This window comes from Haemaphysalis longicornis, unplaced genomic scaffold (genome assembly GCF_048455015.1).
Source record: "Haemaphysalis longicornis isolate Haplotype H1 unplaced genomic scaffold, Haemaphysalis longicornis Haplotype H1 scaffold_4, whole genome shotgun sequence".
Taxonomy (NCBI): domain Eukaryota; kingdom Metazoa; phylum Arthropoda; class Arachnida; order Ixodida; family Ixodidae; genus Haemaphysalis; species Haemaphysalis longicornis.
The window spans coordinates 94,700,214-94,836,641 of record NW_027526361.1 but is presented as its reverse complement, the minus strand read 5'-3'; the positions used below and the strand labels follow the sequence as shown (position 1 = coordinate 94,836,641).

At 47.7% G+C, this 136,428-nt stretch overlaps 1 protein-coding gene and 1 long non-coding RNA gene across 6 annotated transcripts; both read left to right on the top strand.

Annotated features, from left to right (window-relative positions):
- Positions 1–25,416: 25,416 nt before the first annotated feature.
- LOC144179100 (Friend leukemia integration 1 transcription factor-like) lies at positions 25,417–132,746 on the top strand. Of its 5 annotated transcripts, none has more exons than XM_077707320.1 (8): positions 25,417–25,792; positions 63,367–64,457; positions 92,664–92,864; positions 96,042–96,125; positions 111,449–111,544; positions 123,168–123,239; positions 124,683–124,730; positions 130,578–132,746. In XM_077707320.1, exons 2-8 carry the CDS (start codon positions 63,581–63,583, stop codon positions 131,111–131,113), a joined length of 1,914 nt encoding a protein of 637 aa, XP_077563446.1. In that variant the 5' UTR covers positions 25,417–25,792; positions 63,367–63,580; the 3' UTR covers positions 131,114–132,746. The 5 variants fall into 5 exon arrangements, with proteins under 5 accessions (XP_077563446.1, XP_077563445.1, XP_077563449.1 ...); XM_077707319.1 differs by lacking the exon at positions 25,417–25,792 and adding an exon at positions 27,112–27,978; XM_077707321.1 differs by lacking the exon at positions 25,417–25,792 and adding an exon at positions 60,596–60,731.
- Positions 115,014–116,939, top strand: LOC144179102 (uncharacterized). Its single transcript, XR_013324142.1, has 3 exons — positions 115,014–115,167; positions 115,640–115,726; positions 116,369–116,939. It is a non-coding gene; the product is annotated as an uncharacterized LOC144179102 (long non-coding RNA).
- Positions 132,747–136,428: the final 3,682 nt, after the last annotated feature.

Below are 136,428 nucleotides of genomic sequence, written 5' to 3'. Positions count from 1 at the left end.
GTCCAAGACTAGAATCTTCCGGTCACCCTTATCGGAACCACGCATGTCAGGAATTTCCACCACCGTCCTGCAACCCGTACACGTAGCGAGAAGGACAGAGAGGTAACGGACCAATTTAAATATCTCTGCGAGGGGCGCTCCAAATATGGAGCGGCGCGCGAGATAAGCTCGGTTGCGACCGGCGTAACATTGCGTAGATGAGCATGCCCCGGGAAATTCTCCCCCATGTCACTCCCTTGTTTATCATTATTCCCGGCATTCGCACGAATGCTGTGCTGGAGTTTATGCGTTCGCATATCCGAAGGAAGGAGTCGAACGTGGGACGGTTGAAGATAACACAGCCTCTGGGGCATATACATATGGGAGGTGAGGGCCCACGTCAGCGGATCAGCGCACTCGGCAGACCGGGCGGGCGCGAATGTTGCGCGGGCCGTAAAGATAGCGTGGTGGCCGCTTCTAATCCGCGCCTTAGCATACCGCCGCCATTACTCGGTGGCCGGCAGCGTGGCATGCGCTCGCCTCGCAATTGGGGCGGCCGGCCGCGCGTGCCCACGCCGCGCATTTTTTCTGGGTAAAGAAATGCCGGTATTTATGGCGACCATAGCGGCCGCTTCCTTCAATAAAAGGTCCCACTCCTCCCCCTCCTCCTTCTCTTGTCTCTCTCCTCTACGGGAGCGTCGCAGCCGTATTGGAATGCGGGCCCGTGGTTGTTTTCTCCAACACCTGCAGCGATGAGATGACGGTACACGTATACTTTTCAGGCTTTGTTACTTTCTTTTTTGTGTGCTGCACTGCCCCCTCCACGTTCTGTCTTTTCCTAGCTGCACCCCGAGCGTTACAACATAGTCGTACATTCCTCACACGTGAGGATGCACCTCTCTTTATTCGGCGTCATTTTTGCACCTCGCCGCCTCGGGCATTGAGCGTGGGACGTATACGCGAATTCCTTTCTTGACTGACCGCCTCTTGCAGGCGTAGGGCCGAGCTATGGCAGTAAAGACGGGTGTAAAAGTTATATTTTTTTTCGGTCGTAATCCTGGCAGGTGTCCGGTATCCGCCAGGCCAAACGAAATGGTTAATCGTGTAGGGTTTCTGTTAATAAGAACACGGGTGTTCCAGAAAACATGTTCGACCAAACCACGGTGCTATGTTGGTTGTACCGCGTTGGTATCGTGTATTCTTTGTGACAGTGAAGCACGAATTCATTGAGGCAGGTCCGCGAAAGCCTGCGACCGATAAAAGAGTCAGCACATGTATTTATATAAAAGATATGCTTGATTCGCAGCACTATAAACATTCAATATTTTAGTCATCCTAGCTAGTCTTTCCAGACAATAAACGTCTCTCTCTCTCTCTCTCTCTCTCTCTCTCTCTCTCTCTCTCTCTCTCTCTCTCTCTCTCTCTCTCTCTCTCTCTCTCTCTCTCTCTTTGAATTTTACGACTGTCTATGGTGAAAAGTAGGTGCTATAGCGGTGGTCCCCACTCAGTTCCACCCTCACTCTATCTTAACCTCGAGCTCGTCGGCTGAGGTTGAAGCCAAATTCTTCAACATCGGTCATTCAGCATAATCGCCACCTCTAAACTCCTCTTAACCTCACTTTATCGGTGAGGTCACGGTGAGGTTGAGTTGAGGTTAAGCCCATAGGCTGTAACTTTATGAGGTTTCCCGAATGTGCAGGCTACTAATGGTGCGTCAATTGAATTCAGAACCGTCGGGCCAGCTTTGAAAATGTTCATGCGAATTTCGTCATAGCACGTCAGCCTCCGGGAAAAAGGTAATTTGTTCTTCGCAAACCTATATTTTTAAAAGAAAATAAAAGTCATTCTGTTCCTCTTCCTTTCCCACCGCACTCTTGTTTTTGGCGTCGAAGGTATGGAGTTAGGAAAGGAGGCAAAAAAAAGGCAGGAAAGTTGAGCGTGCTATAGCCTAGTTTGCTATCCTGGGAGAGGAAAAATGAATTACAATGGAGAAAGCCGAAGCAGATAAAGAGTCTTTCCACCCTGCGAGGAGGAACTCCCAGCGAATCTGGCGCTTTGGTTGGATTTGCTATGTCGGGGTTTAGCAATATTGGGGATTTGCTATATTGAATTATAATTACAATGACCCTATCCTTACGTTACAGACTAAGGACACACACGATTGGTTGGTAGAGGCGATGATGTTTTATTAACACGGTTACACCAATCACCGCGCAGGCTCTAGTGCGCCGCACAGTTCGCCGCTGAAGAGTGCGCGGCATTGCGATTGCGCAATGTCAAAGGAGGAGAGAGAGAGAGAGAGCGTGGCGAGATGTATGCACAACTCGGGAAAGAGACGGCGTTAGTGAAGATCATAAGGTGGGGCTGTAACCATACGCGCTCCGTGGATGGACGTGCTTCACTGTGCAGCTTGCGATGCGGAAAAGCCAGCTTGCAAAGACCAAGCATACACTAATTTGCCTAAAGTCGGCTTCACCTCAAAACACATACTGTATTTGCACGATTGAACGCGCACCCGATTGTAAAGCGCAGAGAAATCCACTTACGAAAATGCGAAAAAAAAAAGAAAGATTTGAATCCGGTTCTACCACTCAGATATTAAACTTTAATGCGCGTTGCAATCTTTCGATATGAAACCACGTACCTTCCCGAAGACATTTTATTTGACACACGCAGCAGTGGCAACAAAATCTCGTATGCTTCATAAACTCCTTATCCTGTTTATGGTGGCATTAAAAATAAGGCGGGCAACGCTGAAGGCCGATTACAGTTTTGAGCCCGATTGTAAGGCGCGCGCAAATTTGACGGCTACTTTAAGCAAAAAAAAAAAAAAAAAAGGACCGCGCGTTAGAATCTTGAAAATACGGTATGCAGTGCTGGGAAATATTTTTTTCTGGGGCAACATAAGCCTTCTTATATGAGAATATGGAGGCCCTAGGACGTTGCTTTATATTTTTATAAGTTTTTTTATAGGCAGAACACAGGCCGCAAAGCAAATTGTTGCCGCCGTCGCGTGAACCTGGGATCCCAGCCGTATACAGCTACGCTCAAAATGAAAGAGGAAAGGTAAGAGAGGTGTAGCATAGAGAGGTGTGCCAAGCGAAGGCACCAGAGTGACCAGACGTTAGAGTTCTGCGAAAGACTTCAGAGTCTTTTATGCTAGTCTTTCGCGAAAGCGTCGTTTGCGGGAGCCATTCCGATAATTCCGTGAGAAAGTTTGACTATGTGAAGAGCAACCGATTTTTTCAAGTTACACGACTTCCAAAAAGCGGACTTACCGGCTCCTGTGAGCGTTATTCAACAACAACAGGCTAATTGACTAATGACTCCAACTTTGCGATATACACACGCCCCCTAAAAGCAATTGCGCACACTCGATCCGACGAAAGGTATATATGTGGTATTGGATCAACGCCGACCGCGAGCTGTTTACGAACTTTCTCGGTTCGCTTCAATCATTTTTCGGCCGCAGGCTCCATCAGTCGTGCACCTCCACTGCTGCTTCTTCCCACTGCGCTGGGCTGATGTCGTGAGTGATGTCATCAGAAATGGATGTGACGTCATGCAGAAGACCGTCGTTAGAGATTTGCACGAGGCCCTCGGCCACTTATGAAAGACATAATTTGAGCCCGTGACTTTTTAGGATGCTTGAGGTCACCTTGAGGCGGACATTTCACCTGGACACATCCACGTAGCAACTAGAAATACAGGGTACGCTACATCGTATTTTGTACTAGTTGAACTTGTTATTGTTGTTAATGTTATTTTAGTTGTTGTGCATAAACTTATCCAAATATGAACAGTAAGGTTGACTTGCTGTTGAATAGGGGGAGATTGTTGTCTGCGCTTTAAAGTTGCCTTCCCAATACAGCTGGCGCTTCTACAGAGCGTTTAGTCAGGCACCCTCCACTACGGCGCGCCCAAGAGCGCAGGTTTGAAGACCCAGAATTTGAATTTTCGAGGTTACCAAACAAAGTAACGCGTTACCGGTAACGCCGTTACTTGTAACGCGTTAGCGCCAACACTGGGTTTATGTTCAGGGTGAAGGGATTTACGGATGGGGCTATGAGAGTACGGAGCAGATAGAAGGACGTATGTGTGCGCAAAACTTGCAGCATTTTAAAGCGAAACTGTAGTGTTATTCCTGGTTCCGTCTGTAACGCGAAAGCGCCGAAGTGAATGAAACAGACGCTTCCGGTGGCCCGAATCAAACCTGGGCTCCTTGCGTTATGAAGCAGGCGTCTATCTGACGGCTTCATTTTGACATTTTTGTTTTCTTTATGGTCGAAGCGGTTTGGACAAACTTAGACGGCAACTAAAGAATTCGTCACGAGAAAGCTTCGCGTTCAACCATCGTCGTCGTTTGACGGAGGGGTGCATGATTTTTTCTCTTTAATTGTGGGGGTCTGTCAAAAGGCATTTCGGGATGTTACGAAAAGAATTGAGAAAGGAGGACGAGGACGTACGCTCAGCAACACTTCTTACGTGTTCCTCCTTACCCAAGGAGCGCGTTACAAGTTGTTCCCCCCATACATAAAAAAAGACCCGCTCCGCTAATAGTCTTCAAAGCTTCGGAGGGACGTATACGCTGACGAAATAACCATTTAGCCGCCATATAAGCCGAGCGGCAATCATCGGGAAATGCCCCACAAAGGCGAGCCATGGGCGCCGTTGAGGACGACGCCGTGGCGGTGAGAGGCGCCCGCTGGTCCAGACACCTCTCGCTTCGTTAGAGTTCACGGGGTAAGGTCACGCCGCTTGCGCTACGGGGAAGGCCTACGACCGGCCTTGCACCCCTCCTTTCCTAGCTTACCGGTACACCTTTGTTTTTCGCTGCGGCAACCGACAGAGTGCATGGCATCATTGCCGCCTGTAAACATAACGGGGAGACAGAATTCGGCAGATCGAGGGACCTTAACCTGGAGCTTGAAGGTGTTTTCAATGAAAACTTAAAATGACGATGGTGAGGCGGCGGCGGAAGCCTATACAGTTAAACCCGGATATAACGAAGTTGACATACATTCCCGATTTCTCATTACATGCAGGTTTTCGTTACACGCAGGTTTCGCGTGAGTGAAGCAGAAACGAAACCAAAATGCTAGACATCGGCGACGGTGAACTCACCCTTCAAGTATTTATTTCATATGGTGAAAACCCCCTGACTTTTTTGCGCCAGCTGCTTTCCAACGAGCTTAGTCACTACACTACACAGCACTCCAAAGAAGCAAAGTAGCTTACCACCGTGTTCACAAACGTAACTTAATTATCACTTCGCCTTTTGACGCTTTTCGGTTCCTTAACGCGTTTCAAGGACCAAAATTGCGCTGAAAGGGCGCCTTTTCGTGAATTCGGGGAACTTAATATTCTTTTCAGCGCAAAATAGGTGAGAAGGTGTTGCTAGCTGGGATACTGTACCGTGTGTTGACGTTCTCGTTTCTCGCCGGCAGAGACAGCATTTGAAATTGCCAGCTTGTCTTGAAAAGACAAAACGTTTTTGTTTTATCCCAGCAGAACTCATCACCGACGAACCGACACCGCAGACAGGAATCGTAGGAGTGGAGACGCTCGACTACACGCCGACAGGAAGGCCTAGCACCTAACCGGCACCGCACTCACACACAAGGAAACGTGCACGGTATTTTGCGGTGCGGGTGAAATTAGCTATATATAGTAGTGCATCTCTCCCGCCAATTTTTTAGAAAAAGTGCGAACAACAATAACTCATCAGCGTAGCGAGTTCCTTACACCAAATTTAACCGCAAAAACGCCTTCGTTCCATGGAGGTCGCATACACATGGGCTTCAATGGGGATGGCAATGGGGGAATGGAAGGAGGAGGAAGAATGAACGTTTAATGGAGCAGTCAATGTTGTTGGGTTGACCGCCAGGTGGGGGACCTCCTGAGTCCAGGAAGCCCTGGGTATTGGCGGCCGGTCTCACCCGGTCTACCAGATTTTTTGGTTGGTAAAAACTTTATTGACTGCCTGCAGAGCTTTCGCTGACCGGGCCTAAGTCACCCGCTTGTGGGCGTCGCCGCTGATCCTCTTCGCCCGTTTGGGGGCGTCGAAGTCCGGCCGCTTCACCGCCTCACAGGCCTGCTGGACGGCCCAGAGTTGATCGTCGAGGCTGGGGCTGCACAAGGCAGCGGTCAGCCGCTCTCGGTGGACTTGCCGTCGACTTAGGATTCCGGCCGCTCGTGGCGATATCCGTCCTTTGGCGAAGTTCCTGATCGCTTGTCTGGAGTCGCAGAGGATTGTTTCGCACGCCGGGTCCGTGAGGGCAAGGGCAACTGCTATTTCCTCCGCTTGCTGATATCTTTGTTGCCCCTTCCGAATCGACGACCGCCACGGCAAATCGGGAGCCTCTCTCGTACTCGGCGGCGTCCACAAATCGCGTACCCGTGTCGTTGCCGTGAGCGTTGAGGAGAGCCTTGGCTCGGGCCTCTCTTCTGCCTCGGTTGTACTCCGCGGGGTGAACGTTTCTGGGAATCGGATCGACTCTAATTGTCTGCGGGATCCTGTCAGATGTTGGTGGTGGTTCTGGTTGGAGCTGGTCAACCGACTAGGCCACTTGGGGAATGGAAAAACTGCGTTAAATCCAGGGATTCGTTGCATAGAGATTCATTACATCCAGGCTTAACTGAGCACCGATATATTAAGTTTTCAAGCGTAGCTTTCTTTGCGTCACTGATGGCGGCCGTACGCGAAAACGCACTGCAGGGGAGCCAACTTTCCCTGACGATGATGGTGATAGTGGGTGAAGTGAAAGGTAGTTGAAACAGGAAGCTTTGTTTGGTCGAAAGCCAATGAATTCAAAATACAAAGTCCGAAATCTAAGTCGTTACGCCCAAAACGCACTGCAGGAGAGCCAACTTACGCAATGGGTTTTCACAAAGGCACATCAAGCGTAGGTGGACAGTCAATACTTCATCCCTGGCCAATAACCCCGAGTGGGTGTGTGCGTAACACTTCAAGGGCATCATCATCATCAAGGTCCCAACTCGGACGACAATCAACGAATGACTCACAAGATTGGACATTGATTCGACTCTTTTTTTTTTTTTTTCGGCGAAAGAAAGCTTCGCGATTCAACCATATATGTCGTTAGACGAAGGGCTTTGAATTTTGTGACCTCACATACACTCCGTCACTATTTTAATTAAACATGTGAACAATGAAGGTCCATGTGACCATAGACCTGAAGTTCTTCGGCCTCAGACACACTTGCACCACTGATACATACACGCTGCGACAATTTGACTGGTCGAATTTCTTATAAATAATTTAACACCGGAGCTGTTCTAGGGAGGGCCTTGACGACAGCTAATCCCTGCTGGTATCGCATCACGCTCTTTGGAGCAGGCTTCACCGCCGCGCAAAGCCGATTCCCGGTACATTAAAATTGATTGATTGATTGATTTATTGATTTATTGATTGGTCGATTGATTTATTGATTGGTCGATTGATTTATTGATTGGTCGATTGATTGATTGATTGGTCGATTGATTGATTGATTGATTGATTGATTGATTGATTGATTGATTGATTGATTGTTTGATTGATTGGTCGATTGTTTGATTGATTGATTGATTGATTGATTGATTGATTGATTGATTGATTGATTGATTGATTGATTGATTGATTGATTGATTGATTGATTGATTGATTGATTGATTGATTGATTGATTGATCGATCGATCGATAGATCGATAGATCGACTGATCGTGGGGTTTAACGCGCCGATGCAACGGAGGCGATGAGGCGCGCCGTAGTGGAGGGCTCCGGATTAATTTTGACCACCTGGGGATCTTTAACGTGCGCCGAAATCTCGTACACACGGGCGTTTTTGTTTTTCGCCTCCATCAGAAACATTAAAATTTATTGAAAAAAAAAACCATGTCCTGGGCCTTCATATTTTAATACCAAGCGGCTTGTATTGCCCCTAAAAAAAACTTCCCGGCGATTCATTGGTGTTTCAATGTTAAGGCGACTTTACGGAAGCATGACCATCAAGGGAAGCATGGCCGTCACCGGAGGGAGCATGGTTACAGAAAATGGTTCGAACTCTTTTGTTATCGATAGTATCCGGAAACAAATTATACGACAATCAGCCGCTAAGACGAGTGTACTACAGGTTGGTTCCCCTTTGTTTTGTTTTTTTGTTTGTTTGTTTTTTGTCTTCATCTGAAAGAATTTTCAAATTTTGGGGGCTTAACGCGCCGAAGCTACACCTGAGATTTCAGGCGTACTGTAGTGGAGGGCTCAGGGTAAATTTTGACCACCTGGGTATCTCTACCGTGCGCCAAAAACTCGACACACGGGCGTTTTCGCTTTTCGCCTCCGTCTGAAAAGCAGCCACCGCGGCCGGGATCGAACTCGCGCCCCTGGGTTCAGCAGCACAACGCATTAGCCACAGCGCCACCGTGGCGGGTTCGACTCCATCTCTAAGAATGGGATGTGTCACCGCAGTAGCCTAACTAATGCGTGGCTGAGAAACCGTGGTAGTGAACTCCTATTTGGTGTTACACATGTAATTCAACGTAAGTATTCATTTATTTCGTAGTTTAGCTGAAGTCTGACGTTTCTTCTTTTTTTTAAAGCTCAGAAGAATAAGCAGTTTTCGCCGTGAGCGGCAAACTCTACGACAACGACGTCACAGCGGTTGTCGTTGGTGCGTCCGGAGAAAGTTTTGTCAGGGGTGAAGTGGGGTGCGAAATTATTTATTTTTAAAATGAAAAAGATGCGAGTAAATAATCTGGCTGTTGATTTTTAAACAGTGCGACAACTAAGTTTCAGCCTTCACTAACTCTAAAATTCTCGTACATAAGTACCAGATATTTTTCTTCGCCCCCACATTACCAAGAAAATACAGTAGACTCCCGTTAAAACGAATTCCAAGGGAACGTAAAAATTTGTTGGTATTATCAGAAATTCGTGTTAATTAAGCGGAGGTTTTTGGCGTTGTAGACGTTACAAGAGTGCAAAAATGTTGTTCGTCTTAACCATAGTGTTCGTCTTAACGGGATACCACTGTATGTGCATGTCACTGAATAACGTTCCTCCATTAACTTGTTAAAGGTGTACTTTATGACAGTGTTAATGAATGTTTGAAGATCATTGCACAGCCTCTGATTTCGCACCTAGACGGCGGGAACGCCGTCGCAGTCACCATCACTTCTTGCTCAAACGGAGCTGCTTGATGACGGCGCATGACGCCGGCAATCTTGAGCTGATATATGTCCATCGCAGCATTTTCCTTGTCTCTGGTTCTCCCCCACGTCCCTGCCATCACGGAAGGAAACAAAAGCTATTATTATTATTTGGCGTGTTCGCTTTTGCGCAACGTGTCTAACGATTCGCTTGTTTCCGGCTTCTTCGGCCCACACGGACACCGTCCAAGGCGCTCATTCTTCGACATGCTTGCATGCAGCTGTCACGGAGCGTCGGGGCGCAGCACGTAATACAACAGCCTGAAAATTTTCTCCTTTATTTCTTTTTACTTTGCAATCGCAAAACGCAGTTCGAGTGCATACCCACCAGGCAATTTTTCAGATTAAACGTAGTCCTGCTAATTATAGAAGGGGGGTCTGGCCGTTGTGCACTATTACCCCACTCCCTCCACCAATCATGTGATGGCACGTTTCTAACCAATACTGGTCACCCGGCACCCTAAATGTGTGATATAAGCTATAACGGCCGTGTGTACGAATAGAAACTTTAGCGATCTCCAACCACAAGATACGCTCAGGATTTTTCCTTAGTGAGTAAGTCCTATATCCTAGCTTCTTCGTATTGAGCAGTTCAAATTCATGCCCTAAAATTGCTCATTTGAAGTTAATTAGCAAACTTCTCTTAATTACGCAATATACTGTGACCGGGATAATTACATGACTAACCGTTCCCGTTGTACTTACTTCAAATAATTTTTACGGAAAACTGTTTCGCAGTGAAGCTAAGCGTTCTTGGTACGAGTGACCTTTGTCACGGCCTCTGTAGACCCTATACTTTATGCAAGGTGGTCGAGAACACAGGCGTTTGTCGTGACACCTACATTTCTCTCGCCGCGGCAGCGCAGTGGCTAAGGCGTTGTGCTGCTGAGCCCAAGAACCCGGGTGCGATCCCGGCCGCAGTGGCTGCTTTTCAGATGGAAGCTAACCCCCCCCCCCTGTGGCGAGATCTCGGCGGACGTTAGAGATTCCCAGGTGGTCAAAATCAACCCGGAGCCATTCAGGCGTGCCTCCATAGCCAGGTGTCGCTTTGGCGCTTTAAGCACAACAATAAATCGACACATATTTCACACGTTACGATTCCCTGGTACGGGAGATAAAAAAATTGTAGCCGTTCCACTCAATCTGAAAGCTGTCGGGAATGCAGAGCAGTTATTCGCCATAATGGACTGTAGCGCCGTTATTTACTCACTGTTACCACCCAATGCAATTCAAACTTACCGCCTTCGCAGTGCTTGCGCGCCTTATGCCTGAGTTCTATTTGTGCTTGCGGGGGTTCTGTTTGTGCTTGCTTTTCCTCCCGCACGGGCCGGCGTTGCACTGCCACTTTTTTGCGCTTACTCTCGCGAAAAATTAGCAGTGGCTTAGCCCGCGGCTACGCCAGAATATACGTAGCGTGAGCTAAGGTTCAGCTGGTTATTCTTCGCTTTCCTGGTTGTCTAGGATTAGCTTGATTATCATGCTTACTGCTGCTTCAATGACACACACACGGTATACGCATTATGTGACACATGGCTATTTATCAAGCGGCTCCGTCGCAGCGTGACCAATCGCCCCTGAGCTAACCTAGTTCCACAGGCGAACGCCGGTGTGGCTTCGACGCACGATCCATCGGTTCCACACCCGGCCACCCCTCGCATGATCATCAAGTGGACCGGGCGCCAGGTGCGGAACGGAGGTCGGCAAAGACGCTGGGCGCATAAGGTGTGTGAGAAACGCCGGCCAGCGAGCAACGTTCTGTCTGTGCGCCGTGTGACGCCACGGCTCCTCGCGCATGCGCAGCACGGCTCTCCAGGATCCACGCGAAACTGCTCAAAGTCGGCCAGTGTAGCTTACGCCACAAAACCAACCCAACGAGCGCTCCTAACTAAATGAACGCGGGCGCTGCCAGTTAATTACGTATATTTTGCCTCAAATGTACCTGCAGTTTTCTTTGCGCTAAACAACGGGAAGATGTATGACCAGTGCCAGTGGTTCACGAGTTTCGAACGCTTATGACTATATAAACCGCTTGGCTTTCGAAGCCTTCATGGGTTACGCCGGGACGACAGCCGCTACGACGGAACGCCGTGTGGCTCTACTTGGATCCAGCGAGCGAGCTACGACGACAAGGCGATCCCCTAAAGTGCTCGGAACTTAACCCTTTCATGCATACGGGCCTCATATGAGGACACATATCTAACTTACTACAGAAGTTATCCAGTTAATTGCATCGGGTTTTTGCCGCATGGTGTTCTCAATTGAGGACGCGCCAGAGTTCCTAACTTGTTTTACAGATGGCGCTAGCTGTCCATGTTTCTTGAATTGCCAGTTCTGAGGGGCAGTAGGCTTGCTTGAGGTCGTTCAATGTTCCCAAAAACCAAAAAACAATTGCTGGACAAGTTATAGTGTTACTCAACTACAAAAATATGCGCGCAAAGAGCAATTCGTGAATATTATGAGCTTCTTTTGTTAAAGTTTTCTTCTTGGCGGTGGGCCGTAGAGAAAGAAAAGAACAGATGTCCTCAAGTGGGGACAATATGCATGAAACGTATAGCCTTATCTGCAGTGCCACCAAACAAAATCATGCTCGTAAAAAGCCAAGCCAGTGCTGAAAGCGCTTGTTATTTCCCGCGCTTTACGTGCATCGTTGAGTTGGCTTTTGCGCGGTTTATTGAATGTGAACAAGTCTCCCGCTTCCATTAACGTTGGGCAAAACCACACATTTTGAAGATGTGTTCCAAGCGGGGACTTTCCAGGGAAGAAATTGATGCTCTTTTAGACCACTCCTCTGATTCTGGTGACGATTCCGAGGCGGATGATGGGAGCAGCTCCTCACCGATATTGGCACTTCGAGCAGCTCGGGAGACGAAAGTGAAGACAACGAGCCTGTGCGTGCTAACGGCGCTTCGACAAGCTCTGGTGCAGCTAAAGCCACCTCCAGAACATCTACGGTGAGAAAGGACAGCACAGCATGGATCGCTGACAAGGACAACGACAGTGCAGGAAATCCTCCCGATTTTCTTGGTGAGCATAAAGTCAATGTGCACGGCGCACTACCCATTGACTACTTCCTGGCTGTTTTTCCAGAATCATTGCTGAAGCACATCGTTTTTCAAACTAACTTGTATGCAGTGCAAAAAGGGAAAGAGAACCTACGGTTGACACTGCCAGAGCTAAAAGTCTTTTTTCTTGGCATATGCTTGGTTATGACTTACATGCAGATATCCTAGAATCAGGAATTACTGGTCAACAGAATCCGGACTTCGAATGGATCTTGTCGTCGATTCAATGCCTGTCAATCGTTTTGAGGAGCTTTGAAGATTTTTGCATTTCAAAGATAACAGCGACACTCTGAGCTTCCAGAATGACCGCGTGGCTGGAATGAGGCCAGTCATTGATGCACTCACCAAAGCATTTTGCTCGGCATTTGGTCCCGAGGAATACCAATCCATCGACGAGATGGGGATACCATTCAAGGGGCGCTCCTCCATAAAGCAACATCTTCCAAGCAAGCCGAAGAGCGGCGGCTTCAAGGTATGGGTGAGAGCAGGAGTGTCTGGCTACATTTGCCGTTTTCAGGTAAGCCAAGGCGCAACAGGTGGGCGATCCAATGTTTCAAGCGAAATTGGTATGGCCGGAGACGTTGTCATCAGGTTGTCCAAGGGACTTGAAAGGAAAAATTATAAACTTTATGCTGATAACTTATTCACATCCATGGCCCCAGTCAGGAAACAGAGAGGATGGAATATTGTTTGTCGGTACATGACGTGCAAACCGTCTGCAAGGAGCGGATAAAAAGCTAAAGCCCTTCAAGGAGCTCAAAGCGGATGGAAGGGGAAGCACATCAATTTGCACCTCAGCCGACAACATCACAGTGACAAGGTGGCTGGACAACTCGCTTGTTCACGTTGTTTCCAGCTACACCGGACGGCAGCCTGAAGACACTACCAAAAGGTACAACAGAAAAGAGAGAAAAGTAATGGATGTCACCCGGCCGTACTCCGTAGAACTTTACAATAAACACATGGGAGGTGTTGAACTCGGCGATTCCTTGATTGCAAAGTACAGAAATGACGTCCGGAATAAGAGGGGCTACTTGGGGATTTTCTTCCACCTACTAAACGCCGCAGTTGTGAACGCCTGGATTGCGTGGAGGTGGGACAAAGGAGTGGAGCATCCAATGGACCAACTTGAGTTCCGAAGTCGCGCTGCCAAGGCGCTCATATTTTGTGGTGAATCAGCACAGAGCTCGAAGCGACGAGGCCGGCCATGCAACGATTCGCCGCCAGCGCCCATAAAGAAGACAGTGTTCAACCATGTGCCCCTAGAAAAGAGGCTCGATGGCGGGCGCCATTTCCCAAAGAAGAGCGAACAAAAGTACGCCGGCCGCTGTCGAAGCCTTGCCGGCCGCAGCAAGACAAGGTACCTCTGCGGTCGGTGCAACGTGCCTCTCTGTCCCGAGTGCTTCCAGTCGTTCCACAGCACCTAAGCTGAATGTGCAATACTGATGGCCAGCATTCCGTTTTGAATTGTAATTGTTTCTACTAGTGTTCTAGCATGAAGGGTCAATACAATGTTTAGAGTATTATAAATTTCATGTCAGCTGAAACCAAAGAAAAATATCAACTTAAAGCCGATGTTCTCAAATGGGGACACATTGACACTGTCATACAGAGGCTCTTGATTACTTGAAATATTTTTTTTTTCATAATCTTTGTGGCCTCTGCGAATACTTTTAGGTCAAAAATAATTTTTGTATTCTCAGGATTTAATTCATGCACGAGAGGGTTAAAATGCGGCGTTGGTGGAGAATCAACAGAGCGCCCCAATCGCGCCCAATGCTGTCTTCCCCGCGCAATCGTGCCCTTAACGGCGGTTCAAATCTGGCGCCAACGCTGGGAGCCGCCTGCAATGCGCCGAGGTTGGAAGGACGAGAGCGGCGGCGGCGGCGTCTGGACGCCGCGCCGAATCGTGACTCGCGACGCGCTGCATGATTCAGGCGGAAGTGGGCGTGCTCTCGTAATTTGGCCGCTCTCTTGGCTTTACTTTCCTGGCGTCGGCGCCCAAGTATTGCCTCCGCGGAGACGGTGGCGATGAGGAGTTGGGGGAGACGCGTGCGAAATTCACGCCGCTCTCGCAACCGCACACGGGCGGTAGGAGAACACAGGCCTTGGCGACGCGACATTCGGAATTGTGCCACTTTTACAAGTGCCATCAGGACGTCGTGTTTTCTAAGCCCACCCTGAGTGATTAAATGTCCATTCTGGAGATCGACTCTTCTAGCATGCGACTTGACATTGACATCATCGACAAAAAGGAAACCGGCCGGCTTTCTTACCAGGGTGTGTTCGTGCGCGTGTACTACCGCACGTAATTGGCGCGAACGTAACTGGCGCCTGTCGTTCTTGGCTGCGCCACGGCGCGAAAAAAATGATGAAATGGAGACGGAGCAAAAACTCTCTGGTGCGGTGTGCGTTTACCTGGCTTACGCGCCTGTTTGTTCAGCTTTCGAAAACTGCGAACATGCCGTGACACGCACGGGAGAGGACTGCCCTCGGCGCTTGCCCTGGTTCAAGGACTCTTCGCTGCTAACGGAGGGAGCGCACTGGAAGTCTGGAACATGTATTAACATGACGCGATCGCGAATCGCGCCGACGCTGAGCTGTCACGACAAAGCAAGTGTTTCCTTGTAAAATAATTATTATATTATACAGGCCGGCAGGTGCAGCGTCTGCTGCACACACACTCAAACGCACACATCAAGAACCCCTTTTAACTCGGAGTGATGAAATCAAGAAATAATTACGGGTCAAGCGAAACTAAAAGTTATATTCGACTACTAGATTGGCTTCCGAGAGGGCAGGCTTACTCAAACTGCATCATTGACAATTAAAGAATGCATTTTACTAGGTATCAACTCTAATATGTTCACGATCAATGTTTCTAATGATTTAATTGAAGCTTTTGATGGTCCATATCGCCAAAAAATTAACGAACCAGCTCTCATACGGATTTCGTGGCTTTACATCATCATAACGCGAGTCATATATTTTGTATAAAACCTGTTTGTATTAAGACCATAAATCGACATTTTTGCGAAAAACGACCGGTGTGCCGCAAGGAAGGGTTCTGGGTTTGTTGTTTTAGGGGCGAAGAACCTTAGGGGCTCGGGCTGTCAGTGTCTCATGTAGTCACGTTATTAAAACACGGTTTGGGTAGTCTTCCAACGCCTTGCGCTGGAACTTTTCATCTTAATGGGCAAAAACGAGTACTCAAAGAACACACCGAGACAGTCGTTTTCAGAAGCCTCGCGCCAGAACACTTCGTGCTTCAAAGACACGAGAGTTTTACAGCAGAGCTGTATACCTCTACCCCCAACGGTTTCATCTCCGTGGGCAAAAACGCAAAGGTGCCAAGGCCTGAGACGCCGAGCACTCAGCATCTAAACCGCATTATACACTTCATCATAACTTGGAAACCCCATCATATATCGAAACCGCATCATCGAAACAGCATCATATACTTATACACTGGACGCTTCCCCCTCCTCACGTTTCACGTTAGTAGAGATGGCCGGGTTTTTTTTTTTTTTTTTTCATCACGTACAAAAACACCATGGTCAATCTCTTGATGGAGACGTAAATATGTGATACATCGGAGCAGTACTTTGCTTTTTTCTAAGTTAAGTCTCATTAAAAAAAAAACGGGAACGTGTTCGCCTAGGCAAACTGCGAGCTTGGGCTTTCCTACTACAAGAGACAAACTCTCTACCTCGCCTACCAAATTTTACGGCTCACGCTTCGCCATCCATACATGATCGGCGCTGTGGCTCCAATGGAACTCCGCCAGGCAAAGCCGCCATCTACGTGCTCACGGCTTATCCGCAGACTGAGATCCCCCTAGACATGTGGTGTACGGAATGGCAAGAAGTGGTTGCAGTGAAAGTTCAACTGCCCAAGTCAGCAATATTCTTGGTGTCATGTTATGTACGCCCACACAGCGGACGTGCGCCTCGTCTAAGATTGGGCTGGTTAACATCTCTACGGCATTCCCACGCTGCCTGCCCAATACTTGTGGCCGGGGACTTTAATGCCCCTCATTGCTACTGGGGTTATGCTACCTCAAGTGCACGCGGACGGGTGCTACTTGACTACTTCAGCGATGCGCACTTCACCCTGCTTAACGATATCTCATGTCCTACGCGCCGATGTACTCATCCCCGGATGCCACCCTACTCGCCCGACTTAACCTGGTGGCTTGGAAATGATACGGTCTCCTGGCACCGAGAGGCCGACTGCTGGGGCAGTGATCACCATCCCATCATGCTTGGCATTGTCCCAACCATGACGCGTCGCTTACGACGACGCTGCACTGTAACAAACTGGGATATGTTCCGGGGCAACATCAACACAATGCTCACGGTGCCAAGTCCGGACCCCATCACTCTCGTTAAGGAAGCCCTGCGAAGCGCCTGTGAGGACACATGGGTAGAGGAATCCCGACCGAAGCCTGACCTTCGACTCTTACAGCTATGGGCCCAGCGCAAACAAGCTGAAGTGGCTGCCTCCCGAGATCCCTCGTCTGTGGAGGCCCGAATACGCTTACAACGTCTGACTGCGGCTGCCAGGCGTCATGAGAAGCGTCTGTCAAGGCAGCGATGGCTGAGCTGGTGTGAATCGCTCGGCCCATCGGCGACTACGTCATCCATCTGGCGCACCTTTCGTGCGATGGAAAGTGGAGGCCGCACTCCAGATGCGGCAGCCAGTGCATGTTTGGCATCGGACAAGGATCCTGCTCAATTTGCCGCCGATGTTGCCCGCGCCTTGTTTCCTGCCTTTGACATTCTTCCAGCCAGCAACCCGTGCCCGTTTCCTCTGCCGAGTCACGTCGGTTCCTCTCCTCCTGACGACGCCGTGCGTGGAATTCAATCGCCTTTCACCATAGCCGAGTTCCTTGCTGCGATTGATCACGCCAAACATCGAACCGCTCCAGGGCCAGATGGCCTTACGTACGAGGTGTATAAGAACCTCGACGATCCAGCCCTCAGCAAGCTCCTTGACTCCGTTAACGAGGTCTGGCTCTCTGGTAACATACCAGAATCTTGGCTCCTCGCTGATATCGTCCCGATACCGAAGCCTGGTAAGCCACCCGATCAGCTCCCTAATTTGCGTCCAATAGCCTTGACGTGCACCCTGTGCAAACTGTTGGAGCGCATGCTGGCAACCCGGCTTCAATGGTGGATGGACACTTTCCGGTGGTATCACCCGGCGCAGATCGGGTTTAGGCCCCGTCTGGGTACCGAGGATGGGCTTGACCACTTCTCGTCAATGGTGTTACTGGGCGGCCGATCACACAAAGTGCGCACAGTGCTTGCCATGGACATAAAAAAGGCATACGACAAGGTTAGCCACGGAGCCATCTTGGAAATTCTCCAAGGCCTTCTTCTCCCGGGCAAGGTTTGCTCTTTCCTCCGGAACTTCCTCACCAAAAGGTCATTTTGGGTTCGCATTGGCGGGACGAGTTACGGTCACTTTACGCCTGTCCGCGGAGTGCCTCAGGGATCGGTAATCTCGTCCTTCCTTTTTAATGTTATTATGTTACCACTGGCCTGGCATCTCGGCTCTATGCCTGACATGCACTTTCTGATGTACGCGGATGACATCACAGTGTGGACTGTACACCCAGACCTGACTCGGCAAACCGCGTGCCTCCAACAAGCCTTGTCTGACACGCAGAAATGGTGCGAATATGCTGGACTGACACTCTCCGTCGAAAAGACAGCTATTCTGCCTGTGGCCAGTGCTTGGGGCCGTCGCCGACTGGCGATGTCTCCAATCGCATTGCAACTCTGCGGGCGACCCGTACGCACTGCCACCTCACTTCGCGTGCTTGGATTAGAAATTTATGCGTCTGGGTCAGCGTCTATGTGGATACGTTCAGCTCGCCAAAAAGCGGGACAGATGCTCCACCTCATCCGACGCATCTCACAGAAGTCTGGTGGCTCCTGTTCCAAAATGGCCCGTCTACTGGTGCGGTCTGTACTCCAGCCTCGGCTTGTTTACCAGGCACAATTCCAACACCTGAACCAGGCGGAGTGGGCTCGACTTGAGGCAGTTAACCGAGCCGCAATGCGTGCAATTACCTGCCTCCCTAGGATAACACCGATCCCGGCTCTTCAGGCTGAAGCTCAAGTTAACACCTTGGATGAGCTTGTCCATCAGCGTCGGTCCGCCCGCATGCATAAACTCACCTTTGTTGCTGAGGCAGCGGCGTTAGGAAATTACATGGATCGTTCACTACCCACATCTCCAGCCTGCGTCGTTACCAGGCCACCTTGGCTATACCACCAGGTGACCGACAACAGGCCACTAACGCGACTTCACAATCGATGCAACGGACATACTGATACGCTTTTCGCGGTCGCGCAAGAACTGGCGGCGGAGTCTCAACCCCAGGTGGTGCAGGCATTTGTGGATGCTGGGGCCAAGGACTACGTGGTGACGACAACACTACAATGTCCTTCCCACCCAGAGGCCTGTCAAACGTGCTTCTACGAAACACACCGCACCCTGCCGTCTATGCTGGCTGAGCTTACGGCCATCCGGGACGGCTTGCAAGCACTAACTCCGGCTCTTCATCAAGCCCCTGGAGGTACTACTTTACAAATTTATACAGACTCCACGGTGGCCATACGTGATTTACGTCGAGTGAATAACAACTCGGCTATCTCGAGGGACATTCATGACATACTGGATACGTACCCCTGCCCTCTGCGGCTCTCGTGGGTCCGGCGAAATACGCTTCCCGCTCACATTGCGGCGGATGGTGCCTGCCACACTGCATTTGTTCCACGACCATTGCCTTTACTGACATTAGATACCCCAGGACAGTTTTTACAAAAGAAAGAAGATCTTCGTCGCGCCACACGAGCTCTAATTCCACCGTGTGGAACGGACCTCCCTAGCCGACTCGCTCGCTGGGAGGAGGTCTTGCTGTGAAGACTTCGTGTTGGTGTAGCCCTCTCTCCCGCTGTTACCCGGGGGTGGCCACCACGCTACCATGCCCCGTTCGACCAGAGCTGCCCCTTTTGCACGGCTCCTGCCCAAGATGCCGACACAGAACATTTGCTGTGGACGTGCCCTTCATTGCAAGCGGCCAGAACACGACACCTTCGAGGCACAGGCCTCCACCCTGGCAGACCACCTGACCTCCATCGGTGGATATGGGGACCCCACCACCGCTCCCTTCTTGCGTTTGTTCGCGAAACGGGAGTTAACCTATACTTGTAGCATAGTATTTATGCCAACGGGCATACTGTCGCAAAAAAAAAAAAAAACTAAGTAGAAGACTACAACTTCCACACAAACCATATAGTTTTCGTCATGTATACGTACAATATATAAAGTACGCACGTACGTACGGCACATTTTTGCTGGAATTCAGTAACGGGGTTTAGAGAGCAGAGTTAATGTTCGGTGCCCTTAAGGATAAAATTTCCCACTACATAACGTAAATGCTTCGTGAAATCTGCCTCGGGTGTTAGGATTGTCACCTCCTATCGTAGATCAGCCACTCGCCCCTGGAGGTTTTTTTTTTTTTTTTGCGGTTTATTTTTTTTTTCACGTGACAAAAAACGTTGCTACACAGACCCCACATATTATTTTTCTCCTTGTGTTATACCTTGTGAAAATTTAAGCATTTTACTAAATATTCGGCTCATATTTCCTACCCCACATGTAGCGGACACTATAGGCCGTCTGCTGAGTCCCTCCTCCACTCCGTTTGCTCCCATCACTCTGCTAAGGGGAGGATTTCTCGATGCTTATGCATGGGGAAATCGATTTCAGGGATCTCTTCCACTCGAGGCTCGATGGAAGGAAGAATTCGGAATACCAGCGTAAGTCCGAGCAAAACGCGTGAGAAATCGAGTGACCTTGGGCGCGGTGGGACACTTATAGTTAAGGCAGTATGCAACTGCGTGGGAGGCTGTAAGTTTGCTTTCCGACGTAGGAAGAAACATTCCTAACGTACGCGATATAGAAGAGCCCTCTTGACTGTACAACATTTTATCGCACTGTAAGTATTTGTGGTCTGCACTAAGCTCTAGGTAGTGGCGCTGTATTACAGTACAACCACGTACAGATAGAGCGTGTGCTATAGCATTTTGTATATGAATCTGCGCGTAAAATAATGATTACCAGTATTGGCTGAGCTAGATATTCTCCATGTTCGCCTAAAATCCCGGCCAGGTAATTGTAATCGTCTTGAAGCAAATTCAGTGCAGTAAGAGTGTAATTTAAGAAGCGAGCTGCTAACGCCAGCTACTTTTTCCCGACTCTCGTCTACTTGAAAGGTCAAAGAGTACATCGCTCGCCTAACCTCACCACTCTCTTCCGGCAATCCAAGGAGCGGTAACGGGTAGTTACATCGTTACTTCAGTAGCCTATGCAACCGGCACTTTGCCTCGACACATCTTGCGACATCAACCCGCCAAGATGCAGGGACGTCCTGCGAGAAAACGAAGCGGAGGAGAGGAAAAGTTGGCGGAAGCTCCTCTTGGAACGCGGTAATAGTCAACGGCTGTTAGTAAACGCTCGCAGTCGAGCGAAGCGTGTTTCTCTTTCGCAAGACGTAAAGGCGGGGTCTCTGGATGTGTGCCCTAACGCTTGTTTCGTGTCACGCCTCCTTAGTTCGCGTTAAAGGGCGCGTGGTTGGCCTGTAATGGTCTTTGTTATGCACATGGTGGTTATTTCACCGTTAGGGCTTTGATAATGATTTTTATTTTGCCACAGGGCGTAAATAGAGGGTGATAGTACGATGATGAGGAAAGATCATGAGACGAACACTAAAAAGTCTGCTTGTCAGATGAAGCCGAATAGCGAACGATGGTGGGTCCCTTGTGTCTACGCTGTGCGGGAGGACGCCCCTGTCTGCTGAGCACGAGGTCGCGGGTTCGATTCCTGGCGGCGGCGGCCGCTTTTCTGGTGGAGGCGAAAAGCAAAAACGCCCGTGTGGTCGAGATTTAGGCGCACGTTAAAGATCCCCAGGTGGTCAAAAGTAATCCGGAGCCCTCCACTACGGCGCGCCTCATCGCCTGCGTTGCGTCGGCGCGTTAAACCCTACAATCAATCAGGACGCCCCTGTCGCCGCAAGATGTATCCTCGTTGGACGCAGAGCTGATTGCTGGGGTATTCGGTGAAATCCGCATTCGATTTCGAAGAAGCAAGGAAAAGGATAAGGTCGACAAGCACGCTTCATGTCTGCTTGGATGCAGTTCCAGGGAGCCTGCTTTTTGTAACAAAAAAAAAAAAAAAAAACACGGGGGAGGCAATTCAACCGTTTTGTGCTTCTGGCGAATATTGCCGTATAAAATAACGCTATTGAACGACTTTTTACTCCGGACAAAGATGCTGATACTGACGGAGAGTGTTGAGGTTCCTTTGCAACCAAAATAGGGCTCGTTCCCAGCCACTGACCCGAAACTGCTAGTCGTTTCCTTTTGCAAATGTCTCATATCCCTACGTGCGCGATTAGCGCACAGTACGGACCAAAAAGCTAGAGGGCCATCTAATTAATGTAAGGCCAGTAAATAAATGTAGATAAACCAGACAGTTAAAAAAAAAACCTTAATGGGGAACTATAATGATAACTGATGAAGAATAAGAGATATTAGAAAAGGGACGATCGAATTTTCATCATTGCCCACGTATTCTTAATTTTTGTCATCATTTTTCTCTTTCTCATTATTTTCCTCTTCCTCTACATTTTTTTTCTTTCTTTCCCTTCATTTTCAATATCTTCTTCCTCATTTATTTTTTTTCTTTGTCATTATTATGATCCCGTTCCCGTCCTCATTCATGTTATCTGCCTTCCCCCCTCTTTTCATCAGCGTCATAAACTTCCTCTAACCCCTAACTTTTTCCTCCTGTTTTATTTTTACTAGCCTTGTTAGCATCATCGCCTTTCCTCATCTTTTTCTCTCTCACTGTTCCTTCCTCATCATCATCCACATCGTTATCTTTGTCTTCGTACTCCTGCCCTTGTCCTTTTAAGTGCGATGCACTTCTTAAGCGACCCTGAACCTGCGTCCACCGGCGATGTCCGCATAGCATACCCACGTGGGGGATTGGCCAGGAATCTCCTCGTCTTCCTTGGCAACGGGGGGAGATGGGCGCGCGCTGCCTGGCCGCTGACATTGCACATACCCACGTGGGGGATTGGCCAGGAATCGCGCGCGAGAAGGGCTAATGCACCCGCTTAAAGGAGTACTGACACGAAATTTCAAAACTGAGATCCGCTCTAGCAATCAAGTACAACGACAACACAAATAGGTGTCTGTGAATAAATGCGTCTTTCTTTCTTTGTAGTTGTGTGTGTGTGTGTGTGTGATCTCTCTTTCGCGAACATTACCGAACCGCGCAAATTCAACTCGTGCATTCGCACTTTCACATTCTTCCCCTCGGGGAAATGCGGGGAATTTTTTTTTCTCTTTCTTCTCATTTTCTACCGGTCACCCCGTAATCATGGTCCTTCCTCACCTGCATCTCCTTTTCTCTTCTGTTTCTTCACTCCATTCTTCCTCCCTCTTCACCTTTTCTCCTCTTTAGTTATGGCTGACTCCCTTACTCTCCCTTTACGCAGTGTCTAGAGTGCCGTCCGACGACATTTGAATATTTAACACAGGGCTGACAGGGCCAGAGCGTCCGCCATTTGGGTGTAGATGTTCCGTCTTTGCCCCCTGTTACCAAGGGCAGTGGTTCGAGTCCTGATATTGCCTCGTTTATTTTTCTGTGTTATAATTTGGTATGTTTTGGATGTTTTAAATTATTTTTTTATCTTCGTTAGGTTGTGTTAGCTTAGTTTGTGTTACATTACGTCAATGGAGGGTGATGCAGTGCCAGACGCGGCATTTTTTATCGAGACGCCTGTGGACGTTGCTTCAGTGGGGTGCTTGAAGTATACCGTCGGACAGCGTCGTCTTTATTTACCCACTTAATCTTCTTCCGCCTCTTTCCCCCTTCTTCAATGTGTGTTTTTCGTTTTTACCATCCTCTTTATCGACATCCTTTTTCATTCGTCATCTTCCTCCTTCTCCTTCATGACCATTTCTATCATGTTCTTCCTTTTTGGCTTTTGTTTATATTAATCACCATCATCATCTTTGTTTCCTTCCCATGCTTCATAATCCTCCTAAATTTTTTTATTTTCGCTCTACCGTCCCCCACCCCACGACAAGTTGACTAAGGAAGAAGCCACCACGTACCGCCGCCTTCAAACCAACACCTACCCGCACGGCACCCCCCTCCACGCCATTCATCCCACCTCCTACTCCGCCACCTGCAAGTACTGTCCCCAACCCTGCACACTGTATCATATGATTTGGGCGTGCTCCCACACACCATCCCTCCCCCCTACTCTCTCCCCCAACCATGAGCAGTGGGAAGGCATGCTAGCCTGCCCGGACCACGGCGATCAGCTTCGGCTGGTTGAAAGGGCCCGCCTTGCAGCGACCGCCCAGGGACTTCTGGACTGAGAAGACCCCCCATTGCCACTACTACAAAAACTAATATTGAAATAAAGTTTATTCCTCCTCCTCCTCCTCCTCGCTCTACCGTGTCCGCTATAACCGAACGACGCTCCCTAGGTGAACTTGTTTTTCTCTATTTCCTGCAATGCATGGAGTTCAGTTTTATGCTTAGTAGATCATACACAGGGGAAGAGGCCGACCCAGGTATTTTTTTTTTTTCGTGATCGGGCCTATAGTTCCCAATTTAACTTGCGAATATAAAGTATGGCCGCACCCTCCCGCAGCGGCAAAGTAGTTTCAAAGGCGATAGCATCCCTTGACATAGTAGGTCATGCGAAGTTGGTTTGGATTAATAGTTATAAATAATGAAGACTAGTACCCTTTTTAATCCACAAGAGGTGATAAATAAGTGCTGCCGCATTAGTAAGTGCTAACCTTTCGCTGCACTTATCTTCTTACTTTTCGTAAAGTATAGTCTTCTGTTCAGTCTGTCTCCTTTCCGTTAGGAAAAGAAATAAACGTTTATTTTCTGAAAAGTCTATAGCTTGGACTTGGTCCTTGCCGGTCGGAGGTGGTGGGTCTCCTCAGTCCAGGCAACCTCTGACGGTGGCTGCTGTGTTCGCCTGCAAACTTTTTTTGTTGTTTTTAGCTGTTTATGACACTCATATATCCCGGTCAATCCTCGTGAGCGGGCATACGCTCCACTTCACTTTGATTAATGGCACCAACGTCATACCATCCCCGGCGTTAAGCGTCTTCTAACTCATGCTGGTTTCGTATTACAACAGACAGGTTCGGAAACTAATGAGATAGCGCGGTAATTTTGGAACAGGATCAAATTCACGCGCATTGCGCCAACGCAAATAGTCTACCAATAAACCTTTCCGCCAAAATTAAGGAAACCGCCGTCAGCCGTACACGAAGCACCAACGCATGTTTCCACAGGAAACCCTTCCGATACACATCGCGTTACAAAGTGCCTCAATTTTTATTTTTTTATTATTATTTTTTTTGGGGGGGGGGGGGGGGGGGAATAATACAAGTTGTCGATGATCAATCGCCTTCCCACACTCGTCTGCTCGGTCGTTTCCAACTCTGCAGTGTCCGCGCCTCAAAGGCCACCGCGGCAACATCTTCCGCCGTAAAACGTAAATAATTCATACTCTACAGGTGTATACACGCTTGTCGGAAATCACATCGACATCGCCGATATCGGCTTCCCACCACTTCCAGGAAGCCGCCACCGCCGCGTCGGCCGTTAAACCCGGCGCGGCGTTGTACGTCTGCGTACGCCCGTGGAGAATAACGAATAAAGGTCGGCCGCGGTGTGGTGGGGTGAGTCAGAGCGGAAGAATGCCGCACCACGTAATGCAAAATGGGCGAAGGAGGAGGGGGGGGGGGGGGGGGGGGGCAGCGTGACTCGTCGTGCGTGCACTATGTACGCTGGGCGTGCTGTCTCCTCGCGTAGTGCGCGCGTAGTATGCAGTGGGAGACACGCACCCCCTCAGCGATGCAAACCGCTTTGTTTATCTCCTCGTTTATGCGCTACTACGCTATACTACGTTGTGGCGATGCTGCGGGCTTGGTTCGCCATTCCCTGCTCTTCTTTCTGGGACAAAAAACGTTTCAGGACTCGGTAAACCCCTTCCTCGCCTCCGAGCGGTCGTGTCAACGCGAAAAAGCAATCGGCAGCCCTCTTGCTGCGCGTCTTCTCTCAAGCCGTTCTTACCACGATTACACGTGCCCGTGCAATGCAACAAGGGCGGAGCTAATTTTAGTGCGCTTCGCGGCCGCGCGCCTTTTTTCCAAGACCGGCGGCCATGTGTGTCATCCCCCATCAAGCGAGCCTCCGCGGCGAGGGGTGCATGCGTTTCGGTTGTGGTGGCGCGGTGTTGTGTCACCTTCGTTGGTGGCGTTGCTCTGATCGTTTCCGCGGTTGCGTGGTGGACCTTGGGGCTTTTTGGAGTACGATGGGCGCGGCGGGGGATCAGTGCGCTCTATTTCCTGCGGCGCCCGAATCGGCTTGTTAGCCTGGCTCAAGGACGCTGAGAGCTTGCGACATATCATCCGAGTCCGATGGTAAGTGCCTCTGACAACTTACGTGAGGTTCAGTGCTGTTGGGATTGCGGTTCGAGTTGACTGCGTGATTATCTCTACACAGAAAGTTATTATGTAATCTTACTTCACTGAATTTGAACTACATCGGCGTGATTACTTTCCTGTTTTAACTAAATTATATAGCATCACAGAGGAATCTCGATCTCTGGTTTCGGTTGTTGAGAAGCCATTTTCTTCAAAATGTTTTTAGTGTTGGCAGAGGGATCAGCAGTGTGAAGGGCCGTTATGAATGAGCCTCCATCCAAGCACATTTTCAATGAACTTGTGCATTTTCTTGTAGTTATTGTACTTGTAACTTATTTCAGTACTTCGTGAATGTGGGTCCTTTGCGACCTTTATGATTAACATCCTTCGAATTCTCGAGATGGACAGTTGTGCTTGCTATTAGTCGAAGTGAAAACACTGGGCCAAACCTCCTTGTTTTTTTGTTCTTTGAATGCATTGATTTGATTGATTGATCGTAGGCTTTAACGCGCCGACGCAACGCAGGCGGTGGGGCACGCCGTTGTGGAGGGCTCCGTATTAATTTTGACCACCTGGGGATCTTTAACGTACGCCGAAATGTCGTACACACGGACGTTTTTGCTTTTCGCTTCCATCAGAAAAGCGGCCGCCGCGGCCGGGAATCGAACCTGCCACCTCGTGCTCAGCAGCGCAACGCCTTAGCCACTGAGCCACTGCGACGGGTTGTTCCATGAATATGCCGCGAGATAATAAATTATCATGAAAATCTCCGAAGCAATGTATGAATTAAAGAAAAATTTACTTGATATACTTACGTAAGTATACAATTCTTTGGGGGATTCGCGAAGTGAGTCAAATTTAAGCTCTATTCTGTGGCAGCTCGTTATCTAAAATTTTGTCGCTCAAACAAAAAACAACGAAACAAAGGGTAATACCTGAATGCCTCTTCATATCTAAGAATGTGGGCTCGCGTTTCGTCCTGGGCATTTCCCCGCCGCCTCTCTCACTGGAAGTCGCTTACCCTATCTTCTGCAATCGCACGACATCTTTCGCCTACATTTCGTCCTCTTAATTATCTAACTCATTAAGTGTTGCTCGGTATTCGCTCGCGTCGGCAAGATAACGGCGCCACTGCAAGAGAGAGAGAGAGAGAGAGAGAGAGGTTTCGTTGCACGCGTCCGCGACGGCCTACCACGATATGCCCTTTCCCACTGATACCTGGCAGAAACAAACACAGACCTGCGCATCCTTGGCGTTTCCCTCCTCCTCTCGCGCACGTTATCGCGAATAGCAGAGACCGGAGGAAAGGAACGCGACGGCTGCGACGTAAGAAGGCAACGGGCTTTATAGTTATTGCGATACGCTCCCGTCACCCGTAAGCGAAAGTAGCGCGGACGTGTTTTCACGCGAATAAGCCCCCGTTGTATGAGCTGGCGAAGCTAAGGCGGAGAGAAGGGAGACGGGAGCAGTAAATAAACCAGAACAAAAACAGCGAATTCTTGGGGATTACGCGCGCAGGTGTCGCTAGTTCAACCCCTCTAGGGGTTGTTTTCTTTGTTCCCTTCTTTCGGGACTGGTCAAAAAGCGTACCCGCATGGCCTCTGCACTGTAGACTCAAAAATCGAGCCGCGGCTAATGGTGCTGCTGTCTCAGAGCCGGACGCAGCAGTTGCTTTGAACAAGAGAGGGGAGAGGGGAGGTCCTGGAGGGCAGCCTCATCTTCTTCCGAACTTGCCCCGCTTGCCTGCCACAACCACCCTCTGAGACTGGAGGCATTTTTCCTCCTCTCCGAAACAACGCCGCACCGTCGTCGGAGCGGGCAAGTCGAGCGTGTAGGTAGCCGGCGGTCCGACAGCCCATTCATTCATTCATGCGTGCGTTTCCACGAGGAGAAAACATCCCGTGGCGATCGTCGCCGGACTCTCGCTTTCGCGTGCACTGAAAACACGTGGACGTTTGGCGTTGCTGCACTAAGTGGCGCTTGGACGTCGATTGCCTGCGCTGTTGTCGCTATTTGTTTGTTTGTTTTCGGGTACGCGACATTTGTGAGTGCGTCGGATCCTCCTCGCGCGCGGGACTTCGTCGAAACTGGACACCCACCGGCGGCGGCGCTGCGGAGAAGCGGCTTCGACGGCGGCAAGTTTGAAAGGCTTTGAAAGGTGCGGCGTGCGTCAGATTTGCCCAGTAAGTCGCATCCATCTCTTTCTCCGTTTTGGTTGACGTGGGGAGAAGAGCGGTGGCGTTTGTGCGTTGCGCTATTCTTGGGAAGAGATCCGGGTTTTCGTCTCAGCGTGTGCGCTGTATTGAGTTGTCGCGAGAAAACGACCTCTCTGTAAACTGCCGCCGTGACGTTTAGCAGGAAATGGCAATGCATCAGCCCTAGGGCGACAACCGGTGGGGAGCGGCATTTTCCACTGCCTTCGCCCCGTAGTGAGCATGTATAGACTAATTTGTAGATTCACATCTTTTTTAAGCTCTTGCAATTGCACATTGAGTAAGACGGGAGCTTTGTGCTCTAAATTATAGCGTTTGGAATTGCTACGGCTGCAAACATACTTATAAACGGCTGTTTGGAGTTCTCAAAGAGAAGAGCGCCCCCTCCCCCGTCCCTCCACTTTGGCGTGTGAAGTCAACTTCACCTCACAACTCTATCACCACGTGGGGTAGCCTAGCCTTCACCGGAAGCAACCGGGATGAAGGATAAATAATACCACGCACCACACACAGCACGAAGTGGTCGGTTTGAAAGGGACTCCGACCCTTCTTGTGATTTCATGATTGTGCTTCTGCAGAAACCGCTGTAGAGAAATGGGTGAATTTGGTGGCGGAGGATTGAATCAAACCGCGCAGTATAAAAGCGGTAAGAAATAAATTTCGGAGGTCTTCGTCCTGCAGTGGACATAAATAGGCTGATGACGATAATAGTTAAAATGGTGGAGACAATTATCATCATCATTTACCAAAAAGTTTGCGGATAACGATGATGATAGTAGCTGTTCTAATGTATCGTGAAATTTGACGGTCGAAGTGTTATCTACTACATCTCTTACTCATTCAGTTAAATACTCCGGGGGCCCCCGAGCACTTCTTATGGGTTGTGGGTGCGAAAGCACGAACGTCCAGTTGAAGTCCTGGGACGCCTCGCATCCTCCTCGCCTTCCTTTGTAGCCTTGCCGCTTGAGACGCGTTGCTTTTTGATCGACCTGAACACTTTCGAATCTCTTCGATCTGTCTCCTACGCGTTGCGCCGCTGCTCACTCGTACCGCCGTGTAATGGGAGAGTTCACGCCGATGGTGAAGTTCCCTGCTTGCACTATATGTCCTCTCGTTCGACTGCGGTCTTCCACTCCCTTCATACGGCCACCTGCCGCTACAACCGGATTTAAACCCGCGCTATGGAACGCTTCGTGACATGGAAAGCTTCCGAAGGAGCGGTTTTTCTGGCACGGACGCGGGACGCCGGCTATTTCGCTGAATGAGCCATTTTCGGCTTTCGCCTTGAAATCCCCCAAATACGGTGCCTACACTTCCTTTCGTGTCGCCCGTTGATTCCGCCCACAAGTGTCTGATGCAGTAGCAGTAAGACACTGAATTGCATCCTCAAGGAAACTCTAATTTCCCGTGTGAAAAGAATGCGCGCATAGAACGTCCGCGTTTCGCAAGTTAATACTGGTGGCGTATTCTGCAGCTTTCTTTTCTATATCACTGTTCTTTGTCAAATGGAGCGTTAGTCTTACGGTACGCAATATGCGGAGCCGGAGCAAGCTACGCATCACTCTTTCGCCTTTGAGGGGGGTGGGGGGCGCACTGGAACAGGAAAATGATTATACTTACCTACATTGTTAGCGCGGACACCTGTATGAACACTACCTGCGCTGTTATAAAAGGTAAAACTCAGTTACACTGGACATCCGCGGTGCGTAGACACTCGCACAGCAGCAGCTAATAAGCCAAATGATACCGAAGAAGCATTAGATAACATGGAGATGGAATGAAAGCTCGAGGTGGACAATGCCGTCTAAACTGCTTTCACAAAAGGAGGAAGTAAGGCGTTGGGGTTGGGGGAGAACACCAATTTTTTTCTGTACACATCGACGACGACTGCGTCGCGAAATGTTTCGTTGTAGGTGCCATTAACAGCTTCGTTGTACAAAACACGAAATATGTAAATCAAGAGGACGATAAGGAAGAATACTTTATAGCAGGGTTGGCCGCCATGTTGCGCGCTGAAGTATCGGACGAAATGATAGTGCAATGATGGGGCTTCCATGGGCCCTTCCGCTTCGCAGCGAAAACAGCCTCTTCGATAATCCCTCGGTGTGATATCGTGGTCTAAGCCATTGATTTCGCCTTAAATTTGCCCAGTCTTACCCTCACATAAAGTTTTAAGCGACAAATAGATTTTGTTTTCCAGATTGAAGGGCGATTTTTCAGCTGTTAAGCCCTTCGAAGTACCGTTTGTCGCCGTCATAGCAACGGTCTCGCGGCTGTAGTGGTGTCTGTGTCTGTTATAAGATGGCGCTAGGAATAACGCACCGACAGATAAGGATCTGCACACACCCAGGGGCAGAGGGCGCGCGCATCCGGGCACCCTACGCGCGGCGTGTGTCGCGTGTAATATAAGGGTTTCAAAATGTACGCGCGTGAGCTACGTATACTTCTCACGTTTGCGTGCGTGAACTCTGTACGCACGTGAAACTAAAACTGTCTATTGTCTTAGTATTGCTAACTGCGGACACCAAACTCTAACAATTTGCTAAACGGCTTCGCGGTTAAAAGCAAGCAGTGAGAAATACGATGATAATAAGTGTAGATATTACTATATTATCGTCACCATCATAACCAACGTACGTCACACAATTAGCACTAAAAATACACCATCCTCCGCGTGCTTAGCAGCGCAACGCCTCAGCCACTGAGCCACAGCTCCTGGTTGGGGTTAGTTGTGATTATGTGGCTTATTCAATATCTCGCAATATTCCTAATATATTCAATACTAGGTTGCGGGATTCGATGCGGGCCGACAGCCTCTGGGAAAGCAGTCCGTTGACAAAAAAGAAAAGAAACGCTGTAATTATTAGCTCTAGTATGCCGAAATGCAAGAGGACAGAAGAACAGTTGAGTCACACAGTCATGTATGTGGGCCTTTCGGCAAAATGCCATGTGCACTCTAAGAAATCGCAGTCGGGGGGCTTCACCACAACACTCTAGAGCGATCAATCAGCGCTACCAAATGTGCTAAATATGCGAATGACAGGACTAGCAGCAAGTGGTTAGCGTTAAAAATATAATCTGGGCTGGAACAACAGCGCAAGACATTTGGTCACGCTGATTGGTCGTTCTGGCGAGCTGTATAGTGAAGCCCACCGGCAGCGATTTTTTAAGGTCATCATGATCGTCATGATCATAACGATCACGACCCACGATCGTCATGATCGGGACATTCGTTTGAATATAGCTCAATGGGGCGCAGGTTTGGGCGAGTTGTTATTTTTGCGCTCAAAGACGAAGGCACGGGAATGAACACACGACAGAAAGCGCAACTTTTAACGAACTTAATAAAGTGCGTTGAAAGTTGCGCTTGGCGTCGTGTGTTCTCTTTTGTACCTTCGTGTTATTGCGCAAATGAGTGTACAGAATTCCTTTGAAAGTATACGCCCACATACTTGGCCCACACTGCTCGCATGCAGCCCTTATAAGAACAGAGTCCACAACAAGAGCTGGAACTCTTTGAGCGCTCACCAACGTGTACGCTCGAACAAAATGTTTTGAAATAATGCGCAATTGAGGTTGTGGCGTTCCTTGATTTTCTTGTTTAATTTAGCGAAGCTGGAATGAAACAAAACCTCCTAATACGCCTGCACCCTCCTTGAGTTGTTAATGCAAGTGAATTTATACATCCACTTAAATGGAACAACAAAATGCCTATTGGAGTTTTGCGCCGCGTTCATAATGTCTTCGAGTTTCGCTGCGTGGTATGTTTTCGAGTTTTGTGTGTGAATTGGTGCGGATCATGCGCTGCGGAATACCCTGCGGCCAATGCGCATGTTCAGGCATTGCCTAGCAGCGCGTGCTTTTGCTCCCTTATGTTTTATTAATGCGAAGCGAACCAATCGCTATGGAACGCTTTACAGTCACGTGGGTTTGGGAGCCGTTTTGCTGCTACAGACGCCGGCCGCCGGTTCTTTGTGTGTGTGTGTGTGTGTGTGTGTGTGTGTGTGTGTGTGTGTGTGTGTGTGTGTGTGTGGATGTGTGTGTGTGTGTGCGTGTGTGTGTGTGGGTGTGGATGTGTGCGTGCGTGCGCGTGTGCGTGCGCGTGCGTGCGTGCGTGCGTGTGCGTGTGCGTGTGCGTGCGCGCGCTCAATGGGCCATTGAGTGACTTCACATCGATAATGGAAGATGCGAAACAGACCTACAACTTGTTGCGTAAACCTAACCTGCGCCGCACAAATGTCATCGGTTATTCAACCTTGTTTCCAACACGCTGCGTACACGAGATCCCATCGGGCTGAAGAATCGGGGACATGATAGCTGATGTCAGTAGCCCTTAGTAGCGTTTCAGCCCACCCATGCCGTAACATTCTCCGCATGTTCTTCAGAAACAGGCTTGGATGAACTGATCGACAAACAAAAATAAAAAAAAAACAGCCAAAGGTCCATTCGCCTAATGACAAAGAAGTTGAAACGCGAAGCTTTCCTCCACCGCAAAACGAGTCGAATCAAAGTCCAATCTCGCGAGGGATTCGTCCGTTGTCGTCTGAGTTTGGATTTTGATCATTCGCGGTTTTATGCCGCATCGTCAGATATCACCACTACAATGCAACGTGGCTTCGAGTGCTGTACCAATGCGCGTTTTGTGTGTATACGACAGCCATTATCTTTCTCTTAAGAAAGCGACTTTGATTTTTTTTCTCGAGGCGCTTCATGTGCTTTTGTTGAAAACCGTTGTGTAAGTCGTCTTTTCTGCGGTGCATTTTGGGCACAATAAATCTGGATTCGGGACTTTGGACTTTGAAGCGATTAACTTTAGACCAAGGGAAAGCTGTTCAACCATCTTTCACTTCCTCCACGATCGTCATGATTATTAGAGAAAGTTGGTTTTCCTGCAGTGCGTTTTCACGTGTGGACATCCCCAATGAGGCCAGGAAGCTTCGCTTTAAAATTCAAATTGCTTCGACAGTGTCGGAATGACGAAATAGGATAGACGTCGGCTTCGCAACGCGAGGGATCCCGGTTGAATTCCGATCAGGAGAAGGGTTTCTTTTTTTTCAGTGTGTAAAGTTGGCTTTTCCTGTAGAGCGTTTGTCCTTACGCCGGCCGCCACCACCGAAACCAAGAAAGCTTCGCTTAAAACACCTGGGCATGTAAAGTGTTGATGTTTTCACATTTTAATTTCTTATTGGCGGGAAAGGTAAGGTATTCCTTCAGATATACAGCCATTTTAGGTTACACACAGCTGCAGTACAATTGCTCTGAACGGTAACATGACTTTTCTCCACTCATAACAATTTCCACTCAGCGGAAGTGTACTATTAAAGGTCATTTTTACAATGTCAAACAGCCCCAAGTATTAAGGGGTTCCGGCGAGCGTTCACGTAACGAGATTCCACCACATATTCCTCGTAAGGTTCCAAGACAGTAGCATTACCCGTCGCAGCGACCACTCATATGGGCCGTAATGCGGAATCGCTCGCATCCTTGAGGCATTACTGTTCAGTCAAATAATGTAACTTGTTGCTACTCCAGAGTGTTTTCTACGAATGCTCCTTGAAATGCGGCGAAAAATTTTGTAGAAACGTGATCGCCGAAGCAACGAGAATAATTGGCGCTCCGTGCAGCTCGTCGTTGAGGTCAGGTGCACGAAGTCGCTGGCGTTTGCCGCGCACGTGTCAGGCGTGCGCCGCGTACCACCGGCGCACGCGATGGCCATCTGCACAACCGCCGGTCGTCCTCGCTTGGCGCTAAACTACCAAACTCGGGGGGACTTCAAACTACAAATATAAAGAACGTAGTTTCCTTTTAACTAATGGTCACATCGCGTGTATGGGACTTCGGAACGGAAAGGCACACCGCAAGGACTTGGCTTGCGCCCTCCCCTCTTTCTTGTTTTCGGAAGAAAAATGGGTCAGCGTACTGTGCAGCTTCAAGGACGAGAAGAACATAATGCCCGAGTTTAGAGAGACTCGCGCGGCTTCAAAGAAGCGCTGGTCACTCTCAGGTGTGCCAGATGGTCCATCTGCCTAATGAACCGCTCCACTGGTTTCCCTCCTACTCCATACGCTTGTTTGCTCGTCCATTTTAGAGCAGACGCCGCAAAGTGACCGCCGGAACGACCCGTCGCGTATGACTGCGTTTGCGCTGAGTCGTCCAGTCATTACAAGGCGGTAATTTTAGCCACTCTTCTGTCATGCCTTCTTCCTTCGCCCTTTGCGTATACGCGGATGACTGTCATGTACTGTGCACAATTACCATGGCGCCAAGAAAGGTGTGCAGAGGAGGACATCATGCGCGCGTGTGGCCACGGGTCGGAGTTGACACGTGGTTCTTGTGTGTGCTTGAAGGGTTGATACTGGGCCGTCAACCGTTAGAGAGATGACAGAGGGGAAATTCCCGTTACGCGGTTTGACGGCCGCATCGCCGTAACTCCGACTTCACGTGGAGACGCTCACGTTGTTATAGCTCGCCGTATACACGGTACTTCTTCATTCCTTGTTCGGCTGTGGTACAAAATGCCGCAGACAAGAGCAATTTCTTCCACGTTACGTGGCATCGACGCCGGCGGTGCGTGATTGATGGTAAAGGCCGGGCCCTCCCCCTCTGATTCGTCGTCTCCCATGGGCGCCGCTCGCTGCTTCGGTGGCGGTTATTGCGGCCGCCCATTCGGCGAGCGTCTATCGAGATTGGCATCGCGGCGTCTTGGCGGCGACGGCGTCCAATGTCTCGGCGCCAGACGCGGACGCCGTAGGCGCCGGGGGCGTGGATGAAGCGGGAAAAAGAGAGGGTAATCCCTGCATCGGCAGGGATTACCGTGAAATCCCGGCCATTTCAATTGCACTACCTTCGTGTTCGAACGTTGCAGATGAGGCTTTATATAGAATAAACGACTCGTCTGGGCGACATTATCGTGCGCGGCTTGTGGATTTTCAACCAACTTGGTGCCTTACTTTTGTATATGTTACGTCGGACTTGAGCGGACATTCAGGTTGCTTGCCTCGCATTGCCACAGGAAGCTACTGTCATTTGTTGACGGACGCGACCTATCCTGATGTTTTAATTGATTCCTTTGGCTTCACTAGGCTCGGGTGTTTTGTGTTTCAGTATTAAATATCCGATTTAGGAGGCTTGACCTTTAAGGGTTTTGGTTGTTTGGGACATCGAGTGTTGAACTTTTAGCCCTGCAGTATTTGAAAGTTTTCTAGTTTTTTGAAATATTTCATGGACGTAATTAAATGTTACGGCTATTTTTAATTTTTAAGCGAAGCTTGAAATAACGGACTTGAACGTAGGATGTTTGATCTAAACGCCATACAGTAAAGCCTACCCTAGGATCTCTGATGATGATGATGATGATGATGGTGATTATGATGATGATGCCCTGAGTTCGAGTTCGCAGGTCTAGCTAGGTCACGGTAATTCGTTGGGCCGAAGAGCAGGCGGTTACGCGGGCACGCGTTCGTGAGCGTAATCGGGAGCATCGTACGAACCACGCAGTTCGTCCGGCGGAAGTGGAGGCCAGCAAGCGAGGAAGGCCTCAGTTGTCGTTGGGCATTGCGTGTTTTCCACCAAGCTTCGCGGCTTTTACCTCCTTTTCGTTTAGGAAAGGGACGAATAATTTTTATGTCTTCAGAGCCCCGGAGGTTTGTTTTTAAAGCAGTTTTTTTAAATGCGTTAGCTTCTTGCCTCGGCTATGCAGCGCGTTCTTCGGTACACGGACAGACGTTCACAAAAGGTCGCAACCTTTCCTCCGCATAGCTTTGAACGTTGGTTTCGAACACTCGGTGCCCTGGAAGTCCATCCTAAGGACCCTGTCGTAGTTTTCATATTGTAGGCCGCCGGCTTATTGCAGTGTACACTGCTATGAAGTTACCTGGAAAAATATTATCAATCAACTAAGGTCAATCAAGCAGGGCACCGAGAAGGTGTAATGTAGCGCAGAGTAAGAATAGTAAAAGAGCGTTGACGCGGACCGGTTGGTGTACAATGATTGAACATTGTTTGTCAAAATAGCGCACAGAGTGAATCGCACAAGGAGAAAAAACAACAAAGTACCAGCACTAACACTTACACCTTGGTGCCGGTATGTGATGCATTATACATGAATGTTCGATACTTGTTCAATTCTTGTGTGATAAGTATTCATTTGTATATATTTTGCACCGCCCTTCTTATTTGTTCGTTAATTATATTAACTTAGGAGCTCTTCATCCTTTATTTGCCTTCCCTTTAGTTGCGTCCTCACTTAACTACTTTTCTGCAGCCGTTCCCTAGCCCACTATTTCGGTGTGCCACTTTCATCCGTTCTCCGTTATACAGAAGTCTGCCCCGCGCACGAACGACCTTAAGCCCCCGAAGAAGAAACATCAAACTTCGGGTCTGTTTCATAAGACCGGGTGACTTCACATTGCAAGACGCGCCCACGCATGTTACCGACAGGTCCGAGCGTGTAGCCCAATGAACGAACGAGACCTTTTGTCTCGCTCAGGTCCTCGATTTACCGGATAGCAGGCAGACGCGGCCCATTAGCAGTTGCGATGGGTTGACCCACAATGCGCCGGCCGCGGGCAAACATTAATGCGCCACAACAATCGTGCAGTAAGGGCACCATCATGCCTGCTCCTCGCCTCTAAGGGCACACGAAAGGATCATTTACTCCACCGGCGAGTCAGTCGACGAAAAAAAATAACAAAGAAAGTCAACGCGACGTAATGTCTTTGCGGTATCGAAAACGCTCGTGTGTCTCACACTTGTCTGCAGTAAGAAAAATAAATAAAGGTCGTTCCACACCGATAGCTTTTTTTTTTTGCTTTTTGTGCCCTCTTCGTCTTTTCGGGTCCTATTTTGCTTGTTATTTTCTCGAGTGCCCCGAACCAGGATTGAAACACGAGCTTCCATTCACGCCGCCATTAACGGAATTCGGCATGGCGCGCATTTCCGGTCTAGCAATGGCATCCGCTAGACGCGTACGCATATCTAGTAGCTCGTTCACCGCATAGTGTTAAGCCTAGCCCTTTTACTTGTATGTGTGTGATGGCGATTTTGGTACGTGTGTTTGAGTACGTGCGTGGTGGGGAGAAATAGAGAGTGAGAAGGAATTCACGCTATGGGAGTCGAATGTGGTTTTCTTTGCTGCTTGCGTTCCTAAGCCTAGTTATATATACTGTTGCAGCGTAGGTCAAAATCATCGACCCGGCTGCTCTGGTTTCGTGTCTTTTTGGTCGCTTGCGTCGCCGCGAAGAGAAATAGCTGGAGGCAGTGCATAATGAAATGCTAATATTCCAACTGTAATCACACGAAAAGGGGGGGGAAAAAAGCTGACACGCTGCTTTGTAGCTTCGTTTAGACTTCGTTGATGCGGACTTCTTTTTCCCTCCTTCGCATGCATTTCGACGCAAAAAAAGTCTGCTAACAGCCGCGAATACCTCGTTTCTATTTCGTTTGATTCGTTTAACCTAGTGAGCCTGTGGCGGCCATCAAGAAGTTGCGGTATGTCACGCGCGCCAGACGTTGAATGACAGATGAGGAGTTTGTGTTGATGTTATTTGCGTGTTCAGAGTCATGGACCATCGCTGACGTATACGCATACCCGTGGCGGTAGAGCTTAAAAAAAATTAAAAATTTGCTGAGCAAAGCCCTAAAAATACAGTATAATTGGGCCCTAACATGACCAAGAATAGTATATCCGTATGTGCAGACAATCTGAAATTCCGTTCCCACTGCTTAGCATACTTACCATAGTCATCGTCGTGACTATGAAAAAAATTCCGCGAATACCTAAACGCTTCTTATGAGTTAAGAACGCAAACGTTAACGTCAAATTTCTTTTTCGCTGCGAGTAATTTTTTTTTTTTTTTAATTTCACTCCAGAGTGTCTGCCAAGGGGTGTTTCGATCTCAGAACGTTGTGCTGCATCCCCGTTCTCAATCCCCCCTCCCCCCCCATCGGTCTTTTTTTTTTTTTTTTGCCCACGTTATTTGCACACTACATCGATATATTAAAATGCAGAAACTAAAATGAAAAGAGTGAGGCTTTGTGGACAAAAACGCTTCCTCGGAGTCCTGTGCGCATTCGTATCTATAGATATTACAGTGAACAGAACAACTAACCCTTCGGCTTTATTAAAGCAGGCTCTCTGTCTTTTTATTTTCTGCCTATGCGTTACTGGCGAGGTGGCGACCGAAGATGAGCACAGCTAGCCAGCTCCTTTTTAGGTTGGAGCTCTACTCTCCAATAAATCGTTTATTCCCCCCCCCCCTCTCTCTCTCTCTCTCTCTCTCTCTCTCTATATATATATATATATATATATATATATATATATATATATATATATATATATATATATGTATATATATATATATATATATATATATATATATATATATATATATATATATATATAGAGAGAGAGAGAGAGAGAGAGAGAGAGAGAGAGAGAGAGAGGGAATAAACGATTTATTGGAGAAATCGTGCTGAAACGTTGCTGAAACGTTGGCAACAATCGTGCTTTTACCTTGTTGAAAGTTTTCTTTTCTTGTGTTCTCTACCATCTTCAAAAGTTCAACTGCTCCCTATATATATATATATATATATATATATATATATATATATATATATATATATATATATACAGGGTGTCCCAGCTATCATGCACCAAGATTTAAAAAAAGAGTAAAGGCGTAACTCGAAAGAAACCAGGTGCATAATGTTTGCAGTACTGTGAAGAAGCGGACAGTATTTTTTTCTTTAAGGAGATTTAATTAACTAATTGTAATTAATTATCTAACTCGAGAAATACTGTCCTAATCACTAAAGTGTCAATGAGGCACTTGTAGGTAACCACGAGGGGAATCTATCTGCGGTATTTTTGGCGATGAACTAATTGCGTACACATTTATTCTGACTGATAAAGGAAACCCGCGAAATATGAAAAATACCACGTGACGACGCCTCCGTGCGCACCCTAAAGCAACGCCCTCAAACAGGCTGCCTCTGAGTTAGCCAAAATGAAATAGACAAAAGAAAGAAAGAAGAAATCGCGACCGAGTTAGTTCCTTATCTGCACACGCGTCCCGCGAATCTTGCTGCTGCTGCTCCTTCCATGCATGCTATTATCAAGGTGATGCGCTGTCTCTTCGGGCGGGTAACACGCGAAGCAGTTGCTTTCAATCAGCTTTGTTTGGGGACGCTGCTTTACAATGCGCGCGTAAGCGTCGTCACGTGGTATTTTTCATATTTCGCGAGTTTCCTTTATCAGTGAAAATGAATGAGTACGCAATTAGTTCGTCGCTGAAAATAGCGTAGTTAGATGCCCCTCGTGGTTACCTACAAGTGCCTCATTGACACTTTAGTGATTTAGACAGTATTTCTCGAGTTAGATAATTAATTACAATTAATTAATTAAGTCTCGTTAACGAAAAAATTACTCTCCGCTTCTTCACAGTACTGCAAACATTATGCACTAGGTTTTCTTCGAGCTACGCAATTTCCCTTTTTTTAAACCTTGGTGCATGATAGCTGGGACACCCTGTATATATATATATATATATATATATATATATATATATATATATATATATATATATATATATATATATATATATATATATATATATATATATATATCATTAGTCACACGCTCTCCGCGTTGGGAACGCTTGGCTAGCGATAAAGTGGGAAAGTTGGGCAGGGGAGGAGACGGCCCTTGTGCCTGGTGCCTCAGCTGCCGCACTGCTCAGTCAGCATTACATCCACAGGTTGCGCTAATGCGCACAAACACGCCCGATTCCTATACAAGTCCGTACACGTTCATGTACAGTCTACTGCCGATTATTCGAAGTCGCTAGCTTAACTGAAGTTTTCGGTTAATTGGAAGGGATGTGCTGGTCCCGGAAATTTCACATGCTATTCGATGTAAGAGATTGCTGGATAATTCGAGGCTAGGACCCATTATACCGGTTAATTGGAAGTCCTTCCGAATAGAAATCATCCAGGTGACCGTCATTTCGCGATAATATTCAAAATGTTAGGCGCCAAAACCCCGTCGTGCGCTGCACTATGTCGGCGTCATCGCAACTGGGGCAGCGTGCAGTCGATAAGTCGGCAGGTCAGTTGAGACTAGCGCCAGCGTTCGCAATTCTCGATTTTCAGTTTCTGAACCCCCCCCCCCCCCCTCCCCCACCTTTTATTTTTTTGCGCATGCGCCGTGTGAGCGGTTTGCGTGGTGAACGCTTAAGGCTTCTAATGTAGCGATAAGCCTGAACTATCAAGTATCTTACGCTCGAATTGGCGGCGAAATTAAGTCAAAATTCTGAACGAAATCAAGAAGGGAGACGTGGTACGGAATAATGACAATGCCCTTATTGTTCTTTTTGTTAATTGGAGTTATCTTCGTGATGTTCTTTTCCCCGGGGCTTCTCCTCCAAGCCGCAGCAGCGCTGAGGATCTCACCCCGGGTATCCTCAACCGACAAACTCAGCCTCCGATACAAACTGTACATTTATTTACAGCCCGGCGGGCGATTAAAAAACAGTACTGGCGCGGAGCCCCAAGACGACGGGCCGAGCTCTCCTGCGCCCGGGCCGCGTCTCCCTTGTCTTCATCCCCTCGTCTTGCCGCTGGGGCCGGGGAAGAAGGAAAAGCCAGTTGTCTCCGTCGGTGGCCATCGCATGTGGTGGTGGTTAAGAGATCCGGTGCGCGCAGGCGTTCGAAATGCGCGGCGTCTCAAGGCGCCGCGCGACACGTGCATTTCATTTGTGCGCTGCTCGCCCCAGGGCCCCCGCCAGTTCGTGAGTCGAAGCGCCCGACAATTGGCATTTCGGTTAATTTGATATTTTATTGCGGTACCCGTGGACTTCGCAATTAAGGGTGGCGACTGTATCATGAAACCCCTCCACTGCAACCCCATCCCGCTCTTGGTAGTTGCGATGGCATATATCAGCTGGTAAAGGAGGAGGATCAAACGTTTATTTTACCTATTTAGAGCAGATGGGCGGCCGCCTTAGTCCAGGTAGCCGCGTGCTGTCGCTGCTCGGGTGGCCCGCTGGATCAGGCTTTGCTGGTCCTGCAGGTCCGAGCTGGTCAGCGCGCATTCCCACTGCTCGAATCAGCTGGTAAAAAGAACTTTTTTTTGACGAATCATGTAAGGGATCACAGAATGGTGAACCACAAAATGCGATCGCGGAGGGATATTTTCACTGAAAATGGCCGTCGGTTGAAATGGAGAATGTTTTTGGAGTTCATCTATTCTGGGCAAAACGCAATTTTTAATGCGTAAGCAGAGAGAGGGAGAGAGAGAATGCTGTTTAATGTGAACTGGTGAGGCCAGCCCTGCTAGGGACAAGGCTATACATCAGATGGGGGGTGACTACGTTGATGAGTGAGACATCAGGGTTACAGCAGGAAGAAGACAAACATGAAGCGTTAAAAAAAGAAGAAAAGAAAAGGACAAGAAAAACAAGAGCATGCTGCCAACAGAGTCCGGACACAAAAATACAATTGAAAAGAAAATCGTTAATGTAAACGACTAAAATGAGAAAACCCGTCTGCAAGTATGTGACGCTTGGTGGTAAACGCTTTCGCTGTACAAGAAAACTGGTATTAATAAAATACGCGAGGGTCTTCATGTTCTGATTTTTCATCACTTATATTGACCCTGTAAGGAGGCCTTCCTAGCACCATTTTTTTGTATAGCAGTGAAACCAACTTTGCAGGTGTTCGTTTTATGGCATCTAGTAGGGATGCACGGGATCTTTGGAGGCATTTAATAAGAAGCCCTGGGGTTTTCATACTTACCATGTCAAAATCGATATGCTTTCCACTGAAAAATGTCTTCCAAGCAATTCATTTGTGTATAGTATTGCAGCCAACTTTAAAGGGACTCGGAGCTTAGCAGAGCGACTTATACCCCTGTTACAAGGGCACTTTAACGACTGTTAGAGGAAACGGCAGTTGGCCTTAACGGTCGTTAAACGCTGTTTGAAACCCAACTGGGATCGGCGCCAACGGAGGTCGCCGGTCTCCTTTCCGCCGGTGTTTCCGTCCCTTTCGTCGGCAGATAGGCAAGATGGCTGCCCCCAGTAACAATGTATCCCCGCTGCAGCCGAGCGCGCATCCGGGAAAAGGCTTCGTGTGGACACCGTCGCTAACGCATTTGCAAATTAACTTGTGGCAGGACAGTAGTGCTGAGGTTAGTACAAGCGATGGATCGCGAAAAGGAACACTTCACCATTTCGAAGCCACAAAAACAAACGCGGCCATTTGAAACGCCTAGGATCGGATTGGGTCGGCTAAATGAGGTTCGCCACTAGCGTTGCAAAAATTTCTTGCGAAGAGTAAAAGAAATACACTGTACAGCGAGCAACGCAGAAAATAATTAGAGGGAACATTTATGGAGTTATGTAAAATTTCAAGAGTCACGTGATGAATCATCCAAACGCAACTGAACATTAAAAGTGTCCTGTGAGTCCAGCCACCAACGCTCAGTTCCCGCCTCTATTACTGCATTCAGCTGCCGTTTGCGTAAACGACCGTGGCAAGTGCCCGTGTAACAGGGGTATTAAGCATTTCCCCGATAATTCCCACTTGGGGGTTCCGGCATTGTTCTTATGCTAACGGGCTGGCGCTTCCTCTGAATACAGGCGACACAAATGCGTGCCGGAAAGGCAACAAGGACGCCACTCCAGTTGCCCCAAGAATTCCGCCGCCGTATCTGCACATCAAGGTATACGAGCGAGGATGGACATCCGCCACCGCATGAATGAGTTCCTTCGGATGGGGAGGCGGTTCCTTATACGGAGCGTATAGTATAAGGTTAAGCGGGCAGCTGCGGAGGAGGCGGCCGTCGTGCTTTCGTGCCCGGCGTCCATTACGGCGTGAGTGACCATTGTTCGGAGTGCGAGTAAGCACTGGGCGACGGCTCGATACGGGCCTGCCACATTCCGGGAATCTCACGCCAGCCGTGTGTGTCCTGTACCCGGAGTTTGAGAGGTTCCTGGCCACCGGCAGTGCGGATGTCAAGGGAGGAGACGACGGTGATCACCCAGGGTCGCCCACTGTGCCCGCTGCTGGCGTGGAATTTCGCCGATGTGTGCGCTGACCCTTTGCACGTATATACGCGTCGCACTTGTGTGTGGGAAGGGGTTCGTCCATGTGTGGGCGGCAATGGCCGCTTGATGTCTGTATCAAACGTGTGCGGGACCATTTCGAAGTTTGTGCGGGGGCCTCGAGAATGAGGCGGGAACTTCAAACGTGTGGTAGTCGTCCTTTTGTCTGGCGACATCTAAAAGATGACTTCGCGCTGACATGGCTCAGTTTTCTTCTTGGGTTTGTTTGGATGGTGCGAAAGTTTTGCCTTTTGAGCGAGGCGATTTATTGCGCGGCACCTCATAATCGGCAATAATAGCGATCATATGCGCGTGCCACTTAATGTTGTGTAGGCTTGGGGACGGATGATTGTCGGTGTAATTAGTTCTGCGAGGGTTCGAGTTCCGAATATAGACGATATTTATCATGGAAAGTGCTCGTGTCGGGGTAATATTTTTGAGATATCTTAAAGGCCTGAAGGCTATCGATAACACAAGGTATGTGTTAAGTGTGAATATGTGAATTGATAGACGCCTGCATGAAATCAGTTAGACACGAATGTATTTGTAGGGAACAACGACTGACCGCGACCCTTCATCCATAATTACGTTAGCGCCAATCAATAATACGTACTCCAGACGAAGCAAATGAAACTGATGGGTGTTTACTGAACTATATTTTTTTCGTTATTATAGTTGTCTATACATACGATCTGAACGGCGTATCAACCACCACTTGCCAGCTTGCCATTCCAGTTTAGTAACTGCCCCACGGTTTCCTAAAGCAAGCGTTGAAGCACGTTTCATCGTATTTGTTCTGGCATTTGGGGCCCTTAAATTCGTTGCTGTTTGGTTTTTACGAGTTCAGTCTGTGGCAACACTGAACGTGAGCAGTCTTCATTCACACTCCGCACTTCGGCGGCATTATTAAGGTTGCCTAGGCATCCCGTGACTGTTTCGCACTGTGTACGCTTCGGACGTGTAGCGAACTGCACCAGGGCGCGATATTCTACGTCAAAGGGAGAATGAATTACTCGGAGTGTTATTTGTGGCTTCATTGTACAATTTAACTCATTTAATCTATTATCTGACTACGTAGCAAAGTACAAACGTTTTGTTTATCTGTAATGGGCGACAGAACAGAAAACATATCCGTCCGCGACCACAGCACCAACTGCTGAAATGACTTCTCACTGGTTTGCACTGTGCTCTCATGTATATAAGCGTTCAGGATATCGTTTTTCACCTATAATATGGTCAGGGATTTGAGTTTTCTGGTTAATCCGAAAAAATGCGATAAACACTCGCGGGTGAAATTTCGCACAATTCGGATTTATCCGAGAAACACCGATGTTAGAGCACACGCCGAAAAAAAAATGACGAACGAAGTTCGTACTTGAGGATATGCGGCAAGTTATCAGCACCACTGAATGAATGAATGAATTTATTGTAAACAAGGAAAGGAAAGACCACCAGCAGGCGTAGTTTGTCTCACCTCTGGACACCGGAACGCCTGCTGGTGTGGGGAATGGGGAACCGTTGTACAGTAAAGGGAGGAGAGAGAGAAGGGGAGGATAAATATAAACATATATACAGGTCTAATAGGACATATATGTGCAATATATGCAAGGTAAACACTAAAACACGAAGACAAAAAACTAAAAAAAAAACAGTTCACACGTTTCGGCGGTAACTGCGTATGGCCACCGGTCCCGCAAGGAGGCTACTTTGTCCACTTTCAAGACCAATAATCTTGCCTAAACATGGGTTATCTACCCCGATTTTGTTGGACACAAATAGCTTCTGCGACATCCCGTGCCATGACATGCCTGCTTTTTCGTCAATTTTGCGTTTCTGACATAGGGTGCACTGTTACACTTTTTTTAAAGGAACGAAAAAATGTGACAATGTTCAACTTTTTATTTGAACGGCGTGTTCTCGAAAGAGGTCATTTATACATCGGTCGGTAACGAAGGGCTTGACATGCGTTTTTCGCATTTTTGTGCATACACTGTTTTGACGCCTATTTGCAAGCGAAGCTTGTCAATTTTAAAAGGGGCGTGTCTCTTTTTTCGAACGCTTTGCGGCAGTCCTTCGCGAAACCGCTTTGTTTTTTTCTTAGCCCAGTTTCTGCGCGGCAATGAACATCGAGCGCAAAAAGCGTGCGGTTTGTGTTTGGTCTGAGGTGTTCGTATTCAGATATACTCAGGAATAAGTTAAGAACGGCAATAGCACATGTGTGGTATTCCTCCGCCTAAGCGTCGGACTCGGATGTGAACGGGCGCGCGCGTTTTGAAAGGAGATTGCTGTGAATGCGCGATACCGTCCGTCTTTTCTCACGTAGTTTGCTTGTTGTCGCTGCAGTAGTTTATAAGCATATTAAGTCCGAAAATGCACGGAAACGGCTCGTGCTATGTTCAAAATATTCCCAGTAACTCACTACTTGCGCCGCGCGGAGTAACATCGGCTGCGGTGACGAGGCACAGCGGCAACTTCCGTTGCCGTTCTTAACTTGTACCCGAGTATATATGATTTCACTTAGGATTTGGGGAATTTAAAATACAGAATATTTAAAATCCGAGTCTCGGAGAATTGGATATTTACAGGATATGCACCCCGATGATGATGATGATATCTGGATTTTTAATGGCGCAAGGCCAGCTAAGGGCAAAGAGCGCCAAACAAAAGTGATTTCATGACAGCGATGTGAAAGTAAAAGTAGAGGGTTTCAATAAACATACACAAAACAAAACAAGCTAATGAAGATGACTGGTGTAAAGGGCCAGGTTGTCATGATGCATGATAAGAGATGAGATGTAAACAATTGACATCGGTGAGAAACTTAAAAACAAGCTTGGTGGAAAACATGGGCTCGTCTCCTAGAAAGTACAATGGGTGAAACGGAACGTGTTGTCTGTATAGTTGCGGGAAGTGTTTGCGTCGTGTTGTGTCAAGTGCCTTGCATTGGATGAGTACGTGGATTACGGATAGGCCCTCTCCACACCTGCTGCACATGGGTCTTGGAGACCCAGTGAGCAAGTGCGAGTGTGTTGCATGTGTGTGGCCTATCCGTAACCTTGCTAGGGTCACTTCGGTGTGCCTGTTGTGTGAGTCAGTTGTGTATCGTCCCAAGTGTGGCTTTATTACATGTAGCTTGTCTGACTGTTGACTCCAGTGTGTTTGCCATGTTTTACGTAGGTGTTGTCTGATGACTGGCTTCATGTCAGTGTACGGTACTGTTTCTATGTCTAGAGTGTTTCTCAGTGCAGCAGCAGCGGCCATTTCATCAGCAAACTCATTGCCCGCGATGCCAGCGTGGCCTGGAACCCAGCAGATGGTAACATTCAGACCTGACGCATACGCTGACATCAAAGATTTAAAAACCAGATTGACAATGTAATTTTTGGAAGACCTTTGGGATGATAATGTGCGCACGACGCTTAGTGAATCCGTAAAAATGATGGAGTTTGCGATATTATGTTCATTGATGTGATTTAAAACAAGGAGTATACCATATGCCTCAGCTGTAAAAATGCTAGAATTCACATTCATGGTTTTACAAGCACTGAAATTGGGTCCGTGTGCAGCACAAGACACCGCAATGGATGTTTTTGAAGCATCAGTAAAAAATTCTGTTGCCCCATATTTCGCCTGGAGATGCATGAAATGCTGCAAAACGGCAGTTGTGGGCACCGTGTTTTTCTTAAATTGCGTAAAGGACAAATCACACAATACAGGACGAAGATGCCATGGGGCTATAGAATCAATGAGAGATGTTGTAAAAGTGTCTAAAAACGAGACAGAAAGTTCAGAGGCTTTCTCCCTCGCCCTGAGCGAGAAAGGCGCAGAAATAGATGGACGATTTAAAAACAGTTGGGATGTAGATGTATCGTTCACTATAGACTTAATGGGATGGTGAGACATTGATGAAACTTTAAAAGCATATAGCAAATCGACATACTCGCGCTGGTACCCCAGGCACCATCTGTCACACTCGACGTATAGACTTTGCACGGGCCTAGTCCGGAAAGCACCAGACGCAAGTCGAAGGCCCAAGTGCTGCACTGGGTCGAGCATTTTCAAAGCAGTTTCCCTTCCTGAACCATACAAAACACTCCCATAGTCTAACCTCGAGCCTACCAGGCTGGTAAACACTCGCAGCAGCAGTTGTATGTCAGCACCGTACGAGTGATGCGACAAGACCTTTAGAATATTCAGTGTTTTAATACATTTGTGTTTTAGTTGTTTGATATGGGGGATAAAGGAAAGTTTTTCATCAAGGACTATACCTAGGAACTTGTGTTCTTTTTTGACTGGTATCGAGACACCATTCAGTTTGATGTCTGGATCTGGCCTGATCCCACGCCTTTTGGAGAACACAACACAAGTGCTCTTAACTGGGTTTAGCTTAAAACCGTTCTGATCAGCCCAGCCAGCTAGCTTATTAACACCAAGCTGGACTTGGCGTTCGCAAATTGACATATTACACGATTTAAAGGATATTTGGACATCATCTACATACATGGTACAGGAAATGGTTCGTGGCAACGCCTTTCGAAGGCTTTCTCAAGATCAAAAAAGACCGTAGCACAAAACTGTTTGTGGACAAAGGCATCCTTTATATACGACTCAAGGGCGACGAGTTGGTCGTTTGTGGATCGCCCCACCCTGAAGCCGGCCTGGCAGCTCTCGAGCAGACCATTATATTCTAAGAAGTACACGAGTCTCCTGTTAATCATCTTCTCGAGAAGCTTGCACAGGCAGCTTGTGAGGGCGATGGGTCGGTAACTGGCGGGAGAAGACGGGTCCTTACCCTCCTTCAAGAACGCCACTACAATAGCCTCCCTCCAAGATTTCGGAATGTGCCCCGAAAGCCATATGTTGTTGTATAAGTGTAGGAGTGTTTCAAGAGTATCTGGGTGTAGGTGTTGTATCATTGTGTATGTAATCTGATCTGCGCCTGGAGCTGAAGGTTTACATGTGCTCAGGGCAGCCTTCAGCTCATAAAGAGTAAATTCAGAGTTGTAACCAGATTTTGACCTGTTATTATCATGTAAGGACTTCTTTTCACAAGTGGTTTTATGTCTCAGGAGAGTGTTTGTGTAGTGTGCAGAGCTGGAAACGTGTTGAAAGTGTTGTGCAAGTGTGTTAGCCTGGTCTTCCAGTGTGTCCCCTGTTGTACTAACCAGGGGCAGGCTGTGTGTCTGTTGTCCTTTTAGTTTTCGTATTCGTGTCCAGACTTTGTGTGTGTCTGTGTATGAGTTAATGGATGTAAGGAAGGTGCGCCAACTCTCTCGTTTTGCCTCACGGCGCACACGTTTTCCTAACGCCTTGGCCCGTTTGAACAAAATAAGGTTGCCCGACGTGGGGTACCGTAGAAGGATACCCCACGCCTTGTTCTGGGCCTCTCGCGCCCGCCTACAGTCCTCATTCCACCACGGCCTCCTCTGATTGCGCGGAGCACCAGAGGCGTGGGGAATGGACTTCTCAGCGGCGTCGAGGATGTGCGCCGTGAGGAGTTGGGTAGCTTCTTCAACGTGTAGGTGTTCAATGGATGTGTGGTGTAGTTTAGATGTTTCTGTAAATGTACTCCAGTTCGCTCTATCTTCATTGAACCTGTTATGGGAAGATGGACTGCTCGGGCCTTTACCTAAGTATGATAATGTGGTTGGGAAGTGGTCACTGCCATATGGGTTAGTGCCAACGTCCCATTCTAGAGATGGAAAGAGTACTGCAGAGCCAATCGCCAAATCGAGGTGTGAATAACTGTTGTGTCCTATATTATGGTATGTAGGCTTGTTTGTATTGAATAGACATGCTCCCGAAGATGTTAGATATTTTTCGATAAGGCGACCTCGGGCATCTGTGCGAGCAGAGCCCCAAAGAGAGTTATGTGCGTTGAGGTCGCCTAAAAGAATGAAAGGTGTGGGTAGCTGATCCATAAGGCCCTCGAAATCCGAGCTCAAGAGCTGGAAATCAGGAGGGATGTAAACTGAGCATAGAGTTATTAGCCTATTGAAAATTATGGTACGAATGGCAACAGCCTCAAGGACGGTCTGTAACAGGATAGAATGACACGCCAAGGACTTTCGGGCAATGATGGCCACACCCCCGGAAGATGTACCACCACCAACCCTGTCCTTCCTAAATACCTGGTAACTATTCAAAAAGTTTGTATGTCTGGAATTTAAGTGTGTTTCTTGTACACACATGACACTTGGCTGATTGGAATGCAGTAACTCATAAACATCATCAAGATTTTTAAGAAGGCCTCTGCAGTTCCATTGCATGATATTTTCTCTTGCCATTATTGAAGTTTAGATCTACTGGAGTATGTGTGTGTTTACGTGTCGGCTTTCGGGGCTTGTACTCTTGGAAGGGGCTTTTTCATTTTGTCTACTGACCTGGACGCCGGAGCCCGTTCCTTGCGCTGTGGTGCATGCCGGAACGGCTCGACGTCTAGGTCGTCATCTGAGGGCAAGGGGGTGCCCAGCGGACTGGGCCCCCTAGACTTGGACTGGGCACCCTTTGCGGTGCCCTTCGTTTTGGCCGCGACCGCCAAGGGCGTCAGGAGCGCCCCGGGTGGCACAGGCGGTGCGGCGGAGGTGGGAACTGCTGCGGTTTCCTCCAGCTCCATCTCCTCCTGGCCCTCGCAGGCGCTTTGGGCCGGTGGAGAGGAGGAAACAGTGGGTGCAGCAGCATCCCCACGAGACGTGGTTGCCACCACAGCCGCTGCTGGCTCAGCGAGCGGTGCGGAGGTGGGTTGGGCTGCCTGAGGCAACCCAGAGGGGGGCGGGGGCGGGACCAAGTCCGACTCGCGGTACTGGGTCCCCGCCGAAACAAGACGCCGCTCCGCCCCCCGGCGAGCTGCGTCGGCGTACCTCCCCAGGGGGAAAGAGGCGAACCTCTTTCGCGCCTCGGGGAAGGAGATGTTCTCGGTTACTTTTACGTGAATTATCTTCTTCTCCTGGTGAAACTTCTCACAGCTGCGGGACCATGCCGCGTGCGGCCCCTGACAGTTTGCGCAGGTGAAGGTGGTGGAGTCACAATTTTCAGTGGGGTGGTCGTGTGCGGCGCATTTTGCGCAGGTCTGTTTGCCGCGGCAAGAAGTCGTAGCGTGCCCGAACCGCTGGCACTTGTAGCAGCGGCGCGGGTTAGGTATGTACGGACGTACACCACACCTAATGAAACCAGCATTGATGTGCTCAGGAAGTTTTGAACTGCTGAATGTTAAGACTACGTGCTTTGTTGGTATTTCTACATTGTCGCGACGGATGGTGATTCTCCTGACAGCTGTTACGCCCTGATCCTTCAGGCCTTCCAGAAGGTCGGCCTCTGTTTCACTTAGCAGATCTGGCTGAGATATCACCCCCTGCGAGCTGTTGAGGCTGCGGTGGGGTGTGACAGTGATGTCCAGATCTGCCATGCGGGTTTGGGTCAGGAGATTTGTGGCTTGCTGCTGCGTCTTGACTTCAACCAACACTTCGCCTGTTCGTAGTTTTTTCGCCTCGAAAGATTTGCCAATGATTCCTTCAAGGAACTTGGAGACGAGGAATACAGATTGGGAGGAGACGGGTTTGGATTTGTCTATTGATTCGAGGACCAAAAAACGGGGATAGTTGTCATGTTTTGGAACGTTGATAGTTGGTAGGGGTGGAAAGGAAACTTCGGTGCGGCCCCTTTTCGGGGGCCGATCACGTCTGGGGGGGGGGGGTTTCGAAAATGCCATATGATACATTGAAAAGCAGGGAGACGGGGGTACTTTCTTCTTTGACCTTACCCTGGTAGCCAAAGAGGTCCCGGAGCTCCCTGCCTGGTAGACAGGCAGGGAGCCCATCGGCCGGAGCTTGACCACGGCTCCGACGGCCACCGTTCGTGGTTTCTAACCCTCCACCTATACACACATCGCCACGGTTGGATCCAGCTTATGTTTGGGGGCTCGGGGTCCGCGGTATCGCCAGTACCGTCACCAAGATTGCTCAAGGTGCCCCGTGCGGGGGATATGCACCCCGAAAAACACCGAAATTTCGCTAAGAATTCTATAAACTCCGAAAAACACCCTCTGAGTTTTACCAAAAATAAATTCCGAAAACCCGGAGCCCTATTTATGGGTATATCATCGGCTTTGTTTCTGTTGATGCACAGGCTACAGTGTGCGTGCTAGTATGCTGTTCCACCGGACTTGCCAGGACGTCATCATTGCCGACTGCAATGAATCGAAGATTGTGCGAAGGAAGCAACACTTTCGAAGGCACTTTTCTCGATAAGAAAAGCACGTATGATGAAACGAAAAAGCTCAGAACATGACAAATTCATTGTGGACTTTAAACATTTTCTTACTTCAGTGTACCAAGACGATGCGCAATAATTACGCCTGATTAAGTAAATATCGATTCCCTGTTTACCGTGAATCTCCGGGATGCATCCGAAAGCGTTTGCGAGGAGAGTATATGTCCCAATTTCCCGAAAGTGTCGCCGACTGTTCATGATTGTTTGCAAGATGGCATGGCGATTCTCAAAAAATCTATTTCGGTGCTATTTTGTGCGGCATTGCTGCATTGTTACAGTGCGCTTTCTTTGTCTTAACTTCACGTTAATCATATTCCCCTTCTGAAAATGCGTTAGACACACGTAACGCGTGTGGCGTGGAGGATATAGCGTACTCTCGGCCGTTGAATAACGCATGTGGCCCGCGTTTGGACCGTTCCATTGACTCCACTCGAGTTAATTGTCTTCTGTTTTCTTATATTTGATTTTGTCAGTTCGACCGAACAGACAGACAAACAGGCAAGCATACCAGATGGCTTTTTCGAAGCTGTATACCGCGACCATTCAATGGCTCAAGCGTATCCGGCATCCGCCGACAGAAAACATTTTGTGAAAAAGCCAACTTCCTCAGCAATGCCCTGTGTACTGAATGTTATGTAGATATCTCGGAAAGATATCACCTGCAGTTGGCTGCTAAGAGGGGTCTGTTATTACACCGAGATTTATTTACATTTCACAGTTCACCGTGGAATTGTAGGGGGTTGGTTGAAAATCTCTGTCTGCTTTCAGTTCACGGATTTATATGCGAGGGCTATGGTTACGGCAAACGTCTGCAAATCATATTTTGCTGCACTTATCCCGAAACACATCCGAATTTCGACTCCTCAAACGACTACATAACTGTGGGAAGTTTCGTCTGTGCAGGTATTTTGGATAAGCAGTTTTAATAAAAATAACACGAAGCCGCCGGTTCTAAGGTAATCCAGTATCATCACAAAGCCACCGTTGAACTAACAGCGCCATGATTGTCTGCCGGTATAAAAGTGCAACGCTTCCAAATATTATTGAGCTGACTAACTTGGAACTATGCGAAATCGGAAAATATTAGCGATCGTGCTTTGTTCTCGCGCTAGTTTGGACCCCGCCCAGGTCAATCGTGTTTTGTGTCCTGCACTCGTTTGGCTTCCACGTCCAACCATGCACGTTCACACAATGGGTTGGGGCCATTCTTTTTCAGAGGTCTTCCTCAGGAAATAAAAGTTCTGACTTTCCGGTTTTAAGGCGGTTTTGCTCTACCTTCCATTCTGTGAAGATGGAAAACCATTGAAGTGTATTGTTGGGTAACTATTTATTGAGTTATGTATGGTGATTTGCTAATTGATCAAATGGACATACATAATACACATGCACATAACTTCTTAGACCTAATTTCAAATTAATTCCCATATAACTTTTTTCTGTGTAATAAAAGCTGATATGGAAACCACCTTCCGTAACCATACTCCCTCCGTAGGCGGACAGCAGACTGGAATTCTGTAGCGCTTACAACTTTATTGTGAACTAACTAATCGTGAAAAGTAAATGAAACTCTGCATAATGATACAGTCGCCCCATCATCCGATTTCAGTTTTTTTTTCCAAGACATCTCCATTCGATTGAGAACGACAGAGTAGTTGACACTAGATCTGGAACGAGCGCGTGCGATTCTTTGTCGAAGTAACCCGATAGACGCACGCATTTTTGGTAAGAACCAGAATAAGACAGCTTCGCTGTAAAACAACAACATTCGCGAACCAGTAGCGAATCTGTATAGCTTGAAGCGCGTAGGATACAGGTGAATAAGACTGCGGATGGGAGATAAACGGGGGAAACATAGTGGGCCCGTCTGTGCAATTTCCACGTAAGCAGATCAAAGCTGAAGCAAGCTTGCTCGGTAATCTGCGTGATTAATAGTGTTCTCTCAATTACGTGGTTGGCCAGAAGCAAAGTAGTGTCGTTATATTTTTGCTTTCCGTGACCCATTTTGTGCTTTTTTTTCTTTTCGTAGCAAGTCAATTGCACCGCTGGGTTAACTCACTTTGTGGGGGAATATGTGGTCTATGTATGTTTGCGCTGGAATGTTTAATTACTTATTCCGTTATTCGATTCCTTGGCTTACTTAGAGGGTTTGTAAAAAAAAGGTTTTCGCTCGCCATCCCCGGAACCAAACAACACCGCTACTGGAAAGTACGACAGGGTATGATTTATTTTTTTTCCTTAGTTAACTGCCGGGTTGTAATAGAATAATTGATTAGAAAATTGGTTGCTTTGATTTGCAGATGTAACGGGTGGATATGACAAAACTACCCATTTCGCGCAGTACAGTCTCTTTTTTTTTTTCAGATCTATGACACAGTGTAGCCGAAATGGTGCGTAAATTCAGAGACTTTGTCTCTACAGAGTCAAAGAAGTTTTTCTACAAACTTGCAGTATAAGATGTACTTGCCCTTGATATAGGTTTGGTGTCCTTTTGTCTTTGTGTCTCCCGGCCGTGTAGACAGTAATGCGCCGTAATATAGTCCATTTGCGAAGCCGTACGACTGGTTTATTCCCGTTCCTTTCAAATTTCTATGGCTCTATTTGACGTTCTCGGTAATGGTCGACGACCTGACACTGGACGTTCGATGTATGATCTCTGCAGAACTAACCTCTAGAACGCAAGCTCGCACACTTTGGTTCAAAAGTATACACCGCGGATTCTAGATCAAGTACTAAATTTTGGCAGCGTGGCAACGCTAGTGCATTGAGGGGAAACTGATTTTTGCAAGTTTATCCGCACACTTGAGATCATGCATTCACGGTTGCGTCCGTGGCGGTATTCCGACTGGTTACTTTTTGCGGACACGGTTATTGGTTATTTTTTAGTTGGACGGGTTTACATGTTAAGAAATTTTAGGTGCGAGGAAAAACTCCTCAACTCCAAGGACTCTCCAGTCCCGATGTCTGCAGCGAAAGCTACTCAGCACGAGTTTGTCTCTCCGAACTTGAAGCCAGGAAGATGGGCTGCCCGGCTTACGAAAAAACAGCGCTAAGAGTTTTCATCGTCCTTTCGTCCTGTTGTTCAGCGCTGGTTTTTCTTAAACACGAACGAGCTATCCCGGCTTCACACTTTATTACGGTCTGTCGACACCTGCGGGTTTTTCGAGGCCGTTACCCTCGCAGAGGAGGAGTGCCAAAGCCTGCGCAAGGCCGCAGGTGGTGGTCACTCATGCTTCTGCTGCAGGCTTCTGAGCCGTTTATTTTTAGGTTCATAGTTTTTTCGAGCCCTTGCTTAACTAAAGTCTTCACTGTTACGGTTTACCTGTTTGTTGTCTGCTCTGCGCGTATTTTCCCCGCGACAATTTGGTTTGGCCTTACCCTTTCTGTTGCGGCGGGCTTTCCACATCACCTTGGGCGTCCGCTTCGTGCGCCGCCTTTTGTTCCCCGTCGTCAACAGCAGAAACAACTGTTAGCTTGTCGCCCTCAACGGTTGCTGGTGCAAAACAACAGGCGAAAACTTGAGTTGCTTAAACAGAACGGGACGGTGTTTTCCTATCTTTTAATGATCTCGCTCTCGTGGTTCCCAAAAGCATGTGGAGCTGCCCTAATTTGCCGATGCCTTTGTCTAGAACCTCATTTTCGGAGCAGATGGGACAACTTCTTGCTGTGCAGCGGCCGATGACGAACTAGCAAACGAATTGGAGAGTGCAGCTCCTGACATTTGGCCTACAGTTTGCTACGAGGGGCTTTTATTCTTTAGGGGCGGGCCTATTATCTATTGTTTTCTAACTGTTACATTGTAATTGTGCTGCAGTCACAGAAAACTGCAGCCGTATTTAGTTTGTTTTATGAAAATAGAGTAATTTTGCAAATACGGACTTAGCTAAGTGTCCCAGCCCACTACATAATTCGACATTCCATAAGGCATTTGGAACGTTTATAGTGCAACAGATATGTTCAGAATTCTTTGATTACAAAAATCAATTTCAGTCGTAGCTTACTTATCTGATTAGTCGAAGAGCATTTATAAAAGAATGGTAATTACATATTCGAAAAATCGCTGAAAGTGCCGGTGTGGTGAAACACAATAAAAGAGCCCTCTCGGAAGGTTTACCTCCTGGGTGGTGTACAATTAGGTTATTTTTGTGTGTACATTCCTGATCGGGCATTTTCTTACCACGTGCAAATAAATAAATACGTACCATGTTCGAAAAAAACTGTAAAAATCGCTGAATGTTTACAGACAGCTAACGCGAACAAATAGGCGCGTCCATGGTGCTGCAACAGGTTGCGTAAAGGTCAGCAAAGAAAGCACGAACAATGATATTTTGGAGGACGATTTTATTTTTCCGTAACTGGGCTGAATGGAAGATATATTATGCGCCGTGGTTGTTGACTGTGATCGCCAACGGTGTCGTGGCAGCAGAGCACGTGGATACCGCTGAACCAGACTGTGCGCTGTAACACAAAGCAGGTTATGGGATAAAAAAGATATGTACATATACTTGCGGCTGAATTGGGGGAATACGATCATACCTCCATGGCTTAGTGCGCTTCGAGCTCGGTCTTGTCAGTACATGGCCAGTAAAAAACCACAAAGCAACAAAAAGTAGAACGTACTTTACCACATCGCTAAAGTAGGCTGGAATGCAGGTGTTTTCTCATATGGCCTTTCGGGAGGCGTTCCTGTTGCGTGTAACGGGCATGCCTTATTTTGTTTCCTCCCATTAAGCACATCCAAACAACACATGCGACTTCGTTTTATGCTGACTTTAGTGTGTGTTTATCGAGTGATGTGACTATGTATGTTTATACACTTCATACCCTAAAACAATTATACCAAAAATAAGGAAACAGTCGCGTGTGCTTCGACACAACCACAGACAAAGGCGGCGTAAAAACGTGCACTTCAATGCACTTCAGTGAAATATGCTTGGAAAGTAAAGAATAATTAATACCGTTCACATAAATGCCGTAGTGATTAGATGTAATTCTATACACTGTAGAGAGAATACTGAGATTTCCTGGCAGGTTTCGCGTTTGTTGTCTGTTTCGCGCATTATCCCAATAGCATCGAAATCTTCGTCGTCATTTGTCGCATTCATATTACGGTTCACGTTTTTACCAATCAAAGAGCGCATACGCAAGTTGTCGCAAGCGCGATTTTGTAGTGTTTCCACGTGCATCCGCAGCATTTCAAGATGAAAAGTTTCTGATGTGTTCAGAATTGTCACCGACCGGCTCAGGGTTAGCTAAAGAAAATGTATGGTGCGCAGGCATGTGTAAGCGCGCGCGCATTTCAGACAGCGTCTTGTTTACTGTCGCGCAATTCAAAAACAAAACTCCAATTAAATGCCCCCGACTCTGAACGCGAGACCCTGTTAGTTCTCACCTATTGGGATTCCGCAATGGAGTTTTATTGGCGGGTAGAAGGCTTTTCGCATATTCCAGTGCCATGCATGTGTTAGTGACCGCGGTGACGTCACTGTGACGTCCCGTCAGTGACGGTCATTTGGATCGGCGTCTCCACGCAAGCTTTCTTATTTGCCACGCGCGAGAAACAACTCTGGAGAGTCGCTTTGACCTCGATCATTGGTATCACTCTTCAACATACCCGCGTTTACTGCAGCTACGCTAGCGTATACAAAGCAGTTTATGTTACGATCCGAGTTTATCGCGTCTATAACGTTTAGCTGTATAGATAATGGTCAAACGTCTCCGACGGGTCTATGATTCGAAGTACTGATCGTTCACAGAATTCCTCGTAGACGATTGCAACTCGTTCAGATCATTCAGACGTGCTCAGTATTGCATGCATGTTCCTGTTTTACTGCGAAGCTGTTAGCCTCTAGTTGGTCAACAAATTTCATGTCGTAAAAAAAAATAAAAAAAAAAAACCAGGCCGGACTCAACAATCTTGACCAGTACGCCGAGCGCAAGCGACAAGCCCACCGGGACGAGGAGGAACATTTAATACCCTTCCCCTTCAGCATGTGTAGCTGTTTACAACAGCGAAGCTGTTTTAAAACATCCACTTTCTCAGGGCGGAATGGCGGCCATTTTTTGTGGGCACTTCTTTCTCTGCCACGGCGGGTCAAAAGAACGTATCTTGCTATCAGTAGAGGAATTTCTGCTACTTGCACTGGCTGCACTGGTGCGAGCAGTGTAACATATGCCTTTTTTTATCTGATAGCTCGTGTAGCACTCTGCACTGGTCTGCTCGACACTGCACTAATCAGCACCAGTTCAGGTAAAAAAAAATGCCTCTAGTGTATGCACAGCAAACCCTCGTTATAACGGAGTCGCATTACTCGTACTCTCTCTCTCAATTCGAAGTTTTTTGCGGCGGTCCCAACTGCAGTGCAGGGAAAGAAAGTTGTCCCCGCTTTTACCGAGGTACTGGTTATTACGAAGTCAGTTTCCTGTTCCGAGGACGTCGTTGTAACGAGGCTTTACTGTACCTAATTCCCAACGTGACGTCACAGAGATGTGACCGGAGTGTTCTCGGTACCAACCGCCGCTATATACCAACGGCTGCTAAAGCATAGTCGTTCAGGATGGTGTCTTGTTAGTACATTTAGCTGCAGCTGGAAAAATACAGGCGCTGCTGAATGTTTGCAGTTTTCCACGCATTGTTTAAATGAACTCTCGCTATAGGTGTTGGTTGATTCAAGAATGGCTCAGGCGGCAGCTGTTTTTTATTCGTAAGCTGCGGAGAATACATTAAAGGCGGATAGGCAGTTGACGGCAGGCAGAGGTTTTTCAGTGTGATGTGTACGCGTTTGGCTGCTGACTCTCAGTTATTAAATTCTTTTTCCATGCGTGCAGTGTGCGTTGTGAATGCATGCCTGCAGGTAGCAATTACATCTCACTTCACTGTGACGAGAATGCATTTACAACGACATTGTCTCCAACTGATAGTATGAAGTAGCCTGTGTATATTTAAAGCATTTCGTTAAGAGTCAATCGCGAGGAGTAATGACGGGAATTAGCGCTGTAGTTTATTAGTTTATAGCATGATTGATTAATTCCAGGGTTTAACGCGCCGACGCAACGCAGGCGATGAGGCGCGCCGTAGTGGAGGGCTCCGGATTAATTTTGACCACCTGGGGATCTTTAACGTGCGCCGAAATCTCGTACACACGGGCGTTTTTGCTTTTCGCCTCCATCAGAAAAGCGGCCGCCGCGGCCGGGAATCGAACCCGGGACCTCGTGCTCAGCAGCGCAACGCCTTAGCCACTGAGCCACCGCGGTGGGTATTAGTTTATAGGTAGTTGTTATTGCCACGTAGGAGCTTACGCGTCATTTTATGCAACACGTCATTTCGGCGCCAGTTACACGTAACAGTACCGTAACCAGACAACTCGTTCCTGCGGCTAACGAATACAAAAGGATACAAAAGCATTGTCCGCAACCAAGCAGAGTAGCTCAAACACACCGTTCATTTAGTGATCACGGCAAACGTGTCACCACGATTTGGCTTATGGTAGTCTTTATAGCCGAGGAGCTGATGTGCAGACGTTTGTTTGGGATGACGGCATCTTGTTTTCCTCCGCAAAGAGGCAAGACTTAATCTCGTTTGTTTGGCCTTAAGAAGCATTCTTCTTAGAATCAAGCAGCATTTTTGAGTGTGCGCAATAACTAATGCTTGCTGATATCTCATCGAAGACATCGCATCGACGATATCGCCTATTGGTTTTAAAATGGTAATGACGCTTAGGTGCCGCCTGAAATTCAGACTCAGTTGTACGGAATGCGTGAAGTTCCCGGGCCAATATTTATTTATTAGGCTACAAAACCACATTATTCATTTTATTGCTCCCCGTGCACGGGGCCTTATCTCGTGTGAATCGTAATTGAGACACTTAGCGGCGTATCGCTTGAAGTCGAGCCATCACGGCCGGTGGTCGATCGACAAGCGGTTCGCTTTCATCTCGAGCCGACTCGCATCGACAACGAGGCAATCAAAGGCGCCGCCAACGCCGCAGCGCACAGTTTTCGGGCAGGAAAAACAAAGACAGGCCCCAAGTACTGAGAAAAGCAGGCAGCAAAGTGGGCGGCAGGACCATAGAGCGCAACGCTCGCGCACAACACAAACATCACCAGTGTCGCCCTCGCAAGCCCAGGATTCGGGGAACTCGACCTTCGTTGCGGCACGAACATTTAATGACCGCCCTCCTTGGTCAACTGCCTCTCCAAGTGCAGCACGTGCGCGGTGCCAAAAATTGCCGAGCTGCGGCCCGAGTCCCTTTCAATCGACGCAAGGGTGGGCTGTGCGACAAAGGGAAAAAGAGACTCGCATTATCCAGCTGTCAAAAAGGCAGCTCCGCCGCCCTTCGACAGCGTGGTGCTGCCTTGCGTAAGAAACAGACTCGTCAAACACTCTCTTCCCCCTTTTCTGCTTCCCCCTCGGCGCGAAGGGGGCGGCGCATTATTGGTGGCTGGGTAGCGGCAGCACCACCAGCGGGCGTACTTTCCCCGCGGTCTCACCTGCCTCGCCGTGCAGCCCACCCCGCCGGGCTGCGTCCTCCGGCGCGGGCCAATAATAAGGCGCTGGCGACCCTCGCTTCCCTTTCGCTACACCTCCTACTTGGAACGCTTTCAGCTCGCTTGGTTGCGCCGTTTGGGCAACCCCGAGTGGCGACTACAAAGTGGATCTGCCTACTCTTCTTCAAAACGCTTTCTCCCCTCGCTCGCCAAGCGAGCGCGCTTTATTGGCCCGACGGGGCGTAGAAAAAAGAAAGGGGGAGCCACCCGAAGGAAGGCGCAAATTTGAATTCGCGAATACTCCTCCTCCTATACCCGACTCGGACTTTCACTTTGTATCTAGTATTTGCTTTCGTCCGCCCTGACGCTTCTTTGCACAATCGCGCTTTTTTGTTCGCACTTGTGACCTTCACCCTTGCGGAGTTTGTCTGGTCGTGCCTCCTGCACACTGAACCGGGAGTGGCAAGGGTGCGCCCCTCTCTCCACTCCTTTTCTTTTTTTCTGCCCTAATCTACAGTCCTGCGAGAAAAGCTCCTGTGCCTTGCGTGTTTGCGTCCGGAGTAGAAAGAACATCGGGCTCTTCTTCCCTCTCCTTCCACCCCCGCCGTCCTCGCCCAGCCTCCGTGGTCGACACTCTCTCGAGAACCAACCAACGTAGCGAAATTAGGTGGCTAGCGGAGAAGAAAAAAAGAAACGGAGCGTCTCCTGGTTCGAAAATCAGTCGGCTTTCTTTTGCTTGTGCGTCGGCGGCAGCGGGCCACGTGCGTGCGACGTGTGTGCTACGACCGAAGGACTAACTCCTCGTTTGGATACTTATGGTACCTTCGAAGCTTTCGTCTACCTGAACCCAACGTGGAACACTCGCTGGTAACGCTCTTCTTCTTCTCTGTTTCATCGTATCCGCTTGTTCAGGTGTATAGCAACGAGGATACGCGGGAGCGCGCCAACAAGATTTTAATGTCTGGTATGGAGAGTCCGCTGTATTCACCGCTTCTCGATTGCCATTCTAAATTGTAGCTGTTGTGTTTCCCCGACATTGATGAAGCTTATTCTCGACGAAATGCGGTCACACGTCGAATTTGCCTCTTTAGGGTATGTGTGCAACTTGCTCCACTAAGCCACCTGCGGGACTGAGGCAGCGCCTCACCTGTTAGTTAAATAAAACAAATTTGAAGTACTGAAAGGCGTTTTCTGTTTGAAAAAAGCTGGAGCATGGAACTGCGCGTCGCTATTTCTACTCCCGAACAGCACAGCGTTGGTAAGCGACTGCTTTGAACAACAAAACAACAAGTACCCCCGAACGTCACTAGACATTTCGTGTTTTCCCATACTTTAAGAAACCAACAGACACTTTCGTCTAGGGGGCTACAGGTACCCGACGTTTTGCTATTGAACATAAGAAAAACGAAAAAACGCTATGGAAGCACAGAAAAGTGTGGAAAGCCCGAAGAGAATCCTACTAGGGGCGCTACAGTCGCTTGTGCTCAAGCGCGAGCATAGTGATTCACACGTTCGATTCTTGTACACAGGAACCTTGCAAGAAAAGCGGGGTTTAATTCATAAAACTAGGGGAGGGGGGAGGGGGGGGGGGAGTGACACTCTGATTTGCAACAGCTGTATACGTGCACCACAGCACAGCTGCTCTCAGCTGGCTTGGTGCCGCATTTTCGGAGCCGCCTGTTGATAAGCTGTAAATCTCGCAATTCTTCAAAGCAGCCGTCTTCTGTATAATCACTATTTTCATGGCTGCAATCCTGGTACGACCCAAGTGTAATTGATTAGACTGATTGTGAGAGATGAAGTGTCAGCTTAGGGTTTTTAAGTTCTGTATATATATTTTTTTGGCAGAATAGCTTGTTGAAGCGTTTTTTATTTATTTCACTAAACGTAGCCTAGGGCCAGATTGTCAGTCGAGAAGCCATGCCATTAGATTCGCGTTTCAGAATAATGGCTACAAGAGGGGAAGAAAGGAAATGGCCCCAAGCAATATGAACCACTATAGCGGGACCGTTTTGTTACCCGATTTCTGAATCGCTCTGATATGAACTTCAGCCCATAACCACCACATACGAGGCGTGACGCAACCGTGGTAGCCGATTCGTGAACGATGAATAAGACAATTATTACGCCTACCCAACAAAACAAAGCCTTTTCGTGCTAATTCTCATGACAAAGGAATGGGCGCGATGCCACGAACTGCACGCTGCCGATGTTTCACTTGAGTCAGAATAGTCAGACTTTCTTCTTTTCAGAAAGGTAAGCACACCCACCTAGCCAGTAATCAGTAAACACTTTTCTTGCAAAATAAATAAATAGACGGGCATATTTTACGTGCATTAGTATTGAGCAGTTCTCACTCTAAATTCAAGGCTGCATACAAACACACACGCGAAGCACCGCACCACCGAAAATAACGCACACGAGAAAAAAACACTTCACCATACAAAAACGTCTATAAGTGCATTTCAACTACTTAACGTCTCTGTAAGCTTCACAAGACACTAAATATGTATACGCCACGTCATTTTGTTTCCTTTGTCTCTAAAGATATAGTGTTATGATAAAAATATTAGGGGACATGATTGTGGCGGTTTCATAATAACGGCAGTCGATTGAAAAATATTTCAAGAATCATGTGGAACGGATACGAACTTCGTCGTAAATACAGGTATAACGCAGCAAGTACACTTCCAATAAGCACAAAGAAATGCATGCATATTTATTCTCGAAATTTGCTCCTGCACTCACAAAAGTCGCGTGCACAACGCTAAATGCACAAATGAAAGAAAATGTAACTACAGAAAAGTAATTTGCGCGTGGGCGCCGCTTTGGACGAATTAAAAATCACACTCCCCTCCAAGAGTGAGCAGATTAGGATATAAGCATGGTCTAGCATGAAGGACCCAAGTAAGAGCTACACAAGCATTATCTCTTATATTAGAATGATGCGAGTATTCTTTAGCATAGACCAAGTATGATGTAAGCATGATGTATGCATGATATCCAGCATGACATATGCAAGCACCGTAGCATTATCTTACGCAGTATAATACTTCTACTAAGATATCACAGGTTACGAGCATGATTTACCCTGTTCTGAACACCATCCGAGCGTGATTTAGCAAGCTCCAAGCACTAATATAATTTCAGTTCTCCCCTTTACGGAGAAGTTTCTACTAGGCAAAAAACACGAGACAGTGGACACAGTTTGAATGAAACCAACATCGTTGCTTTCAATGGCGCGCATATGCGTGTTTATTGTAAATACTGGTGTTATGTACACATGCATTCAGCTGGTGTCAGCCGCTAAGATAATATAATCACCATTATTATAAAACATAAAACATTGTGCGCACGTACGACGGCTCCAAATAGAAAATAAGCCATTTTTATCGCTTTTTTTCTCACAACACGGGGAAAATTACACGCATAGAAAATAAACTGCCCAATCTTGCCTAAGAACAGTAGAGTTAAATATTATTTTTATTTTGCATTTCTGCAGGCCGCCGGAAGAAAGACACGGATGATCACATTTCAATAGAAGAGATTCATCGAAACAGTCGCATCACAAGGAACCAAGAATGTAACCGTACACTTACCAATGGTCGCACACAGCAGTGCTCCCGAACTTACCTTGTAGACTCTCCTTCACACAACGAGCGCACATCGTTCACAACCCAATCCCCGCAAAGACGGCACCGCAAGAGACGACCGCCATGGAGGACGTTCCCATCATTGGCACGATCCCCACACCTCCGTACGAGCACAGCGCCCTTTACGACGTGCCCAACTTCCGGCCTCCCCAAACGGCACCTGTCGCACCGAAGCAGCCGCTGTCCACCAGCGATATCATTGATTCCTTCTGGAAGACGTTGCACTTTCTCAAACAAGACCTCATGCGCAGCTCACCGGCCGCCCTCGCCGCGGCGAAATCCGCGACGCCGTCGTCGGAACAACAGCCACCGCACTGCGCCATTGCGGCGACAACGGTAACAAACATGACGACGGCGTCTCCAAGCGCTGCCGAAGACTGGCCTCAGCGCAGGGTATCGCGCGACCTGCCGGCGCAGCGGTTAGTGGAGGAGCTCGACTTCGCTCCCGGTAGCGTCGGTCGGGGCTTCGAAAACGCGTCTTCGCCCAGCATGTACGACGACGAGCCGCTTCCCCCCGTGTCCTGCTTCGCCGCGACACCGGAAGAGAGGCGAACAGACGTCGAGAGCCGGATGAACCTTTCGGACGAGTTGTGGCTCGAAGACGGAATCGTCGTTGACGCGGCGCCGGAAAAGGGCTGGCCTTCGCCGTCACCGGCGTCGGCGGCGTCGGCTGATTCAGCTACCGGACGTGAATCAGCGGAGCCTGGCCGGCGGATCTCGGGGGCCCTGAGCGGCGTTTTCGAAGACGCCGGGAGCCGAGCGGCGGCGGTGCCGGCCACCGCTGCCGTGAGCCAGCCGTCGTCCCCGAACGTTGCATCTGCCGTCGTAACTCCCGCCGCTACGACGACGACACCGACGAGCATCTTGGAGCCCGTGACTCCCGGCTGGGAAGAGGACGCCGAATCGGACACCGAGGAAGAGCAGGTGCGGCTACCCGCAGGTGAGTTTTGCTTCCGCTTCCTTGCACCGTGCGTGATTGCGTGACACGATGTGCGTGAGTGTGCGCACGTCTTTCTCGACTCGATTTCGGGGCGACGTCTTCTATGCCGCCGCTGCTACTACCGAGCGGAAGGAGGGGACGTACGAGCAGGAGAAAAGCGGACGTGAAATCGGAACGCGTCACGCGCGGTCAGCCGTCGACTCATTCTGACTCACCTTTGGGCTCGGAAGCTGGAGACGGGAAATAACGCGATGACTGTCTCGATTGTTTCTTTTCGAGTACTGAACGCGCGTAACCACTGATCTGTGGTTAAGTTGGGCGGTTTAGCTCGATTAGACGCAGAAGTGCTGCGTCGAACCGACTTCCACGCGATTCACGCTGACTCCATTTAGGTCGTTTGTAGAGATTTTTATACGGTTATATGAAAATAAAATGGGGAAGTAAACCAAAAGTAAATTAATTTATGCGAGTAAGCTGCAAAAAAGTTCGCGTAATGTAGTCGAACACTTGACAATTTTATTGTAAACCTATGTTCTTCTGCTGCAGCGTTTTCTTCATTTTTTCCGTCTCGCATGCAAGAAGCTTTTGCCGCCTGTCTGCTACACGGAAACATTACGAAATGAATTCTGCAAATTGCAAAGCCCAGCTTAATAGTTGGCGTAAAATCGTCGTCTGCGCATCGGCATTACGAACATGTTTTTTTTTTTCTGTTTTGAAGCGAAAGCTTTCTTAGTTGGACCAATGGCGTCCTGTCGAAAAACTAATGCATTTCCCCATAGACCGGTTGGTCGGCCGAAAAGCTCATAAAAAACTAAAGCGGGTCCTAAGGCCTTCATATTTCAATATGACAACTAAAATTGCTCCCAAAAATGTCTTCTTAGCAATTCAGTTGTGTTCAGAGATGAAGCCGACTTTCAAAGTATCAGTGTAAGCTTGGTTTTTGCAAGGTTGCTTTCCCGCATTTCCTGTTGCATAGTGAATGAAGCATGGCCACCTACGGAGGGAGTATGATTGCAGAAAACGGCTCTAACTCTTGTGTTTTCAGAAGGGTTCGGAAACAAATTATAAGACAATTACCCGCTAAGATGATTCTACATGCGTGAACCTGGGCTGCCACTGTGTTAAAACGGTCAGTTGATAATCGCGAAAGAGGAATAGTCCTAGATAAGACTATACAGTCATCAATCATGAATAAGTACAATAGTATACCTTTATCACATGAATCACGTATCGGTATACATTTAGATCGTTCGTGATGGGCTTACTTAGCCCTCGAAAAACCGTCGATTTCGCCCTTCTCTAACTTTCTTTAGGAAGGCATCGTAGATTTTTTAGTCATATCGGGTGCAGGGCAACGCCAGTCGCCAAATTTACTTTGCTCACAAGGATTGAGCATTCAGGTGTGACGTGAAATGACACGCCATAATTTAAGCTGTGTAACCTCAAATCCTTTCCCTCCTTCTTTCCGCATTTTCCTTCTTGTTTTCATTTTATTCCTACATTCCCGGAATATTTTCCTCCTTTGTTCTTTCCTTTTGCCTTGCTTACGCTCATGGAGGTTTATAACTGCCTGATACGCACGGGATAACAGCCATTGCATATGCAGTTATAACCATTGAACTCAAGCGCTGAACACTGAACTTAATATTTCTGACTCTGTGACGTGCCTCCATTACTTACCTCTCCCCGTATATTTATTTATGTAGCGAAATCCTGGAGCCCTGCAGCGTTAGTTACCAGGGCTCGAAAGCTGACGCAACAAATTCCACATAGTAACCTCACACGGGCTCACATTGCAGTTCGGTACTACCAGTCGTTCCATCAACATTTGAGTTATGCTGTCGTGGTCAATAACTTTGTGTTTGTACGAGCACAATCAACACACTCGCCACCGGCTAGAGATGCTTAGTCACAACCGGTGCCACGAAAGCGTACAATAAATGGGGATGTAGCCCTCTTAAATGAATTTCTCCCCTGCGATGACATGCATTTATATTAGCAGCAATACTGAGACGATGGATTAAATTCCCCGAGGTTCCATTTTCATCAGTCTATACAATATCACCGCAAGTTATTCAATAACATAGTGCGCTGGAAATATGACGTCACATTTCGATACCATTGCGGCTCGCGATGGTAATGCCGGATATTTGACGTATACGAGATTTTGGCGCACGTTAATGTGGTCAACATTAATCCGGAGCGCTCCACTACGGCGTGCCTCATTACCTGCGTTGCGACAGCACGTTAAACCCTACAATCAATCAATCACATCCGGATATTCGACGTAATATTGGCTTAAACAAAAATCTTAAATTATAAAAAAAGTTCGCAACGCGCAAGTTAAACTATATGTTGTGGCGGCGCTCTCCGGTAGCTGAGAAATCGCACTGTGACAATAACCGTCTAAAAACACCAGAGCGAGGCTTGTAATTTAAAATAAAAAATACAACTTAATTACGACTCATTTTTTGTGTTCGAGGCTTGTGTTCAAGCATGCAGTGAGGATAGGCAAATTATTCGTAAGCGATTACATGACCCAACACTAAAAATGAGGCTAATTATATCACTCGCCAGCAAAACTTCGCACGACCACGTCTAAGCGATGTTAGCGCTAGCTTAAGCTTCAACATTAAGCGATGTTAGCGTTGGCATGCGTGCACGGGAGGGTTAGCCGTGAGTGAAAGAACTAACCTCATGCAGTGAGCCTTAAGAATTACGGGTACACATTAGCGCTCTTTGTGATGCGAAGAATGCACAGCATTGTGTCCAACGCAACCTATCATTACCATCATCATCATCTCCTCTTGCGCATTTCTCTTGTTTTCTTCATTACTACATCCTCGGCCAACCGCCCTTGCTGGGCCTACGTCTAGACTTAACGTTACTAAACCGTAACGCCAAACTCATTATAGCACGCGCTGTCGACGCTAAGCCTGAAAGCGTAACCTAGGCATAACGTGTGGCCGGCAAATATCTGCGTTCGCATTGCTCACACGCGCCATCTGTCAGGGCAATTGTGCTGTTACAAAGCCCGGTAGTGGAGGAATAATTCACAACTATGTAACGGCTTGCTTCGATTGAAAACAGCAATGACCAACAACGTTAAGAAAACACACTGACGTCTTAATTGCGAGTCATCCTGTGTTCAGAAAGTGGGTCCAGGCTCACGCCACATGCCACATGCCATTGCGGGGTGGACCCAGAATAGTCATGTCAGTTATTTGCTAGAACAACAAAATTTTCATCATGTCCATAACGGGAAATAACGTTTTGGCCGTCAACTGGGACCGTGTAAATAAAGCGACATGGGGGAGTGGATAATCTTGTCGACATTTGTACGTAGTGTGTATAATTCGCATGACCCACCACCTGACTGGTTCCCTCTTTTGAACGCTTGTGTGTGTTTGCCATAATGTTGAGGTATTTGTGCTTCTGCTAACTTCAGGGTATTCTTTTGTTTGCTTGCCTATGTAGTCCCCGTACTGTCACGTCTGAGCATATTCTCCAATTTAATTTTTTTCTTTTCTTTTTTAGCAGTCAGAATATGCTGCTCTGATAAAAACAATAAAACAATGGTCAATCATCGTAACTTTTATCATTCCAAAAGCTTTTCAATCCCATATTTGTTGTACTATTCTGCGATATGTATTAACCATTGTATGTTCTAGAATATTCAATTATTTATAAATGTATGCATTAGGACGATTAAACTATAAGAACAAGCATTTGCTAGATTACCGCCTGCGCAGGGCTTCGCGAATTTCAGCAGCAGCCGAAGTGATTATACATTGAAATTATGGTCTTACCGAAATTGATTTCTTGGTCTTAGATTGATTGACTGATTGATGGCGGCAGATCGGAGTTATTTCATTCCCCGTTTCATCTGACATTTTCCAACCCCTTTCGGTATGCGTTTTAGGGACGACGTCGGGGAAGTTAGTATGCCTAAGACGCTGCTTTTTTACTTCATTCAAGTTAACTGGTCAATTGGTTGGATGATTGTAACTGAATTATTAAAATTATTGATTTATAAATGGGATATAAACGTTTTGGATGATTAAAGTGATGATGATTGAAGATGGTTTTTGCTGAAGCATGGCGTGGTTTCCGCTCGCTTAAACTAGATGCCGATGCGACAACAGAGTATCTCTAAAAAAAATGGAGCGCCAAGCACAGTTTGGAGGCCAGCGGTACCAAATCTAGATTAAAACACTTAGGGTTCATAATTTAAAAGAAGATTTTTTTTTGCATTTATTTACTCTTGTATAAAGAAATACTGCAGGCTTTCATGAACATGAAATGAATGCGCTCAATGTAATGAATAATTCTCAAACACAAGAACGTTTGAATGCTAGGTATTTCTTAGCAAAACTTATATTTCTTACATGTCGAACAAATTAATCTAACGATGTTGATTTCTCTATTTCTGGCAATTTATTCAAATAATACATAACGCGAGGAAATAACGGGTATTTCTCAATGCTGACGACGCTTTCCGGTTGCCTCATGATTTTGTTAGGAGGCTTCCTTCAGGAACATTTGAATGGTCATTTTAAGTTGCGTTTCCGGCTCAATTTAAAGTGCCCATAGCAACGTCAATTAAGAAATGGTAATCTGCGTTGTTCTAGTTTCTTCTCGTTCTTACTCACGTGAATAATTGACGCTGTATCGACGCGGTAGTCAACTGACTAAATAAAACGGAAAGCTTCATTCTGTACCATCTTGATTTTATTGAAGGATTGTATTTATGGACTCCAGATAATTATTGCATAGTTTGATTTTGATCGCACTAGTGTTTCTGTATGCGTCAATTTAAGTATGGAGGAAATCTTACGCAATTTCCTGTCGGAGAAACACAACGGGGAATGGTATTTACTATTATTATTATTATGTCTGTTCATTAGAGGAGCACTAAGCGATATGCAATGGAACCTTTACACATATAACGTGCTCTGCATGTACGTATGCACTAAAGAGTCGTTATAACAAAATTATCAGCTGAGATTTTACCAGTTCGAATTATCCCGCTGCCGCTTGTTAACGTACCGTCACTCTTAGTTTCATCTAAATTTCGTCTTAAACGTGTTTGCTCCGCCTCTACCATGCAAAAGTGGTGCTACGGCCCGTTCCTGTACTTTTCAGAAAGCCAACGACTTCCAGACGGCCCCTCCCACATTGCCTTAGCTTTCTTTCGAAAAAGAAAAAAGAAAAAGAACTAAACGAGCCCCCTGAGAAACAAAGAAAAAATAAAAAAAGGAAAGAAGACTAAGGAATGAGAGGTCGTTAGCCTGCTCTAACTACCGGTTAACCGTTGCGCTCTCAGCTTTACACCTGTAGGCCCCGTGGTTGATTACAACCCGCTTACAAAGCCAGCCGTTCGCTTCCGTTTCTTCGCCAACAGGTAAACGGCGCACCTTGCGCCTAAACATCACTTAGACGAAACAAAAATAGCCAGGCAGCTGGCGCCTCTTTCGAAACGACGTATCTCGGTCATTAGGAAGACAGTCTTCCCCCGTCCCAATTCACACTGCGGGGCGCCTCGTACACACACGCCGCCAAGGTGTGCCTCCGATGATTCTTCGAAACTACGTCTCCTTTTGGAAGTCTCTCCCAGATCGCTTGTATATAACTCTTCCTACGACCACCTCCGTTCCTGCTTCAATGCCGTCGAGCTCAGACCGACGTCGGGCAGTCGGCGACGTTCATCGGCGGCGCAATTAGCCCGCCGCTCGCCCGGCGGGCGCCGCTCGTCTTGACCGGGTCTTATGCCCTTCAGGAGTCATACCGCCCGCACGCTAACGTTCAGCGGTGACCTCTTCTCCCTCGCCCGTCTTCGCGTACCAGGTTGGCTTGCTCGCTTTATAACGAGGTGCCGACGAGTCCCGCCATGGAAGCACAGCGATCGGAGGCGGCGGCGCCCATCAAGGGAAAGCTCATAAAGGCGCCGCGGCCGGTGGCGGAACCACTAGAGGCGCCGTCGGGCCGCCTGACGACGCCGATTCATACAGCCGCCGGAGAACAAACCACCTCCATGGCCCGCCAACTCTCGGCGGCGCCACGCCGAACGCACGCAAAACTCCTGGCACACACCTTGCTTACGAGAAGACGCACGCGTATTCACCTTGGAGACGACGCAAGACCTGAGACACCTTTTGTCGTAAACGTCCCACTCGCAGTGTCCGTATTTTGAGTGGCCTAGATAATAAACTGCATCGGTACTGAGTACTCCGTAAGTTTATTTGTTGGGGATGATTAGCGATACCGGACGAGAGAAAGCCACGGGCATTGTTAGCACGATGGGCCAGATCGCTGTTCTCCAGGAAAGCAAGCGCGTGCGTGGCCGTCGCCACCGATACGTGGGCAGCTAGCGGCGAGCGACGGAGCTTCTGGGAAGCGAATCTAATTTTGAAAACATCGTCGCCGCCGACGCCGCCGCAATCGTTGCCGCTGGCCTTCCTTTGCTGCCGCGCTGACCACCGCACTGAAGGTAATCAGCAGAAAAAAGAAAGAAGAGAAAGAGCTAGAGAAGCGCACGCCACGCGCGATCTTTAACTCGTCAATCTGGTCGTTACTGCGCGAACCAGTTCAGTCACGTATTCTGCAATACGAGATTCGGCTTAGCGCGGTGGGAGTGGGGGATGACGCGGTTGTTTTTCGCTTCCTGTGACCTCTGGGTCGCTGGCGTGAGGAAGTGTGTGACAAGCGAGGGTGCGGTTACGTCCCTTCGCGCATGTGTGGCAAAATCCCTAGCTGGTCTTCTTTCTTCTTTAGCCAGCGGCGTTCTACGGAACACACGAAGGCATGGTGGCGAATTGGATACTAATGTCGCCGGTCTTCCGTCCCCGACCATGTGTGCTGCAAGGGAAAGAGATGAGCCGGTGACGGGGCGTCGCGGACAAGGACTCCGACGCCGAATGAATCACGTAAATTTGCCGGCGCCTGTTAGAAGGAAAGCGCCGCTGCTTATGACCCTGCGATAGAGACATTGTCGTTCCTCTCGGCTGAATCACCGGCGACCGTCTCGGGGAAAATACTACGTCTGTCGTGCGAAGGGCCCTTACGCCGTACTACTACAACTATCCGCATCTACACGCGACCGCATGAATGAAGTTGCGGGGCGTGAGTCGTGTCTGTGTCCCGCTCGACCCACAAAGGAAGCCTTTTGACTCTGACCCACTTTCGCGGAGTTCTTGATCTTCGATTTCAAGCGCCCTTGGCTGCGGGCATTTGCTGGCTCTTTCCCACGGCTGCAGCGCTTAGAAGCTTCCTTGAGAGTTCCGGCGTTGTGTTCGTGTAATTTAGGCTTTAGTTACAGTAACGTGCGGATACATAGGGTAGATAAAATAGCACGTGCATGCGCCATGTCGTGGGCTTTTAACGCGCGCGTAACCGGCTGCTAGTTACTTAGCCGTGAAAAATAAGTGTGCTTAGAGGTGTCGAGAGGCTTCTGTGCTGTGCTACGGATTAATTTAGAACGCATGGTCATATTGAAACTGCGACGGAATCTCGACACACGGGCGCTTCTGTTTTTCGCCGTCTTCGAAAAATGGCCGCAACGGCCGGAATTGAACCCTCGCATTCGTGCTCAGGAGCACTACGCCTCAGTATCTGCCCCACCTTGGTTGATCTTGCATAAATGCAATCGGGTTCGGTCGCTCAGAGGTACATATGTCCACCGTTCTTTTCTCGGGAATTCGTTTTTGGTATTACCGCAGAGCTGTCGATTTTTAAATTTTGGAAATGTTATCAAGCTACCCCTGTGCAGGTCAAAATACCACCAAAAGAAAAAAAAAAAGTCCCGTTTAACTGTGCCCCTCACGCATCAGAGAACATTCTTGGAGCAAGCAGCGAGTAAATTTGCAGATATTGCGTACCATTACGGACACCTTTCGTAACAAGAAAGGTGGGTTTTTCTTTTATTTCTGCGTCGAAGCCGTGTGCCGGTGCACCTTCAAGTGTACCTTCCAAGAACTCTACGTCCCTCATTTGTTTTACCCGTATGTTGGCAAATTTCGTACATCCGACTCAGTTGACAGCGTGCTTGTTGACCGTTATCTTTGATGTCACCTTACGGACTAAGGTTATATCGAAAGTTTCGCACTCACTACAGATCACTTCGTGTTGCCGAGTCATTCGTCGTAAAAGTTAACGTCTGAAAATCTCTCCAATCTCCTTTAATAGTTTAAGTTTTATTCAGCCACCCGTCCCTCCGCTGCTTTATTTTCAACGCCCTCTTGAATCTGTTACCAGTATTATGACCCGAATTCAAAAGCCTATAACTCAATCACTCAGCAGTCTTTCCGATGTCTAGTACTACAAGTATGGTTTGTCCACTTCCGTCCTGCTTTTGCCCAATATCAGCGCAGATCCCGACCTCAACATTTAAACCTCTTGAACCAGTTATCAGTATTATGACCTGAACTCAAAAGCCTAATAAGTGAATCACTCGTCAGTCTTTCCGATGCCCAGTAATACAAGTATGGTGTCCCCACTTCCGTCCTGCTTTTGCCCTATATCATCGCTGAATCCGACCTCAACATTTAGCAAACTGTGCAGGCGTGAACACGCCAGTCGAGTACCTCTCGTCTCAGTTGTCCACTGTCGCCGAGAGGCGACGCGGAGTAGCGCTCCTGCGACAGGGCTGCAGCATCGTCTTCGCGCGCACTGCTTCATATTCAGAAGCCGTCCGCAGAAGCCGCCCTCGGTTGCCCACTGCCTGTGCCATCCCTCTTCTTACCTGTCTCGCTCTCCAGCTCTTCTTCGGGTTACGCACGTTCACGCGCCTCTGAGTCAGAGCTTCGGCGCGGGGCTTATCGGCGCGGCGTGATCTTGCGCGACGCCCCGATTCTCCGCCGCTCTTGGTGCACCTAATCGAGCGTAGCGTGTACTTCATCTTGCGCGTTACCGGTCACCTCTCTCGCTTTCGGCCGGTAGGTTGCCTCCGGACTACTTATCGAGCTATGTACCCGCTTGGCTGCGCCTAAAGAATGCGGTCACGCGTGGTGACTCATCTGGCGTTCGCAATCCTTAACGTGACAAGAAACGTTGCGGCGCATGGGCAACGGTTGACGGTATTCCGGAGGCAGGGTGAAAGGACTGAGAGGAGAGCTAGAAGCAACGACGGCAGAAGGTTAGAGACGGGCGACACTATGGTGAGGCAACACGGGCGCTGATCACCGTTGATGTATTTTCACTCCCGCCTTTACTGTGGGCTGCCTCGCAGCCTACATAAGAATGAATGTCACTAACAGAACTTAGTGTAAATCGGCAATGAGAAGTCTACGGATGCTATCAACCCTAGAGCAACACTTACTGCTCATGCAACTGCTACACAGGAGCGACAGGGAAGCAGATTAGTATTGACTGCGGTAACTGATTCTGAAACGCTTGCTTCTTTTACGTCACAAGTGGCCTCACATTTATATCGCTGAAGGGCTAAAGTTCCCGAATTATTATGCAATTCTGGTATTCTCAAGCAGTCATTTTTTCGTAGTCATTTTAGCTGTCCGGAGTCATGTATTAAAAATTAAACATCAGTGAGCCTAAACAAAAACTGAGTGAGAGTTAGGAATAAACAAAACAAAAAAATTACGTCCACTTGCGTGCTGCCAAAGGCCACGCGGACGCCTGCTCAGCTCCTAGTGTTTTCTCGGGTAAAAAACAAACGAAAACAGGCAACGCTGGCTGCGGCTTTCTTATCGTAGCTTATCAGATATGCCTGTCGAACGCCACTGAGGTAGACGAGTTGTGTTCCTAACGTTTCCCCGCTGCGGAGAGAGAGAGTGCGACGAGCAGCGGTTATAGGTTAAGACCATTCCAGCGTTAATTGAGAATTATCACCGCAGACAACATCCTCAAAACTAAACAAAAATCAAAGACGTCTTTGCCTTTAGTGCAACCCCCTTTGCACATTCCATACTCTCGTCCTCTGTTTGTTTTTGTCCCTTTTCCTCCCGGTGGACCACGCCCCCTCCTTTTCTCCTCGGCGTTCCCCGCATACCTGCCGGCTGATCCAAACTGGCCGCGGAGGTGGCAGCGGCGCTTACCGCTCTTTTACACAATGCGCATTCTTTTCTCACGCTCAAGCAGCAGTGCGCGATGATTCCTCGGCCGCTCCCCGCGAGACGCCGGTCACCGCTTTCGGACCGCGTCGTCCTCTTTGTACTTTTCGCGCGGCCCGGCGGTGGCTGCGGGAGCGTGCGAAACGACCCCGGCTCCTTCCGTCCGCGTGGGAGGAGGAGGAGGAGGAGGAGGATGCGCTGATGTGCCCCAGTCCATCCGGATAGATACGCCGCGTACCGCACAGCGAGAATCACGGCTACGGCGCCTCCACTTAGCGTGCTGAGCGAAGGGACGGACTCCCGTTGCGTCGGGAACTAACTTCACTTTTTCATTATACCTTCACGAAGCTCGCCCTTTGGTCCCCTGGCTAACTTACGCTTTTATTGCACTCACACTGTGAAAACTTTGTGAAAGATAATGTTTGCTATTATTTTTACAGCAATTCGGTTAACGTAACGCATTCAACTTTCTGTAACCAACAAGCAGCTATCCTGACTACCGATTGTCTAAAATAATGTGGGGAAGTAAACATTTCTGAGATGGGAGCTTGTTGCCTCTCGCACATTGCCCCGACATCCTGTATCGGTTCATAGACTAGCTATTGTTTGAGTAATGCCTCCCCACCCCTGTACTTATGGAAACCTGGCTGGCATTTGTATTCCCAGTACGCAACCACCTCCCGCAAAATTGGCTCCGACAGCTCTGTTTCGATTCCGTATACAAGTGCACGATGGCAAAACATAGAAAAAAGAACATCACAGAAATTCACAAGTTGAAATTCTCAGATAATGCGTAACCTTCCACCGCTCTGCTATATCGTAGTGTATACCTAGCCCTCTTAAAGTTGGCTTCACTACTGCACACAACTGCATTGCTAGAAAGACATTATCGGTCCTCAGTGAAAATACGAAGGCCCCAGTGACATTTATATGTCAAAGTACAAAACTCAAACTGCTTCGACCGTGTCGGAATGGCGCGAAAGACTGCTCTGGAACTTCTGCACTCTTCTGCCATATGACCATTAATCTTAAAGAAGTCTATGACCAAAATGATTCTCGCCCTGATTCGTATCCTTTCCTTATTAGTTGTTCAATGTTGCCCCCACTTTAACCTAAGTGTACATAATTGTTCATTGTGTTTAGTTTTGTTTTTCAGCCTGTAATCAACTCATTTGTATGTGTACATAGTTGTAAATATGTGTTGTAAATATTGTTTCCTACATTGGCATGTAGTGTAACAAATACGATGTGGAAAAATGAAGTGTCGGAATCGCGCAGTTGGATAGACGGTGACCTCATAACGAAAGGGACCCAGGTTCGGTTCTGACCACGGCAAAAGCGGTTTCTTCTCTCTCTCTCTCTCTCTCTCTCTCTCTCTCTCTCTCTCTCTCTCTCTCTCTCTCTCTCTCTCTCTCTCTCTCTCTCTCTCTCTCTCTCTCTCTCTCTCTCTCTCTCTCTCTCTCTCTCTCTCTCTCTAAAGGCGCTTGATGTGCCTTTGTTTTCCTGCAGTGCCTCTTGCTCGGCCATCGACGCCATCAGTGAGGGATAGAAAGCTTCGCTTTAAAAAGCCAATGTATATCGATGCAGGATTGGAACCGAACTACCAATTGCCGCAACGTCCCGATCTCAACTGGCGCAGCCTGCCTGGCCTCTCTCGATCGCACTCACCTCCCGCTACAGGAAGGCGCGCACACACGGGGAATAGAAAAGAGTGTTGCGCCACGCCGAGGCAAATGAAGTCCTGCCGCTCCTCTAAACGAGGTCGTGCCGTGTATGGGACGGCACCGGGCGCCTTTAATATTGTGCTGTCTTGCAAGACAGGTCACCTTAGGGGATCGGAGAAACGGTTCCAGGAAACCGGGCCGCTGAGTGAACGCCGAATTGCGCGGTTAATGCCTGGGTAGTATATTGGGGGCCTTTCGGCGTCGCGCTTATATCCGTGGAGAGGATGCAGCGCACGTTTTGTATGCCGGTTTCGTGCAGCACTGTTGTGAGTTTTATTATATGATCGTGTTCCCCTTTCTGCTTACCCTGCTGTATGTGCTAGCCCTATTTGTTTGCATAATAACCTGTACAGTTACTGCATACTGCATTGCTTGGGATAGCCACTCGTATGTGGGATAAGGTCATCATATATATATATATATATATAAATATATATATATATATATATATATATATATATATATATATATATATATATATATATATATATATATATATATATATATATATATATATATATATATATATATATATATATATATATATATAGCGAATCAGAAAATGGGAAATGAGGGGCTCCGTGAAATAAGACAGAAAATAAGGGTTGGCAGTCAAGAAAACCTCGGAAAGCAAAGGGGAGGTTGTGGTGGGTCATGGAAAGAGATGAAGAATTTTTTTAGTCGAAAAGAAAGTGGTGAAAAAATGCCCGCCGGGTGGGATCCGAACCCACGACCTCCAGAACTCCAGAATACCGGTCTGGTGCGATAACCACTACGCTGCCAACCCTTATTTTCTGTCTATATATATATATATATATATATATATATATATATATATATATATATATATATATATATATATATATATATATATATATATATATATATATATATATATATATATATATATATCGTGGTGTTGAACAGGCTAACTGCAGACACACCAGTCTTTACAGCCCTCCGCATTTCGCAGGTAAGAAAATACATACAAGCTGGCTACATTTCCTAGCGGCCACGTTTCCTGTACCCCTCGATATGGTAAAATACCCGGCAAATGAAACGCGTACACAAAAATATGAATCAGAACACGCAAAATTTAAAAAGAAATACTGTTCGTTGAGGTGTAATAATGGCGCGCTATTGGTATATAAATGAATGAATTTATTGTCAAGGAAAAGGAAAGGAAAGTCCACCAACAGGCGTAAATTGTCACACCTAGGGGTGGACACCGGAACGCCTGCTGATGTGGGAGTTGAGGCAGAGGACGACAGATTCATAGAGAGGAGAGACAGAGGATAGAGGTGACATATTTACAGAAGACAGGGGAGGAAGGCCACATTTCCGGGCTTTGTTTTTGTAACGAAGGCACTCGTCATTTTGACTTGTATGGAAAGAAATCGTTCTATTTGAGTGTTCTGATTCGTATGTTTGTGCTCGAGTTTAATTCGCCGCGTGTTGGGCCTCGTATGACGCATAAATAAAATTCATTAATAGTAAAGGCTATACGAGTTGATTACGACGGATCAAATTTAGTCCATCCGCCCTAGAACAACCCAGTTTACAACACGCCGTAACTCGCGACGACAGGTCACATTTCTCGCCCCCAAACGCATTTGGAACATTTTCACATCACTTTTGCCACGCACGTAAACCCTCGTCTCTGAAATTGAGAACGAGACCGAGGTAGCGAGATGAGGAGAGAGACGGAGAGAGAGGGGCGTGGCAGGCGTTCACGCAACCTCACTAACTGGTCACACGCGCTTCTCGCAGAGCGATGGCAACGGATGGCATTGCGCCGCAATAGCGTTCGCCTTCCGCGAAATCCAGCGCCTCGGCAGAATACACACCGATAAAGGGCCTCTCTATATATTGCGGTACACGCACTCTCCTAAGCCTCACCTTGGTTGCCTTCCTGTTAGATCTGATGGCCGTCGTGTATAAACTGCGGGGTGCGTAGGGAGACGACGGCTATCCAATTACACCTCCAACGCGTGCGCGCGCTGCTTTCGTCTGCATACTTTCCCGGAGAAACAAAAAGGGGGAAAAAAAAGCGAAGAAGCTGCTTGCAAGAAGCAGCTCACGCCTGTAGGCCTCCCTCACCGTCAAGTCGCGTCTCTTTTGTTGCGCGTTCGCGGCGCTCCAACAACGCCGTGTCACTTTTTTTATTTCGTACTCAGTGTTGTCTGTTCGCTCTGCGGGTTCCTGGTCGCTCGGGCCAACGAAGCAACGACTCCGCTCGTTCCACAGGGGTCACGAGCTGTCGAGAATATGCGGTTGAGAATTCGGAACGACGACGAAGACGCCGGACCGGCCCCCTATCTTCCGAGAATACGCGCTGGTGAGAGAGAGAGGGAGGGAAGGGCACGGTGGAACAGAAGCCGTTGTTTCTCCGCTCTGGCGCAACTGGACGCAACCGAACGGCGACTCTCTCCCCCCAGCAGAGACGGGACGAGCGAGACGAACTGCGAGGCAACGAAAGAGGCGAAAGAAGTTAAAAGGATGAAATAATGGGAGCGTCGTCGCGAGATACGGCGCTATTTAGAGCGCTCAGCGCGGTCGTCTCTCGTTGCTCGCCGCTTGCAGCGTGCGGAAAAGGAGATTTGAGCAGCTGTTGGGGATGTGTGTTCTTCGCGCGTCGTGGCTTCTTGTTTGTTGCTCCCCCTTGCCCTCTGCGTGCGCCTATAGAGTGGTTAAATTACGCCGTGGTTCCGCGAGTGGTGGCGATGAACTCGAATAACTCCGCCCCCTTCTTCCTCCCCGCCGCTAATTTCCTCCGCCTGTTCCCAAAAAAAGGCGCGGTGACACACAGGGGTGACAGCAAGGGGGGCTGCCGGCAAGTTAATTTATTTCAACAACAAAGACGATAAAGAAATTCGTCAAGTGTTACGCTGGCTAGAACTTTACTAGGTGTCACAGACGAGTTTGAATTATTAAACCGAAGGTTTATTGTTACCACTGATGCCGTTATACGCCAGTACGCCCTGCAGGAAAGCCAACTTTCTCTGACGATGATGATGAATGATCGTGGGTGAAGTGGAAGAAAAAAAAACGCTTCCCGTGACCGGAAGCGAACCTGGGTCTCACGCGTTATGAAGCCGGTGTTTATCCGATTGCTCCATTTCCACATGGTCGAAGCGAACGCCAGGCAGCAGGTACCGATTCGCCCTGTACTCCCTAAACCCAAACGTTAGGCCCATGGAGTGCGCACCCGAGAGCTGCTGTGGGTATTCTAGAAAAGTGGTGCGTACCTCCAGAGTGAAATACATACTCGCAGTGTGGGATCGGTCAACCAAAGAAACCATCACGAGATAACTTCGCGTTCAACCATCGTCGTCTTTCGACGGAGGGATGCATGATTTTTTCTGTAATTAATGAGCAGAAGAATCGTAAAAAAAAAAACACACACAAGCTCGAACAATGTCTTTTGAAGAAAAATATGAGCCTACAGATTGAATTTTTCATTTTTGGTACATCCAAGCTCCTGTTTTCCTCGGAGTGCTTGGTTGCAATTGACGAGGTCTCTAAACATCGCAAGAATTTCACCAAGTTAGTGCATGCACTACATTAGTATATGTCTAACTGTGAACTTCTAAATTGCAAACATTCTGTAAAAATAGAGCACCGACAACTGGTTATTCACCAACAATGCAACAATAATTCTGGTAAGCACGAAGGGCACCAAGCAAGCTCCTGTCGCCGCCACAGAGTCAATATTTTTGGGGCTCAAAGCAACTGGAAATGTGCTTTTGCAACCCCAAGCCATGATCACTTTATTGTTTTCCCGCGTGTGTGTTCGTTGACAGGTCAAAATCCTGATTCTATCGTGCTGAAAGAATCCATGCACTACGCGAAACGCCGTACAGTAGGCGAACGGAACAGACTTCACTGGGTGACACCGGTGCTATGCGGAGCATGCGGAAGACGGGAGGCGCTCAGCAGGTGTTCCGCGCACTTAATAAATGCTATTCTGGGGCGCCGTGAGAGTTCAGAGGGCTTGAAGGGTGGTTGCTTACGGATTAATTTCTATCGCACAGCACTCAGCAGCGTGATGCAAGCGTCTTTCTCAAGGCGGTTTTCACATTTCGCCTCCAGTATAAAGAGACCACACGGTTCCCGGAACCGATCAAGCAGCCAGCGACCCGAGAAGCTCACTCTTAGGGCAAAATCTCCTTTACTAGCATTCGTCTATTTCACTGAGCTTCGAGCGGGACAGGCAAGGGCCTCTTTAGCAGGGAGCATACATCTCAACCTGCAAGCCCATAGAGTCCAACAGACGGAAGAGCCGAATTAGTAACCTTCAACTTTGTAATGACACACCGCATGTAATGGGCCGGGGTAAAGCGAGAAGCAAGGGGAATCGGGCTGCTCAAAAGGCATTACCACCACACCCATCGAGTGCGTTTGCTCTATGCAAGAGATGGCTTTAGCGGAGGCAAGCTCGTTTTCTTTTCTTTTCTTTTTTTTTTGCGTTCTTTTCTTCTGTTTTTCTTTGCTCGTCCAGAGGCTAATTTCACCCCTTGGTGGTGCCCTACCGTGGCGTGGGAAAGTTTAAATTTTGGCGGGACGCCCCCTCTTCGTCAGCATTCACTCACTCGCCTCAGGTTTGCTCATATACACTGCTGGCGTGCCAATATATGTGCGTCAGCGTATGAAGAGCATGGCCATTCTGAAAACAGGGAAAAAAAAGTACTATCTGTGGCAGCCACTGTTGCGAAAAAGAGCTATCTTAACAAAAAGGGAAATATCTCAGCATTCAAGTTAATTTTCTCTTGATGTGTTCATCTGCGCGCTAGAGATCGAATGAAACCAAAGCAAATCAAACATTATTCGGCATTGGCGTTACGAATGCTAAGGACACAGACAAGAGGCCACAAAGATGAAGCTTTACGGCAGTGGTATAGCCGGAAATATGTTTCGGGGGTGTTATATTCCGCCTGTAAAAAAACAATTAAAAGGAGAGTCTGCGCCCAAAAAATCTCTTGATTTTGCTTATTTGCCGTGTTATCGTGTTCACATTTATATTTATAGATTGAGGGTGTAAAAAGCATGCATGGGCAGAAAACAGACTGAATAAAGGGGGTGAGGGTGGGGGGGAAGCGGCACTTGTAAAATTTCGTGGGTTGTTCTGACACCGAACCCCCCCTGGCTACGCCCTTCCTTGACGGAGTCTGCGCCGCTTATTATACACATGTACAAAATAAGTAATGTGCATTGTACAAGCGCGGGGTACATGGGGCTGTGCAGGGGCCCGCAGTTCTGTGAAGCTGTACGTCGAGACAGCTTTTTCTGCCGGCCTCCGTCATCGTGTACTTTGTGTCTGATGCCAATAAATTTCGTTATTCATTGTTAAAATTTTACATAAATACAAAAGGCACTTGTAGAAGTAATTTAACCGTTTTAACTGCACCAGATTATTATTATTATTATTATTATTATTATTATTATTATTATTATTATTATTATTATTATTATTATTATTATTATTATTATTACTACTATCAAAATGCGCGCGGCCTTCGCACTAAAGCGTCCGAATTTTTTGCTAATGTACTTTCCTCAAATTTTCCAATTGTTGTAATTTCTGAATCCTGGCTCTGTAGCGACATTAGCTCAAATGATTATTTCCCTCCAAATTACCAAGTTTTCCGCAAAGATAGGAATTTTACTGGGGCTAAACAGAAGGGAGGGGGCGTATTAGTTGCGGTCGATTGTGGTCTTCAGTGTAAGAGGCGACAAGACCTTGAGGGCGACAATGAGTGTGTCTGGCTGGACATCCGACTGACTGGGGGCGAGAGGCTCTTAATAGGGGCGTTTTATATTCCCCCCGGTGTTCCTATTTCTTCGTTCAATGAGCTACTTACTTCTGTAGAAGAAGTTTGCGCTTCACACCAAAATCACCAGTTTATCATTCTGGGGGATTTCAATGCACCTGGTGTACAATGGGACAGTCTAACTAACCAGCATTACAATTATTACGTACAGCAAAAATCTCGCATTGTTTTAGACTTCCTAGATTTCACATCCATGACACAACTGAATAACATCAAAAACTGCTCCGAAAATATCTTAGACCTCTGCTTCTCAAACATTCAGAACGCGCGAGTATCAACGGTGGATATCTCTCTTGTCAAACCCGACAAGCTTCATCCTCCATTTTCAGTTTCGGCTCCCGTTTCGATTCGGCATTGTGGTACCTCCATAAAGTATAATGAACTCTCTCCCTTCTGTTATGCACGTGGGGATTACATTGGCTTGTATAGCTTTTTTTCTTCGTTTGATTGGTCGGAAATTCAAGAACTCCCTGATTGCAATGCACAGGTCGAACGGTTCACCGAAATTGTCAAAAGCGGTATGGACCAATTTATTCCCAAGTATAAACCAAACCACTCCAAGCACCCACATTGGTTTTCGAAAGAACTTCGTACGACTCTTAAATTAAAAGACCGCTGCCACAGAAAGTATAAGAAAACCGGGAGTGACGAATGGAAACAGAACTTCTGCTCTTACCGTAAATTATGTAAAAACCTTTATGAGCGGGACCAGCGCTCCTATCTCGATTCTGTAGAGAGTAGTGCGAATTCTCAGCCTGAAACATTTTGGAGATACATCCGGTCCCGTAAGAACAACTCACATGATCTTATCAATCTTGTAGATTCCTCTGGGGAAGAAGTTCATAATGTCGCCAACCACTTTGCTCAGCACTTCAGTGCCACATGCGGCCAGCGTGACGTCTCTGAAATGAACATATTGTTAAATCGCGTGCAGGGCTCTAGCTTAGTGCTTTTAGACGAGCAGTTGGTTTTGGAGAGCCTAAAGCGCATGAAACCGTCATTGTCGTGCGGAGCTGACGGAATACCTCCAGCTATTCTCAAAACATACGGCAGCATTTTTGTACCTGTTTTGACGGTGATATTTAACCAGTGTCTAAAAACAAACGTGTTTCCTCTCGCGTGGAAAATTTCTCGAGTGCGTCCTATTTCAAGTCAGGCTCCAAATCGGATGCAACAAACTACAGAGCAATTTCTCTCCTTTGTGCTTGTTCCAAGCTGTTTGAGACAGCGCTGTACAAATTACTGTCAAGTTCTGTACAGAATCTTCTTGTAAGTAAACAGCACGGCTTTATATCAGGAAGGTCGACAACGACTAATCTCTCCTGCTTCATGGAGCAGGCCTCGGCAGCCATTTCTGAGAGGGGCCAGCTCGACGTTGTCTACTGTGATCTGAGCAAAGCATTTGACGTTGTTTGCCACACGCTCTTACTTAAAAAGCTTTTACAGGTAGGAATTGATACACCACTCGTGGCATTGTTGGGTAGTTATCTAGATAACCGGTTCAGTTTCGTTAGCGTTAACGGGCAGACGTCTGCTCTGTACAGATCAACAAGCGGTGTGCCTCAAGGCTCCGTGTTGGGGCCTCTCTTGTTCTCCATTTTTGTTAATGATGTGTCAGCCGCAATTAAGATGTCTTCTTTCCTTCTTTACGCTGACGACATTAAAATATTCAGACGGATTGAGTCCATTAATGACTGCATTGCCCTGGAGCAAGATATATCCTCATTTTCCAAGTGGTGCTCAGACAATAGATTAAATCTCAACTCTACAAAAACAAAGGTCATGTCTTATAGCAGGAAAACGAACCGCACTTTATTTTGCTACAGTATTAACGGCGGTTACTTGTCTAGAGTTGAAGAGATCAGAGACCTCGGCGTGCTTTTCGACAGTGCCTTAACTTTCTCACCTCATGTCACTCAACTTACTAGGCGGGCGCTACGCTCTCTTGGGGCTGTTTGCAGGTTTTCTCGAGAATTCCGGTTTCCTTCTTCATTCCTAAAACTATTCAGAACGCTTTGTATTCCGCAACTAGAATATGCTTCTGTCGTTTGGAATGGAACCTGTAGTTCCAACTGTCAACGTATAGAGCGTGTACAAACCAAATTTTCATCAATATTTAGGCATCGTTTTCCTTCGGAGCCTATCCCTATAACGGTTTCTCTAAGTTCCCGGCGGACCCACTCAGACCTTCTTTTCATGTACAAATTGCTTCATGGTATTATTTTATGCCCGGAACTACTTGAATCAATCAGTTTTCGCGTTCCACAAAAAGCTACAAGGCTCGCCCACCCTTTTAAAGCAGCTGGAGCTCTCAGCACACGTTCTCCTCTTCAAAGGATGCAGCATCTGCATAATGTTCAATCCGAGAAGCTCGATATCTTTCAGCGTCCTCTTCAGGAGTTTTTGGCCGGGTTGTCAGCTCTGACACACTAGGTTCATCTTGGCAGTGCTCTTTTTCTTCACTTATCGTCCTGACGTGTGCATTGACTTCACCGAGCTTGTTCTTGTTCCTGTTATTCGTGTATTGTGCTGATACTGCGACTGTAATTATCGTAGAATTTTTTCTTTTTCTGCCACTTTTATCATTAAAAGTTGCCATATTCACTTCATGCGTCCATTTGAAACTGAACATGTACGCTTCCCGAATCTTGTAAAAACTTTCTTCTTTTCACTCACGTATAGTTACGCTTATTGTAAGATGTCTTCTTGCAATTGACCAGACATTACAGTTTCTATTGATTGTGTAATGGTGCCTAAAATTACACTGTGGTATTTTTATTCTTCTTTGAAGTTGTACCTTCTTCATATTTTTTGCTCGCTCACTGTTCTTTTGCCAGCTGTTGATGCATTTCATTGCTGTCTTATACCTTTTCTGTGCGCCAGCATGACTTGATTGTGTAAAGTCGGTTGGATTGCACTATTTTATTACTAATCTTCTTTGCCGTTTTTTGTAAGTCTTTCTGTCTTTTTTTCTCTCTTTTTTTTTTTTTGCTCACTGAGTGTTTATTAGCAAATTGTTGATGTACTACAGTGCTGCATTTTCCCCTCTGAGTGCTCCAGCACGAAGGCCTCCGCTGTTCCTGGGCACTATAATAAACATTGATTGATTGATTGATTGATTGATTGATTGATTGATTGATTGATTATTATTATTATTATTATTATTATTATTATTATTATTATTATTATTATTATTATTATTATTATTATTATTATTATTATTATTATTATTATTATTATTATTATTATTATTAACAACAGACTATTGTGTTTGTTGAGATAACCACACGAACTAATCCTTCTGATTCATTCGGGCTTACTCTACACTCTTGTGAATTTGCACTTTAACTAACAAATGACTGAAGTGATAATGAAAACGTCTGCATGTTATCACATCACATGACCACATGCGCTGGATAGTTTACGCGTTACATTGAAGCAGTTGAAATTGCCATTTTGTGCAGCAAGATGCTTAGAAATACGACACTCGTCCAAGACAAAAGGGCAGCAAACCAGTACTACGGCTACTACATGTTCATTGCACCATGAAACGAGTAAGTCATCAGAAATATGGCGTGATTTCGATCAAATGTTACTCCATTAAATGAGTATGTCATAAAAATATACCTCGGTTTCGGTGCAGACAACTGCATAGTAGTATCATCTTTTAATTGGAGGTGCACAACCACTGTGTCTGTCCTTGTGACGTAATAGAACCGCACCACGGGTCGCCGGGTGCATCCGCTTTTTTCGAAACAACAAAACGACCATCAGCAGCGTCAGCGCGTAACCATATTCAGTCCCCAGCTCGCTCTTCTCTCACGACCTTTGCCCTCTTCCATATAACACAGGTGCGCTCTGGGCAACGGTGGCATATAGGCGGAGCCACGAGGTGGGGGAAACGAGAAGACGGAGGCGGAAGAGGTCAAGGGGGGCGAAAGAGCCAACGCGGATAGCCGAACTCATAATAAGAGCGAAGGATATATAATTGCCGGCGTCGGCCGACTCGGCTAATGCGGAGGCCACAGCAGCGAGCCGGAGGTTGAACCGACGCGGCGACCTGGGTGCGGCACTGCTTGGCTGAGCGACAGCCTGCAACAATTCCGCGTCCGTCGTGTCCGCGCACTGAAGACGGCGACGGTGACCTCCGACCCGGATTCACATTGTGTCCGGTAGCAGCAGCAATGCGGACCTTCTCTGCTCGTCTCGGCGCGGACGACGACGTTTATTGATATCGTCCCACCACTATTACGCCCCGGAGACCGCGGTAAACCTGCGGGCTCCGCCTGCGTCAGAGCGCGCGCGCGTGAGGCCGCACCCAGGTTGCCGCCGTAGCTCGATCCGCTTTAATTTGAGGCTGCGCAGCTCCTCGTCAGCGCCAGTTCCGCCTGCCTGCCCCGTTACCATTATCGGCTGTCCGAGCGCCGCTGCCTCATTTGGCTAGTCCGTCTGTCCTTCTGCCCGCGTGTTCAGAGGAGGTGCAGATTGTGTGCCGAGAGGGACGACCAGGATGATGTTGCGGACCGGGTGTTCACACCTGTTAACCCGAACGGCCGCTCGTTATAGGCCAGCCCTGTGAGCTGTGGCGCCGGTCAGTTGGTCATCCTTTGGTGTCTACCTTTGCGAGGTCGCGCTGTTCGTCGCACGTTTCGGTTTCCTTGCATCCATCTTCGTTGCCGTCTAGGTGTCTACTTTACTTTAAAGGGTCCATGAAGAGAAAATACAACTTTGTTTAACTTTAAAGACTTCGGCTTCAGTACCTCACTCAGCTCCATTCCGGCCACGAAAGACGTTTTTTAACCGATAAAAACGCAAGAAATACGTAAGAACTTTCAAATTTCGCGCCACAGTGACGTGTTATCGGCGCGAGTGACGTCATATGGGCCAGCACTAAAAAGATAATTTTCAGTGGGTTAGGTGCACGTTAGCATTCGAGTGATCTGATCAAACGGAACTAGCGGCCCCACTACAATCGTCCAGTCATGTGTCCTGGCGATTGATTAGTTCGGCCGCCGTCAATCGCCCAAACAAGATTCTGTGACGTCATAGAAAAGTTGCCGGAAACTGGCTAGCGAGTCGCCACAGCGCCACACGTTTTTTATTAATAACTCCGTTATTTTTTAGAAGTTTGCGATGAAATAGGTACCATTTTTATCAGAAAAAAGAATCCTTTCTAATAAACCAAACTTGTATTTTGTCTTCATGGCTCCTTTAATGTTGACCAACCAGTTTGGTTTTCGCCCCGGCATTTTTTTTTTTTTTGCCGACAATCGAGGCCTTCATTTTGGTAGCGGACATTTCAATTGATTCAAGCTTAACGTCTCCGTGGTGTGATATCATTAGCGAGGTCGTGGTACCTATCGTACGAGCCTCGCTTGAAGAAAGCATGATTTTGTACAGCGGGCCCGAACGAGAATCCGTACGACCTTGCAGGCGCGTCAGATGTATCGCAGGAGATGCGTTGTAGCTATACGTGTGAGCTTGGTTCGGGCAAACGGCGAAAATAAGCCGTTGCTTTCTGTCGGAAGATGCCCGCTTCCTTTTTGTTTCTATCTATATCCTCACTCCCTCGCAAAAAGTAGGCTTGTTTCAAGCACGCCTCGCCCAAAGCAACCGCCGATGGGGCGTGAAGTGCTCTTATAAGGAGGCAGAAAACGTGAGTTCGGACGTGAATTTACAAGCTGCACAGAATGGGCAAGGAGCACCCCCAAATTCAAGTGCATCTTTCTACAAAACAACGGCTGTATAATGGGAAGACGGGAACGGAATCTACCCTTGACTATGTACGTGAAAATAATGTTGATGCTATGAAAATACAACTTCAAGCGCCCAACCACGCTGGAAACCGTGTCTAAGCCAAGTAGATGTTCCGACAAATGCACGTAGGAGGGTGTGGAGTAAAATCCGGGGAGGCACGTTATAGAAGAGTGGAGTTTTTATACCAGTCGGCATAGATGACTTTGTTTGAGGTGGAGCAAGCAGCCAGGTATTCTGCATTAGAGGGACTCTACATATGCAAGACAGACGATGGACTTGCAAGTGGGTTCTTAAGGAACCAGTCGCCGGTATCGCCGCCAACAGGCTGCGTCAAATGATAGCATCAAGATCACACAGGCTAACACAAATCTGCTTTTTTTTTACCGTGTAATGACTGACTGTTATTGATATCCCCCCAAGGAAGAACAGCATGAGTAACCCACAAAACAGACTAGTCTGTGAGGATATACCTGGCTCGCTCAGTGAATGCTTACACACAGGGTGAAAAAACAACTGGCAGACGCTCGCATGCTTCTAAGAGAAATGGCTATGCAATGGCACTTCACACAGAAAGGGGACTTGGGGTGTCATGAAGTCTTATGGGGTGTCATGAAGAGACGTTATTAGTGCGATGGCCTGTGTCGCCTCACGTGAGGAGCGGCAGACACGCTAACGAATGTGCAGACCCGAAAACCCATAAAAGTGCAGCCTGGTGTCGTAGCGTTCAAAAACGGGCGCTGGTTATCGGTGCGCAATTTCGGTAGTTTACTCGAACCTGTTTCTATACCCAAGAATGGTCTATCTATCATTAAACGTTGGTTGATACCTGGAAGTCGTGGAGTGCGATCACGACTTCTCTTGCGGAGGCGCCTCATTCTGCATATTTTTTTCCCCTTGCTTGAAGCGAGGGTGGTATAAATGACCTCCGAAATCTCACAGCTGTCTCATCCCCTAGACCAGTGGTGCGATAAACGACAATTAAGGGAAAGAATACGGGGAGAAAGTATTAAGTATTACGCGCGTATCTACTTTGGGGTCGCGTTTCATATATGCTCTGTTGCAATTTCCTTCTACACTTGCAAGTATTCTGTCCGACAGCTAAGTATAACTACCGATCCGGGTGCCATACCTTCCCGTCGCTACCACCTGCACGCAGTAGCGAGCTGCGCTTGCCAGCGCTACCGGCTCACCCAGCATCCCCCCTTTCTTTTTTTCCGCCTGTCTTTTTAAAACCAACCCAAAAGAACAACATGTTAGCCCATCTCTTCACTTAGCTCCATGCGCTTGCCCTCCCGATCCTTCCTTCTGCAACCTCCCCTCTCTCTCTTTTCAAATCTCTGCAGCGGATACTGTAACGCCCCCGACGAATGATCTTAGGGGGAGGCCTCAGAGGAGGAGGAGGAGGAGCGAAAAAAATGGTACAAAATCTCAAGAACGAGATCATGGGTCGTGTGACCCTTAATTACCCCGGTGGCTTACGGAGGCAGGAGCTCCTCGAACCTCCCCCTCCCTCCTGCAACTCTGCTCTTTGCACACGTGCCATTCGGCAAACCGCCATGTTGGTCACGACTGCCCTCCGGTGTCCTAAGGTGCGGCACACCCCGGCTACCATATCCATCCGCTCGAAGAACGACTCACCTGCATGCGCAACACCGCCCGCTGTGTTTTATAGCCTGCGCAGAAGCGATTGTTAGCCATACTTCCCCCTTCTTCCTCCTCCGTTCCCGCGTGTCCGCATACGTATACTCCTCCTCCTCCTCCCTTTCTGTTCTGGAGAAGCGCCCCAATCTCGGGGAACATCAGGAGCAAGACAGCTCCTTCTTGAAGCTGTTCGTATCGCTTTCTCTAAGAGCACTGTCGGCCGACAGGATTCGGTAAAGGATCTCAAGGAACCTTCATCGGCCAGGAAGTCATGCGCGCGTTCGTCATTCCACCGTGAGCCTCATTTCCCATTCATTCCTCCTCGCCGCTTGGAGCATCCGAGTATGCGCGCTATTTGGTTAACAGCAATACTAAATCGAAAGCGTTATCTCTCTTCCACGTTGTGTTGTGTGTTTTTTTTAATCCGTCCGAAGTTGCGCGACTTCGAGAGGAGGCAAGCAGGGTGAAGGGTGGAGAGAAGGTTGGCGATGCACGCGTTAATCGAGCCGGAGAAAAAGAGATAGAGGGAGAGAGGAAGGGAACGAGAGAGAAACGTTGACCGATACGCGGATTCGGCCGGCGTAGACGTTGGGGCTGCTTGGAATGTCTCGCGGAATGCCCCCTCCACCACTTTAAGCGAGCGAGGGTCAGACGGGTGGCTGTCCCAAATGGTTGTGGAATGCCGGAGCGGTGGGAGGGCTCCTAGTGCGCCAGCGCCCAACGGGGCGACCCGATTGGAATGCTAAACCTGGCGGTTGTAGGCGCAAAAACAAGCGCACTCGCCGACCGAGTTCAGTGGCGGGCGTAAGCACGGCGAAATAGCTAACTCTAGACTCATACGCGCACTCGTGCTGCGAGTGCCCCCTCCCCTTCCTCATCAGAGACTGATCGCCGTCGTGAGCACGCGCCCAACCACCGTTCACGAAAGAATGCGTAGGTAGTCGACGCTATGCCCCATCGGCTATTTGCGCACTCTGCACCTGCAGTTGCTGCTGCTACCGCTACTGCTGCTTTTTGCGGCTTTCTAACCCCCGTTTCCTCCGTCTTTCTTTAATGTACGTTGGTTTCTTCCTCGGAGAGCTCTCCTCCTCCGATAAAAAAAGGGCGCTAATGGATCCAAGCTAGTGCGCGCGCCGTTGGCGGAGATCACGGTCAGCGTCAGTCACGCCGGCGTCACACCTGAGCGGCCACTGAATCACGGTCCTTCGCCTGACTCACGGCCGCTGCCGTAATAAAGGGACCACTCGGTGGATGCGTTGTGCCGCCCACGCGGTCTCTGTGTGTCGCACGCATGCCTCTTCTTCACCTGCCGCCGATGATGTCACCTGTTGAGCCGCAAAAGGGCGCCTGTTTTGTGAGGAAGCGTTCTGCCGTAATCAATGTGTTGAATGGACCGCCGCTGTCTCACCTTTTATCCCTCTGCTCGGAAACGGCGTTGACCCTGGTAACGAGGTGAGCTGGCGGCTGGCACGTGACGCATGGTCGGAGTAGTTTTGGCGGGAGTTGTATTCGTGAGCTCCGCAACGATTGGAAGCTTACTCAAGCGCCGTAACGGGAACGTCACCACTACTACGTGCCAGCTGCCCCTGGGCTGGTTTGGTACTGAATAAAAACAACCTGTAAACTAACTGGGAAGTGTTATGAGTAACATATTCATGAGCCCGAACAAAGACATGTTTTTTTGTCGCCTTATGTTCCCGATAGAAGTTTGCAGCGCACAAAATCTGATAATATCATTAAAGCGTTGGCATGTGGGAAAAAGAAGAGGAAATCGTTTTCAACATGGAAAATGTATTGCTGTTGGTTTTGACTTTATTGTACATACCAGGATGTGCAAGACTGAGTGGCCAACCCGGAACCCGACGCGACGTCTTCCCCAAAAACAAACACCTTTGCCTGAGCAGCATATATTGAAATTAGCAGAGAATCGTTCTTGTTAACGTCTTTTTAACTCCAATTTTCGTCTCAAAACAGGCGCGGGAAAAGTAGCTTACTATAGCACTAATCTCACCTCCAGATGGAACTCATTTACTCAACCACACCTAACCTTTATTCGGACAATTAAACAGGCTTTTGCGTTGGTAGATTTACCTATCCCACAGCTGTGGCCTTGGATCTGGCGCCAAATCATTGATACGAGGGCATAAATGAGTTAGTACTTGTTTTTTGTTAATTGGAAGGTTACTTCGAAGGCGTAACCTTTAATGGGCATCGTAAACGGACTTCATACTTGTAGCGCATTATATGTGGACGTTAGCCGGTGGAAATAACTTGCCAATTACCACATATCCGAGACCAATTGTTCTGCGCGCCATGCTGAGCAAGTTTTAGAGGCGCGATGTAGCTGTTTGGCGGACAAATTTATCATTTGACAAAGATTTGGCAAACACTGTGTTTATTGATGTCAATTTGATACAAATTATTGATACAAATTCAGGGAGAGTTTGCTTGAAATCTACATTTCGTTCCGTGCCTTTGCGGTAAAACTTGCAATAGAAATGACGGGTGTCCCCGCTGAAAGGTTACAGCGGTTAACCGACCTCAGCGCCGCCCTCAACCTCGAACTCGTCCACGGAGATAAGGTCAAAACCTCCATAGAGGAAAATGAATGGATTGAAATGAAAATAAAGAAATACTCATTATAACGAAGTCGTAGGGACCAAGAATTGACTTCGTTATAAGCGATACTTTGTTAAAACAAGGTATGACTTGCTCCTGTGCGCTGCAGTGTGGTCCGTGAAACACTTCGTGTGAAGCGAGATTTCGAATGAATGGATTTTGCTGCAATGAGTATGTTTGCTATTAACTCATCTATATCGACCAGGAAGCTTTAGGAGTCGCTACAGGCGCAGCTTCTTGGTGTCACTGCCCGAACGTCTTCTAAAGACGATGGTGCACTTCTTGGAAGTCATACAATAATTTTATGGTGCAGCAGTCTGTGTTCAAACAAACTTATATAGTAAACCCTGGTAATAAAAAGTCATCAGGACAACTGGCTTTGTTATAAGCGATCATTCGTTAAAAACAGGTACTATGATGTGCCTTGCGTACACTAAATTGTGCATACAATTAACTGCGATGTGCTCCGTGTACACAGCGTACACAGTGTACACTCTGTGTACATTGTGTACACACCCACCCTGTCACACCCCTGCTTCCTTACGACAACGTGTTGTCCACGTGGCGCAGATCCGAGCCAATGGGACGGCAGCGACATCTCCGCCTGGCTGTGCTGGGTGAGCCGCAAGTTCGGCCTGCCGGCGCTGGACGCCGCCAGGTTTCCGGACAACGGCACCGAGCTGTGCGCGCTCACCCTCTCCCAGTTCCGAGAGCGGACGGACGGACGGTCGGCCGACATCCTCAACACCTTCTTGGCCTCGAGGAAGCTGGGTGAGTCTCGGATCCGCGCTTCGGGCGTGCGTTGGAAGAGACGATGACACCATGCACCCTCTTCATTATCTACTGTCAGTCTCAGCCGTATAAGAACTTTCATTGTCATCATCATCATCATCGTCATCCTTTGTGTGTTCCCCAAAATGGCTGCAGACACGGTATGGTTTGCGGATCCTGCCTCAGTTACTTCCTCGACATGCTCATCCGCTGCCGTGCGTTATTCGGACTGCCCCAGTGTACTTCAAACCTATAACCTCTTTATCTTTAAGGTCAAAACACGTTTTGTTCTATGTTGGCATGCGCAGTGGGACCGTCCTGTAGACTGCGCCAGTTATAGTCAGAGCACTGATAAAATGGCTGCACCAGGAAAGAGAAGTTAAGAATATCCGTGGTACTCCACAAACATCGCCCAAGCCAGCAAACAACCAAAATTAACAAATAGTAACTTAGCGAACGAGTGAATAGACAATTATCTCCACATTGGTAATATTCTAATTTTTCTAACGAGCAAGGTACGGTTCTTCTTGGTGTGTACGAATTAATGCACGTTAATAAACACACTTTCGCTTCGCGAATGCTGCGATTAAGATGGAAATAAATATCTACGAATGTCATGCGTAGCCGTCAGCGAGGCGCCCGCGATCCGGCCGTTCTATATGTTGTGATCTGTCCGAGGCAGGCTTGCACGCGCAACTTGCAGGGCGCGCGAAGACGTTTGCTGCGCGTGGAATCGTAAAAAAAGCCGACAAGACGGGCGCTGTGGTACACTCACCCTCATCCACAGTTGTGCTGCATACGCATCAATATATGGGACGGCGTTCTCGATTGAATTGAAACACCTGTGCAAAAGATTCAGATATATGGGGTTCATCAAACGTTTCACAGACTACACGATCTGCTGAAGTTTGCTGCTAAAACGAAGAGCGTTTTAGGTCACTCGTTTTGAGTATCGACTGCTGTGGCACTGGTACATAACAAAGCAGACCGAAAATACTAATAAATAGTAATCCAGAAGATGCTTCTGCTGTCTTAAATACTGAGCTTAGGCTAGTACACGAGTCATGCCTTCTTTATATTCGTCGGCATACCCCTCGCAACCTATTTATTTATTTATTTATTTATTTATTTATTTATTTATTTATTTATTTATTTATTTATTTATTTATTTATTTATTTATTTATTTATTTATTTATTTATTTATTTATTTATTTATTTATTTATTTATTTATTTATTTATTTATTTATTTATTTATTTATTTATTTATTTATTTATTTATTTATTTGGCATAACGTCGCCTCGGATTGTGAGAGAAAGGGAAAGCGGCCAGAGGAGAGGGTATGCTACATCAAAGGGCAGGAGGGTTGTTTTTCGCTTCCCGTGTGAATATATGACCGTTCCATCTTACAGACGTTCCAGCAGCAGCAACGTGCCCTGAGCATTAATAGTCTTCGTTTTCCCAAACCCGTCTCGCGGCGTATAAAGCGTTATTAGTCCCGTGCCATTCAATAAGGCTGGGGAGAAACTTCTGCCACGGGAGGCGATGTAAAGGTCAATCATGGACGCAGATGTCCGTGTAGTATAGGATATGTGCGCCAACGGAGGGGAGGCTTTTCGTATAACCCTTTGGGCCTGTAATGGGCGAGGAGGATTGCGTACTGTAATGTCCCTCCTGACAGTGAGATCTGAGCCTATTCATTCTTAGCTCCCCTTTTCCATGCAGTCAGCATAAGCCCTTTGGTGTTAGACTTTTAGGCGTTAAGGAGCCAGCATTTTAAGGTAGCGTGAGCAATATGCCACCATCTTTCGTCATATTAGTTACGTATTAGTTCAAAAGAAAAGCAACGAGCATTTCTGCGCTCTTCAGCAATGTGGCCAAAAATAAATAAAAAAATCTCGTCACTACGATTTACTTCAGCGTCTACCACCTGTTGTTTCTTTCTTCTTTCTTTTTTTTCTTTATTACCTTTTTGCTACAAATGAACATGCGTGAACGCCGGATTAAAAACCGCCGCCCATACTTTGGTTGGCTGAAAGATTTGAAATAAACAACGAATGTTGAAAGCTCTTCCAATACACATAACCATTCCAGTTCAGGTTCTAGCAAACGATACACTTCAAGTAGACTTGTTACACTTTGTGATAAATACTTGCTCACAGTCATGGCATTCACATCACAGTGGCGCACGGCCATACGGGAGCGCCAAGTTGCGTCCTTTTGCACTGCCAAGAAACGTATCCCATGCGGCGTTACAGGAACATCTTTCTTTATCGTTCTCTGTAGAACATCCCAGAAAAAGGTGGCATCTTAGCACTCTATGAAAACGTGTTCAGTGCTTTCGGGTTTTTTTGCACAAAGTGCACCAGCGTCTACCACCTGAGGAGGTAAATTTACTACGGTTACTGGAGGTGAAAGTTTCATTCAGTGCGGATATTTTGCAGCAATACCATTTATTACGTTATGGAATCGCGAGGTTTTACGGTGCCCACCTGTTGCATCGCCGTCGCACAAAATGTATTCAAAATGGCGACTCGAGACGGGAAAATGTTGCCTTAAAAAAATGCTGTAGTTTCCTGGCAGGTACGCTGAAACGACGTATAGCAACCGCGACCGCGCAGAAAAACAAATTGTTGTCGAATTCTCTATCTGAAATGTCTTGTGCTACCTCACAATATCCCTCCTTCAAGTGGGTTGTATAAGGACGCCGTGACAGCGCCCGTGCAGTTTAGGTTTACGTGAATATCCAAACTATGCGGGATATAGTAGGTTTTGTTAATATTTCGCTGTTAGCCGTAATTAGCTAGGTGTAAATGGTCGGCTGGGATTTAGGAACGCGGAGTAACACGGCATAAATAAAGGACACGGAATATTAGTAACGCACAAAAAAAAAAAAAAGGAACAGCGGTATAGCACATTACAGGACGCCATCCACGCCAGTATGAGCGCTCTTTTGATGCCCGCCGCAATCTCTCGGGAAAAATACGTCCCCTGCGCAGATGCTTATACGACCTGCGCGAACCGCGGTCGAGCGAGCCTCGTCTGCGCACGGGCGCTCGCCTACCAAGCAGCGGCTGGCCGCGAGGCAGGAGCTGCAGCGCGGGAGAGGGGGGAGAACACTCGTATAGCGCGCCTGGTCAACGCGTTGGAAATTTACAAGCCAATCGGCCATTTCAGATGCCGGCCTCATCAAAGGGCCCGCGCTGGACGCCCCTTTCAGTCCCGGCAGCAGCGATGCCGGCTGCAGGCCCGCCGAAGACGGTGAGTCGTGCCGAACGCAGCCTTTATTCCTCGCCGGGGAAGGCAAAAGGGGCGGGAAAAGTAAAAAAAAAAGAGAGAGAGAGAGAGAAAGGGGCGAAATTGTGCGAGGCCCCGGCTTCGTCGTATGTGCGCTCGTGTCCGGGGCCGGTCAGCCGCGGTTTCCGCGCTGGTCGGGCGACACTGCATGTGACGACGGCGCGGCGACCCTTTACGCCGCCGCTGCGCTCCCGCTGCGAGCGCTGCCGCGCTAAGGCGACCACGGCGGCGGCTTGGGGCTTCGGCGTACGAGGTGAGCACTAATGAGGCGCGAGTCACAGTCCTGGCCTTCCCGACTTGCGCGTAGTGGAAGCTGCCGTGTCATCATTAGGCTGTGCTAGCGCCGATTCAAGTGGCACCCTCGACAGGAACGCCTATAACCGCGCATGCGCAGTTCAGTCTAGAACGAGGTACGAGCCGCAGTCCTGACCTTCCCGACTTACGCGTAGTGGAAACTGCCGTGTAATCATTGGCCTGTGCTAGCGCCGACTTAAGTGGCACCCTCGAGATGATCGTCTAACTGCGCATGCGCAGTAGTCTAGAGCGTACCAAGATGTTATCGATGATTAACTAGATGATTGATTGTGGGGGTTTAACGCGCCGACGCAACTCAGGCGATGAGGCGCGCCGTAGTGGAGGGCTCCGGATTAATTTTGACCACCTGGGGATCTTTAACGTGAGCCGAAATCTCGTACACACGGGCGTTTTTGCTTTTCGCCTCCATCAGAAAAGCGGCCGCCGTGGCCGGGATTCGAACCCGCGACCTCGTGCTTAGCAGCACAACGCCTTAGCCACTGAGCCACCGCGGCGGGTGATGTTTAACTAGAGAAGAGGTCTCTATAGCACATTTGCGGGATTTTTTTTTGTCTATACAGCGCCTTCTGCGGTTCAGTGAGGCACATCGCTGACGCAGCAGAGGTACGTATTGGGAGTCCCGGGTTGGCCCCAGGAAAAGTACGTGGTGGCGGTTTAGAGCAATAACCTTACAAATACAGTAAACCCTTTTTAACAAAATCGCTTTATTGGAATTGGCTCATGTTGCCTAGGGAGCAAATCGTTCCCACATTTAACGACGTATCGCCTATAACGGGAGGTCCCCCTGTCGGGTTTTTTCCATGGGACCTCATTCTGTAAAACCCTGTTTTTGTAAAAACTGTACTGAACTACTTAATAAAACAATGTCAATGTCAACGAAGCCTGTTTTCTGATACGAGGAGCTTGTTGTAACGAGGGCTTACTGTTTTTTTATCGGGAGCGGAAATGACACCGTATAGCTCTCAAACAAATAGCGGGGAGTAGCATCACACTGTAAAATCTTGCTCCTCACCAAAAGCGCTTTACAATGGACGCGAACACTATCGCATTTTATACTACTCTGGTGTTCCCACATTGTGAGGCTTATTCTTCCTTTAATTTTTTAATGAAATATGTTGCACAAGAACTAAACAACTCGACGTTATAGAGCTGTGTTTAACAGGAAACGTTCATCTGTTTGGTAATCATGATTTTAGTATAAGACGTCTGGCACGTCCTCCCTCGCAATCACGGACATGAACACGAGTGTCTGTATAGAGGCAAACGAAACACACGCCATAGAGCGCGGCTGAAATGTTGAAATTTATCGGCTCACTCGTTGGGCTGAATCTTGAGCTGACCCTGCATGTGATGTGGATCAGGACGAGAGAACGCGCCTGAGAGAGTTTTACTATTTGACGACGACCGGTGTTCGGATTTTGATGGCAAAAAAATAAAAAAAAAGGTACGTTGAAGGATTGGCTTAAATAGAGCAGCTGCCATTCCTGGTAGCATGCTGCATAAGTGGCTAAGCCATTAATGGCTTAGTTAATGGCATTGATTTACTGCAGCCATTAGCTCGACCCGGCCCGTGGCGGCCCTTCTGGTAATAGCGTAACCATTATTTTTCTATCGATGATACTGAAAAACGAAGCTCTCGCAATCAGACGTTAAGGAATTGACCATGTGAAACTGGCGTACGTAGGGGAGGGGGCTGGAGGGAAAGTGGAGGAGGCCACAAACTGACTTCCTACATATAACGAAAAACCGATTATTTTTCTGTGTCTAGCTATACTCACTATGCTTAATTGGGTCCGAAGATTGCTGTCACCGCGACGATGGGCCATTTTGCCGTACCACAAAGGAAAAAAAAAAGAACAAAAAGATGATCTTATAAAGTGCGCTCATAATATAACCCCCCCCCCCCCTCTTTTTTCTTACTGCCAAGTGGGCTAAACCAATTCCAAGACGGCCTTCAATTGACGCGCCACACAGAAGTTGTTACACCGGGGGTATAAAAACGTCAATTTTATTTTCGGGATGTCAAATTTTCCGGAGCTACGAAATGAGAGCTCCGAGGGTCTGGTCATTTCCTCGCACAGAGGCGGTGAATTACAGAGGCATCCCAGACGTAACACTCCCGTGCACTATTCGCGGTTGCCTGCGCGTTGTTATACGCTATGGGCCGGTACTCCTGCAACGTATTGCACAGGTTACAAGGTCGTGCGGAAGCCTGTGCTACATGGTGCGAATTCCGCGTGCGAATTCGCAGCTGCGGCACCGTTCGTGCGGCAAAACTATCTATTTTCCTATTTTAACTGCTGTGAGAAACTGCCAAATGCCAAGCGGCGTTCACAAGACAAGTTGGACTGTTCAAAACGTTTGTCAATATTCCACAGTAACGAGAATGGATCGCTTTGCCGCGCGAGAGTGGCCGCAGCTGCGAATTCGCAGGCGAAATTCGCACCGTGTAGAACGGGCTTAACTCGCCCACGACTCATTTAAAGGAGGCGCTGAATAAAGCGTTCGTTCGTGTTGTCCTCGATTCTACCACGAGCGCATTTGTGTACCTGGATGACCTAGCGAAAAGGGAAGTCGCGCATACAAGCCAGCGGGCGACGCATATTCAGGACACCACCGCTGTGCTCAGGGAGCTCTTCGGGTAGCGGTTCCAATGTTCCTGACGCATCGACGTGTCTAGTTCTACTGCTTCGCCTGCGTTCTGGTGTAATACGTATCGGCGTGCTTCAAGCTTTCTTATTAACAAACGCTTGATATGGGCGAGGTGGTACATTATGCTTGATACTTACTATCGCGCAATTAAACAGGGCTGAAGAAGAAGTATCCCGGCTTCAGCTGACTTGCCATATTCGGCTACAACTTGAGAACGACAACAGAACTTGCCCCTGCGCCTCACCACCGCAGAGAATAAGCTTTCACGCGGCGCAAATAGCACGTTACTGTAAGTGTTTTTGACGTGACACAAGTGGTTTCCGTGATTTCTCGCGTTTAATCTTGTTATAGATTACTGCAGCGACGAAAAACAAACTAGGTTCGTAAAAAATTAGCAGTGGCTTAGCTCGGCTATGCCAGGATATACGTAGCGTGAGTTAAGGTTCAGCTGGTTATTCTTAGCTTTCCTGGTTGTCTAGGATTAGCTTGATTATCATGCTTATTGCTGCTTCAATGACACACACACACACGGTATACGCATTATGTGACATGCACATGTATATCTATCAAGCGGCTCCGGCGCAGCGTCACCAATCGCCCCAGAGCTAAGCTGGTTCCACAGGCGCACGCCGGTGTTGCTGCAACGACCGAGCCATCGGTCCCACACCCGGCCACTCCTCGCATGATCATCAATTGGACCCGGCCGCCATGTGGGGAACGGAGCTCGGCGAAGACGCTGGGGCGCGTAGGGTGTGTGAGACGCCGGGCAGCGAGAAACGTTCTGTGCGCCGCGTGACGTCACTGCTCCTCGCGAATGCGCAGCACGGCTCTCCAGGAGCCACGCGAAACTACTCAAGCTCGGCCAGTGCAGCTCACGCACAAAATAGGCGACGTCATGTTAACCGCAATCTCCTTTGAAAACGTGCGCGTGCGTGAACACCCGGGTCCGTCGCTTCGTCAAGAGATACACTACATGAGCTATTATTGCCTTTCTTAACTTGTACCCGAGTATACGGAAGTGGTCTGTCTGGCTGGGGTGACCATCCGTACAGAAGCAGTGGCCCTGCTTCCCTCGGAACCAGACTACATGTGCAGCACCCTTAAAGTATCCGTACTCGCCGTGCCGTGATCTACGCCTCGTTGTGACGGAGTAACAAAAAAAAAAAAAAAAAAAAAGGCCTATTCGCAGAGAGCAAGCCTTGCCCGATCCCCCCTCTTTTTCCCCCTCCCCTTGTATTCGGCCAGCGGGCGTTTTCTCCGGACGTGGCTAAGCGGCCGTCGTCAGCGCCCTTCCAAGAGCACTAACTCGCCCCGGCCGGTGCGTGCGGGCGCAACAGCAAAACCGGGCCCGGTGAAACGATCTTCTGACTCCGCGGTCCGCTCTCGGGGCTCGCACTGCGAAAAGGGGTGTCGGCAGCGATAAGCCCTCGACCGGCCGGCGAGCTATATAAGCGCGCACGCGCTGCCTTCTTTGTCTTGGAGCGTGGGCCGCAGCGATTGGTGGAGGGGAGCGACCCGGGGAGGAAACCCGAGGCGAGCCCGGCGCGATAGATGGCTGTGGCTGCTGATAGGGCCCCGGGTCCGATGGCCAGCAAAACGGGGTCCGAATTGCAGGAAGGAAGCTGCGGCCGCCGGGGCACTTTGCTCGCCCGGGACCCGGACCCCTTGCCGCCGCCATGCCTCCATTTTTATTCGCCGTTACCTTTCCTTTCCTTTTCTTTTTTTGCTCGCCACGTATAGAGGCGCCGTGTTTCGCCGCTCGCGTGTGTGCTGCCAAACTTCGTTCTTAGTTCATGTTGCCTCGCGTTCTTTGCCTTGTTGCTTTCGGAAGGAGATAAGCATTTGTATGTTGCGCTTTGTCCGCCGTTACTTGTTTGATTCGCTGGTGTTTTGTTCCGTTTTCACTCGCCGCATGTGCTACATTTTAACGCGACCAGCATAAGCATCGCTCGAAAAAGCTTGCATTCTTAAGAAGGATTGATGAAAGCAGTTGTTTTCGCTGTTTTGAATTCCTGTACTCCGGTCACCGTTTTAGTTGGGTGGTTGTTCTATCACGCACTGGCAAGCCCTCGACGTGTTTTAAAGTCAACTTGAGCGTGAGAAAGAAGCTCTTCGATAATATTCCCTGAAACGTAAGCCTAAATATTGCAGTGAGAAATTAGGGGGGGGGGGGAATGTTGTTCACGAGCGTGGTTCAACATCTCCGGATAGCGCCCCTGCGTTCTACGCTTTCATATACATCTCGCACCATAAGCTTCAACACATAACACTGAGGTTCTGATGTATGGTTTGCACAGGACTGTTCAGGGCATATCGGTGCAAACCGTAACTCACGTGGCTGAGTTTGTTTGTTTCCATAAACGTACACACGTTATGCTGGAAAATAGGGTAGAAAATATCACTCAGCAACTTGACCAAGCCCTAAATCCTTCTAGTGGCGTGGGCAACCTTGCCGTGCGCGCCAAAGGCAAATAAAACCGCCCGAAATGGAGTTTTAGTCGTAATGAATTCTGGGGTATACGCAGCAAAGCTGCAAATCTTAAACGTGTGCGCTCAGACTTCCATCTCTCCTCCCATCTTTAAGCCTTGATGTGACGCGTGGCAAAATCACGGAGCAAAGAAAACATCAAAAAAAGAATATTGTGCCAAATGCGTATAGCGTACGGTACACTGAACTCGTGCTGCAAAAACTGCGCGGAGAATTATTTTCCCCATAGAAAAAGATGAGCGCGTGGCACGTCGCGAAAGAAGTTTTGCAGATTGCGCATGCGCGAGACTTTTGCCCCAGAAGAAATGGAAAGTTTCCGCCTGATCCCCCCCCCCCCCCCCCCCCCGCCGCCGAAGAGCCGAGGCGCGGAAAATCCACTGAGTAAATCCCCCTCATTGCCATGCCGTGGTTAACCCTACTACCTCCACCATCGCGGTCGCGTACTCGTGGCGTTTAAAAACGCGTTCTCCCCTCCTTCATCGCGACCGCCAAGAGTTTCGGCAAGCGCTTGAGGCTTAACGAGGCAGTAATAAGCCTCTAATACTCGCGCTCCAGAGTCGACTTGACTGCCGTGTCTGCGTTAAAAGGGCAGGCCTCTCCGATAACAATAACACCACTCCTTCATACGAGCCCCCTTTTATTAAATGAAGGGAACAGAACCTCGGTAATCCAACGCGTTATGCGGTGTTCCTGCGCGCTATAACCGCTATCGCGTCTCCCCTATCCTTCACCGCCTTTCCCCATGCCGCTGCTGCTCCCCCGCCTCTGCCATGCAACCATCGCTTTATCTTTTGTTTAGGCAATCACCGCATTCGTTTTTGCGGGGCGGGGGGGGGGGGGGGGGGGGGGCGCAGCACGTGCCGTCTTGATCGCGGCATGCCGCGCCGCGCACCGATGATCTTTTCCCGCGTCCGCCACCCCGTCGCGTGCACCGCTGTTGGCGAAAGCTCGCGCCCTTATGCAAATACCCGAGCGCGGGAGCCAAGGGAATCGCGCCCGGACGACGAGGCAGTCTTTCGGCTGCACGGCGAGGCAGCTCGCACCCCAAAACGCGGCTCGTTTATATTGAAAACTGCCGGGGTGGGCCTGAATAATAAAGCGGGGTAGAAAGGCGACTGAGGTGCTGATAGCGGCCCGTGAACAATGCTCCCTTTCTGTCTCCTCGTTTCTTTTCTTTTCCTTCTCACCGCATCCACTAACTTTCTCTTCGTAGGGACGCGGGGAAGAGGCCTTCCCTAGCTTACTGCTGCGCCTTATAATGGAAAGAGAGCCGAGGCACCGCGTGTACTTCATTAAACGCTCTGGTCCGATCCCGACGAACCCGCGATGATTTCGGAGGCTGCCGCAGCGCCCCGACGGGGCGGCGCTCTCCGCGAGTTCGATTGCGCGATAGCATCGCTCTCCTCCGCTCCACCCATCTCCTTCATCTTCCCCTCTCCGCCTCCCGCTCCTCCCTTTTGTCTTCCTTCAAGCCTTCGAGCCACCCCGATACGAAGGACTGTGCTATCCGTTGTACACTAACCGAGCAGCCAAACTCGTTCTTCTGATTGGTGGAAATCGATGCTGACGCCACTAGTAGTACGCCACGATCCAGCCGGGCCCGGGTGAGGGAAATGAACATGGCGAGGAGGAAGATGCGAAGCCCGGCTTTTCTAGGTGGCGTCGTTAGGGAGAATCCTCCACCTTTCTTTCCTCGGCAGAGTCCCGTGCTCCTTGCTGTATACGCGGGACATATACACCCCCGTCTTATCCCTTTTATTCTGTTTCCTTCCTATTTGCTGCCTTGATTTGCCTTTTGTGTGTTCTGCGTGTAGTCCCCGGCTATTTATTGGGCTCCGGCGACCCCTTCTTTGTATGCGGCGCCCTTGGTTGTGCAACCAGGCGAGACGGAGACGGTGCTTGGTTCCAACGGAGTCGCCTCTCGCTTCCCAACGGCGCTACGGGTTACGGCGAGTAACCCGGGCGAGGATCGTGTGCGCAGGCAGTTTAGTTGCTCAATCGTCGAGACGGCGTAGACTGCTACGAGGCTAAGCAAAAAAAAAAAAAAATAATAATAATGCTATTGGACGGGCACGCCCGATTTGTGACCTTGGGTTGGACCTGTTCGCTGTGATTGCGTGTCGAAGAGAGATGTAAATTAAGGAAATGAAAGTTAATTGTACCGGTGTGGTTGTTTGTTTGGTGGACCCGCGAGTCTGTATGCTAATTTAAGGAAAAAGAAAAAGAAACGATAAAAAAAACGTAGTTGCATTGAGACATGGACAGTGGCCAGCGGAAAGCGAACGCCAAAATAGTGCACAATTCCGTCTAACGGTGACGCTGGTTGAACGCAAAGCTTTCTCGTGGCGGATTCTTCGGCTGTCGTCTAAGTTTTCCGAACCACTTCGACTATGTCGATATGAAGCAATCGGATAGACGCCGGCCTCATAACGCAATGGTCCAAGGTTTGATGCCTGCCGCGGGAAGCGTTTACTTTTTAAATTCACTTCGGCGTTTTCGCGTTACAGACATCGCTTTAAAAACCGTGTCAGCTAATGTGATATATAAGTACTTTTTTATTTTTATTTTATGCTTTATGTCGAAGCTCTTGACGCTCTCATAGTGGATTTGTGAACCACCTCGTGATGTATATATGTGCAATATGCAAATATACAGTGGATGTCACGTGCTACCTGGCTACTCGTGCCACACGTGTCGTACACGCATTTGCGGTGATGTGTACGGTGATATCATGAGACTGAACTATCACTTGCATTCTCGACATCCACGAGCCCGCATCGTTTACACCGGTTAGCTGTGCTGGCGGTCGATCCCGAACGCTGCGACTGAAGCCGTGTCATCGCCGACCGTTTAGGAGCCGCTATACGCCCGTCGTGGCAGTTCGTGGGAAACGGTCAACATCAAGTGACCAACCGGGCATAATATACTGTCATGAGTACATTGATGGCAAGGTCTGTAGTTTGGCGCGACATTTGAAGCCGAAGCCGAAACAGCGGTTATAATATGGAAGACTAGCAGAAGTCTGCCCTGTCAGCAAGGACATGTTAAGAATTAAGAAGCCTGTCGTGTTGCTTGAAAAATGCGACCCTTGACAGACAAATGCGGAGAGGAACGCCAGCCTCGCCATGGGCTACCGGGCGAACCATACTTATTCGCTCACACGGAAAGCGTTATGACTCTTCGGCTCGCAATGAATGTTTGATGATACTTTTCCAGGTAATCAACTCGTACTTGCGCTATATCGGAAACCGGGAAAGGGTCTTTGTTTTCGGTCGGGGAAATGATATCGCAGAGACGTCATTTTTTCCGTCTATATTCAGATATATTCTGGTCGACTCCGTACTTTTTCGTCGCTAAATATTCCTTAAAGAGGCATTCAGAATTTAAAAAAAAATGTGCGAAGAATCCGTGGTGCAGTTACAACTTAACCGTGCTTTGTAGGAGCCACGCGTTGTGTCGAACATCTTTTGAAAGTATTGGGGAGAATCGGTGAAATATTGCATGTAGTTGCGGGAAATATTCTGGAAGTAGCAGTAAATTTAAGAAATTAGGAGAACTAACCCTGACTAAAATCACAACAGGAATACCGCAAAAACATAGCAGGAATTCCTGTCGTGCGACAAAAAACTTTGTTGTGAGAACAGAAGTCCTGTTGTTACGACAAAGTTATCTGTTGGTACGACACACATTTCTGTCGTAACGACAAGGTCAATTTTCTCAACGACAAACATTCCTGTAGTCACAACAGAACTGCCATTTGCGCTACTCTTCACAATGGGCAATACCATTCAAACCATGTGCAACTATTGATGGGGAACATCAGGATCACGACAAGACAGGAATTCGGCACGACTGAACATCAAAATCGGGACAGAAATACGACAGAACACCAGAATCACGACACGACAAGAATACAAAATGACAGCATTACACGCGAAAATACGTCAATCTACAGAATTTTTTTGGTCGTCTTTTTCGACTGGGAAGGAATAAAATTTTTGAATGGCGGCCAGCTAGCTTTCATACTTCAAGTACAAATATTTCATCATGAGTATTCGATCACACAAATTTGATGAGTATTTGATGACAAATTCGATGAGTATTTGATGAGTATTTGATGACAAATTTAATGTGTATTTGATCACACATACGTATATGTAGGCGTTATTTCGTAATCTTCTACAGGGCTTAAGGTTACAACGGACGATTCAATCTTTCAGTAGGCTTTTGTATTCTCCTGGTAGCTAGAGAATTGAACTCCATCTCACCGAGCGACCCGCGCAGGCAGCGCTTAAATACAGAAGGCGTGACAATGCGTTTTCACTTCAAATATTGAATGGCTACATATCCTAAGAGTGACATAAAAATTAAACACGAAATAAAATACCCTTTCCCAGGAGAAAGGCGGCTTAAACGCGAGGCTTCCTCCCATGCAAACTGAGTCAAATCAAAGTCCAACATCCACGCTCCCAGAGTCCAAAATCCAGACTGCCAAAGTCCAAGGCCAAAGTCCATTTCAGCTTACCCAAATGAAATATCGAGCGACTCGAATGCGATGATGGTGCAATCGGATAGACGTGGACTTCATAACGCGAGAAACGCAGGTTTGAGTCCGATCACGGGCAGCGTTTCTTCTTCTTGTTTTGTCATTATCATCATCAGCAGCAATATCATGTACCCTCCAATTGTGTAAAGACGGCTTTCCTGCGGTGAATTTTGGTTACGACACCGCCATCAGCGAGACCAAGAAAGCTCGCCTAAGAAAAAAATCTCACATCTCTTCTCTCAAGAGGTTGAAATACATCTACCATTATCGCCTTGAAGAGTGAATTTTCGACAAAGGAGGGTCTCTAATCTCTCTATGAATGCACAATAAAAGAGAAGCAGAATGAACATTACCCCTGAGAATTTAGACTAATACCCTTGTCAAACGTGTCTGTTTAAGTGCACTTCCAGAGATCGCACTCGGCTAAAATGTCATTCAGGCGCAGCTAAGCGGCAAAACCGAATGACATTTACCACAGAACGCACTTTAAGCTGAGTGGGGTCCCGAAACACACTTTACCAGGGCCGGCTCGCTGAGTGAGTTGTCTCGGCCGCAGGGGTCAAAAATGGGGAAAAAACAAGATGAAACAGCGAGCGTTTAGATGATACTAAGTAATGTTATAAGTTAATTATAGGTGTGTTGTTCAATTATTTTGCAAAAAGAGAATCGGCGACGAAAAACAAGAAAATAACGTCGTTCTCAACGACGTGTCAGTGCCGCCTGGTGGCGTTTTGCTCCATGGCGGCCGTTCTCTGCGGCGTTTTCGTAGGTGGCTTCTTGTGGCCCTGTGGTTACAGTGTTCCCGTTTCAGCCTTCTCTGTTATATTCCACGCTTTTAGATAATTTTCCCCAAATTATAATGCTGCTGCGATTCGTAACAGTGAAGCTATCAGCGCCGATGTTCAGTTGCCGTCTCGACTCCGCTTTTTTTGTGGACTTGTGTGATGCGCCGATTGCAATTTTGAATAATGCAAACACAGCACAATGTTTACATTATTGCTCACGTGATACATATGTTTCAAGTCATTTTGCGTAATAATTACACCTTCTATCGTCACTGACGTCATGGCCAAGGGCACTTCGTTTCGTCGTTTAGCAGCGCGCAGCCAAAGTGTCATTCGAGGAGCCCAAATGCACTTGGCGTAACTGCACTTAAAAAGGAACGTTTGACAGTTGACAGGGGTATAATTATTAACTCTCTTCACCAGCTTGTGATCACAATAAACTTCATCGCGTAGGGCTGGGCGTCGAAATCCCTGTGCAGAGTCGACTCGAAACACCTGCGATCCCAAGATTTTGTGCTCAAATTGTTAACATCACCCTTCGTTTTGTGGGCGAAGCAAAGTATGCACTATGCACTGGACCGGTATGTGGATAAAGGAGATGACCGATAACCGCTTTCAGTGGTGTAGCCAAAATATTTTTTGGAGGGTGCCAGACTGCACCGGCAAAAAGAAAACCGAAAAGGAAAGATTGCCTGCACGCAAATATATTTCATTTCAATTTCCTATGTAATTTCTTTTCTTATGAGTATTATTGTACCGATGCGAAGTGTGAACAGCGTGGACAAAAAAATCCGAAATGTGGAGGGGACAGAGGGGGAGTGCACCTCTCAGAAAATTTGGGAGGGGGGGAGGGGGATTCTGACACCGACACAACTTCCCCTCCCTTAACCCCCCCCCCCCCCCACTCCCCCTGGCTATGTCTCTTCTCGCCTTGCCTATGCCACACATTTTAATGCTCTGACTATTTGAGTTATTACGATAATTAATGAGGTCTGCTTGTTTCTCACTGAGCATGTTAAGCGCGTAGGCACAGTTATATATTTTTTAAATGGCCGATTATCGCTAATTCTGGCATTTTCTTGGGTCCTCTGCAAGCCGGGGGCTCTGGGTGCAATACCCGTACCCCGTACGTCGATTCGGTAAAGTATGAACCCGGCCTTTCTTTCTTAGTGTAACTGGTGTTCCAGTCATCATTAAAGTTCTCAAACCTCGATTTACGATTTCGCTCCTCGTTAAACTTGTATGTGAAGAATTTCCATCTGCGTGTTGTGTGTCAATGGTAAACCACGCTAGCGAGTTCTACACTCAATGCGGGTTTTGCTGAATCAGCGTTATTTCGTCTCAACTGTCGACGAATAAAACACTTAAGTACCAAAAAGTATGCCCTCGTGCGTACACCTGTCACAGCTTTCGTGACTTAACCCTAACAGAATGGCAGAAAAGGTCACTAGCGATGTTCTAAGGGCAGCTAACTTATGTCGTTTTTAGTTATTGTACTTACGCACTTTTGAGATCACTCCCCATCGGCACGTGAAAAAAGAGAGCATTGTAAGAACACGCAAAGCGCTTAACCGACCACAGATTTTTGTCGGTACAGATCACACGGTGACACCGCCCGCTTTCACATGAGCGAATGTTACGCTTATGGCTCGAGGGATCGCGCAAGAAAGAAGATCGAACGTTACAGATGAAGCGTCATCATCATTATTAGATCCCTCTGTCACTCACCGTCATTCAAACGTTTTCACTTCTACGTGCCAGCCCTCACAATCCGATGGCAAACACATGCCATCTGCGCCCGTAGCGTGTTCTCGGCAACAAAAGCCGATATAAATATATATACATTCTCGGTCGGCAGCGAGCGCGTTGCCAAAGACTGAGCTTGCGGCGACAGGCAACTGGTTCTCTCCCAGCCTCTCCGATCCGCATCAGTTTATTCGACGCCGGCGCCCTTGCTCCGTTTTCCCCCTCGGCTGGCGATGCTGCGGAGCAACGCCGCTAAGATAAAATGCCCCAAATGGACAGAGACCGCGTTAATTGCGCAGAGTACATGTCGAAACACACCTTGTTTTCACCGTGTCCTGCTGACGCTGTCTTAAACATAGCCATTGTGTCAGTCGGGTGATTACAAATTGAGCGTATCCGCTACTCAAAGCTTTCGTGTTATCTAGTGGTTGTTGCCTGGAGGGACGCTCGCGCGCGGAGGCGGAACTCGGATCACAGCTTCCGGCCCTCGAAAGCCAGGGCAACCGGAACGGCGGTTCGCCATTGGTCGTCGTCATGGCAACGCCATGGTCGCCTCCTCCGGTCTTGCCGAGCGATCCACCGCGAACCCGCGGCGTTGTAATCCTGCAGCGGCGCGGATCGCCTGGCCCCCTTTCGCCCTTTCAGGCCGCCGTATTGATTGGCCGATCTCCGTTTGTTCGTCTCACTTTGAGACGTCATCATCATAACACCCGAGAACAGAAGTTCGCCGTGGTAGCCGCCGCCCGCTTACAACGATCATACGCGAAGAGCGGGAAGGAAGGTGGGGAGGTGGGGGAAAAAGGGCAAGGGAACGCTTGTTCCAGAAAAGGAAATGTCACGCGGTGGGAGCTGTCCTCTCCTTCGTCCTTTTTAACATTTCTTATTTATTTCAAGGGCTGCTGACTGTCGTCATAAGGGGGAGGCGAGTTAGAAGGCGAAAGTGGGAGAACGAGGGAGGGTTTACACGGTCCAGAGCTGCACTACGCCGGTTCTCTTCAAACCTTTCGCCTTTCTCTCTCCCTCTCTCTATCTCCCATTTCTATGGGGCGACAAAACATCTTTTTCAACAGATGACAATCCGCGATCGGTTCTGAGAGCAAGACAGCGGAGTCGTCAAGGCTAGTCGGTGCTAAGGGATCCGTTTTGTGTTCGTTCGCTCGGAACAATATTCCTCCTTCAGCGCGCATTTTTCTTCTTTCTTTCTCTCTCCCTCTTTCCCCCTATTTTTCCCTTTCGGGATTCGCCTCCGTGCTTGCCTCCCCGATCGGTTCGCTCCCGCCAGGCGAGCTCTTTACCTCCGATCCGGACGACCACACTGGCGGCCGCAGGAGACGCGTCGCCGCTGCAGCTTCACCGCCAGGAAGGAAGGTCTTGCGGCGAAGCCCACCCCGCCAGGGTTAACGCGCCACTTCCTCCGGCGGCGTTGTTCACGACACCGCCGTCGTCGTCCGCCGTGATACCGTCGCGGGCAGCAGCTGACCGGCTCGCGCGATGCTCTACGCTGCCGCCGCGCCCGGTAAGGCGCTCTTTCCTGCAGCGCTGCTGTTCTTTGCCTGCCGTCGTGTTCCGTTTCTCGTATTCGAGGTCGTTTGTATTGGCTGGCATCCGGTGCGAGGAATTTGCTTGAGGCCAAGCTAGCCGATGTGGAACTGCTGTTGCCCTGTCTGCGTGATTAACGAGAAACTTCGTTTTATCGTTGTTTTTTTTTTTTGGCCACTCGCTCAGAGATACCGCTTTCAACCAGTTTGTTGGTATTGTGGTGTATTTTTCTTTATAATAATCGGCGAAAATGCTGGCTTGTTTTACATACGAACACGCTAAAAAAATGGCTTGCCAAAAAAAGGATAAGACGCCTCGCAGCAATTATACAGGCAATACAACCAGCGTCCGATCGCTCTTGGAAATGAAGTGTACCCAGCAATTATTCCTTTGAAGTATAAAAAAACAGACCAAATGGTAGAGTGCTCGATTTGAACTTTTTATCTAACTAAACAGCAAGAAAATTATCCTTATAAACACTTCAGCCTTGACGAGCAAGTTGTTAAGCTTGTGGATTTTCTCAATATTGAAAATCAAAAGGTGGAACTTGTAATTTAGAATTGCAAGGGTATTTAAAATCTGTATTTATAGGAGATGGGATACTGAGGGAGGGACCTGTGGGCATGCGATTTAATTGCAACTTATTTTCCTTGCTCATTTTGTGAACAGTCAGCTACGTGCAACCCAGTTTTTCTCTTTACCTTTTTTTGACGGAAGTTACAAAATTATTGGTAGCCTAGACACCTCTGCGGAACCAGTTTTGAATTCGCTTAGTCTTATCTTGCCAACTTGTTAAATATTTACTGTCCTGGGGTTTTCCTTTAAATTGTGTCTGTAAACCCTATCTGTATTCATGTATGGCTTGCGGCAGCGGGCTCATAAAGTAAGGTAATGATATTAGCTCGAGCACTCGTTCTGTACTGAAGAGGAGTAACGTTTCTCTGGGTTACTTGTCATCGTCATTGCGTTAAAAATATGGTTATCACTGGCGTTCCATTTAGGGTGTTGCCTGTTAAGGTTACTTGTATTTTTCGCCGCTTAATTTCTGCGAAAGGATAACCACGCGTGCCAGCGTTTTCGCGGACTGATAATTTTACTTCGTTGATTGTATAACTCCCGAGCATTGCCGACAGTTAAACAGGTTTAAGCTTGCCTCATTCCCAATTGACTCGCTCAACGCTCACGAAGCTGTCGTGACGTCATCGTGTCTGCTCAGACCAGACGCCGTACTCGGAGGCCCTCCGCAAGTCCGGTTGGTCTGCGAGCGCCCCAGGCAATGGAGGCTACGAGCACCAGACCTCGGTATCGTCCTGTGAGTTGGCTGCACGCTATACACGCACGCAGCGTGTCGCGTTCCTTCCTTGAGAACAATATTGCGCCGACGTGGCATGTACGCCGAAGTGATACTTGAGCCACACGAGTTTGCGTTTGCCTGTTGTAATGAGACTCCGTGTTCAAAGCGAAATAATGTGGTGGCAGGCCGTGATATTTTGAATATTTAGGCGGGAATTTCGGATTCATTCGGGGAAAGTCATTCCGTGAGGAGCGGAACGACATGTAAAATTACTTAGCTTTCGCCTGCTTCAGCCCAGCGCGACATTGATGGCTCGACCGAAATGTATTCTACGAGAGATAAGCCTTGCACTCATACAAAAAAAGTAATAGAGAAGAAAAACGAATACATTTGTCTATTACGAAAGTTGGGAGAAATGCCTCATTTGTAAGCATTTTGGTGCCCTTGAAGGCGCACGTCTCACGAGTGTATTGACGAATAACGCTATTAAATTTGTTCATTTTTTGGTAATGTACTCTGTGACACCCGTGAGCGCAATTGTGACACTGGCTGTTGATATATGGCTGTGGCTCGGGGTTTTCTTCAAATGATTATTTACACTTTGGCCTGGTTCCGCTGATGTAAAACCGCGATTGGTCTGTCCAGGATTTGTACAGAACTAACGATTTCACATGAACTAACAGCGGACCCAATCACAAAAACTGCGCGTAACAGAAAGGCGGGCAGTTAAGTTAAATTGCTAAAATTGAAGTACCTGGAAGCGAGACAGCTCCGGAGACAGTGTTCGTGGTTAAGTTCTTTTCCACTCAAAAGACCCACCCACACATGCGCGCACCAATGCGGCAGTTGATTTTCCTAAGTCACCGCGCGCTGTGTTAGCTTTTGTTGTTGTTGTTGACAGTGCAATAGCAGTTTTGAAGGCAAAATGTTACGCATGCTACCAACCCGAAATTTAACTGCTACCCCTAGCAACGACATTCATAACAAGGGAAGAGTTCGTAAGAAGTCATTTGAATGCTGTTACGCGTCTCTTCGATTCGGTAAAGCTGAGGCCATCAGCATCAAGAAATTCAGCATGTGGCGAGGAAATTACGTTGCATGAACTCGTATTCTCAGAAGCAAGTGCCGTAGATGTGAATTGCTTCGTCAAGAAGGGTGGTCAGCAATTATTTCGGAGCTATGGCAACGTCTAAATTTATTGCTGTGTATTTTGTGGCCCGTCTTGTGTTCTTATACTAATGTTATATGTAATGTGACGGAAGGTTGGAAAGCGCCCAACAGCTCAAGCTGCGAAGGTTCGCCGCCTCTATTTTTTTCTTTTTCGTTGTCTTTTCTTTTCTTTAGAGGAATGGGTGGGGAGGGAGGGGGGGGGGGGGGAGTACTTTAATGCAAACAAAACTTGCCGACACAAAAATGCAGTTTGCCGGTACGTTGACCAAAAAGTAACTTTTTTTTTTCTTTTGTCGTATCACTGGCTTTTTTCAATTTTCTGACGAACTGCAAGAATAACGTCGACTGCTTGCTATACCTATACACCTTCTGCAAATATGTTACTGTTATTGTTATTTGTTTATAGGTGACAACTTTGTGCAATACAAGTCATTTAATGCTCTAAATACGATAAACAGAAAAGTGAGAAGGTCCGTCAGTGCGGCATTGTAGTCAGAGAGAGAGAGAGAAAGATCCTTAATGAAGTCTGGCGGTGTTAGCCGAGCTAAAATGCCTAACTTGGTACGCCAGTTGAAGACGTGATGAAGATGATGGCGATGATGTTCAGGAACTTGTAGCGCACAGAAACGGCGAGTTATCCCAGCGACTGGTCTAGGCTTGTGTGTTGCAGGTACTTTATCAGAGCTTTTGTAGCCCGTAAAGCACGCTTGGGACAAGCCCATTGTCTTAAAACATCCTTTATCTGGATGTCCACGGAAAGCGGCAGTGTCATTTCCTCCTGCTGTCCAAGCTATACACTCTAATCCTGGTAACCCATAATGTAACTTCTAAAGGGATGTAACCTATAAAATAAAGGTTACAATGGATCCATTTTGATGTTTTCTTTATCCCAGTCCATTATAAGGGTTACAAGCGTGAAGTTAAAAGCGGTTTATAGGTTACATTAATGATTTATAGGTTACATCAACAAAATCTGACATGTAACCTTTACGTTGTAACCTATAAAACGCCCTGTAACCTATAAGAGATGCTCGTCGCGCCTTCTCTCCAGGCGGCCGTTGATTTCTCTGTTGCATGACGGGATATAGAGAAATGGCGGCGCCCGCAGGCCCGGTGGCCGCTTTTTGGCGCCACTCGAGCCTTTTTACCGCTGTGATACCGCTACGATGAAGCGAGGATTGCTGTTACAAGACTTATTTTTCCGCGTGAGTCGCGGAGGCTGCGGCGAGCCCATTTGTGACTGGCAGCGCTCCACGGCCCGTTCTCCTACGACCAGCGTCAAGTTCGCATGTTGGACCGATGCCCCGGCGCCAGTGAAATCGAACTCGGTGAGTATATTTCCGTAACGGTTTCCGTGTTTTTAATGGATGTATCTTTTCGCTGGGGGCTTTTCAATTTGAAATTGCAGCATTCGAGAGGGATTTTCGTTACCCGACTGGTTGCTTCGCTGTACGTTTTCTGTTGTCCGCGACGGCAATTGAATGAAATCACGGGCTTGCGTTCGTTGCGTCAGACTAGAGCGGACGATCGTGAAAGCCCGTACATCATAACAGATAACGGCGCTCGTGACCTGCTTTCTGCTCTGGGCGCCTTCGTCATGTGTTGAGCGTTTTGTTTACGCTGTTGGCTGCATTGGGCGCACTTGACGAGTTATTGGCCCATGTAATTGTCAGGTAGCTCTGCTTGAATATTTGAATTTTTTCCCAATAAAGTCTTATATTATCGCGCTATTCTCTGGGTATTATCATTTTCTTTCAGTCATCGGGAAATATTCATTTTTCTCGCTGCATATATTCGCAATGGTGTCTAGTTTATTGGTCTTGTACTAATATATCCGGATAAACACAAGGTGTGTGCTGCAGAAAAGTAGTCCACTAAATGCTGCCCGAAATTTCTAAACTCACTTTTGTCCAGCACAAGCTTCTTTTTTTTGTGAAAGTTTGCCCTGCCGCACAATAAAGAGTTTTTATATCTACAACACTCTTCATTTTTGTCATTCTTTTCCTTGAGTGAGTAAATTTGGTGTTAGTCATTTTGAGGTAGCGGCGCATTGTCACCATGTTAAGTGGTTTTATTATTCCCATTCGCACAAATCAGTCGCTTATTTATTCGCGTGGTATTGCAGGGCAAGTGGTTGTCCTGCGTGATACTAGTGTAGTGCAGTAAAGCGACTTTACAGAATGGTGTTATGTATGAGCCAGCATGCAGGCTGCTTGATTGTTTTTTTTTTTTTTTGATGATACAGAAATTGTGACGAATTACACAGAGACAAGTAAGTGCAGGTGTAAAAATGGGTGCTGCACCCTCATCTGCTCCTGGCTGTTTGAAAAGTGTGGTTGCATCTGGCTACCTATGCTATGACTTATGAGCACTACTGTTTTTCTTGCAGGCAGTATTCCTTGAGCTGACAACCAGGACTCCCCTGCGTATGACACAAGTTGAAATGAAGTCTGATTTCCGTGGAAACAATGGTATGAAAATGCAATAACTAAAACTCATTCATTCAACTATTCTTTGTAAAGATGGCACCCAGGCCTGCACCGACAAAAGTATGATTCACTAGTAAAAATGCGAGGCCTTACTTCAAGTGCTATGATGTTATATTTCGTATCTTGTTTTACCTCATGTTTAGTGACTCTTTCTATCAGTTCGTTACTACATGAACTTTATGAATTCATGTAACGATTTCCTCAGCATGGAGCTTTGTAGTTTTTCAGCAACTCTACCTATTCTATAAGATGCGTGGTTTTGCAGAGCCAACAAGAAGAACTCTTTTTCGAAAAGAGCTCTTTAAGAAAGCTCCAGTTGTTAGTGAGGGCTGGTGCTGTGTTCTTTTCTTCGTCTTGTCAAGTTTGAGGTGTTCTTTCATTATGAATGTATACCAACTGCCCAGCTCTAAAGCCTATTACATTTTAACCCAAATAACCCTTTGAGTCATTACAGGTACAAACCTCCCGGGAATGCCACTTGAAGATCGGTGCAAGTTCTAGATGTATCCTCTCCCACAACACATTTGGACGAAGAAAAAATGTAAGTTGGCGATTCCTTTTTACGAATAGCCAAGGGAGAAACCGCCGGTAGAACACCTGACTGAAATGAAAAACGTTTCGGCTTCCACGTGGGATCCTCGTTCAAAATGAAACTGCCAGTACAAGGGGGGGGGGGGGGGGAGGCAGATGTTTAAGTACAGCCAAAAATGTGACGCAGAGGGCGTCAGCATCGTGAAAGCACGTTTCCTGGGTTTAGTGCGACGTTCGCTCTGTCGCGTGTACTAGTGATTCCACATGAAGGAGCGGAAATGTTTTTGCTTTCTCTTTTGCAAACGTATGTCAGAGTTTCTGCCTGTTCTGGGTGAGCATGCAGAAACATTTCGCGAGATAAACAGGAACACGGCACGATTAAAATTCGGGAAGGTTGGCCGGTATGACTATAGCGGCTTCGCGTTGCTCTGAACAATGCGGCCAAATTGCTCTGTGTAACGATTACTGAAATGATGTGGAATTATTTGAAAGGCCGTAAATCACTCCTTCTCTGGTGTGGCCTTTCATTTCATTCTCTGGTCTCCGTCTTCATTTTAGTGCAATATATTTTTCGTACTTCACATGCCTGTGATTTGGTGTGAGGGGCTTATGGTTGAACTGGATTTTGTTCTTTTTCTGAAATTTTCTGTAGATGGCTCTTCAAGGTGGGGAAATCCAAGTGACGGCCCCTCACATTTATACCTCCATCTGCGGCAGCAGGGAACAAGTCATTCAGATGACCTCGGGGAAATCTTCAGCGTGCCCTGATTTTGTGCCTGCTTGTGTACTACGTAAATTGCGAAGCTTATCTCTGAATTTTTCCAAGCGCCGTTTTTCATGCAGGAAATTATAGATCCCATATAAAGTTTATCCAAAAGACAGATTGCAATCGGCCTAGAAACTTGTTAGTGCTGCATAAAAGACGATAACTTGGCGTGGGAATCACAACTCAGGTGGAACTGTTAAGAGGAACCTAAGAGGGAAGTGTAAAGATGGATTCGTAAAGACAAGTGAATTACAAGTGTAATATTAGACTCTGAGTGAAACAGAGAATGCAGGGAACATAGCCATAAACACTGCTTTGTATGAAACAGTGAATTTGTAATAAATGTTCTTTCTACTTTCCCACATTCTGCGTTTTTTCTGTGGGGAACCATGACAATAACGCTGTACTGGGAAAGTGCACCTCTGAGAACCATCTAATAACTGTAGCTCAAACTCGAATTCGTCTGAAATTGTTCAATTGCAGTACCAAACAATTTGAAATACTTTGCATACATCCGTGCAAATATTGAGGTAACGAATCTGTATATTTGGCCATGTTTGTGAAGCTGTTCACGCAACATTTATTAAATAGGTTTAATAAGGGTATGTCAATAAACCGAGTTTTACCTGGAAGTCTAAAGCAATATTGGAAACGCCAGTTCTCCCAGGAATCCGCACTCGTCTAATATTCATTAAGGAACAATAATTACATTGGGGTGGTTCCCAGCTTTGCTCTTTAATAAATAGCCCACAGGTGTTTCATAATAATAAATGTGAATGTTCAAAACTACTGATGCCAAACTTCTTAAAATGTGCTCCTGTTAAATGCGCAAATATATGTGCATGTACTGCAATTCTCTTTTGATAATCATGGCCTAAGTTGTCAGACAAGAATTTTTGGCTTAAGGCTATGTTATAACTTTGGCGTCCTTTTGAAGTATGCTATCAAGTGCATGTTTCCACTAAAGCTTAGTTTCACTAAAGCCTAATGTTGTTTAACTAAAGCTAAAATTTATGCCCGCAATTTATTAAAAGACCTATCATGCATGTTCGATACTGGTTTCGTAAACGGCACAAAGCTGATGCAAACATCAAATTTAGTTATGCCTGTTTATAAGACTTAAGCGTTGCCAATACTCACAAAGATTTTTGGGTGACAACCTTGGTAACGATTATCGAACAGGTAATGCAATGCATATATATTAAGACAACGTTTTCAAGCTTTTTAGTACCGCAATTTTAGGAATTATAAAAGTAACCTCTTTTAGCCCCAGCCGTGTGGCCGGCAGTTTGTTCAAAGGACGAACAAAAGACACCCCACGCAAAAGTTTAGACAGCGCAATGGACAGCATGGTCGCACATATCGTCTTCCACTAACGCGATATTTGTTTATTACGAGGGAAAGGCGCCTTCGGGGCGTCGCCACAGCGGTGCCGGCGAAAGTCCGCCTGGCGCGCAACATGACACCTTCCAAATGTGCGGCCTTGGACGGCGGTAGATGTAACTTATATAAAGGTATACATGCTGAAAGCGTCAAAGTAACCGATAACTGAGTAACTCTTACGTGTATACGTATATAAGGGTTACGAAGATATAGGTTACATTTGTACCTTATAAATTATAGGTTACAAAAATTCGAAAATGTATACCTCTATTAAGGGTTACCCAGCTTAGAGTGTACTTCTGGTCATTCACTATAGCAGGCTCCGTAGGCTTGTAGACATCTCTCAATAGTGGACGCCCGCTGCAACGTTGTACTCAAACTCGTTCCCACATTTCCAGTTATCAAGGAGCCATTTTTATTTTCACGCGAAACATTGTGCTGCAGTTGGCCCGTATAACTGGTAGGCAATATACCTCTGGTTTGCAGCTGGCGCGTGTCGCTGCATTTGAAGCAGAATTAAGCTTGCAACTCCCGTCCTTCCCTTACTCGCTCGAGTCGGCTCCCCGGCGTCCGATTGTTGCCACCGCTGTCAACGCACGCGTCCAAGTTGGAATCTCTTCGTTGCCCACAGTAAAGAATTCACGCACACTGAAGTGAGGGAATGGCAACGTATATATGTTGCTATCAAGAAATCTAACTCAGATCTTTAGGTGACGTGCTATCATTCGACACCGCTATTTTGTCTTCCAAGCGAACATTACCGAGTACGCACAGAAGGCTTGTACAAGCTAAAAAAGAAAGAAAAAAACCCGGGCCATCTCTACGAACGTGGAACCTGGGGAGGGGCGAAGCATGCAGCCTGTATAAGTGCATTCTTGGCGCCTTGGCGTTCTTGCCAATGAAGATGAAACCGTTGTGGGGTAGAGGTATACAGCTTTGCTGTAAAAGTGTCTTGTCCTTGAAGCACGAAGCGTTCTAGCGCGAGGCGTAAACGAGTGTCCCGGTGTTTTAGTGCCGTGACTACAGGAGACGACGATTACGACGATGGCTACAGGAGACGCCAACAGCCCGAGCCCCTAATTATATTTAGTATAACAGGGAATCCCTGAGTTCAATGCATACATGTATATGTGACCGAACATCGACCGCTGGCGAGTCCCTTAAATTTTCTCCACCAACACAAACCCCACCCAAGGCACCGGCGCCTACGCCTTGGGGATTGGCAATGCTAAATATACGGCCTCCAAAAATGACTTAGTTGCTTTGAATGCTGTTGCCTAGGTATACGAGGAGCTTGATGGGACTGGGGGATCAAATGCGCATGCCTAACAGTTGCGTACTGCTGTTGTGCTCACTGGCTCACTTCTTATAAAGGCTGCACATTTCAGAAACACGGTGGATCCCTTTCGTAAATGTGGTTCTCTGCATAAAGCGCGTTTTATTTTCAATGTCAGCGGAGCAAACAGAATTGCCAAAGTTACCACATAAGGACGTACGCCTCGTGGAATTTGTGTGTCTGGAGCGTGATTTAAACGCCTTTTAAGCTTAATAAAAAACACAAAGTAAATTTTTGCCTTGTGTTAACTGTACGATATCTTTTTGTCGAACAAGAGCCTAAGGAAATTAATGTTGGAAATACTTGCAGCTGCCGAAGAGCTTCACTCTGGCGAATCGCATGGTTATGCAGGAATAAGGTATATTTAATGTGTGTTACAGCTGGGTATGCGTTATTGTTTCTGTGCCATCTAAGGGCTTTCCGTAAAGCAAATATGTTTGCGCAAACCTACACACCAGCCTATTTGGCGTGTTACCGGTGCACGCTGTTAACATTTGCTCATGCGTGCAACGCGCTCACGTGCGAATGCATGCCCGCACAAACACCACATCGGCGGGCGACTGCACGGGTCATCGCGATTGATTGATTGATTGATTGATTCCGTACCCTTTGTATCACAGTTATGACGTGTGTATCGCCCTTTTATGTACGTATAAGCTTTGAGGTGCTGTTTTTAACTTACTGGCGTTGCACTAACTACGTGACACAAGGTCGCATGCAAAAACAAAACGACATATATGGGACGTCATATATGGCATATATGACGCTGCGCAATAACATGTTCCCCAATGAAGTTCATTTCAAGGCGCTACTTTGAGCTACGACTACACAGTAAACATACAGGTCGCTCAGTAATGTCAATGCAAGCTTTTCTCCGCGCATTCCCGCATATGATGGACGTGTAGATGCCGTGCAGCGTCGATCCAGTCGGGGCACCAAAGAATTCGCTTCTGGTATGCGGCTGCTGGCGGGTGCTCACTCGGGCGGAGCGCATTTACGTGTGCACATTCCGCATTTCGGGTGCAAAAATATTACTCAACAACACGAACAAATTGGGTTGCCCAACTTGTGCCATAAATTATCAGCGGCAATCCAATCCAAGACGAGACGGCGCCACTGCCTCGCCGTCTCAGATAATCTTACCGGATCATTGGGTCGTGCACGGCTTTGACCGCCGCTGCTTACTGACGCTTCTCCGGCATCGTTTCCGGTGAAAGATAACGTTCTTTTTATTCGTGTACATTTTATTGGACACTACCTGCATTCTCAGCTTGCGATAAGAATGTATGCGTGTCGCTGCTGTGACATGGACTTAGTGCTGACGTGTATACGGTTGCGTCGGCTGCTTAAATGATTCTCCAGCGATACCGAACTTTAAGCGTGATGTCGCTGGCCGTGATTATCAGCTCCAATTTGTTATCGATAGTGAACTATACGCTTAACGCCTTTCGTTCTTTATTCTACCCAACTTCGCTGTTCATTTATTGCCAGCAAATGCGAACAGGCGCAACTATAACTCCACAAGAGGAGGCTTGAAATTTCCTTTCTTTTAGGTGCGGAGCACCTTAGAACCGCACATTGTCCGTCCGCGTCCGTGCGCATAGCATTTACAATCGCAAAAAAATCACACAGGCACCGGCAGGATTCGAGCCTGTGTACCAGACAGAATTAGCGTCAGTCGTCTTACCCACTGGGCCACGACCGTGAGTTAGTAACCTAGAATCAAATGGCTTACTCCCTCGTCTGTAACGGTGCGGAGTACATTAGGACCCCCCAATGTCCGCCCGCGTTCATCCGTGCGCACACCACCCGATTTGCGCCCCGACCGTCATTCGATTTGAGCTGTGAGTTGCAGTTTCATTTAAGGAATAATCAATTTGCAACTCACGGTTCAAATCGAATGATGGTCGTGGCGCAAAGCGGATGTCGCTCGGGGCGCAACTTGGATGTCATTTCGAGTCCCCGTACTCCGCACCCTCGGAGTGGAGTACGGCGGAGTGGAGCATCTACGGAGTGGAGATGCTGCCATTTTAACTTTTTTTCCCGTCTTATTTTTGTTTTATTTTCCTCGCACTCCCTCCTTTCTTCCACAAGAAAAAAAGGTTAAGTACGAATAACTTACATTTGGACTCGAACTAACATAAATGGAGCTCGAAAGGTTTGAAATATGCGAACCGTCATGTTAAATGTCTGTACAACGGAGCGTGACGGGCGCCATTCTAGGTAATCGCGGTGACTTCAAATGATTAAGCAAATCAATAATAATAGTTATGTTTGAAGTTCCTTATCGTCCCTACGCGAAGTGTTACCAGAGTGCATTTCGTAATTTTCAGTACTGGTACACCAACATGTTGAGAGCAAGGCCGATCGCTTCGACTCGACACTTCGATTCGGCATCAGCGCGTATAGGGGATTAGAAGAACGTTTATGGGGCAATTCGACGTCGATGGAAAGCAAATGGCCGAGGCATAGACCAGGGCTATAAGGCACACCAGGGCCACATAAATTTAGGCCATGTGCGGTTGTTTACCGCGCAGAAAACAAGGCAATTTAGTTTAATTATTAACTAGTTTATTAATTAACTAGTTAAGTAAGCTAGTTTACTTCCGCCGCTGTCTGTAATGGAACCCGCTATTTCGTGGTTTCGTGCTTTGCAACAGAACGCCTTGGGCACTGAGCCATTCAAGGGGCAAAACATGGTGATTTTGACTTGCCTTCGTATACCTTACGTAGTTATGTGGCCGGCTCCACGTCTCATATGAATGTTGCTAGTTAAGTAAGCTAGTTTACTTCCGCCGCTGTCTGGAATGAAACCCGCTATTTCGTGCTTTCGTGCTTTGCAGCAGAACGCCCTGGGCACTGAGCCATTGAAGGGGCAAAACATGGTGATTTTGACTTGCCTTCGTACCTTACACAGTTATGGGGCCGGGTACACATCTCATATGACTGTTGCTGTCTGCCTTTGTTAACTGTACGCGTAGGTCCTTTCTCGGTTCGGAGCATGGGGCAAACGGTAACTCTGGAAATATTGATTTGCATTTCATGCAAATTTCCCCCCACCAACAGTGTGGCAGTGAATACTTGCCCTGTTTTTATTAAGCATGTGCGGTCTAAATAGTGTTAATTTCCCTAAACGAAGAAATAACAATTTTATGTATTTGCGCTCGTAATGCTCAGTCGCAGCCGAGCTGGAGGTTGGGCTCGCCGGTACAACCTTTGTCAAAATTTTTTGGGCCAATCTTAAGCCTACCAAAAAAAATTCAAAGAATCGGCTTTACCTCTTAATGTGGCAAAAATATTTTAAGGCAGTAAGTAAGAAAGGTGTTTTCTCTAGCTTTCCTGTATAAAACGTCTCAGCCTCGCTCGGGCCGTGAGCTTGTACATCGAATTTTTTGCAGCCTGCGCGTTTCCGGCTTGGCCCACAAAATTTTGACAAAAACTGTACGCATTCATCTTAGTGGAAAAAGCGCTCAAACACAACAAGGAGCGCCCAAACAGCGCTCAAGAGCATTTTCCGCCAAGATTAATGATGCTCGTCACCGGTAGCTAGAATATTTTAGTAGTGTTGCGTTTATTACTCCAAACCTGATCCGATATAGTTTACTCGATAAACGTTTACTCCGTAATGTTGGGCTTGTAAAACGGCATACGTGCCACCGGGACACGTTATCACGTGCATCGCTCACGCGGCATGCACGCGCACGGGTCAACGCTCGTCGACCTTCGTAGCGGCTTGCCCTTGCCAATTTCCTTACCGTTTCTTGTTATCCGACACCCTGCAGCTTGTGCTATACAGTGCCGGCTGCGCAATCGAAAACCGCGAGGGAATCCCGTCAAACGCGCCAGGGGCTTCTTGCAACCCACGGCGCGATGATGGGTTTTTCGCTTGTTTTGCTCTTCTTGCGGGTTCCTTTCCCTTATTTTATCTTTCTTTTTTTTCTCTCCTCGTGCTTTCGCACTACACAGGTTTCAGCGCGCAGTCACTCACGGCTTCGAGCAAAGCCGACGCCCAGTCTCCCCAGCGGCCTTCGACACCTGGTAAGCACTTGCTTTTTCTTTCTTATTTTCGTATTGTGCATTGAGTGGGGATGAATTGGGCGTCCACCCATGTGGTCAATGGCTTTGTGAGAGTGACGAAAACTCCCAAACACCTCCGCCGTACTCTAGGGGCTTCAGCCTGTGTTTTCTGATCACACAATTCTTGTTAAGTGGGTACAAGGGTTAGGTCGAACGTCAAGTGAGTGTCGACCGCTACAGGGCCCGACGGAAAACCACGTCAGGTACAGTGATCCCCACAAAAAAAAAAAAAAAAAAAAAAAACTGTCGGTAGCTCTTCACAACAGTCATCGCGACTTCCAAGACTACATGAATTTCCAGCAAAACCGTTGAATATATACGCCAATAGCGGATCCGCACTAATAGAAAGCCACCGTGTGCCTGTATAGTAGTGTCTTGCGGACATTCTGTCGTTGTCAAAGGGCATGCTTGTTAACTTCTACCTTTTTTAAGTGCACCCTGAGATTGCAGAGGTTCCGTGAATAAGTGCTATATAAACCATTTTGCACAGTCTGCCGGCTCCTGCCTCCGCTTCTCACCGAAAAGAATTTAGAATTTCTGGTCGCAAATTCAGGCAGCTGCGCACGGGAGAACGACAGAAAAATCTAACGCCCTTTCTGTAAAACGCGATGTTTTCTCCGATATAAAGGTCCAGTTCACAATCCAAGCAGCCAAGGTCCAAATCTACGACAAGGCTGAGCTGACCGAATGTAATATTAGGATTTTTTATCTATTAGTTGGTGGTTGAGTCACCTGAATGTGCTGATTTGTTAGTTCAGCTGTTGTCATCGATTTGGACTTCAGCTGATTGGATTGTGAACTGCGCATTTGTATCGGAGAAAGCGTCCCTTCTCATCATCAGCATCATCATCATTATGCCCCCTTTGTAAAGGCCCATTGGGTAAATTTTCCTTTCCTGCAGTGTGTTTTGTGTAGATTTGGCTTTTGTGCAGTGAATTTGTATCGGAGATAGCTTCGCGTTTTATCATCGTCATCATCTGCCCTTCGTGGAAACCGATTGTGCAAGGTTGACTTTCCGGCAGTGTGTTTCGGCTTAACTACAACGCCATCAGCGAGGCATACAAGGCTTCGCTTTAAAAATAAGGTACTGGAGAGAAAATGTAGATAACAAGTTGCCTTATCTGGATGCTGTTCTATCCGGAAGTAGTTGAAGTCCTTGATTATTCTTTTTGGTTAAGGATGCCAAGCAGTGCACGAAGGAACCATATATATGAACGATCCAGGAAAGCCCACTTGTTAACACCTGCCTGAAGTGTTCGGAGGAAACGATACCGATATATGCTTACTTTCATGACCATACTCTTCAGTGAGCTGAGCGACAACTTAGGCTATATGATACCTCTTTACTTGCTATCTTACCAAAAAGTAAATGGCGTTAACTTATTGTTATTTTCTCTCTTCCAGACTCCTTCCAAATGTTCCGGGCGGCCAGTGCACGGTTTGCGTCACAAGGTATGTACACCTTTTCACCCAAACACAGAATTTGTACGACATTAGTTATGCAGAAGTTTTCAATCGTAGCGACCGTAACAACGAGCACGTAAATTTGCGTGATTTATTAGCTGGACGTTTAAGGTTTGCGGCAGTGGGCATGAAACAACGCCGGTCAGTCATTGAAAAAGCTTAGGACGATGTTTCCATCGGGAGAGCAATACAGTCGTTCATTTTTTTCTTACTTTTGAAAAGAAAAAGAAGTTTAAGTCACGAAGTCCGGGTTTCAAGCACTAAAACGTACGTTTGGATATATGTAGGGCGCCAGGGTTGATGGAGACTCCAGCTCATCTTGAAACCAAAGTAAGGGGTCTGAATGCGCAATGAGGTATACGGATTCGCAGAAAAGCTGAGTTCAGGAGGAGGAATGCAATTTAAAGGAGATCTGAGAAAGGTTTTAACACGAAAGTATTTTATTCCTGGGTACTCGAAGATATCCCTAACGTCATATGGGTCACGGAAGTGACGCCAATACAGCGAAGCAAGCGGCCTGTAAAGGGTGCACCTCTGCACTCAGGTTCTTCTTGCGGGAAAGCAACCTTTAGTACCAAAGAGCACATTATACTTAGGGTTGTTCGTTTTCGGGTTTTTTTATTTTACCACGAAAGTGTTTTATGACGCGATACACCAAGATTTCACTGACGTCATATCCGTCATGAAAATGACGCCAGTACACCACCTTTGCTCAAGTGACCTGCCAGCAGGACGTCGCTCGCCAAGCAAACCCCCAAGACAGCCGCCGATCCGCAAATCATGCTTAGCTGCACATTTCACTGCAAATTTCACTTTCGTGTTTTACCGATTCCTATGACAGAGGAATGAACCAGAGTTTTTTTTTTCGTTATAGTTTGGTTCTGCGATGTAACTGACTCCTCAGTGGCGGAGAGTCAAGCTCGAGCCGTATGCGAACCGAGGTTTTAGTGACAACACCACAGTGAGGCATTTTGTTCCGTTTTACAACGTCAGCTGTGCATGGGAGATTCCATGCGGTTTCCGTGATCAGAAAACTCCAGCTGGACGGAAAATAAATGTCGCTTGTTTCCTACCACTGAGAACTGAAGCCAAGACTTACAATCCCCCAAGGGGAGACATATTACTACGCCGTGGCTCCGCTTCTAGTTTCTCAGTACGCCTGGGCGGTTTCATATGTAAATAGACGGGGTGAGAGAGTGAAGTTTGAGAAGGCTGAACAACTGCCGTTACCATGCGTTGCACGAAATCCAGCGGCAGTTGCATGTGAATATCACAGCTAAGTGTCACATGAAGTCATCCAAATCGGCATGAAGGATAACGACATAGAATCGTACCAAGTATGAATATTAAGGGGACACTGCAACGGCTTTCTGAACATTTTTTTTTCTAAATCCTAAATGCTTTCAGAGCGCAGTCAACAGACACCTTCTGTACTTAGAATAGGGGTCCAAAAGGACCTCAGCCAGAAATTACTGCTCTATGCCCATCAGGTGACTTAGAAACTTCCTCAATATATTTTTTTTTCTCTCTTTACTGGTCCTTGCGTTCTTCAAGCGCTCAAATTACGCCATTACGGCAACGCAGGAGCTATTGGTCTCTTCAGTTGCAGTAATAGCCCCTTTCGAAAGCCCCTTCAGAAAAAAAAAACATAAAAGCAAAGCAGAAATCGAAGGCAGGTTTCCTGCGACGAACAAATCACCCAGTGCCGTTCCATGCTGGCGATAACCATAGCTTCCACAATGCTCCGAGACGCAAGGGAAAGAGTAAAAGCGTTATCAGAAGTGTTGCAGAGTTCCTTTAACATTTTCATCTGTCTCTCGTTGTCAAGCTGAATCGGGTTACTGACATTAGCGAAATATTTGCATAACCCAAGTAATTTTGTGATCGTTTGAACCTTGCCCAAGTGATGTCGCACTGCATAAGTTTGGTCGCACAATCTTGGTTGAATGAAGTGTCCCTTCGAGCGCGGGAATCAGCAATATTTCTTTTATTGCCTTCCCTTGCTGATAAAAGTTAGCTGCGAGGTACTCCAACAGATCGCTATGCATGCTAGCGCGAATTTCTGCATCAAAGTTTTGTTCCAGGGAGGAAGATTCCGCCACTTCGACCTTCGCCGTTCCCCCTTATTTTTCGAAAGCCTGGCGCGACTTTATCCCGATAAAAAACCATAAGGAGCATCGCTTGGCGTCTTGTAGCTCGACCTTCATCCCACATACTTCCGTTTGCTCTGCGAGCTCAGTCTGCACAGGCATTCTCTGTATAGGAAGAGCTCCCTCCAAGCGTAACGTTGCATTTACAACTTCCGAAGAGTCACCCACCCTTCCTGGACACGGCGGTTGAAGCCTCATGGCCTACTCTACGTCGCCCTCGGTTCCACCGCATCAGAGCGAGGCCGACGGTTCGGCTGCTATCGCGAGGGCTGCGACGTTGTTCTCGCCAAGCAAGCATGCGCCGACGATCAAAGTTCTCCCTCTGCCCCGGAAGTAAGAGCGGTGTAGTCCCCCACACTCGAGCAGCCATCCGGCGGCCGACTGGCCTGCTGTTTAAAAGGCCCTCGAGAGACTGTTTTAAGCCTCACCTCCTCACGACTCTGCTCCGGCAGCCCTCCTCCGACCTCGGGTTCTTTTCACCGGAGCTCACACACGGGGGCGAACCACTCAGGCACTCAGTGACCGCGTCAGCGCCTGCCTCTCCCGGCGTATTTACATATCATCGCGGTCCCATTAAGGGCCTCTCCGACAGGCTGCCCCGTATCTGTAGTTATACTCTGCCGACGACGCTGCATATCTCCGTACACCCTACTTCCCCCCCCTTTCCCTTTTTTTTTTCTTTGTCTTCCGTCGCTTCCCCCTACTTCGCTTTCCCCGCTGTTTGTCGAGGGCCCTCGTAACGTCAACCTGGCGTTGCTTGCTTTATGCGCGCTCCCCACCGCGCGCGCTCCCGCAGCCGGTTGATTTCACGGCGCTCAATCTGGAGCGTTAGTCACGGCTTTGTTGCCGCTCGAGGGGCCGTGAAGCCAAGGGCGTTCGACGCTGCCGCCGCCTGGCGCCTCACTCCCCTCGCTCACGCTCCGCTGCCCTCCGCAATGGCGGTCCACTTTCTTCCACTCGCGCCTACCGCCGCCACAGGTTGCGGCGCTTTGGTTATAAATGGGGGCTTGTCACGAGCGCAACCCTTTCTGATCGCTGCGCAGGCGGCGTCCACTCCGCGATTCCGCGGGGAAACAAAAAAGCGCGCTCAATCAAGCTGGATTGGCGAGGCTTGTTCAATGGATCAGTTCTGGACGGCCGAACATGTCCACGTTTGATTAGTCGTTGTCGGAAGGAATTGCGCGAAGCGCAGTCATTTGTTTTTTGGTTGTTGTAAGGGCTTTGAACAAATAAAAAAAAAAGGAAATGGGAGCGCAAGTGGAAATGGTTGACCGATAACCTCTTTCCTTCTCTTTGGAGAATGTAGTGATCACAAATCCACTGCAACGATTCTTGGGCCTTTACATCGTTCCTTCCCGTAAACGCTTGTAATCCTCATTCATCTTCCTTACTTTTTGTCATTTTAATTTAGTTGAATAATGAAGCTCTTATCATCAGCATGACTGTCTTTTATTTTGAACAGGAAATGATGATTCGTTCTTGAACGCTCGCATTTTTTTTTTCGCCGGCATTGACGTCAGATTTCACGTATAATTTTATTTTTTTATTGTTCAGTTTACATAGCTATGAGCAAAATTGACACCATAAGCAGTAAGATTAGGACCAATCAATAGACGGCTCATTTTCATACCTTTAAATTAGTTTTTCAGGAAAATACGTGCAACAACGACTCGTGTGGTTTTTTTTTTTTATGTGAAACGCGTACTAGTGACATGGTTCATAATTTATTTTCTTCGATGAGCGAGCATTTTTAATACCGCTTTCTTGTAGCCACGGAAATGGTACTGAAACGAAAATCGGCTGCTTCAAGTCATTTACGCCGCTTTAAATCAGCTCGCAGTATTTAATTGGCGCAAATCATTCTTATGAACATACCAAAGATGGTATTCTACGCTATGCTTTTACGACCTTTTTAAAATGGCTAGGGCTCTACTCGCTGTAGAAGACTATGCACGAGACAAAGTTCGAAGCGCACAATTAATCGCGCCGTCATCGCCACTCAGCCTACCTGTGTACTGAAACCAAAAGCTCTCGTTATGTCCTCATTCAGCCTCTCCCCTCGAGTTCGGTTTCAGCCGCTGTGCCCGCGTACGCTCAATGATTCGTGGCCTCGAGGTCGCCGAGCCCAGTTCGTTTTCATCCACTAGCCGGGCTCCCCCACCACCCACCACGGCCAAGGGATAACGGGGCTTGCGTCATGGCAACGCCACCGACGAGAATTCAGACCACGGCAGTTCGCCATCAAACTTAACACGGGTGCAAAGGGTTAATATTCACGTGTCTGGTCGATCTTCGAATCGGACCTCATCGCTCGTGGTCCACAGTAAACAGTGACGTCTGGAGAGAAAGTGGAAAAAAAAGTCTCGCTGCCTTGTCTCGTGGCGGTGAGTGCTCGCAAAGTGTATTAGCCCCATTCATCGGTTCCTCGCAGCACGTGCGTTGACACGGTGCTTATCGCGATTAGAACGTCACCCTCCCTTCGCCGCGCTGGTTGATGGACGAAGCCCCGCAGCTCCCCGCCCCGTCTATTGAAAGCCCCTGTGGTGCTTTCACGGGTGCCCGAGCCGTGTGCCATATGTAAGCAGGTGTGGCCAGATATGGGCTTTGACGCCAGTGGCGACACACTTCGTTAGTGTTCACGTCGGGGCTGGAAACGGCGATCTTTCGGTGATGCCGTTCGATCGGTGTAGTGTTTGTCTTTGTTGGTGTTGCTTTGACGGTCGAGCAGCTGATTCCGTTGCGGCACTCTGTTTGTAAGGCTTGCTGGCATGTTTGCACAGGGCTAGGCTTTTTCAGAACCTATATTATGGAGCCCTAGTAGAACATTGTGGTTGTTCCGTCAAAAAGAAAAAAAAAACACAATAAGTAACACTTTGTATATTATATCGATGCACCCTATTAAGGAACTGCAATGCGCATTTAATATATATATATATATATATATATATATATATATATATATATATATATATATATATATATATATATATATATATATATATATATATATGTGCGCGCTATGAGCCGTAATAAAGTAAGCAGAAAATCGTTATTAGTCGGGGAGCAATGCAGTAAACGGCTGCGTGAAACGCCACAGAATGCGTCTTGGTTTCGAGGTTCTCAAGGACATCTAGGCTGTGGCTGATGCCACGGTAAGCGACTCTAAGTCAGTTCTCTAGTTCTGACCACCTCCTGTTCTAAACAAGCACCAGACGATGTGCGCATAGAAGTGGTCTTATTTTCTTCCCTTCCAAATGTAGTGCCATAATTGCTGCCAGAAGTCATAACCTCCAGTTGGAGATTTACCAAAAAGCGCAACTTGAACAAAATATTGCTTGTTAAAGAATGTGCTCGTTGAAAATGAAGTTAAAGAACACTGGACTACAAACAGCGCTGAATTGACAAGCATTAAAACTACAAATTAAACCGCGATCTGCTTCAAGCCTGTTTTAACAATATAATGGAACTAAGGCAGGCCAAGTTCCTACTAAATCTATCTGCTTATTCACGTAGTGTACACGCCAGTAGAAGGGTGAAGAGATGTCAACCTCAGGTAAAGAAGCAATCACACTGTAGCGTGGTGCAAGCTCACGAAATGATGCATAAATGGCTATCTGGACCACTTCCAAACATGGCTGCCCCCTCCTCTAACGTGACCGTTCGCTTCCTCTTCCGAAACTCGCAGGCAGCGGCCAGATCCAGCTGTGGCAGTTCCTGCTCGAGCTGCTCTCGGACAGCAGCAACGCCAACTGCATCACGTGGGAGGGCCAGAACGGCGAGTTCAAGCTCATCGACCCGGACGAAGTGGCGCGCCGCTGGGGAGAGCGCAAGAGCAAGCCCAACATGAACTACGACAAGCTGAGCCGCGCGCTGCGCTACTACTACGACAAGAACATCATGACCAAGGTGCACGGCAAGCGGTACGCCTACAAGTTCGACTTCCACGGCCTCACGCAGGCGCAGCAGGCGCCCACCCCGGAGTCCTCGGCAGCCTACAGGCTGCAGACCGAGCTGTTCCTGCCACACTACCGGAGCAACTACATCGGCGCCCACCAAACGTCGCCCGTGGGCCTTCCGCCGACGGCGGCCGCGGCCGTGCGCAGCCCGTACTGGACTCCGAGTGCCACGGGCGCCTGCAACCTGTACCCGAACCTGTCCGGACACTCGCTCTCGCACCACGCCGGACACAGAGCCAACGGCCTGAGTCCCTACTACGCATGACGATGGTACGGCGACTATGGCAGTGACGCCGCCCTTTTGTCGCACGACCGTTGAGACTGATGAACAGTGGTGCTCGGCGGCGGTCACCTTCCGCGTTGTGGTGGACCACGGCACAGAGTGCGAGGGACGCTCCTTGAATGTGTGTGTGTGAAGTGAGACACGGACGTTTTGTGTCGTATTTGCTTCGTTCCTTGGGTCGAAGAAGTTGGATCGCGGACCTGCTCTCATGAACACTGCGCTGTGTCATTCGTTGCACCTAACCCGGTTACATGCACCCGCGTTGTAGTAGCCGCGAACGCAGTTCGCATGGGTGTGTTCGCGAGTGTAAGGCATGTTATGCGCACTTGGTATTTTCAACACGTTGGTCATTTCGGTTGAGTAAGACAGGCAAGGAGATGCTCTCTTTTTTGGTGATGGTTTCACGAGAAGTTCTTTTGCTTCAGGAAAGGTCGTAATAGAGAAAGTACAAGTATTTGGGGGCATATGCCGGTGCGTAAAGCGCACACCATATGTTGAACCTCTATCGCGAAAAATTACAGGCTTCAGTATGGTTGAACTGACGATGCAGTCGTTGCGACGTGCAACATGCATTCTGGCTCCCGGTGCATGCGGTTGCTTAGCCAAAATGCCGCCAGAAAATTGACTGCCACTGCTTATTGGTGATTATGATTACCACGTCATTCATAGAAGTGTATTACATTGACATTTGTTTTGTTTCTTTCCCAAGAGGCACACGTTTTGAAATGTTCAGTCCGGGTTTTTTGCGAAACCTTGCAAAAGAATCACCTAGGCCGAATGGGAAAAGAAATGTCTCCACTGGACATAGGTCTCAGACGTGAAGCACACGTCTCTCCCGTCATGATTTGGTTTCACGCAAGCGCCGGTAACATATTTTGCGTTGCAAGCCCCATCAGGTCGTTCATTTTTTATTTCGTTTGTTGGTTTCTGTTTTGTATTTGTTGCACGGTCGCACCTTGCTGTCAAGGACGTTAAACGTAGGTTCTAATACTCACCATAGTACAAGATAAGGTGCGGATCGCGTGTGTTCTTCTGTGTCAGGATGCAATTGTTTTGGTTCTGACAGTCTACGTAACGCGAAAGTATTTAACTACAGAGATAGAATGCGCCATGAATGTGTTTTTGTGAAGTTTCTGTGGCGCGAGTTTTTTTTTCTTCCCTAAACGCATCGTTTACATTTGTTGTATTTCTCTTAAGTTAGTTGTTGGGTCGTAGTAAAGGCTGCTCGCGAGGTATACCATTGCCTTCCTTTTTTGGAGACACCTAAACGTTTTTTGAATTGCTTTTATTGCATTTTATAGACGTTCTGTGCTTTTCCGCGCCTCAAGCTTACCTTGAGGCCAGCTTGGCCTCACGACTTTGGCTGCAAATTCTTCGAGCAATTTATTTACTTTAATGTGTTCTTTCTTTCTGCACATCTTCTTTCCCCCAAAACATCCCGATGAATGTTAAGTTAACACACGACAGTACGAATACCGGTGTTCTTCAGTGTCAGTTCTCGCTCGCAAGTCTGCAATTTCATCGCATTCTGTTCGCACACCTCCCAACAGCACAGTGTTACTTTATACACAATAAAATCTCCCCTTTTTTGGCTGGTCCGAAATACGGAAGTGACGAGTTCGTTTCTTGCTTTCATTAGGAGCAGTGTGACATGTTTATTGGTCAACTGTCCACGTTTTTTAAACACGTCAACATCGCTTCGTGGGCTTCTGGGCCGCATTTGTTGTAGTTTTGCACGTTTTTAAGAAAAGTGTCCTGAAGGTTTTTTCCGGATGGTGAAAATTAATTGTCGCCCTCGGTGCGCACACCGGTTGTAGCTGTGCTGCCTTGTAAACCTCAACGATGAAGATAGGTTTAATGAAACCAGGCTAGTGGCCAAGCTTGATACTTTTTTAAATTTTAAATCGTCAAGGGAACAAAACTGGGTATATAAATTTCGTCCACAAGTTTCACGCCTTTAGTGGCACAAATCGCCTGAGTTTACATTAAGTTCGACGCACTTCAATGAACCCATCTAACGAAAGAAAACCCCAAATTCTGAAATTATAAGTGTGCAGGAAGAGGTGGAAAGGGTTTACCCCTTTGGTGTCCTTGTCGGATCGTCGGTGCTCGAGGCTGCATTCGTTTTCTACAGTGCCGACACAACCACTATCAGAAAAAGTTGCAGAGACATATACGTTTATATCCTAAGATGTAATGCGCGGTAGCGATACTTCGACTCCCGCGGAGCGTGTTCGTACGCAGCTGCAGCATTTCCGATCTATGCTTCACGAGCACGAAAGGTTATCGAAGAGAGAAAGACTGGGAACCAGGGTTTTCAATCGCCGTGTCCCAGGAGAGGCAAATGTTCTCTGCGCTTCTGTGGCTTAAAATGTGAGCCTGGAAGGTTGCAAATGCGAGGTGTTGGTCAGTTTAAAGCGAGGAGGAGTCAGTGCTAGTGTATCAAAATGTTTATTATGGGATGTCTATGCCGAGCTGAGCAATTTTGCTTTTTTTTTTTCAGAGAGAGAGAGAGAGAGAGAGAGAGAGAGAGAGAGAGAGAGAGAGAGAGAGAGAGAGAGAGAGAAGATCTTTGTTTGGGAAGAAATAGTTGTTTAGGAAAATTGGGTAAAGAGATGGCAGGGAGCTCAAAGGTGTAACCTGAGTCTACGGCAGCAGATGCAGCAGCTCCTTCCCTTGCCCTCTCAATCAGTTCGCGCTGGTCTTGAGGTAAGAGCTGGTCAAATTTGACTCCCATGCCTCGAAAAAGTGGAATATGATATGTTTGAGTGGTTCTCCCCTGGCCATACCCTTGGACATGGCTAGGTTGTGCGTAAGAGAGTGAATGTTTCCCCGATTTTAGCAGAGTTTCAAGTTAATTTCTCATGTTCCCGCCGAACACCTTAAGACACATGGATTTTCAGATAACTGTGTTGGTTTTTGGTTCACAGAGTTTGTGATTCTGCGGCATTGAGACCTCGTTGTAGCAAGGAGAACGATTGTGTTCCTAGGCATAGGATGAGCATTCGTTGTTAACGTTTTTCGAAGAGGGCAGTGTGGTAGCCGTGGTCGCAAGGAGCACAGTATGTGAGTTTGTGTGCCTCTTGCATAGTGCGTTCTTTGCTTCCAGACCATTGGATCCGGCTGTCCAGGTAAGGTTGTTAACTTTCTGCATGATGGATGGGAATATCTTACCGAAGCGCTGGGTATTCTGCCTCCAAAAAAATTGTATGATGTCCTTTGTGAGTTTGCAATGATGTTACGCTCCTATTTGATACTTCCGCTATTCTGATTGCCAAGAGGATTGCCCCAACTTCGGCTTTTTGTTCCGGTATGTTGGAGGGTCATGCAGTCACAAAGATTCCCAGAGTAGTCAACTACGACAATTGGGGCCTCGTGCTCTCGTACATCTCTGAGTGGGTGTATACTGTGGTCTTACGACACTGAAACCTTCCCCGAATGAACTTGAGCCTGTCATACCGCCCCTTCTTCAGTAGGATTGTATCCCTATTTCTGGTAGAGGAGAGTTTTTTATGTGGGGTCGCTGGATCGGTGCCATGTCTATCATGATGTGTAGTGGTTTCCTTTGGAAAAAAAAAGTTTGTGTGTGCGTGTGTGTGTGTGGGGGGGGGGGGGGGAGGATGACTGTGTTTTCTTTTCTGTTTAGGGGTGCCTGTTTGGGGGTGCCTGTTTCTTTCCTAAGGGGGCATGATGGCCCCTCCCGATTTTGTTTTTACACCCGCTTTCTTGGTGCTAGGAAAGTGGTTTCACAGATTTTTTGAAACGGGCTAGGAAGACACAAGTTGAGGACCTATTCATCGCCATTGTCACCAACATCCTATGTAGAATGACTGCAACGTGAAGGACTCTCCTGTTGACCTTTACGCGCTGTTTTCCTGAGCTTCTCGAGTCCATTCTTTGCTCCGAATATTATTTCATTCCTCCATCGAGTAACTGACCGTCCCCTTCTGTTAGACCCGTCTATGCATGGTAATTCTGTTACTCTGGAGGTCCACCCTTTGTTAGTTCGTCTCACGGTCAAAATTTCGAGGTTGAGAACTGCCTTATATGCTGTCCTAATGATAGTTTTTCTTTCACTTTCTTTGGCGCGGGAAAACTTGTGGTACGGCAGGCTCTGCAATGTTCTGGTCATGATCAGTGGATGCATGACACTTATCGTTTCTTTCCTCTTTTTCTTGCTCTTCTTTTGGTTGGACGTTTTGCGTAAGGGCAATAGTTGGTTAAAGATTTTCTGTTTTTGGGGATTGTGAGTTGGGAACTACCCGCTTCTCTAGAGTCCCGCCGAGCATTCTTACGTAGCTGTTCTCTGGGAGGATATTCGTACCTATTTTTAGAGTGACATAGCTTGTCTGCGTGGCGTCATCCGTTGTTTACAAAATCGAGCTTGCAGTGGAGACATAACGGTGGGAATGTTATAGAAGTATTATAAAAACTTATGTAATCAGACACTATATAGTGGGATTTCTTAGCTATTTTTGGCTTATAATGTATGCCTTCCTTGATTTCTGAGAGACTGACGTTAATTCTTTGTCCCCTGTTTTAGTTAGGTCCCCAACTGCTGGTGCCGGCATAAGTACTGGTACAAAGCACAGCCAGTAGGTAAGGCGTTGCGCTGCTGAGCCCACGGACGCTGGTTCAATTCCCGGCCGCCGAGGTCGTTTTTCTGAAGGAGCAGAAAACAAACACACCAGCGTGTCGGGATTTCGGCGTACGTTAAAGATCCTAGAGTGGTCAAAATTGTTCCGGAGGCTTCCACTACGACATGCCTCGTAACCCACGAGTAGCCTCGGGACATGAATTACCGGAAATTTCTATTTTTGATCTTCTGGTGTAAACCCGCTTTGGCGTTATGGCGTAATTTGCGGGCACGGCTGAAGACCATGTCTGCCGAGCATGCTACCACCGACTGGGCATAGAACAAGCTTCACCGCGCAGGCGCGGCATTTGGTGAAAACGCGCGTCCGTTCTTTCGTATCCGACGTTGTATCACTCTCCTCCTTTCCAAACTTCTGTTGCCGTAGCGTCACATTACAGGTTAGGCGGAGCTCTCGAATCTTGCTTCCTCGGTCGTTGCATCCAGGTGACAGCGGTGAAATATTTCTGTGGACGCCTGATGAGCACGGCTAATAGCGGACGGCTAGGAGCCACGAAGGAATCGAAAAATGAGCCTCATAACGCTATCGCGTTTAAACAGTGGTTGAATGGGTGGTAGATCAGGAACCGGTACCCTCCAGTGGATGAAAGGGTGTTGCCAGAAACTGGACACTCTGGCAACCTCTGGTACGTGTCCACATTAC

Coding starts and splice junctions, on each gene's coding strand:
- LOC144179100 (XM_077707320.1), top strand. CDS start 63,581: ATGGAGGACGTTCCCATCATTGGCACGATCCCCACACCTCCGTACGAG. Junction 64,458..92,663: donor GCAGGTGCGGCTACCCGCAG/GTGAGTTTTGCT, acceptor CACGTGGCGCAG/ATCCGAGCCAATGGGACGGC. Junction 123,240..124,682: donor CCAGCGGCCTTCGACACCTG/GTAAGCACTTGC, acceptor TCTCTCTTCCAG/ACTCCTTCCAAATGTTCCGG.